This window comes from Stegodyphus dumicola, chromosome 7 (assembly GCF_044657685.1).
Source record: "Stegodyphus dumicola isolate Sdum_Otavi_A_Nest chromosome 7, ASM4465768v1".
Lineage (NCBI taxonomy): Eukaryota > Metazoa > Arthropoda > Arachnida > Araneae > Eresidae > Stegodyphus > Stegodyphus dumicola.
This window is the reverse complement of record NC_140774.1, coordinates 92,583,298-92,719,450: the sequence shown is the minus strand read 5'-3', so window position 1 is coordinate 92,719,450 and position 136,153 is coordinate 92,583,298. Positions and strand designations below refer to the sequence as shown.

General features: G+C 33.4%; 1 protein-coding gene across 3 annotated transcripts; it reads right to left on the bottom strand.

Moving 5' to 3' along the window:
* Positions 1 to 53,065: 53,065 nt before the first annotated feature.
* LOC118185790 (uncharacterized) lies at positions 53,066 to 127,421 on the bottom strand. 3 transcript variants are annotated; one of them, XM_035355697.2, is made up of 12 exons: positions 127,309 to 127,418; positions 123,675 to 123,722; positions 115,230 to 115,385; positions 114,567 to 114,750; positions 86,210 to 86,274; positions 85,043 to 85,153; positions 82,234 to 82,507; positions 81,984 to 82,144; positions 76,895 to 77,026; positions 69,040 to 69,066; positions 66,428 to 66,455; positions 53,066 to 57,500 (listed from the first exon to the last, which is right to left on the bottom strand). In XM_035355697.2, the coding sequence occupies exons 2-12, from the start codon at positions 123,714 to 123,716 to the stop codon at positions 57,487 to 57,489; spliced, it is 1,194 nt and encodes a 397-aa protein (XP_035211588.1). In that variant the 5' UTR covers positions 123,717 to 123,722; positions 127,309 to 127,418; the 3' UTR covers positions 53,066 to 57,486. The 3 variants fall into 3 exon arrangements, with proteins under 3 accessions (XP_035211588.1, XP_085676722.1, XP_085676723.1); XM_085820596.1 differs by lacking the exons at positions 66,428 to 66,455; positions 69,040 to 69,066 and having other exon boundaries at positions 127,309 to 127,420; XM_085820597.1 differs by lacking the exons at positions 66,428 to 66,455; positions 69,040 to 69,066; positions 115,230 to 115,385 and having other exon boundaries at positions 127,309 to 127,421.
* Positions 127,422 to 136,153: the final 8,732 nt, after the last annotated feature.

Genomic DNA, 136,153 nt, shown 5'->3' with positions numbered 1-136,153 from the left:
ATTGTTCTTTTAATGTCGTTTTTGTATCATAACTTTTTTTAATAATGTCATATTATAGTTCTTTACATTATGTTGCTTTTGTTATCAGTTATGGTTTGACTTATATAACCAACATAACGTAACACTATGTATTAAATTTCTTGAAAGTACAAGTAAACTGTTAATAGTATTTTTTCTGTTAATCACAATATGGTCCATTCTCTTTCTTGAATTTTTTTCAATTTTCCTGGAATTAACTTTATTTTAATACTTGAGGTTAGCCTTAGACATCTTTTAAGTAATCAGAAAATCTCGGTCTACTGCATTTCTTTAAAACGAAAGTATGTAAAAATAAAATTATAAGAATCCATAAAAAAAATTGAAAGCTTTCAGATTTTATGTTACGCCCAAAGGGCCGCTTTTTTAACATTTTGACTGTTACCTTTATTTATTAAATTTCATGTTCGTCCATAACATTCTTAGCCCATAAAATTAAACTCAACAGCAATATCATTAAATATTTTAAAAAGAGCATATCTTTAGAATTCCCGATACACAGTCTCGCGGCCCATAGATAAAATTGTTTTTTATTTCGAAAAGTGTTGCCATTGCTTGCTTTGAAATCGTTGAATTTCTTAATCGAAAACTCATAAATGCTTTACAAAATATGAAATAGATAGTAAAACAAACTCCAAATTTGGTCTTCCAAATGCCCATATTCGAGTGGAGCCGTACGTTATTCAAAATGAAATGGCTCTAGGTATACCGTTGTTTTATCACAATGCGAGAAACATGCATACATTCATGCAGATTCTTCATTATTTGATTTCTTTAAATATACTACAAGGCGATAATATTTGGTGGCAACAATTTCAAAAGTGATTCACCGTTTAAAGTGAATCGACGCAAAATGCCAAAACGAAATTAATAGCCCTTCTGAACTAACGCTCCTTTGGACTAAAAATTTAAGAGGGAAAAGAATCGAAATGAATCGTGAAACGAAAAGAAATTTTATAAATATATGATTGTTGGAACGCTTAAAATTAAAACAAAGACACGCCAGCTGTTTTACGATAAGGGTGCATGCGTTTCCTTTTAATGACGTTTCTTATGAAATGGCTTCTTTACTTCTAGGAAACATTCTTTAAATTACCATTTCATAGATTTATTTTACTGTAGCCTTCAAATTGCTTATGATTTAGCTATTTACAGAGTTATCCAAATTAGTAACTATTTAAACAAGTTGTATTTCTGGGTATTCGCAAATTATTTTAAATTATGAAAAACTGGTGAAGAAATGATAATAGCATATGCATTTTTATCATTTCCAAGAATAAATAAAGGAGCACTAAAATTAAGATGTAAATAATAAATTGTGTTAAAGAGTTTAACTTCTTACAGCTTTTTTAATCTTAAATAAAGGAATTCTTAAAGCAACTTGCTGTACTGGAAGGTAAACTTTGAAATTTACCAAAAGTATTGAAGGAAATTAATAATGATAAATCTATAGAGACTAATAAGTAAAGAAGTAGTTCTGATTGCTTTATCTATAAACTTTATTTCAATGAAGTTAATAAGAAAAAAATCTGAAAAGTTTCAGATTTTAACGGTCGCCCGAAAGGGTTTTTAAAGTTTTTTACTCTGTTGCTGAGGTCGCAGTCTACCAGTCTGCTGTTACACTCACTCCTACGAAACCCCCTTTTTTTTTTTTTTTTTTTTTTTTTTTTTTTTTTGTCTTGTCTTTTTAAATTTCTGATTAAGCATTTTTTTTTTTTTTTTTCCATTTACGCAATATACAATTCAACAGCAAAATTGCAAAAATTTTAAAAGCGGCATAGCAGTATACTATTAAAATTTCCGATGCACCGTTAAATGTTAGCATACCTTTTTTTCAAGTTCCTCAGTTCATCATATCAATATTCAGGTTTCTTACTAAGGTGGCTTTACAAAACTTCTCATTTGTCTTTTAAAAAATGTATACCAACATTTAACGGTGCATACCTTTTTAAAAGGTATTTACTTATATGTGCATTTATTGATGCTTTGAGTGTTTACTTTATTTATTTATTATCCCGTTCTTGGCGCTTACGCCACAAAACATTCCACTCAACAAGAAAACAATTAGTCTCGCGCGCTGAAAATAAAAATGTTTTATTCCGCACTGTGTTGCTACTGCTCGCTATGAAATCGTTCAGTTTTTTAATCAAAAATTCGTTAAATTTTTAAAAAATATGAAATAGATAAAAAAAAAATTCGAAATTAAAAATTCGGGGTTCCAAGTACCCATGTTCTGGTGGACGACTACGTTATTCAAAATTTGTTGGCTCAAGGTACCGTTATTTTTTCATAATACGAGAAACATACATATATTCATGCAGTTTCTTCTTAATTCCTTTAAATATAATATTCTTATTTAATTTCCTTAAATATAATGGAGCGATAATATTTGATGGCAATAATTTGAAAAGTGATACAACACTTTTAAGTGTTTCGACCAAGGAGGTTAGAATGGACGTAGTAATCCTGACGTCAAGGCTTATCATGGCCGCCATGCAGGTGAGACTACGAAACATGTTGTTAAATAAAATTACACTGAATTTGAAAGCATATATCAACGTCCAAAGTGTCTTTAGGGCTTAATTTGCATAAAATAATATTGAAACTTTCTCTGATCTTCCAGGTTTTTTACCATATACACATTTATATTATAGTTACCATTTACACATTTTCATGAACCTAGATTTTATTAAAGTTGAATGAGTTATTTGCAGTCCTTGTGATTTTTTTATATAGTAAGTAGAAAATCTTTTATGTTAAGAATTAAAATTAGAAACGGAGACTTAAAAAAATGTAATGATGAATAGCTAACATGTATACAAGCCGATTAGAATGTATGCAAAACAAACAGAAGTCCGCTTATGGCAGCGGCCATGATGAGTCGTGACGTCATACCGTGACATTTCATGGTTTCATTTTCAATGCAGAGGACATACGCGGGAGGTTTACTCCATTTATTCAAATGTCCTTGGTTTTGATGCAAAAGGCCGTTTCAAGACTAACATCCCATTCAGGACTAACGTCCCTTTTGGACTACTAAAACTCTTGAAATGCGAATCGATATCAGTACTAGCGGTATGCACCGAAAAATAAAGTAACATAATTTAAATAATATTTAAGTAAACCGTTGATCATCGATCCGTATTTAATTTTCTACTTTTAATTATTACACAATAAGATATTTTATGCTCTGAAAAAAATGTATTAAGTAAATTATCGAAATAAATAAATAAATAATTTTGTCTAAAGTTTGAACTTGATACACCACCCGGTGTTTTTCCCTCTTTCCAAATTACTATTCCATTTGATGGGTGAATTAAGGCGTTATGCGATAACTCAGTTCTTTCTTATCTTTCGCAAAATTAAAAGTTTAGACTGCATGATACTATTAGAACGTTGTATTCCATAAGTTATTTCAAATAAAAAAAAATATAAAAAAAGGGGGGGAAGGTAGCTTCGTTCACTGAACGAAGTTCAATGGCTATAGATTATATGGGTATGATTCTTCATGCACTGGCCGCCATGAATGCTGGTTATTTCCTGCATATTTTCATAATAGTTTACGGCTTTACGGCTCGTTATTATTAATCAATAACATGTTTTTAAGACATGTTACATAATATTTTTCAGCAGTCTATAAAAATACTTTTCTCGTGGTACCACTTTTATCAGGTTTTCCTTCATAGATAAAATGGAATACGAAATTTACTACAGAATAATATAGTGTAATTGCCAAAATTAAAATGAGCAATTTTTAATTGAAATTAAATTTCATAAATGGAACTTTTGTCGCAGAAATATTATTTTTTTTGTATATCAAATAAAAAAAGGGGTAACTCTTATGGATTTATTCTAATGCCATTTTAAAATGAATAAAATCATAAAATATTCATAAACAATTTTTTCAGAAGTAATAAATTACGGAATAGATAAAGAATTCTAAATTAATTTCACGTTAGATTATTTTAATTGAAAATATTTATGAATCGATGAGGATTTACGTGTTACTACACAAAACGGAAAACTTAAATTCCGTGAATATTATATAACATTTGGTGCATACGAAAAAATGCAGCGACATTTACAAAAATGCATACACTCACAAGAGAGATAGAGATTATTAGTGTTCACCTTCTGGTAAGTAAAGTTTCTTTCTGTTATGTAAAAACCAAAATTACTCGATATGCGGTCATTAATAAAGAAGTATTTTACACCTGGTAAAAAGAGAGTTTTTCATGTCCCACTTACTTAGTAACACGTTTAAGATATAATTTTAACAAAACTTTTTCAGTTTTCCAGCAAATTAATAAATAAATGTAGATCTGGCGGAAGGATTTTACACAAAAAATATAAATAAATACCAGATCACAGTTTATCCGAATTATAATCGTACTCTGATTTTTATACCATTGTTCCGTAACTCCATTGCAACATCACAATAATGTTGTTTTTGTGACTTATATGACTTGTCTGACTTAATCAAAACAAACCGATAAATTTTATCGTAGCAAAGAGCGCATGATTGCCTTTGTCTTTGGCATGGGTCTTGAGCAACGTATAGATGACTGTACTATAGCTCCGTTCCGATTTCGATGGAAGGGTGCGAGTGCCTCTTATTCCTCTTCCCCTGTCATCAAACCACATGAGAGGTTTTTTGAAACGGCGTAAATTTTGAGTGCCCCCATGCGCCCAAACACTATACACTTAAAATATCAATGCTTTCTCCAATTTGAGCCGAATCCAGCGAACGATATAATAACCAAGACCGCAAACCACTATTCCGGACACTACGACAATACATTACGTAGGGTACCGTAAAGAATGCATCATATGGGACAGCATAACGTAATGTAAAAACTATATTTCTGTACAATATTATGATAATAAACAATCTAATATAAGCATCAGCCTTGCGAAAATATGATAATTCTTAACATTTTAATACACACATATAAAGCAAATGTGTTTGTTCTAAGCCAAGATTGCTTTGTAAGCTAGGTTTTAAAATTCAATGAAGCACTCTGTTCAGCAGATCTTAAAGACTAAATAATCTTCAGAATGTATTGTACAGTTTAATACACAAAGTGTTTTTAATACATATACAGGTATAAATGGACAGAGCACCAGAACTTCACCATTAATCGTACAGCTACTGTGTCACCACACAAACTGAGCAGCTCTACCAGAATTTTGATGGGAAGCATCCCGGGGAATGGCACGGGAGTCTATTACCCTCTTCCCCTACCTCTAATCCATGGGGATAAGAATAAAAGGAGAAGCCCTCCCCGCACTACGCCTGATGGAGTGCTGCCGAGCTTTGGTAGCCAAAAAGATGTGTGTTTTGCTTACATACAGAGCATGTTACCTTGACAGCAGATGACAGCTGACGGAGTTCTGCCGAGCTGACAACTGATGGAGTGTTGTCTTGACAGCTGACGGAGTGCTGCCCAGGTGACAGCTGACGGAGTGCTGCCGAACTGACAGCTGATGGAGTGTTGCCTTGACAGCTGATGGAGTGCTGCCGAGCTTTGGTAGCCAAAAAGGTGTGTGTTTTGTTTACATCCAGAACATGTTACCTTGACAGCAGTTTGGTAATACTTCCACACACGACAGTTCCACATAAATCGAAAAGTGTGGACACTTCCGGATAAAAGAAACATTCATTATTGGATAGGTAGTAGCAATTTGTATAGTTTAGTGGCATTTAAGCAAAATTCACAGCGATTTTGATTATGAATTTGTTTTCTAAAAGTGTCAATACATTTGCAAAAATTATTGTAAATAATTCATGACCTAGGCGTCAATTGCAAACAAATCTTATTTCATAGTCAGTGATTAACAGAGTTGTAAGGAAAAAGTATCAAAATAAAGTTCTCTCTCTCTCTTTTTAAAAATTTTATTTAGCAACATGTTTAATTGAAAATGAAATGTAATATGAAATTATGAATGAAAAATCTTTCTTTTTCAATATATATAATATTGAATGAAACTTAACCAATTTTTATTCCTTAATCTAATCCCTAATAAAAGCAGAAGAGACTGAGGAGTGATCTGCTACTTTTAAAACAGTTTTAAGACATATGAAAAGATTCATCATCAATGTTATTAATCGTTATATCAATACATTTTGCATATTGTATACCTTTTGAATTACGTTACAAAATTTAAATTTCAGGTATTGTGCTGTTTCAATCAATGAAGCAATATTGGTATGCAGAATAAGGCAATCAAGATTGCGATCTGATGAAAATGAGGTTAATCCTTAAATGCGAAATGGATAGTTGTTATTTATTATATTATCACAGCACTATTAAACTGGGTAAAGTTGCTAAGAGAGGTATTTAATGCTGTGCCAAAATATATTTATCAGGAAATCTGAATTTGATAATGAATGCATCCAATGTTTTAAAACAAAAGTTTCAAACTTGATGGCTAAATGTAAATATAAAATCTTGCATGTTAAAATAATATTTTAATTATGCACATAGGTCAGGTTAAGTTTCTTAAATAGGTAAGTATGCAAAAAGTATGTAAGGGCTATATGCCTAAGGAGAGAGATGCCTTCATAAAGGAATTTCGAAGGAAAATTGACTTTGAGTGTGTATTAAAAATAATGCATATACATATTTATTAAGTAAAACTTTTTGATATATGCTAAATTATTGTAAATTACTTTCCTCGAAAAAGATAGTGAATGCCCATTAATTAATGATTTGCACAGGCCGAAAACAAAAAAATATTAAATATATATGAGTATTTATGCGTATCCTTGTAAAAAGAATGCATTTGCCTTTAATGAAATACGTAATATTTATTAAATTATGTATAAATGTAGGATTTATTCATTCATACGCTGCTGTGAATGTTACGATGAAGAAATCTAGTTATTAAATATATCTAAATTTATAATGCTTACAAATATTACCTAAATGTATAATGACCTTAACATTTAATTTTAAACCTAAATTGAAATACTTTGACAAATATATTTTTGAACTATTTAGGCAAGACTGTTCATACTAGAAAACAATGCATATTAAAAGATGTAAAGATGTTTTATAGCAAAGCATATGTGATGCGTACTTAAAGCACGTAAAGTACGTAAGTACTTACATATGCTTTTACTATAAAACCTCATTGTCATCAGATTGTCCTTAAAGAAGCAGTACAGACGAATTTTTAGAATTTTCTTTTAATCCAACTTGTCTGTTCAGAATTGGCCACTCCTAAGGCCATTTTATTGTGCAGGCAATCTAACAGGCGGCCACCATTGCCTCTAGTGAACAGATGGACAGTTACAACCATGCCTTCTCCGGGAATCGAACCCGTACCTTTCGGTACCACAGTTAACTACCCTAACCACTATACCATCTGGCTGTAAATTTCTAGAATGTGTATTGTTGAAATCAAAGGTAAAAAATAGTTTTATAAGTATTATATTAAAAGAATTATTTCCTTACATTGTATAATAATTCAGTTACAAGTTTTAAATAATATTAAGGGCCCCCTTTTTTTAATAAATATAGAAATACTCATAGAACTTCAAGTACATTGAAATCAGAAATCAGCAGCAATATTTAACGTATTTTACCACTAAAATAAAAGATGCTGTAATTTGAAATGAACCGAACAGAGCATTAATTATAGAGTGACATTAATTTTTGATTTAAAAGATACCTCAGAAGCCGAAAAATCCTGTCATATTTCAGTAAGTATTTTAGAAAGAAGCTCTGTAAATAAAAAAGAAATAATACGTAATTTTGATAGTAATAGCACAAAACATTGATTTAAATTTTTGTAATCGCTAACCCTAATAAAATCGAATTACCTTAAAACTTTTTCTAATGCAATTAACGAAAACTTGTGAAAATATCTCATTCAAATTAATCTGTTCTGGGAAAAGTATAGAATTTATACCCATTCAGAACGAAATGTTATTTAAAAATGTATTCTTTCACATACTTAGGATTCTGAAATATTGCGGAAAAAGGAAATATATATATTTTATGTAATATATAAATATATTTATACAATTATACTTATACTTTACTATTTAATTACAAAATGTTTACTTCCGATCATGTTACAGAGACATTAGAATTTTTTGGAAGCAGGCAAGGTGAAAAATTAACAAACGCCTTCGCCAGGAATCGAACCACGGAGCTCTGGAATAACGGCTCAGCGTGCAGAACCACTACACCACGAAGGTACGCTAGGAAGGTGGGAGAAATACCTTATAATGTCAAAGCCCATTGATATTAATGGGGAGTCACTGAATGTTTTCGTCATCAAGAGGTGTACGTCACTGCTTGAAGGCAGTGTATGGAAAAACGAGTTCGGGGGCCTCTCTTCTGTTTCCTATTTTCGTGCTCCAAACCATTTGACAGGACTTTCGACTTACCAGTATTTTTGTGCGCTTTCGCACAGACAGTATACACTTACAAACATTCATGTTTTTTCAGAGATTCGAACCCGAGCCTACCAGTGCAATGTGTTTAATATAATATAATTAATTGATTTAATCAGAGAGAACATTTTTAGTAAAATTTTCAGGGATATATGCTTTTTATGATTATGTTAATTTGGCAATTTTAATATATTATGGTAAATTACGTTTATATTGTATACAAAATGACACTTGTACTGAATCTATGTACTTCAAAGCTAAATTCTATTCCGTAAAGCTAGTCAAACGACTTAACGCCTCGTCTTAGTCTTCCTGTGAAAACAACCAAAAACTCAAAATAAAGTTTAAAATAAACCTCTTTATTAGAGCTTAAAAATTTACACGGCTCATGTAATTAGTAGAACATGTCGTCATTTCTCGCGGGATTTAACAGAACATAAAAATTAACTTAAGTAACTAAAGTAAGCGTATAATATATGTGCATTAAGTGTTAAAGTATGCATATACGCATTAGTATAAATTTAGTTAAAAGTAAATACAGTTAAAAGTATGTATGTAGTAAAAGCATGCATTATATTAAAAGTATGCATGTACGCATTAGTAAAAAAGTTAAAAGAGTTAAAAGTATGGCATAGAGTAAAAGCATGAATTATATTAAAATAATGCGTATTAATATATCATGTATTCTTAAGTGCACTTAAGAATACCCGTATGTGTAGAGTATTCTTATATACATTAACTAGTTTGCATCCTGGTGGCAGCCGACAAAAGCAGAAGTACAGTAAATGTAAAAAATAAAATAATGGGCTAATAAACATAAAAAATTACGCAATTTCTAGTACATTTGATCATTCAATAAGTTACTTTATTTCAAAATAAAAGATGTCAAAATGCAACATTATTAGATCATATAAGACTCACTGCATCACTAATGAGAAGAAAAATAGCTTTTATAGATGGAGGTGTACTTATCCTCAACCCTATTAAGATTTATAAAACATGAATTGGAGAGAACAGCGACTTCTGCCTTGAGAAATTTCTGAATATGAGTTACTCGTTTTCCTTATCGAATTAAACTGTATTACAGTTGTATACCATCTTCAAGAGCAATCCAGCTACCTATATTATCAGTCGTAACACTTATGATGTGCATTTTGTTAATCAATCCTTTCGTGTTATTAATGAACCATAACTTATATTTAAGAATATTAGATAGCGTAAGGAACTAAGTGCTAGTAAAAACGTTTTATAAAAGAAGAAAATTTCAGTTTCCTTAACTTGAAAAATATTCGCTAGCGCAGTGATTTTCTGAAAAATTCTATAAAATATTATTCACTTATATTTAGAACATCAGCATATTCATACCGAGTGAAGCGCAGGTCTGCTTTAAATATATTGTCCCCCCAAAAAAAAATGAAAGCGGGCAAAAAAATTAAAATGTAATAGCTTTAATAATGATTTCAAAGTGATGAAAAAAATATTTAGGGGCGCAAATCTGAATTTTTTCTCAGGTGTTAAAATCTTTGAACTTGTCCCTGAATAGCACTGAAAATTCAAAATACTTTAAGGGAAAAAAAAGACTGACTTAAAAATAGTATGCCACCATAAAAACAAAAGAGAGATGTTTTTTCTAAAAAAGGAAGGGTATACAGATGGTACAGAACTTACAATCGAGAACAAAAGAATTGTGATTTGAATAAAAAATGAGATAAAATTGTTAGGAATTACAATGGACAAAATCTACCATACAAAATTATGTTTAACTTTGAAAAAAAGTTGGAAAATCTGTTGAATAACGTGGAGGAACTGAGGTGAACAAAAAGTCGAGAATTAAATAAAAAATTGCAACAACTAAAAACGTTCTGAAACTGACGCTGCAGAAAGGAACTTACAGAGGATTCTATACTGTTATTCACGTTACAGAGGGTGCTTTTACGCACATCATTCAGAAAGAGAATCTTAGCCATACTTCATGGATGTTTATTCAGCTTTTACACGAAAGTTAAAATAATGCAGTTTTTGAAAGCTAAAAGAATTACAGTATTTAAATAATGATGAAAAATTCAACATGAAATATTTAATTAATTAAATGGAAGAGAACTGCTAAAACAAGTCAAGAACAATAATAATTAACATATAAAAAAACCTTCGGTTGATCTTTACATTATGGTAATTTGGCGATTTTTTGGCGAAAATATGGCAACCAACTCTCCTACAGCAACCCTCTATTTTTTTTCCCCGCCGCCATTTTGTCTTCACGAAGTAAAGACATGTTTCTTTTCTTTTTATCTACTGAACACTTCTTTCAACAATCTACTAGCCGAATTACACTTATGATAGAAATTTTATCTAACAAAACTGCTTAATCATGACAAATATTCACTGCAAAATTGGGAAAAAGTGCATTATACCATACTCCTTACGCGTTTTTCAAAATAACACATACACATAAACCATGTACACGCCGACTTATTTTTACTTAAAAAAACATCCCAGAATTGCACAAAAATGGCATTGCGCACACTCTTCACTATATCCATGTACACTACTTTTTTCTCATAAATTAGAAAAATTTCACGAAAATACATGACAATTTTCTCAATCTTTAAACCCGGTAAAAAGAACATATATGAAATTACCTGATCGCGAAAAAGTATTTACCCTTTCCAAATATGAACATTTCCACATATAAAATAAATAAAATGTCCAAAAACTTTTACCTCTAAATCATCTATTACATTATACACGTCACCAACGAATTCACACCGCAAGCATTACAAATACTTAGTATCAAATATTTAAATTATTTCCATGCACGTTTACTTCAACTTAAACGTGTACCAAATTCCTACAAACATAAAATTCACAAAATAACTATCATTTAATTAAAATATCACTAAACCATGTACACGTCGACTTATTTTTACTTAAAAAAACATCCCAGAATTGCACAAAAATGGCATTGCGCATTCTCTTCACTATATCCATGTACACTGCTTTTTTCTCATAAATTAGAAAAATTTCACGAAAATACATGACAATTTTCTCAATCTTTAAACCCGGTAAAAAGAACATATATGAAATTACCTGATCGCGAAAAAGTATTTACCCTTTCCAAATATGAACATTTCCACATATAAAATAAATAAAATATCCAAAAACTTTTACCTCTAAATCATCTATTATATTATAAACGTCACCAACGAATTCATACCGCAACCATAACAAATACTTAGTGTCAGATATTTAAATTATTTCCATGCACGTTTACTTCAACTAAAACGTATACCAAATTCCTACAAACATAAAATTCACAAAATAACTATCATTTCATTAAAATATAATTAAATTCAAAAACACTACTTAAAATATAAATGAGAACATACATTAAATTAATAAAAATTACCTTACAATCCTAATTACTTTAAACTAAATCATTGCTAATAACAATTTTCCCAATAATACCAAATTCCTTTCCACCTTACATTTAGAACAATGCATAAAAATAATATCCTCAAATAATTAAAAATACTAACTTACCTAATCTTCTTCAGAATCTTGATTACGTGGCGGATACACTTTTCTAATTCATTCAATAAAATTATTGAAAGATTTTTTCTGCGAATTTTTCCTCCATACTTCCTCCGCTAAATAAAAAGCAAACTTCTCTTTATCACAATGCCTAAATACCCATTTCGAATTCACTTTAGTTAGGGCCATGGGATCCAAAAATTAACAAACACTGTTTCACACAACACAGAATAAAGCTAAATACAAAATTTCCAGATTTTTTCCCGATTTCCACCCTTTTCCGATTAAAGAACCGTAATTCGTCCATTAATATCACATGACATATCCCATGATCTCTCATTTCCCTCAAGCAAAATAATGCGTAATCGGAACTGAGTACTGCTCACATTATTACCAAAGTCCCAGGTAGTAACCTTTATTGCCTCCAAAATGTCGCCAAACTACCAGTTACCATATTGTAAAGATCAACCAAACCTTCGTATGCTTAATAAAGAAACAAAAAAAAAAAAAAAAAAAAAAAGGCTGAAGAAATTAAAATTGAACATGGAAAAAAATAGAAGAAAACGAAGTAAAAATTTAGCCAATAAAGTAATTATTGCTGCGATTTTCTCACATTTTCCAGTGTTGTCATGTTGGCTGGGATTAATAAAGCTTATTTTTTTATAAAAATTTCTCTTTTGGCTCCTCACAAAACCTCTACATTGGAGACAGACGCTGGACAACGTGCATCCTTCTGAACGCTTCGTGTAATTTGGACTTTACGAAAACGGAACTTTAAGTCATAAACAATGGCTTCAGACTTTTCAAGAGCACTTGAATGCAATTTGTGCAATGCATCAAACACTTTTCAAAGGTTTATCGATGAAGTGAGGGAGAGGTTTAAAAGGTGTATATGCATTTATTGATGACATTCTGATTACCTCCAAGGCCCACCAGCGGCCGAGCGGTAAAGTCGCTGAACACTGGTAGTTCGGTCCGAGGTTCGAATCCCGCAAACGGGCTGGCTGCATGGGCATTTTCGTGGTTTTCCACATGTATAACGTGCATACGAGCCAGTTTCCCTTAGAAAGTCCTCCACGAAGGCGTGCTTTGCCATAACTCAGCACACCACCACCAACCTGATTACCTCCAAAAGCAAGGAAGAACACTTTGAACATCTACCAGCTCTATTTTAAAGATTAGATATTTTGGTTTAGCAATAAAACCCTCAAAGTGTTTGGAATTCCTAACCTTAAATTTCTTAAGATTTAAAGTCTCTTAAGATGGTATTTCTCCAATTCCAGATCGAGTCGATGCAATTTCTAAATTTTTTAGAACAACAAGTTTAACACGACTTCTCAGATTTCTTAGCCTATTCAATTTTTATCGCAGATTTGTACCACATGCGGCACACATTTTGTCCCCTTTAATTAAGTTTCTCAAAGGTCATGCTAACAAAAAAAAAATCATTCCATTGAACTAAAAAGACCTAAAGTACTCTCCAGTGGTCTGAAGAAAAGGCCTTTTTAGCAGCTAGAGAAGCTCTTGCCAAAGCTACGCTCTTAAGACATCCAATTCCTGGTCTCAGCTCAGTATTTGGACTGATGCATCTGACGTTGCTATTGGCAGCTCTCATGCAACTCAATGGTCAATGGGAGCCAAAAGCATTCCTTCCTTTAAAATTACATAAGAGTCAACAGGAACAGTGTACATAGACCGTGAACGTTTGGCAACATGTGAATCTATCAGAAAATTTCCCACATATTAGAAAGTCGCAGTTTTATCATATTTATTTGCGAAAACCCATTAACATTAGCTTTCAGAAGAAAAGCAGAAAAGTGCTCTCCTCGACAACAGAGACACGTAGATTATATCTCTCATTTTCCCACTGATATACAATATGTTAAAGGTAGGAGAAAAATGTTATTGCTGACACACTCTCTCGAAAAGAAGTAGATTCTGTTTCTCGTTCCCCTATCCTGGATTTCAAATAGTTAGCTTCAGCATGAATCAGACAATGAGCTACGGCAATTGCTCAAATTGTGTAATTGCTATCTCAATTAACACGAGGACCATGACCTATGATATATTAACATACACTTTACAGCCACTGAAATTTTCCTTTACTTTCGGGAAAAATACATGAGCGCAATGCACAGTGCAGGTCAAACTGTAACAACACAAAATACAGGAATTAAGCTTGGAGATAATACTTGCACGAAAAGTACCTGATTTTTAACAAAACGGGTACTTAAACATGATTGATCTATGCTATGACCAATTTAGCATAGGTATTCTAAACTTGACATTACTTATTTGTGAACTTATTTGTGAGGTGAAGTCAAATTTTCTGTATTACAACTTCAGAAAGGGAAATGGATTTTGGTAAGGTAATTTGACAGATCCAGCCATTCACATTAAATGTATGTCAAATCATTTTCAGTTAAATTAAGTTTTGGTAAGTACCATTTTCAGTTAAATTTTTAAGTTACATTACGTTATAACAAACTATAAATAAACAAACATTTTAAAATATTAATTTATACTTATTATAACTTTACACATTGAAATTCTGAATAAATAGGTAGAATAAGAGTATTTTTAAATTTCTAACAATGAATTTTAACAGTTGTAGGATATTTATAAATTTGGCCTGTGCAGGATAACCTTTATTAGTCGTTCGGTGTCGATCAATTTAGTTGACCGCTACTGATTTAGTCCATTCTTTTTCAAGAATTTATCGCAGATTTTTTACTTGCATTTTTACTTGATTTTTTACTTGCAGAGAACTTCCATAAATAAAAATTAGACAATTTAATGTTCTTCAGAATAGCCAAACCCATTGAGAGATGATACACATATCTGGATCTTGTGGCGTCAGGCATGCTGCCTGCTGATGTTTCATAAGGTGAGCCCAGCATATGACTAATGTCCCCCTTAATCTACGTCAGACACCCTTACGACGCTTCATCATCAAAAATATGGCCGATAGCTATTTGGATGCAATGTTTTTAGCAAGCCGGGGTTCAAATAAAGGTCGATTTTCATTACTCGTTCATCTAGAGAGGAATCATAAAACTTCATTCTCTCTCCCTCTAACATCAGAATAATGAGTCAGCATGTTTATGGTTTGTAAAGCATTTCGAAAATGAACAGTTAATACTCCAGATTTTCAAAAGCGCCTTTGGAAGTGTACACAGGTAAAAGACTAAATGTTGTTATTACATAATATATATGACTATTTTTAAGACAGTTATTAGAAGTCTTAAAAAACAAAGTTAAATCTCATCGTACTCAGTTAATCAATCCCTTGCACGAAAGCAGATACACTCATGAATGAAATGGTTATCATTTTTACCTGTATTTAATTTTTGGACTTCAGTTTGATAACAATAATGTCACGTAGAACAATTAAAGACTGCGTTCCAGTCTGTCATTGAGGATGACTAAGAGCTACGAAAAGTTATGTTCAAATGCGAATGCTATTTGCGCAAGATGCATTAAATCTCGCAAAATTCATAACCATTAACTATACCAGTAGAAGAGATGCCTCATTCCCTTATTAAAAATACAAAAATACAGCGTGGATCAACACGCTCTCTGTATTCTTTCTGCTTCCAGGTTGTAAACATAATGTAAACTTCCTTTTCCCCATACATAGAAAGTTATAAATCAGTAAAAATTTCTGAATTATGTGATAATATAGTTTTTCTCATATTACTAAATAATTTTTAATATGTTCTCAGTTTGAACACTTTCATAAGTTACTAATATAATGAAAATTTAAGTATGTTACTGTAATGTTTCAAATATTTTTTAAAGCAAATTTAATAATTTAGCTAATTTCCCTACTTTTAGTATCCTTTCCTTCTTAATTTATTTGTCTTTCAAAGGTTCGATTTCTGATATCATTAATATGCCCCAGAAAAAAAAAAACTTGCTTATAATTATTTTTAGCCAATTAAATCACAAACAATGTGTTATATAAAAAGTATTATAAAGACGAATAAAATTGTGTTAATAGGTACTTAATGAAGTATATTTGCTTAAAAAAATCTGATATGTGCATCACATGACTTCCTTGTACGGAATATTAAATTATACACATTTTTTTCTTACATTTCATTTAAACTTATTGGATTGAATTAAATCTACTTCGTCGATAGCGCATAAGGCACAATAGAATAACTGCACTCTTTAAAATTCACTATATTTGTTTACCATAGCGACACTCTGGCCCTAGGTTCACTTAACAGCGTTACATTTCATTCGTTTTTTAACTCACAATGCACAAAATTTATATCATCTTAAGAATTATCTAATCATTGCCACATGTTCTATTCAAATATAATAATAAATCTAAAACGATGTATAAAAGAAATTAAGCAAAGAACAATAACAAAAACAAAACAAAAAACAAAAAAGTAGAAGAAACAGTTTTTCACAGACAATTTAGTGTTTCTCATTCAATTAATTCAGTTCTCACTTCGTGACAAGGCAAAAATACATAAAAACTCATAATATCTATATTACAAATTACGAAGTCACTCTTAAACACTTATTTCATCGAAACGATTCCAGAAATGATTAAGCATGATTTAATTCGCAATAATAAATGAAGGTGTTATTTTTGTTGTTACGAAGCTTACTTTCTCTAAATTGGCAACAAATCTACTATTCTGCTGTGTCAAATGTAAACAAGCAATAGCCGCCATCGAAAAATTTATTGGGCTTAGCGGCACTTAAACAACTTTTAAATTGTTGATAATACTAAACTTATTTCATACAGATTTACTAAAGGCACAAAAACCTTAACCAGAAGACAAGAACAACATATTTCAATCATTTTTAAAACAAAAAATTCACAATTTACAAACATATAAGAATAAAGAAATTGAGATCACTGAGCCGAGTAACAGAGTGGATATATATAATATATATATACATATATTTATATACGTTCGGTGCGGCCGATTGCAACCAAAATACGAGGTGCACATCCACATGTTATAGCAGTCGTACACACAAAATTTCAACATTCGGAGGCTACTCGTTGTTGAGTTATGCGAGATACATACGTACGTACGTACGCACAGACGCCACGAAAAATTCTCTTTAGAATTCATTTTAAATTAGTTTTACAATATTTTTTTGGGGGGAAAGTGTCCTTTATCCTGTCCTTACGTACAGATGTCACGCAAAAACATCGTTAAATTGCATCGGTGAAAATGGATATTTGCGTTGAAATATGATGCTTGAAAATTTTCGCGATTACAATACTTCCTTTTTACTTCGTACAAGGAAGTAAAATTTAGACAAACATCTTCTTTTTACTTCCTTATACGAAGTAAAATGTAAGTATTGTAATCGCCAACAATTTCGGGTATCATATTTCAACGAAAATATCCATTTTCACCGCTATCGAATGCAATTTAACGATGTTTTTGCTTGACATCTGTAGGTATGAACAGAATAAAGGACTCTTCCCCCCAAAAAAATATGAATTCTGAAGAGATTTGTTTCCTGCCGTCTGTGCTTACTTACGTATGTATGTATATATCTCGCATAACTCAAAAACGAGTAACCTCAGATCATTAAAATTTTGTATATATGACTGCTTTAACATGTTCATGTGCACCTCTTATTTTGGTTGCAATCGACCACACCAAAAGTATATAAATATATGTATATATATAGTTTCAAAAGAATAAATTGAATAAATACATTGAATAAATACAAATTTAATTAATTCTTTGCGCCATTGCTGCAAGGAATGAAATTTAATTTTTAACAAACATATGTAAAAAAGCAAATTTAAAGTTAAAATAATGTGCAAACATATTAATTATTTAATTATATATATCCACTCTGTTACTCGGGTCAGTGATCTCAGTTTCTTTAATCTTATATGTTTGGAAATTGCGAATTTTTTACTTTAAAACTGATTGAATTATGTTGTTCTTATCTTCCAGTTAAGGTTTTCATGCCTTTAGTAAATCTGCATGAAATATTTTTAGAATTATAAAAAATTTAAAAGTTGTTTAAGTGCGGGTAAGCCTAATTATATTCACCATAGCAGCCACATTTGTTTACATTTGAAATGGTTAATGGATTTGTTTCCAATCTAGAGAAACTAACTTTTGCAACAACAAAAAACTGTTGCGAATAATAAAAAAATTAAATCATGTCTAATCCATTCTGGAATTTATTCGCGTAAATAAGTGTTTAAGATTTACTTCTTAATTTTTAATAGAGATGTTTTGGAGTTTTGTGTATTTTTGCCTTGTCTCAAAGTGAGAACTAAATTGTTGAATGAGAAATACTGAATCATCTGTGAAAAACTGTTTCTTTGTTTGTTTGTTTATTTATTTATTTATTTATTATTATTATTATTTTTTTTTTTTTTACACATCGTTTTAGATTTATTATAGTATTTGAACAGAACATGTCGCAAAGATTAGATAATTCGTAGTATTCGGTTTCGACGGCCGTAAAAAAATTGCAGCGAAAATGTACGCGCAAAAGCGCCAAATCTAGCAAACGCGCCCATAAGTTTATATAGCTCTATATTTCTTAAGATGCCATTGAAATACTAGTTTAATTTTTAAATCCTTTTTTGATTTTAAATCCTTTTTAATATCCTACCGATTTAACAATTTGGGAATTGCCCATGACGAAAACTCGGCAATAGAATTTTGGGTAAAGTGCTGAATCACCCACTGCTTGATGCGTTTTTAAGAATTGCACATACTCAGTATCCATGTGCACATCGACCTATTTTCACTTTAAAAAAAAAAAAAAATCCTAGAATTGCACAAAAAATGGCACTGCGCACACCCTTGACTTTATCTATGTACACATTGACCTATTTTCACTTAAAAAGTAAAAGAAAATTGACAAAAATGCAATTGTTTTTACCCTTGTAAAAAGCGGCAAACAAATAAGTGAGCGATTCTGCACTTTACCGAGAATATTTTCAAAGAAAAGGCATCATTCATTATAGAAAATTACGTTTGAACAACCAACGAGATGAAATTATGCTTTAGCGATAAGTCGGTAGCGAAATAGCGATGCAGGCATCCATTCAGTTATGTTTAGCAATTTTTATATAAATTATAATAATGATCTGAAATAGTTATTTACTCTTATGCTTCCATTCAGTCATGTTTAGCCTTTTTCATATAAATTATAATAATAAAAAAGTATTATATGAAATTAACCTTTCATCTAAATTAAAACATCAATCTTAAATAGTTATTTACTATTATACTTCCTTTCTTGCCGCAATTATTAGGATTGCCGCAATTATTTTTGCAGCATTGGCATCAACAATAGTTTGGCGACTTTTTACGGCCCTCGAAACCGAATAGTACCGATAATTCTTCACATAATATAAATTTTGTGCATTCTGAGTTATAAAATGAATGAGATATAACGTTGTTAAGTGAACCTAGCGCCAGATTGTCGCTATGTTAAACAAATATAGTGAATTTTAAAGAGTGCATTTATTCTATTTATTCTATTATCGAGGTTGATTTAATTCAATCCAATAAGTTTAAATGAAATGCAAGAAAAAATGCGTATAATTTAATATTACTCTCAAGTCATGTGGTGTACACATCAGATATTTTTTTCAACGTCCATCCAAATAAAATAATCAATGCTTTTCTTTTTGCCCCAGAGTGCGTTATATTTAATAAAACTTGGAAACAGAAATATTAGTAAAGCATAAATACAGCTAAAGAATCTGTGATCATCTGCCATGCGGCAAATTTTCAGGTCTTGCAAAATGTGTCACTCAGTTCATCCAACCAAGAAGTAAAGCAAATAAAATGTACTATAAATTATGTAAAATGAACGGATGTTGGTAATATATATATGCAGGTTTTCAGAAGCCATTGGCAAACTCAATACTACCTTTGAAAGAAAAAATGCAAAAGAGAAACACAAAGCAAAATAAGAATTCAAGGAGAAAAGAAAAGCACAAAATCTTACTCATGACATCGCAGTTATTGGAAACTTATTCATGACATTCGCAATTATTGGAAAGTTATTCATGACATTCGCAATACATATTTATGCAATCACGATCCTTTACAAAATTTAAAAGAATGCAATTTCTACCATTACAGTTTGCTCAAAGAGCTAAAAAAAGTTGCAAAATTTAAAGCAATCCATTCTAAATAAAATAACTTTGCTTGATAATAACTGTATTTAAAAATTAAACACTCATAACATTTAAGTCTGCATGTAGTACATTCAATACAAAATATTTCGAAAATTGTACTTCCTTCTTATAGTATGTATACTTTATGCTAAATATCCATTTAATTTCAATGGTATATTTTAAATATTGTTTTTTGCTATTTATAATTCTGCTAATCCCTGGTTAAATGGATAAGATAGCTGAATATTGGTAGTTCGACCTAGGTTAATGCTCGCCAAATGGACTAGCTGCATGGGTGTGTATGTGTGTATGTGTGTGTACGTGATTATTGCAAAGCCTCGAGGGCTATCTGCCTAAGAGGAGGGATGCCTTCGTGGAGGACGTTTTAAGGGAAACTGGCTCTTATACACGTTACACATGGGGAAAACCACGAAAACGCCCATGCAGCCAGCCCGTTCGCGGGATTCGAACCTCGGACCGAACTACCAGTGTTCAGCGACTTTTACCGCTCGGCCGCTGGTGGGCCCTAGCTGCATGGGAATTTTCGGGATTTTGCCTGTGTAACATGAATACAATCCAGTTTTTTTTTTTTTTTTTGTGTGTGTGTGTGTGTGTGTGTGTGTGTGTTTTTCCAATTGTTCATATTCCCATTACGCTTTCATTCAACAGCAAAAAAACTGGAAATGCATAACGGTAATTTTTAATTTGAGTTTTTAAATGGATGTAAAATTATAAAGGGAAATGTTGTATTAACTTAATACGCAACCAAAGCCATTAAAAATGACAAATTTTTCGTAATTGAATCATTTTGTTAATTGATACTAAGTATTATTTGAATTCTACAATTTTTAAATTAAAATTTTAATACTTTTTGCTTTCAGTTTTTAATATGCGACACATATAAATTTAATTGCAGAGTGTTACTGGCATCATCAATAGCTTATTAAATAAAATGGCAATAAAAATCGATTCTGAACAGTTAAATAATAATTATTATTAAATTAATAACAGTTAGATATCAATTACGCAATATAATTTTCAAAACCCATTCAAATGTTTATTGTCGATGATCTGATATTAGTAATTCCTCAGAGATATTGGGGAAGATACATTTCATTGCTCTTGATCAGGAAATCCCCGCTTTAAATTGTGTTAAAGAACTAATATCATTTTGAATGACAAACATATTTGAGAGGTGAACCTCTCATGCTATGAAGCGAATGCTGGCTTACTGTGTACAATTCCTATTAGAGGAAGAAAATCGAATTTCATTATACAGACAAAATGACTGTTTAAAGCGATGATTCAGCTTATCATATCCCATTTGTGATGTTCCTTATGAGCAGCAAAACACAAGAAATAACAAATTCTGCTGAAATTATTTCGTATAATCTTAACAATCTATAATTTCTAAGGAAATTAGCAAACGGAAAGAACCTGTACACATTCGTTATAATATCTCCAATTACGTATATAAAATTTTCAAATAGTAAAACTGCTATTAAAAAATTCATATTTTGATGTGGCCGTGAATTCAGTCGCTGCCGTTCCAATTTTCACAAAGAAAAAGGGTAGTATTAACCAACGCTCTTAGCAACGCATTTTGAGCTTCATTTTCTTGAGGATTTCGTTATTTTAATCGAATCTCTTATTACGTTAATTAATTTCGTTGAATTGCTATTCGTTAATTGCAGAGTGTTACTGGCATCATCAATAGGTAACATAAATTCAAAGATTAACGCCAAGTCGTAGGCATAAAAATGAGCTGATTACGAAATCTTAATTGTGAGTGCTCAGTGTATTTGAGAACTATTTCATAAAGCTAGAGATGAATTATTTATAGTGGTATTTTTAAGCTTTTTCTCATGCGGAATTTAAGTATTTTTACTTCCTTGCACGAAGTAAAAAGGAAGTATTGTAATCTCGAAAAATTTCAAGCACCATATTTCAACGCAAATATTCATTTTTAACGCTATCGAATGCAAATTAACGATGTTTTTGAGTGACATCTGTACGTAAGAACAGAATAAAGGACTTTCCCCCCCCCAAAAAAAATATAAAACTAATTTAAAATGAAATTTGAAGAGAATTTTTCGCGGCGTCTGTGCGTACGTTCGTACGTCCGTATCTCTCATTACTCAAAAACGAGTAGCCTCAGAACATTGAACTATTGGATTGCTATAACATGTAGATGTGCACCTCCTATTTTAATTGCAATCGGCCGCACCCAAATTATATAAATATATGCATATATATATATATATCCACTTTGTTACACAGCTGTGATCTCAGTTTCTTTATTCGGCTAATAGTCCATAAGCGGGGGAAGTTGACACCAAACTATTTTGACGAATTTTTTTTTTTTTTTTTTTTTTTTTTTTTTTTTTTTTTTTTTGGTGGCAATGAAAGCACTAAGATGTGATTTTTAAACGTAAGCGGAATAGTAACTTTTAAGTTTTGCAGTAGTGAAACGTCGTTATTTTATGTAAACAGAGATGATAAAATACTAGATGAGTAAAACAAATTCCACAGCTTTACAAGTAAAAACATCTATGTAATTCATCATAAAATAGTACAATGAACAATTCTTGTAAATAATTACCAAGTAAATATATACACTTATAAGATCAGAGCACTGCGAAGTGTTTAAACGTAAACAGAATAGCAAATTTTTGTTTACAGTGGTGAATAGCGTTATTATGTGCAAACAGAATAGTAAATGAAATTGATTAAATTATAAAACACGTCGTGGAATTCAAAACACTAAACAACTTTCGTTCAAAACTTTAAATATTCCACATCTTTCGATTGCCACACGCAAGAAACGAAACTAAAAAAGTAATAAACTAAATAAAATTAAAAATGAAAACATTCATATAACTTCACGTCATCTGAAATCCAACATTCTCCCACCAACAACAGCTTAAACTTCTGAAAATATTTATATAAATAATACTATCAAACACACACACACACACACACATATATATATATATATATATATATTATATTAAACAGTAAAACTTTTAAAAAAAACACAGTATTTTAAAATTAAATTTAAAAAAAAAAAAAAAAACTTCTGGCTACTCTAAATTCGCATTCTTAAAATTACCAAATTAAAGCTCTAGGTTTGCCACAAGAAAATATTCAGCCGGAAACCACAACCAAATCAAAGTCGCGCCAAATAAAAAACTCTCGCCAAGTTTGGCGCTCACCCCGATTATGAAGTATTAAACCTGTATTCTTATATGTTTGTAAATTGTACATTTTTTGCTTTAAAAATGATTGAATTGTGTTGTTCTTATCTTCCAGTTAAGGTTTTTATGACTTTAATAAATCTGAATGCAATATTTGTAGAATTATCAACAATTTAAAAGTTGTTTAAGTGTGGCTAAGCCTAATTACTTTTGCCATATAGACCAAGGAGGTTAGAATAGAAGGAGGGAGGGTACGCAGTTTCCTCCACTATCGGGGAATGAAACTCCCCCGAATAAGCGGCGTCCATGTTTGTAACTTCAAAACATTGCATTACGGCAGTGAAACGTACGTGTTTTTAAGCTGTTCCGTGCATGTATTTTCCACTAAAAATTTGTTAAATTTATAATGAAATACTTCGCTATTGTTAGTTTTTTATTTTAAAGTTATAAGGATGATATCCGTAATTTACTACGTACAGAAAATCATTAAGAAATAGTTCGAAATCTAAATGCATGTGCATAACATTAAAGCCTTTAAAAATAATGTTTCTGCATATTTCAAGAATTTGTTAATGAAATACTTCGCTATTGTTAGTTTTTTGTTTTAAAGTTATAAGGATGATATCCGTAATTTACTACGTACAGAAAATCATTAAGAAATAGTTCGAAATCTAAATGCATGTGCATAACATTAAAGCCTTTAAAAATAATGTTTCTGCATATTTCAAGAATTTGTTTAGGATTTATTAGCAACCTGTTGGGTGTACTTTCCAGTTTTTCCTTTAAGAAGTGATATTTCTGATTTATTCACAATATTATAATTTATTAAAGAATCGTTTAAAATATATTTAACCTGAAATTATTAGCAGATAATTATCTAAAAAAATAGTCACAGGTTGCATTTTTTTAAATGAAAGTTTTAAATAGATTCTTTTCACAACCAACAACCTTATAACAACAAGATTATAAATATTAATAAAATAAAACAGATTTATGTGAATTCAGTGATTTCAGTTTATGTGCGTTTCATATTTATGAATCTCAAAGAAATTGCCTTGAATTAAGCTGAATTACAGAAATATACCTATACCTATATTTTTGGACACATCTTTCTGCATGTTCATTTGTGTAAATATTTTACTTACTTTTATCGCTATACTGCCCACAAATTTGTAAATTTATTCAAAAAAATTTGACAACAGAAAAGTTAGTTTATCTTGATCAAATGCACAAATTATATTCTTAACAGTTCAAAAAACTTAAAAATGAATAATAATTAATACATAAAGAACAGCATTACTTTATTGAACACCTTTACAATTCATAAAAATAGTAACAATTGGTGTCTTACGTTTCATGAAAATTATCAAACGAATTACCTAAAACGTTCAAATTATATAGTTTAAATGCTAGCATACATCATTGTATGTTAAGGAACAAAGATGCCAGCTATAAACAGAAACATTAAAATGTGTTTAACATATTTTGATTATTACTAAGTCCTTTCTTTTTTCACATCTGGAAAGAAAACAACATGACATTGAGATATTTTTTACCATAGTTATCAAATTATGTATAAAAAAAAAGAAAATCAATACTTACGCGTGAGGAATCTTCTTCGAAATCTGTTTGTGCATCCATATACAACACAAGCTGACATGCTTCAAAAAGGAAAGGAAAAAAATATTGCAATTACAGACTTCCTTGCACAAGTCACAGCGATAACAGAAACATGGCCGCCAAGCTTCACCGTTTGAGGTAAACCTTCCCTCCTTCTATTCTAACCTCCTTGATGGCGACCCTGTTTGTTTACATTCGAGACTTGGCAGAATACTAATTTGTTGCCAATCTAGAGAAACTCTTCGCAACAACAAAGTAATGTCTTTTTTTATTATTGCAAATTAAATCTTGCTTAATCCATTCAGGAACTTATTCGAGGAAATAAGTGTTTAGATTTACTTTGTAATTTTAATATAGATATTTGTAGTTTTAGCCTCTTCGAGAAGAGAGGACTGAATTAATTGAATGAAAAATACTGAATCGTCTGTTAAAAACTGTTTCTTTTTTTGTAGGGGAGATGTTTAATTTCTTTTATGCATCGTTTTGGATTTATTATAATATTTCAATAGAACATGTGGCAACGATTAGATAATTCTTCAGATGATATAAATTTTATGCATTCTGAGTGATAAAATGAATGAAATATAACGCTGTTAAGGAACTTAGCGTAGCGCCAGAGTGTCACTCTAGTAACAAATATAGTGAATTTTAAAACGTGCATTTATTCTATTATGGTTTATGCGCTATCAACGAAGTAGATTTAATTCAATCCAATAAGTTTAAATGAAATGCAAGAAAAATGCGTATAATTTAATATTCCGTACAAGGAAGTCATGTGGTGTACACATCAGATTTTTTCAATAATAGCAACGAAATCTATATATATATAAAGAAGAAAGTATGTTTGTTTGTTCTCTAATAACCCAGTCACTACTATAGCTACCGTCACCAAACTTTCTACAATTCTTTTCTGGGTCCTGTGGAAAAGGTCGACGTTGACGTTTTTCCAAAAAAAAGGAGCTAAAATCATAGATATTAATTAAAAACTCGGGAAAACGATAATTTTCGCCCTCATTTTTCCGAGAGACGACAATCTCGCAAGCTGGAGATGAAAATTTATTTTGAAAGTTGTTGTCACTGCTCGCTTTTAAATCTTAGTGTATGCTAATGAAATATTTTAAGATTAACGATGAAATAATGATAGCATTGCCAAACATTAAATACATTACTCCCGATTCCAAAAATTCGCAGGAAGCCATTTCGACTATTCCCATCTTCGTACCACTTTTACGAGCTGCGATATTATTTAAAAAATCTGAAAACACTAAATTTCGCACTCATTTTTCCGAGTGGCAACAGTCTCGGGCGTTGGAGATAAAAATGCTTTATTTCGAAAAGTATTGCTGTTGCTCGCTTTCAAATCGTAGAGTTTGCTAATCAAAAATTTATAAGTTTTTACAAAATCTATAAAAAAGAATGCCTGTTTGTGTGTTTGTTTGTTCGCGTTATTGATTTCTGATCAATTATGATTAATTTTTGCCGCATTGAATCGACCAAAATTGGGTACTTTTCCGTTTTGCCGGCGCAAGCGATAAAGTCGCCAATAATGGTACAACCGATGCCAAACGGAATATTCTCGCTGGTAACCTTTTACGCCTCATTCAGATAGTTCAGTTTTATGTCTAAGGCCATTTTCGGCAATTAAATCAATTAGGATGCAATCACAGCGCTTACCCGAAGCCGAAAATATAGAAAAGGTAAAGTCAAGGGTTAAATTCATCAATTCTAATGAGAATGCATTAGCGAAGTAAAGCACTGCAGTTTTACATAATTTCTGAGTAAGCTATTCGTACGAATTGAAGTATTTCTTGCATTTAAACTTGTGTTCCAAATTAAGATTTAACTTGAAATTAATGTAGATAATTACTGAGAGCATTATATTTTTGTAGAGTAGTATACGTGAGATGAGATCGCTTGGGGTCACGTGATATGAACCGGCGAAACAGGATGTTGAACTATGAAAGCATAGTAAATTCTTAAATTAATGTCTTTTTATAAATTTATTGTCTTTATTTATTGGCTTTTTATAAAATTTTAAGCGATATTAAAATGTTTATGCCTTCAAAAAAAGAATTCTTAGGACTAACATTTTTTTAATATTTTTTGTGTGTATAATGTATGTTGTCGCCAATAAAGTCTGCTTGGCGAGATTTGCGCCGGCGAAACGGAAAAGTACCCAAAATTGAATATAGCTGAAATATTGGATGGAACTTGAGTTTTTACGACTAGTATGTGATTAGAAAAACGAAAATCATTAAAAACTGCGTGCCATTGCTGCTGATATAACGAAAATAAAATGAGTTTATTTTTCTATCGAAATTTTGTATCCGGGTTCCATATCGCATCAGACTGAAAACTTTATGACTAATGAATCGAATTTTTTGCATCATTATTAGAGAAGGATTACAGCGGTATCCTTCTCTCTGTTGTTAAATGCACTACTCTCAATCTAACTTAACTGGCATCGAGCACTTTCGCTAGTAAATAAATAAAAATAAAGAGAAAGAGGAACTTTTCATTTTCGAAAGATTACTGTAATATCTTTAGTAATATTTGAGTTATCTCACTGTGCATCATTTCCAATGGGCCGTGTATCCCTACAATATAGTAATCGGAAAATCGACGTTATTATGTTATTAGAATCATTCATTCAAAGTTTTTACCAAGTACTGAAAGAAAAAAAATAGTAGTTTAAAGTATAATAGTATACGAACATATTGTATTACTCTTAACTGTCAAAAAATAGTTTAAAGGAAGCTTGAAAATTCGCTCAAAAAAAATCAATATTAATTTATTTCATGAGTTGGCGACAACTACTCATAGAGTATACAAAAGAGGAATAATGTAATAGAATAATTTATTACAAAAATTTAAATCTGGCATAAAGGACAAAAATAATAAAAAAATAGTTTTCAAAACCTAAAAAATAATCACGAAATCGGAATCTCTAATGAAATCAACGCACAAGTGTAAGCCAAACTTACAGACTAACACACGAGTGAAACACATTAACGTTCTCATGAAATAATCATTAACGAATAATCGTTATAAATTCATTCAACTGACAAGGAAAATCTGAAACTCTGAGCTCTCAGTTTTCCTTAATAAGATATTTATGACTATGCTAATTTGAAAATAAAGAAATTTAGAGGCTAAAATTCCCTAAGTATTTAATAAAAAATTATAACAAGAAATGAGATCTGAAGATGATTATTTATTTGGAGACTTAAAATTTTCAAACTGTAGTTTTATGAAACCTCGTCTGATTGATTCATGCAATGTAAATCTATAAAATAATAAATGAATAGATAAAAACAAAAAATACACATTCTGTCCGTCAATACACGTACTCAATATGAAAGATTAAATTTAAGTGGCAGAGATTTAATTTCAAAAAACAACGTCAGAACCGCAAGAATTTTTGAAAATTATCTTACTTGAGAAAGATACCTCATAGTGCAGACATATCCTGGTAATATAAATAATGCACGCTTCATGTGCTAATAAATACGCTGACTACGGATTAAACTCGCCGTACAGATGAGATGAAGTCAAAAAATAATTAAAGCATTAATCTATTTTACACCACGTGTATTTAGCAAACCGTTGGATCGAAGTACAAATTTCACAACTGTAAGTAGTTGTTTTACGAAACTCAAATTCATCAGTGTTTTCGAATAGATATGAGTGCATTTTTGTATAAGAACACGCGTACCAGGGATATTTCCACATGTTTATATAGCGATGCGATTAATTGCGTAAAAATACTTCTAAAGATATTTTTCGGTAGAAATGAATCACATGAAAATTTCTCTATTACAATATCTGAAAAGTTTCAAACAAAATGTTTCCAAATTTGAAATCCTTGTTTGTGAAGAGGGCATTAAGAAAGCCTTTTTTTGAGAAATGTGATACTTTCAATCGAATCTTGATTTTTAAAACATAAACCAGGCACTTGTAAGTAGTAAAAAAGCAATAGATTTGCAATATTTTTAGACACACGGCTAACACCAAGGTTTTTCTATTCTTGTCTGCGTATTTCTTCGAATTTAGAAGCAATGATATAACTAGTGAAAGTAATTATTCAGAAAAATAAAGGGTGATTCAAAAATGCCAGCAAGACTCTAAGAGCAGGTAGAAGGGGACCAAAATAAGCAGAATTTTTAATGGGATATTGTGAGCCTCAATGACATATTCAAGTGGCAATTGAGCAGTAGTTAAGAACATTCTGCTGGCGTATATCATTGCTCTCCGTGGGTACTGCAAGCACTAGGGCATACCTGTACAAAAGCGTACAGGGGCGGAGCTCGAAGATGTGCATTTTATATATCGGACTGAGGCTAAATTTGAGCAGATACTCAAAGAAAGTAGAGAGAACAATTCCCGAGCACCTACTTTGAGCAACTGCTCCATTTTCATCTTTTTATAGGAGCCATTAAGGATACGGAAATTTTAATTCTGCTACAGAATAACAACAAAAATGAAAAGTTATCATGAAATGACCATCAGTCACCGAATATAATTGACTTGTAATTCGACATAGATTCAAATTCCGGTGAAGAGCTGCCTGCATTCATGATTCCGTTGTTTTCTCCATATGTAACGTGAATGTGAACCACTTTTCTGAAGGATTTTTAATCTTTCACAAAGGCATCCATTTCCTTAGGTCCCGTGTTCTTTTCTGTAAGAGATTAAAATAATTTTTGTGAAACTGGAAAGATTTTTTGCTAAGAAAGACATTTCATTCCGATAATCCTTCTGCTATACATATGTTGATGACCAAAGCCATCTTACTAGGAAGCGATGTAAAATAGTACATATGAAGTAGCTTTCTTTCATTTGAACGTTTCCTTCATTTTAACTTCATTTGAACGTAGCTTCATTTGAGCTTAGGTATTTGGAAAGCCAGTGAGAATTTGAATCGGAAATCTTTTTGAGAATGAGTCATTTAAGTCACAATAGGATTCAACTGATGATATCATGCGTTATTGCTCACAGAAAGATATTTGTCAGTACGCTATAAGATTGCTACTAAGGTGTTGGTTGGTGTTGTTTTGGTGTGTGTTTTTGCGTGTGCGTATTCTTTCATTTTTGAACAACTAAAAACGTAATAAAATTAAAGAATGGCGCAAAGAGTTTACTAGCCACATAGAAAGCGATGTAAAATAGTACTATATATTAACAAGACTAAAAACTGTGAAGAACTTAAAAGAAAAATTGGTAGAAACATAACCAAAGATGACATTTCTAGACTTTTTAAGAAGTATAAAAAGGATCAGTAAGAAAACAGACAAAACCAGGTTAGTAAAGATAGGAAAGGTGCACAACACTAAAAGGCGATAGCAGAATGAAGAGATTGGGCTTAGGTGATAGAAGAAAATCGTGTAGGTATAGAATGTTACCGGCAAAGTTTGAAATCCGGCATTCTATAGAATGCTTAAAACTAACCGGCAGTGTATGAAATGTTTCATACTTCACACATTTCCTAGGCATTCTATAGAATGCCAGACGACAAACCAGCAAAGTATGCAATATATTGCCAATTCGTTTGAAAGAACCAAAAGTACTTACCAGAATTTAGTAAATTATGCAAAAAGGCCAAAATGATATTAAGAAGGAACCACAGAACTACTGGCTGCTGATTTGTTAGGATGTGATGTTTACGGAAAACAGTACATTCATTTATACTGCTAAAGAAAGCATCACAACTATACAGTGTTATTTCCCGTATTTTATGAAAATTCATTTGAGTACTGCACACGGGCGACTTGTCAGAATATTGAAAAGAATTTTTAACCAAATAACAAAAACGTTATACTCGATTATATTGAACTGTACAACCACCTTTGTAAGCCCTGCCAAGAAAAAAGGAAAAGATATTAAAAAGGGCATTGCTTTGTGAAACTTATGATTGTTTCTGAGTTTAGTTTCCTTTGTCAGGTAGATCTTAATTGATTCCCAGTCTGAGCCAGATAGAAAAAAGAAATTTATTATGTTGCATCAAGATCATCTCACAATTTCTTTTACGTATTTCGAAAAAAATTTCTTAATGGCACTCTTTCAATAATTTTTCAAAATAGCATTTGTATGTTTGAGGAAAGAACGTCTTTTAAATAATAGCTTTATCATAACCAATTTTTCATATTTTGCTTAAAGAGCATTTGTTATTCCATAGAATGTCTACGTATTATATACAATGCCTAAGAATAGGATGTATTAATTCTTATATATCGTACTTTGCCTAACGTCCGGCATTCTATACAATGCCTAGGCATTCTATAGAATGCCGATGGTTCAGACTTTGCCGGTAATATATACAAGAAGAAATGGCACAATCCAATGCGAAGTTTATAGAGTTTCTCTTAGTTTGCATAACAAATTAGTTTAAATTTGATATCTTTTCTGAACTTCTCTTTTTCTCCTCGCCAGGATGCAAATTTAAAGTGTCACGTGAAGACAGTATAAAAACACACGAAACTAGAAATTTTTTCAAAGCGTAATTTCGCTAACCAGCGGAACGCTACTATTTTGTCCTTGCTGATGTTTCGCTGAGTTGATACGCCTCTTGGCCATTTAAATAAGTCTATCGCCGGGTAGGTTGTTGAGTCAGCCTAGTTAGCATGAAAATCAATTGTTAGTCTATCACTACTACTTATCTTTGAATTTACTGTTAAGTTATTCTGATGTTCTACCTCAAGTTATCGGTGTTGTTGTGAGCACGAAGTACTTGCATTTGTGTTAAGAATTTGTCGAATAATAAAGGCTTTATTTTACTTTTCTGCTGTGCTGGTACTATGACGTCTGTGCGAGAAGTCACCAAGTTTCCTTGTAAGGTCACATTGTATGGTAAGAAAGATCAGATCTTACAATTGAGTGCAAAATCTGTTATACGCAGACTGCAAGAATTTGATCTAAATGCTAGAATTATACTATAGAAAACAGCTGTTTTTACCTCTTAAACAAAGGATGAAACTATCAAACTGGGCTAAAATTTCGCGTTAACTGTACAACAGAACTATGGGAAAGCATTATTTGCAGTGACGAGCCCAAAATCTCGGTGCTTGGTAGTAATAGTATAAACATACAGAATGTAAAGAGAACGAAGAACGAAGAAGAAAGAAGGGATTTGCTTCAAGATTCTTTTATACATACCGTGAAACACACAACTATTATCGATGATCTGGAGCTGTAAACATCAAACAATAAAGCCAAGATTTCAGTGATTAGTGGGAGTATAAATGCCCAAAAATGCATAAATGAAATAGCTGAGCCCAAATTGGAGCATTTACTACGTTATCGTTTCCAAGTTAATGAAGCATTTGTATTTTAGTACAGTTCAGATCCGTGTTAGGCTGCTTCTGTACTCAAAAATCGTGTCAAAATAATCCATATTCCAATGCTAAAGAATATGATATGGATTGATCTGGGAATAGCCTAGATCTTATTCCCTTGAAAATCTAGGGAACTGACTTGAGAAACACGTTAGATAGAAAAGAGCAATAAAATCAATAAAATAAAATCTGATGTGTACTTCCTTGTACGGAATATTAAATTATATGCAATTTTCCTGCATTTCATTTAAACATATTGAATTAACAGTTAACGAATTTTAAACCTACTTTTTCAATAGCGCATAAAACACAACAAAATAAATGCACACTATAAAATTCACTATATTTATTGACTACAGCGACACTGCGGCGCTAGGTTCACTTAACAGCGTTACATCTCATCCATTTTATAACTCAGAGTGCACAATTATATCATCTGAAGAATTACCACAAGTTCTCCTCAAATACTATAATAAATCTAAAACGATGTATAAAAGAAATTAACCAAATTATAAGGTATTTCTCCCGCTTTCCTATCGTGCCTTCATGGTGTGGTAGTCAGCACACTGAGCCGGTATTCAGAGGTCCGTGGTTCGATTCCCGGCGAAGGCGGTTGCTAATTTTTCATCTTTCTTGCTTCTAAATTACCTAATGACTCTACAAGTGGCGCCCGAACTAAAAGGGTGTTGAATGAGGATTCTCCACACCCAAGATTTGGCGACTGGGTACCCTAAAAACCTCAGTCCCCCTTGAAAAAGGGAAGTATACAAGAAATTTCTATCGCTTTCCTAGCGTGACTTCGTGGAGTAGTGGTCAACACACTGAGCCGGTATTTCAGAGGTCCGTGGTTCGATTAATGGAGAGGGCGGTTGCTAATTTCTAATCTTTCTGGTTTTTCCAATTAACCTAATGTCTCTACAAAATAAAAAAAAAAAATAAAAAAAAAAATAATAATAATAATAAAAAAACAGTTTTTCACAGACGACTCAGCGTCGCTTACCTAATCCCCGTGCGCTAATAATTAATTCAGTTCTCACTTCGTGGCAAAAATACATAAAAATTCAAAATATTTTCATTAAAAATTCAAAGATATAGAAAGACATAAGACACCAAGTACAGTTAAAACAATTAAAAAAGCAATTTTTACAATTAAAATTACAGTTTCTACGGAAAACAAGCTAATAACTTAAATGATAATTCCAGAATGAATTAACCATATTTTAATTCGCAATAATAAAAAAAGACATTACTTTGTTGTTGCGTAGCTTAGTTTCTCTAGATTGGCAACAAATCCACTATTCTGCTAAGTTTCAACGTAAACAAATATGGCTGCCATGCTAAACAAAAATTAAGCTTAGAGCCGCACTTAAAAAAACTTTTAAATTGATGATAAATCTACAATTATTGCATGCAGGTTCAGTAAAGGCATAAAAAGCTTAATCGAAGCTAAAATTCAATCATTTTTAAAGCAAAAAAATACACAAGCTATAAACCTATAAAAATAAAGAAACTGAGTCACTGAACCGAGTAATAGAGTGGATATATATATATATATATATGTATATCCTTATATTTATATACTTTTGGTTCGGCCGATTGCAACCAAAATACCAGGTGCACATCTACATGTTATAGCAGTCTTATACACAAAATTTCAACATTCTGAGGTAACTCGTTTTTGAATTATGCGAGATAGATACGTACGTTCGTGCGTATAGACACCAGGAAAAAAATTTCTTCAGAATTCATTTAAAATCAGTTTTATAACGTTTTTTGGGGAAAGGAGTCTTTTATTCTGTTCTTACGTACTAATGTCAAGCAAAAACAATGTAAAATTGCATCCGATAGTGGTCAAAATGAATATTTTCGTTGAAATATGATACCCCAAAATTTTCGCGATTACAATACTTCCTTTTTACTTCGAACAAGGAAGTAAAAAATCAGATGTGTACACTCCATGACGTTCTTGTACGGAATATCAAATTATACGCATTTTTTCTTGCATTTCATTAAAATTTGTTGGATTGAAGAATTAAATCTCTTTCGTCGGTAGCGCATAAACCACAATAGAATTAAAGCACTCTTTAAAATTCACTATATTTGTTTACCATACGACATTCTGGCGCTAGGTTCACTCATTTCATTCATTTTATAATTCAGAATGCACAAAATTTATATCATCTGAAGAATTATCTAATCATTGCCACATGTTCTATTCAAATACTATAATAAATCTTAAAAGATGTACAAAAGAAACTGAACAAACTAACAAAAAAAAAAAAAAAAGAAAGAAAGAAAGAAAGAAACAGTTTTTCACAGACGATTAAATATTTCTCACTCAATTAATTCAGTTCTCATTTCGCGACAAGAAAAAAATGCATAAAAACTCAAAATATATGTATTAAAAATTACAAAGTAAATCTTTAACACTTATTTCCTAGAACCAATTCCAGAATGGATTAAGCATGATTTAATGCGCAATAATAAATGAAGGCATATCTTTGTTGTTGCGAAGCTTAGTTTCTGTAGATTGGCAAAAAATCCACTACTCTGCTAATTTTCAAATGTAAATAAACTTGGCCGCCATGGTAATCATAAATTAAGCTTAGCCACACTTAAACAACTTTTGCATTGTTCATAATTCCAAAATTATTGCATGCAGGTTAACTAAAGGCATAAAAATCTTAACAAGAACAATATAATTCAATCATTAAAAAAAAATGCACAATTTACAAACATATAAGAATCAAGAAACTGAGCCGTGAGGCCACTCGTTTTGAGTTATGCGGAATACGTACGTACGCACAGACAGCACGAAAAATTCTCTTCAGAATTCATTTTAAATCAGTTTTAGAATTTTTTTTTTTTGGGGGGGGAAGAGTCTTTTATTTTGTCCTTACGTGCATATGTCACGCAAAAGCATCGTTAAATTGCATTCGATAGCCGTAAAAATGTATATTTTCGTTGAAATATGATACCCGAAATTTTTCGCGATTACAGTACTTCCTTTTTACTTCGTACAAGGAAGAAAAAACTATAACAAAAACAAAACTGTCTTTCTTTTGTATTATAATAATAGCTGCAGAGTTAAAACTCTTTGCTCGCTTCAGGGGAAAGTGTTCTAAGGCCGAAGATTAGCCAACTGAGCATTAACTAACAATGAGAACTTTTGTTTTCTCGTTTTCTTTTGTGTTTCTGTTTTTGTCACTATAACTTCTGTTCTTCTATTCTTTCTCCGCTTTAAATCCTTCATGAATGTTTACTTGATTAAATTAATTTTCCATTAATATACATTTTTACATTGCTCTTAAAAAAAGTGTTGTTATGAGCCATCAAACTTAAATACACTTCTTCCAAAATATGTCCACTATTTCGGTCCCTAGTGTACATACAGAAAGGCTTAGATGGTTCAAAGCCTTTTACAGTGTGTTAAATATTTACTACGGGATGAACAGATAAGCATTAAAAATAGTTTTGCGATTGTATAATGTTACTGTTCAGCGCAACCATCAGCAGATAAACTTGGTAACGTTTCCCTACATCTCAAAATTTTGATTATAGTAACACTGCCGTTTAGAAATGCCATAATTCTACACAGTCCAGTCACATTAATGTACTACTGACTACATTCGGCGTCATCCTAAATTATCCAACCACAGGAGGCAGTTAGCAAGCTTTGGAGGGCATATGAAAGGTGTTGTAGGGAAGCTAAGAATATTGCAGTCGTTAGGGTAATATAGTAACGGAGCAATTTAGACAACGTCCAAAACGGCATGATCATTGGCTTCCGGACCGAGGGTGGAAGCATTTCCGAAACGACTAATTTTGTAAACTGCTCGCGTACCACTGTGGTATAAGTATACTGTACATGGGAAAAAGGCATTATACAAATTCAGCTACGTGGCAAATGTGATGCACCACGACGGATGTGAACGACGCCTGTGGAGATGCGTTCGGGCGAATAAACGTGCAACCATTGAGGAACCCGCCTAGATGAACCGAGGACCTACCAGAAGTATGCCCTCAACAACACTTTAGTGAACATTGTTGCGTATGAGCCTTTGCAGCAGATGCCTAATTAATCTACTTATGTGATTGCTATTCATCGGCGATGTAGGCTGGAATTTGCATGCCAGTACCGCAGCTAAACGTCCACTGAGTGACGACAGGTGACTTTTTCCAAAAAATCACATTTTATCTCCATCAGACAAACAGGTATGGAATTCCCTGGGTCCATTCATCATTATGAAAGACAGGATGGAGCAACAGAAGTGCGCATCTGTCCTTAGGGACCATGTCTACCCCTACATGAAGACTGCTTTTCCTCCGCCTGATAGCATCTATCAAGAAGAAAATGCGACATTGTCATAAAGCTCGCAATAAACATGCATGGTTAGAAGAGCACCAGCATGAGCCTACCGTACTCCATTGACTTAAATCCCATTGAGAATCTGTCAGACCACCTCGATCGGCTAGTTCATGTCAATCGTGCAACCTAGCGCAGCTGGCCACGACACTGGAATTGGCATGCCTACACAACCATTTGGGCTACACAGCCATTCAGAACGTCCCTGACTCTCTTCCTACAGATCTCGCAGCGTTCCGCGCTGTTAAAGGTGTTATTCTGGCTTTTGACATATTAATGTGACTGGACTGTGTAAGAGAATCATTCAACGTTTACTTATAACTATAATAAGGAAAACTCAAAATAAATTTTTCAATGGTTTTAAAATCAATTCCCATGAATTTATGAGGAAAATTAGTACAGTTGCTCCCATTCCAAAATTTTTTTAATTCTTTCTTTATTCAAATTGATATTTTATAGTAAACTTCTAATAGTATTATGGATATTTTACAAAAAAATATTATATTTTTAATTACAAAAAAATATTATATTACAAAAAAATATTATATTTTTTAATTTAAGTAAATAATATGTCAATGAACTGCAAGTTTCAGTTTAAGAATAGAGGAAGAGGGTATCGCCACATCAAATGATACTGAGAGTAATCAGAAGCTTTTTTAATTAAGCTTATGGATTTTATTTATCCATATGGAAAAAATTTTCTTGCAAAACTGCATGAAATAAAACAAGCAAAAATTTATAAATAATAAATAAAATTTAATTAGTAATAATAATTTATAATTCAAATTATAAAAAATTAAAGTACTTTGATATTTTAAATATCATTAACACAGAATCGCGCAGTTAGAAGCATTAAGCTAAACCTTTAAAAAATGCTGACTCTAAAAACAGGCATTTATTTTCAAACATTTAAAAGACAACTATTTAAAGTATAACAGTTTTAAGATTTTTCTTAATGTTCTGACTGGACAACTTTGTGCAATGCTGAGAGCTCTTTCCTAAGAAGCCTGTCTGATTGTGCTTGGATTACATCACCATCGTCGAGAAAACATTTCAAGAGCATTTAGAAAACACTAGGAAGGTGCTTAAGAAATTGAATAAAATTAGTCTAAAATTACGTTCTGCCAAATGTAAATTGTGTTATGTATTAAATGTTATTATTTTCAAGCTTTAAGTTATTTGCTTACTTAATTCAGTTTTGATCAGTAATTGAAGTTATTAATTTTTGCTTTAGTTGTTTAAAGTTGGTTGTAAGTTTAAACTGTAACTTTTTGTTAAACTTTAAATTTAGGTTTGGTTGCTTTAAAAGTTTTCTTACGTTGAAGTCGTTTAATTTTAATTTGAGTTTAGGGACTTAAAGTTTACTTGGTTTTTGTACTTTTTGTTTTTAAGGTTGTTTAACTTTTAACTTTAATTATTTTGTTTAAGCCTTGTTGCTGCACTTTTGGTGTGTAATTTTTTTTTTTTTTTTTTTTTTTTTTTTTTTGCGGTAACTTAATTTTTACCTCTGTTAAGTTTACGATTATGTATCCTTAGATTGCCAATAGATGGCGGTAGTGTTTGTAAAAAAGAAACTGTGATATCATAATTATGTATATGTATCAGTTCGTCTTTGGTGTTCGTCAATAAACGCTGTGTGGAATAACGCTTCTCTGTTTATTACTTTACATTTGATCCATTCTGATTTATTAGAGTCTTACATATATTTTGTTTAACACCTCTTTCTATTAAAGTTTATCGAATTCATATTTTCTGACTGGTGGTAAGGTAAATCAATTGTAATTGAAACTCAATCTGGATAATTTCTTCTGAAGAAACAGTTTATATTGTGTTGATATTTTTATGAATTTAATTGTTAAGTAATAGTTTAATTTTTAATGTACTAAAATTTTTATGGTGTTGAAAATTATTCACTGGGGCTGAATTTTTTTTTCCTTCCAGAACTGTCGGTTTGGAGTTCATTCTCAGAATCCCTTATCTGGGGATTTCTGCACCCCGAAATTCTTTCGCCAAGCGTTTTAACACATGTTCTGATGATTGCACCATCTGGAGTCTACTTAAACGGGACCCTGTTTGCTGTGACATCTATAGCAGGGAAATGTTCTATGAGGAGACTGTTTATGGGAGTGAAAAGTCGTCGGATAGGATGCTCGGAATGTTGGAGTTGCACCCCGAGGCGAGGCTAGTGCTTTTCCCCCTTTCCATCAGCGGAGAGGAGGTTGACCTAGCACAATAGCCTTGAAGGCCGCATTGTTGAACCGCGATGGTTGGCGTCTTCTGGTAGTCGGGAACCCCTTTCCGTGAAGATTTCTCAGTTTGGGTTGCTGTGCTTGGCGTTCTTCCGATCATCATACTTCGCCAAATTTTTCAAGATCTCGCCAGGTACTAAAGTGGATGCGTAGTTGAGACGAGAGAGACGGAGAAAAGAAATTCATATAAACCTTCAAAGAAAAACAATAAAACAAAATAAATAAAACAAATAAATAAAACAAAACAAACAAACAAATAAATAAGACAAAAAGCGTGCAGAAGCAGCACGGAGACGATACGGCCAGCAGTTTCGAAGACGAGGATATGACGAACGTTTAAACAACCTGCACCGAAGAAAGGCGTACTGAATCTATAATTCTTGCTCATTTCCTGACTTAAGAATGGCCTGTGGTTTTGGGAAGACCGGTGTCCTGCCGGCAGAGTCCTAGCTAGGGCTTTCAGCGCCCAGGGACAACTGAAGATCTCGCGCCCCCTACTGCTTGCCAAGGATGGAAAACATTTAATTCTAAAATGTCGTAACATCAGTTTGGCGCCTCTTGGATTCTGCGCCCGGGAACAGATGCCCCCCTCTAGTTACGCCCCTGCCTGCCGGTTGGAAGCGGCAGAAGGGAGGGAAGCCTGGCCTCCAAAGCAGTCGCTTTCTACTAATTTTTTTTAACACTTGCTTTCTTTTCTTCTTACAGATGATTTTTCCGACGTATAGTAATTATTCCCAGCAAAGAGATTGTTCTCCTGTCACTGTTTTCACCTGTATCAAATAATCCAAAATTTGTATGATGGGGCCCATCCGTGAACTGTGAAATTTTATTATATGTTAAAGGAGGTTGCTTCTTCAGATATCTAGATGACTAGTCACCACCAATTTAACATGTAACTTGTATTCTTAAACGTGTCACTTTCAAGAAACGTTAGTTTGATTTTACTTACTTTAGTATTGTAATTTATTTTATTTAAATTTCTACACTGGACGAATATACTATTATACTGGGTTTAATTTGTATTCACAACGCACAACTTGTTACTTGATTACACAAATTGTTATTTAATGTGATTGACACTCTATTGTTGGGAAATGTTACTGATGTGAAGCATTTTACACATTTTCCAAGTACATTATTGACATGAATTTCAATTACACAGTGTTGATATTTAGTAGTACCTATTGTAAATATCTTATGTTATAGTATTCTATACTTAATATACAACAATTGTTCAGACAGGAAGTGACTTACCTCGGACATGTCATCTCTGCCGGTTGTACATAAAGGAACCAGAAAAAGTGTCAGCAGTTGAAGATTCAAGACGCCCTGAAAATGTTCGTCAGCTGAAAATATTCCAGGGGCTTTGTACCTACTACAGGAGATTTGTGAAGGACGTTGCTTCAGAAACTGACAGACAGCAAGCAAAACTTCTTGTGGACAAAATAATATGATGATGCATTTAACAAACTGAAGGAAGTTTTAACATCTGCGACAATACCGGAATATCATCAGTTCAACAAACCGTTTAATCTTAACACGGAAGCGAGCAAATAAAAGTATTGGTGCTGTCCAAAGAAAAACAACGTTCAAGAACGTGCCGGAGCATACTGGAGCAAGTATCAATCTAAATCAGAGAGAAATTACTCGTTCACCAGAAAATGGTTGTTATATTTAAAACTGCAGAGCATTCTACGTTTACTCTACGTTAGAAAATTCCTGCTCCACACAGATCATGCATCGTTAACCTAACCATTAAATTTCAAGAATCCCCCAAGGCCGAATAGTCAAATGGATACTGACACTCCAGGATTATAACATAACTATCCGTCATCGGAAGGACCATCAAATCGGAACGCCGATGCCTTGTCTAGAAGACCATCTCAGAAAGCTGCCGATATTATTCTATAGTCGAAACAAAATACGAACTGCTTAATACGGTCATACGTCAAGTTGCGAATTCAGCATCATCTGACCACACCCATGCAGCGGCAAAGAAGTCAGGGAAGACCAGTTGGAAGACGGTGACATTAAACCCATAACTCGTTTGATGGAATATTCAAATAGGAAACCTACCTGGCAGAATATTTCGATCTATTAGCCTAAGATAAAACAATGTTGGGCTGTCTGGGACTTACTCCATATTCGAAATGGCGTCTTATACGAAAAATTCGAATCGGAAGATGGAAAGGCGTTCCGATATCAGCTGTAATCCCAAGATCACGGATGTCCTTATAGCAGCCCAACAAGGGGCCACTTCGGAATAATGAAGACTTTGGATACAGTTTGAGAGCGCTCCTACTGGAGGCTGACGTGCGAAAGTAGAGCCAATCATGCAATGGTGGTTGTGCGGATCAGAAAGGACCAATGAAACGCAGCCGAGGGAAGTTTCATTGTTATAATGTACGAGCGCCTTTTTAATGCATCGACTTTATTTCCTCGGGCCTCTGCCAGGAATTGCTGATGGCAACAAATACATCCTCGTTGTTACCGATTACTTTTCACAAAATGGCCTGAAGCGTATTCTGTTCCTGATGAAAAGGTTGTCACGGTAGCAGAAGAAATGATCTAACATTGGAATGCCAAGTTTGGATTGCTTCTTCAGTTATATTCTTCGATCGTCAAATTCGTCTGCCTTATGATATCTTTTTTGCTTGCCCTCTGGATGCGCCTTCATCGCCTGAGGAGTACATTTAAAATCTCCAGCAACAGCTTGAAGTGATGCACAGTTTTGCACAACAGCAAGTCAGTTTGGCGATGGAGAAGATAAAGACCTTATAGACACTAGAGCTATAGGACTTCTATTCAACGAAGGAGAAAAGTTATGGTTAATTTGACGGAAAGGTTTCTCTCCTAAATTACAGTCACCCTCGGATGGTCCTTAAACAGCCCTAAACAGGCTAGATGATGTCGTAGTTCGAATCCGTAAGTCGCCCGTTACGACAAGTTAACCCCTTACTATGGCTATAGTACGTAGCCCCTATAATATAAATATGTATAGTATACAAATACCATGTTTCTATGTGTATATATTTCCACAGTGTATATATGCTTATATACACAATATAATTTATATGTTTCCGTAGTGTATATAGCATACAAAGACCATGTTTCTATTTGTATACAAATCTGTAAATTCATGCATTTCTTTATTGATTTAGTGTTTGATTTGTTGTATGTTATTAATTAGGATTATTACTTCATTGATTTTTCCTTAGTTTCAAGTATGGTTATTGTACAGAGATTGTACTGCCCGGGACGCGCAGGCTTTGGGAAGGGTGCAATGTTACGAATTTCGTATATATATATATGTGTGTGTGTGTAAGATAAAAAATATGTAAATCAAAATTATACTTTAAACTAACGATAAAATTTTGATTTTCCTTCTCTGTTCTAAAAATCGTAGTAACTTCTCTGGATTGCGTCATAGATCATTCGATTTTGCATTGCCTGCGCCGCACTTGATGACGTAATAATTGATAACTGAAACTTTTTAACTCAAACCAAAACTTTTCTCTTCCTGTGCTTCCATATTTCATTACTACGCACTTCAGCTTCACTCTCTACCCTGCTAGGATGTAGTTTCGCTAACCTGCTTCCTATCGTTATAATATTAAAAATGTAAATGTTCCTGAATAGGCAGGACTAGAGTTACAAGCGAACTGTGGCCACATAATACCAACTCGAAATAAAAATGGAATTTAAACTGCCTCGACTGCCAAGTTTCTTAGATATTACGAACTCAACATACTAGCATACTATGCAATCAGAATACTTTCTCTTCAATATGGGTCTGGGGTTCTATCCTATCTGGGTATTATGCACCAACACTGCTCTGTCTTTTTCTTGTGTTCATTTCATACATACATATAAGTTTAGTTACTTTTTATAATGTAACGTGAAATGCTTTGCCGGAATAATAAGAATACTGGGGCAAGTCTCTTCAACATTGAGATAAATGGTTAAGTTAAATTGTTAGATGGTGAGATAATGTTGTCAGATTTAACTTCTCAGAGTGAACTACAATTCACGTTCCAGAACTAAATTTTACTGGAATTATACCGGAATTTTGATCGCATAGAATGCCGTTAAATAAATGAATGAACAACTCTAAAATGAAAATTATGCATTTATCTTATTGATGGAAACTAAAAAGTTTGATACTTGATAAGTAGTACTTACAGCTTAAACAGTAAACAGAAGAGGAAATGTGTTGATGACTGAATTTTTCGAAACAAATCTTTAAATATATGACCATTACTTGATATAACTGTGAAAACGAATATACGCATAGACAAAGTTTTAGGTAGGAAAAATTTCGTTTTAATTTTAAAACGAAATTTCTATGTTTCCCACTATTACTATTTTTCATAAATTATTTGAGAAATCACTGCAGCCATTAATTAATGAAAAAACAGACTTTACACTCTTTGCTAATTAATGTATCAGAAAAACTTTTATTCTTTTATTTTTCATGGAAGCCTTCTTAACAACAATTACACTGCTGGCCATCGTAACTGCAACACCCTGAAGGAAGCATGCAAATAACATGAAATTTACAACATGCATTAGCGGAGGTGAGATATGCAAATGATTAGAATTTCAGCGCAGACGCACGTCAGCGCGCGCCTGTGGCGCCACTTCAAAGCGCTATTTAAGGCTTGGAGTTTTCGACGATTTCAAGTTCGGCAATTGTGTTTTTCTTGAGGTTTTTTCAAAAAAAAAAAAATCAATTATGCCTCGTAATAAACAGCGATCATCGTTTGATCAAGTATCCGAATTCGACAGAGGAAGGATAGTGGCCTACCGAGAGTGTGGATTATCTTTCAGGCAAATCGGTAATCATGTTGGAGGAAACCAAACAACTGTAATGCGGATATGTGGCCGTTGGATGCAGGAGGGTACGACGGGCCGACGTGTTCGATCGCCTCCACCTCAGTGCACCAGTTCACGTGATGACAGGAACATTGTGCGCACAGCAGTTGATAAAAATCGAGATTAGTCGTGGGTTAAAGAAATGACATAGTCCAGGTCGAACAAATAAAAATATATTGGGAATACCAGGTTACATGGGAACAAGCAACCACAGCTACGCACACCAGACAGGGACAGAATGACAACAAAACTGTTGTTGCCAATTCTCATAAAGTAAATATTGGGACTGGCACATTTACATATATTTTTAACACGCCCCCTTACCAGTCACACTATTTGCAAGATACTTACATACTTCCACAAAAATTTATCACGCTGTGGTTGTACACATTTACAGAAAAACAATGTAGCTGCTATTGCACGCTTAAACACTATTGACTTCTACTTATGAATTACATCATTAAATGAACATATATTAAGTTATACTAGGAAACACAATGTTTACATAAAAGCAATTAAGAAAATTTGTATCCAGGCTTCTTTCTGAAATTTTAAGTCAAGTCTCTACACAGACACTATCAGTCGTAAACTTCAAAGGAGATCATTTTTACGTACAAGTCCCGGCATAGTTCATGTCACGTAAAAGTTTTTTTTGAGGTCTGCTTAGTTAGGAGATCAGCGAGATTGTCGCTGAATCGCACATGATCAAATATAATCACATTTTCCTTCACTAGGTCTCTCAGAAAATGAAATTTAATATCAATGTGCTTACTTCTTTCAGAAGTAACATGGTTCTTTGCTAAGAAGATTGCTCCCTGGTTGTCGACTAGCACTTTTTGAGGTGAAGCAGCTAATTCACTACAGATTTCCTTGATCAAATTTTTAATCCATAGGATTTCCTTGGCAGTGTGACACATTGCCACATACTCTGCTTCTGTCGTCGATAAAGCTGTTGTGGATTGCTTCTTGCTCGACCATGAGATAGGAGCACCTGCGAGTAGCATTATATAACCACTATAAGATTTACGGTCAGTTCTGTCACCTCCCCCGTCAGCGTCTGAGTAGACTTGAAGTGGCTCACCTGTCTTCTGGAATCTCAACTTTCTGTGTCGTGTTCCCTTTAGGTATCTTAGAATGTGCTTCACACCTCTCCAATGTTCTTCCGTGTGTTTCTCATTGAACTGGCTCATATAAGTGGAAGAATAAGCCATGTCTGGGCGGGTACCACAAGTCAAATATAGAAGACTTCCTATAGCTTGTCTATAAGGGATTCCCTTGCTGTTTTCTTTGATTTCTTCCCACTACTGTTCATCTACATTTTTATATTTTATGCTGGGGTCCAGTGGTGTGGATGCACATTTTGCTTCAGTCATTTTAAATGTTTCTAAGATTTCTGATGCATAAACGATTTGATCTAGTGTGTATGACCCATTATCTTCTTTGCATATTCGCATGGATAAGATCTGGCTTGCAGGACCTAGGTCCTTGACACTGAACCTTTCCTTAATGCCTTCCTTGAATTCATATATCTCTGGCATGTTTCCAACTATCAGGAGGTCATCAACATAAACTCCAATCATGATGTTCTTCTCATGACAAAAGTAAATACAAGGTTCTGCATTTGATCTTTTCAATCCATACTGGATCAGGAAGTCATTCAAGCAAGTATTCCATGCACGTCCTGATTGTCGAAGACCATAGATGCTTTTCTTCAGGTGGCAGACAAGGTGTTCTTTCCCTTTCTCAATGCAACCTTCTGGCTGTGCCATATATATGTCCTCTTCTAGGATTCCATTAAGGTATGCAGCTGTTACATCCATTTGGTGAACTTCTAGGTTTTTCTCTGCAGCTACGGCAAGCAATAATCTTACAGATTTGAGTTTGATGACTGGTGAAAAGGTGTCTTGAAAGTCCACTCCAGGCATTTGCAGATAGCCTTTTGCTACCAATCTGGCTTTGAACTTTGCTCGGTTCCCAATCTCGTCTTTTTTCTTACGAAACAACCATCTGGATGGTATTACCTTAGCTCCTGGTGGTTTTGTAGTTAGTTCCCAGGTTTGAGCTTGAGTGAGGTTCTGAATTTCTTCCTCCATGGCTTTTAACCACATGTTAGCTTCGGGTGATTTCAGGACATCTTTTAGGGTTACTGGGTCCTTTTCTTCAGATTGTTGTACCTCTTGGGCATCGTACAGATAGAAGTCTTCGAAACGTTTAGGAATTTTGGTTTTTCTTTTTTCACCTCTCTCACTTCCACGGGTAGGGTTTCTGGCTGCTACTTCGATTTCAGGGTCTAGGTTGTTAGCAACGTCTTGTATTTGAGCAACTGATTGGCCTTCATCTTTGTAATCTGGAGTATTTTCAAGCTGTATGTCTGGACATCTTTCGGAATTTCGGTAAATTGGATCTGTATTGGGACATTCGGTTTCATCCAAGTTATTTACATCAGGAGTTATATAATCTAGAGATGAGTCACGGGCTTCTGTTTCAGGTAGGTCCAAAGGATATTCTGATTCAAAGTCTTGAATTTTAAGGGTAGCTTCTTCTGCAGGATTGTCACACTTGCTCAGTTTTAAAGGGAAAACATTTTCTTCAAAAATGACATCTCTGCTGACGAAAAAATGTTTCTTCTTCAGATCATACAATTTGTAGCCTTTAACTCCTTTAGGATATCCCACGAAAACACATTCTGTAGCTTTAGGATCAAGCTTGCTTCCTCTTGAGTGTGAGCGAACATGGCTCCAGGCTCTGCATCCAAAAACTCTGAGGTGGTCTGTTTTGCTTCCATACCCTGACCATCGTTCCTCCGGAATATCGCCATCAATTGCCATAGATGGCCGCTTGTTGTGGAGATAGGCCGCAGTGGCCATTGCTTCAGCCCAAAACCTGTGATCTGCTCCGGACTCAATAAGCAAGCATCTCGTTGTGTTTATCAATGTTTGGTTCAGTCTTTCAGCCAGACCATTTTGTTGAGGCGTGTCAGGTACAGTTAGTTGTCTTTGGATCCCATGCGCAGCAAGGTACTTGTCAAACTTTCCATTTATATATTCCCCACCATTGTCACTTCTCAAGAATTTGATTTTTCTGTTTTGGAGATTTTCTACCATGCAACGGTACTCCTCAAATTTTTCTAGTACGTCACTTTTGGCTTTCATAGGGAATGCCGTGGTATAGTGAGAAAATTCATCCGTGAAAGTCACGAAGTAATTTGAGCCTCCAAAGGAAGGGGGAGAAATTTTGCCAACAACATCTGAATGTATAACTTCTAGGATGTGTTTAGCTTTTGTACTAGCGGCTTTTGGAAATTTCTTCCTTTTCATTTTCCCTTGAATACAAACCTGGCAAGGTTCATTTGCTAATACTGTTGATTTCAGGTTTCTGTCGATGGGGACAATATTGTTTGTTGTACAAGAATGTGGATGACCAAGTCTACGATGCAGCAAGTCGGCACTTTCAGTTTTCGTAGCGTAGGCAGTTGCCATCTTTTCTTCGATTATGTATAGTCTTCCTTTTTTTTCACCAGATAAAAGAGTATCTCCATTCTTATCAATCACTTTGGCTTTTCCTTCAGCAAATTCTACTTTTAAGCCTCTTTCTTCAATTCTACCAATGGATAATAGATTTCCTCCTAGTTCTGGAACATATAGGACATTTTCAATAGTGATGTTTTTTTCTCCGTCTTCTTCTCCAACAGAAAATGAAATATTTCCAATTCCAGTGACCTTTATTCTTTCTGAATTAGCAACTTCAACTTCAGATGTGTACTTCTTAAGGACTGAGAATTTTCTTTTATCAGAGGTCATGTGTTCTGTAGCTCCGCTGTCTAAAATCCACAGATTACATTTTCTTGATTTTTCTTTTTGCCAGAAGTGCAATGTTTGTCTTGAGGTCAACTGCAGTTTTGGCGCTGTTTTGTTTCTGATATTTGGCCTCTTCACAATTTTTAGATATGTGCCCCCACTGGCCACAGCTGAAGCATTTAGTATTTCTTCCTCTGTTAGTTTCTTCTTCATTTGGCCTTTTAGCTGCATACTTCTTCATGGGTTTTCCAAATGCAGGCTTCTTCTGGTTAGTGGCAAAACTTTTAGTGTGAAGAGCTTGTTCTTCATGATACACTTTGGCTGAACTCTCATTTCTGACTATACGTTTCTCTTCTACGAGTAGCCTTGGTTTCACAATTGTAGTTGTCAGATTTGCTTCATCTTTTTCCAAACTTAGGATAAGCGATTCATAACTTCTAGGCAGTCCCAACAGCATCACTAGGGCCACTTCTCTATCTGTGAATGCATATCCACCATTAGCTAATTTTCTATGTAAGTCCATTAATCTTGCTAGATAGGATTGGACAGACTCATTTGGCTTCATATTTATGTTAAAAAATTCTCTCATAAGCTGCAGTACGTGAAGCAAACCGAATTTTGTATGCATTTCTTTTAAACAGTTCCAGGCGTCTCTCGCTCTAATACAATCTCCGATATCATCTAGAAATGTATCTTCAACTATGAGGAATAATAGGGTAAGAGCTTCGTCATTCTTTTTCCTCTCCGCTTCATTCATTTCAATTCCATATCCGGGTTCCACTGCTTCCCAACATCTCTTCTGCACCAGCACGGCACGCGAACGTATACACTATGTGTGATAATTATCGCCGTTTAGTTTCGGCATTTTATAATCTTCAGATGTCATTTTTTAAGTAAATATATCGAGCTAAATTAACCAAAACAATTTTTATTTACTTCGTTAAAGGATGGTTATCCAGCTCACTTCAGATTCACAACGTGGTTAGGCTTCGGCGATCGGCGCGGTTAGGCTTCGGTGCGATCTTCAATCCTGGATCATAATGGCATTTCCTTTTGAGCTTTTCGTGCTGATAACGTGATAAAAATCGAGATTAGTCGTGGGTTAAAGAAATGACATAGTCCAGGTCGAACAAATAAAAATATATTGGGAATATCAGGTTACATGGGAACAAGCAACCACAGCTACGCACACCAGACAGGGATAGAATGACAACAAAACTGTTGTTGCCAATTCTCATAAAGTAAATATTGGGACTGGCACATTTACATATATTTTTAACAGCAGTGACGGATCGCTGTCACATCACGAACCATAGCACAGCACATTCAGTCTGTAACGCATCATCCAGTGTCTGCGCGTACAATTCGACGCCGTTTACAGCATAGTGGTCTGTTCACAAGATATCCATTGCTTCGTCTACCCTTGACGCATAACCACAGACGTCTCCGCCGCCAATGGTGCGATGAAAGGAGGATGTGGACGGCAGAATGCAATGAAATTGTCTTTACTGACGAGTCACGCTTCTGTCTGCAACACCACGACGGTCGGATTCGAATCTGGAGACACCGTAGAGAGAGGATGCTGAACAGCTGCGTTATGCAGCGCCACACTGGTCCCGCACTGGGTATCACTCTCGCACTCCTCTAGTACGCATTGCCGGTACTAAACAGCCAACTCTACATCTCCGAGGTGTTGGAGCTAGTTGTCCTTCCTTACCTTCAGGGCTTGCCCAAAGCCATATTTCAACAAGATAATGCGCGACCACATGTGGCACGAATTGTTCAAGGGTTCTTCGTCAATCGCTAGATTGAATTGCTTTCCTGGTCGGTTCGCTCTCCAGATCTTTCGCCGATAGAAAACATGTGGCCCATGGTTGCTGAACGACTGACCCAGATTACATCCCAAGCTGCCACACCAGATCAACTTTGGCAACGTGTGGAATCTTCTGTACCCCAAGAACACATCCAAAGTCTCTTTGAATCAATGCCGAGGAGTGTGGCAGCGAAGATCTCCAACAATGGCGGCTACTCTGGCTACTGATTATGAAAGGAACCACACTTCACAGAATTCTATAAATTTAATCATTTGATACTTGGTCAACATGTTATCTACTAAATAGATTTTGTTGTAATATCTCTTGTCTTTTTTGGTGTTGCAATTTGGGTGGCCAGCAGTCTATAACAACGGTGAACCCAATCTATCAATAATTCTCTTGGGATTTTTTTGCGATTAGAGTATTATAACAGAATTAAACTATATCTTTAACACTGATTATACATTAAAATTGGAGACTTCGAATCTTAATTGTGCAAAAAACTAATTTGTGAAGCTATATTTGTTTACAGTTCTAATTTTAATTACTGAAATTGAATTCGGAGATTCTTTAAAAAATGCTGTTAACTTGTTGGGCAGTTTTTGTTACATTATCCTTCCAACTGAGGTTTTCAGATGCTTTTTGTATGGTTTGTCTTGATTATCTTCTTTTCCTCGTATGGAAGAAAAAATTCAGAACTATTTTAACCAGCATAAACGCAACTTTGATACTGGTAATAAATTAAATTATATCGATTCATATTCTGATATAAATGGATTTGATGTTATTTCGATTGATTTGCATATTGAGAATTATACAGATCTTATCAAATTTTTTGCCAAAATCAAAATGATAATAATTTCACTGCTCTCCATAATTGTCTCAATGGAATCTTCAAATAGGAAACCTACTTGGCAGTATATTTTGATTTTAAGTTCTAAAACAAACAAACAAACAAACAAAAAAACTCTCTGCGACTCGCTCCATATTCGAAACGGCGTCTTAATACATTCCGATAGAAGCTGATACTTCCAAGCCCGACGGGAGGCCATTTCGGAATAATGAAGACTTGAATAGAGTTCGAGAGCGCTTGTACTTAGACTAATGAAAGGTCTGACGTGCAAAAGTCGTACCAATCATACGATGCTTGTCCAAGTCGGAAAGGACAGCAGAAATGCAGCCGAGGGAATCTGCAACGTTGAAATATAGCAGCGGCTTTTGAACGTCTCGCCTTTGACTTCCTCTAACCTCTGCCATGAACTGCTGATAGCAACAAATACATCCTCCTTATCATTGATTACTTTACGAAGTATCCTGAAGCTCATCCCAACCCTGATCAAGACGTTGCCAGGGTAGCAGAGGCAGTGATACAGACACTAGATTTCCAGGTTTGGAGTGCCTCTTCAGTTACATTCCTATCAAGGAAATAGTTTCACCTCGATTGTAATTAGAGAATTCTGCAAGCTACTCGACACCTACATGCATACTACCACCAGATGACAACTCGTATGACGGCCGCTTTCAGATGAGTTTTCGCCGATTTCTCAGCTTGTATTTTACTGATGCTCTCCTGCACCGGGATTCATCTCATGCCTCTTCACCATCAAGCCCTTCGGGGATTTAGCTTAGGTTACTGGAAAGTACCACTTAAATGCAGTAGAACACCAGTATAATCACAGTACTTTCACAATCAGATGGCATGGTAAAGAGGTTTAATCGAACCTTCCCTAATTAAAAACTCTGGAAACGCTAATTTGAATGCGACTCAATAGCGACATTAAGGATTTTTTTCTTGAGTCTTCCCGTGTGGGTCCAATAAATTGGTGATTATACGTAATATTAACAGTAAAAATTAAAGCAATCTACGAGTGAACATCCGTAAGCAGCTGCGCGTACAAATATAAACAAACGTCAAATGATGATTTAAATGCCCGATCTGACAATATTTACCTCAGATTCGTTTCTTTATTTCATAATTTTTAAAGTTCTAATTTGATTATCGTAACGCAGTTTGTTTTAACAGACTTAAAAATGTTAACAGTTCCTAAAAATGGAAAAAAAAAAAATCGATTTTTTTGAATGTGTAAAGATGATGACTCCCCTTAATAATCTCTCGCTGATGGTTTCAAGAAACCAACAGGAGTGAGATCAAAAGTTACCCTTTTCTTTCCGGCTATTCCCATCCCAGATGCTCTTCGGTCGTGACCTTTGTCTGCTTGTGTTACTATGTCCATAGTGTATATATTAAATAGTATGCGATAAACGGGGCACTGTTATGTATACCAAATCTGCGAATCCATACATTTATTGATTTATACATAATTTGATTTAGTTGTTTACAATAAATACAATCAATAAATCCATACATTTATTGTTTGATCTGTTGTATACTATTTATCGAAATTATTACTTTATATTTTTTTCCTTGTTGTAAGTATGGCTTCTTGTTCAGGGATTGTACTGGCCAGTGCGTGCAGTCCTTGAGAAGAGAGCAATGTTACGAATTTTGCACACAAGTAATTATACATTTTTTATTAATGAGCATAAAATACTTGAAAGAGGCGAAGGTCTGCCGGAAAAAATTAGAATACAGGGCCAATCTATTTGACATTGTTTTGGTTTGGTTTATGTGATTACGGCAAAGCATCGAGGGCTATCTGCGAAATGGGAGGGATGCTTGCGTGGAGAACTTTCTAAGGAAAACTGGCTCGTACACACGTTACACATGGGAAAAACCTCGAAAACGCCCGTGCAGCCAGCTCATTCGCGGAATTTGAACCTCGAACCGAACTACCAGTGTTCAACGACTTTACCGCTCGTGGGCCTTCTTTGACAATGAGTCAAACAGATTTAAACTATCTCACGGAATTGACGAGATATCGCCAACTTTCCTTTTGTATTCTAAAAATAGCAATTACTTATAAACCTCTCTAAATAATGTAATTTTCAAATTAATCCATGTCACAGAATTTTTACATAATGCTCGGAGAAAATAACTTATAGTCTTCAGCCAATAACTTTAAAGAGTTACTTATTAGCCAATCAAAATGATATGAAAATCAAAATCAATTCTTTCCAAATTAAGATTTTGTTCTGAACACACACACTTCCTTCTAGCTTCTCTTGCCAATAAGATGCTGTCACACTACTCTCTTCTTACTGCATCAATATTAAATACATTATGCTTTGGAACAAGCATATAATTACTGTGTCAAGTTACCTGGGGGCTTAAAATGTAAATTAAAATAAAAGAAAATGGGATCTACCATGACTGCTTCTTATTGAATCTACATGATTTCCAAGTATTTCCATAGTATGTTTCAACACCTGCAGCATCAATGATGACATTTTTGAATTTATTATATATTTATAATCTAAAAAATGTGCAACTTCACAAAATGTCAACTGAAATTTTAGCTTACGTATACGATATTAGGATTTATTTGGCTGTATGAAACAAAATGCTTTGATACTATAATTCTGAAAGCTCATCACTTATTTGGTTATGTAATTATGCCAGAAGGTAAGATTTTAGCATAAACTCATATTTCTCTGAACATCCACAAGTTCAAGATGCCTTTGCTAAAGAAATTACAGTCAACCAGTTTAATAAAATGTTAGTATATACATGCACGAATAGTTAAAGAAGCTTTTCAGACCAGTATTAATTTGATGCAATGTAAAAAATATACAGCCTTCTAAGTCCAAGATATTTATTGAACAGAAAAATTTACAGAAGATCGAAACAGTGAGGCAAAATATGAAAACATGAATCAGTTACATTTAACTGATACTTTAGCAAAATATATTAAAAATTCAAATATAACAATATTTTTTTAAAAATAGTTAGTAATGATATTATAAAAGATATGAATATTAGTGGGAAAAATAGTATTAAACTTGAAATTGATTTCACAGCCACCTATGAGTTTAGAGCATGCATTTAATTGACCCCATAAGTGCCAGAAGATTGTTATGAAGCAAGAGATGACTTTTTATCTTTGACGTTTTATCTAGCATCATAAATATTAATAAAAATTGCATCCATATTACACACAGAAAAAAATAAATATAAGAAAATATTATAGATTAAGAAAACACATACTCATTCATTCCAGAGGATTATAAACTTCAGGTTATCACTACACAAATATACACAACTCACATTCAAGTAAGATCGAAAATTTCTCAAAATACCATTTGTATAACATTAAGGTCCAATCAAGACCCAATAATGCCCGCAAGCAGGTAAGTGGTAAAGTGGATGAACACTGGTAGTTTGTGCTGGGTTTGAATACTCGTTAAGAGGTCAGCTGCATGGGAGGTTTTGTAATTTTCCCCACGAGTAACATGAATACGAGCCATGTAGCACTTTGTTTTCTCCCATTAAGCAGTTAGAGTCCTCCACAAAGACATCTTTTCCCTTAATACCCTTTGTGTGCATTGCATTAACAAAAAAAAAAAAAAAAAAAAAAAAAAAAAAAGGCGGGAAACAGCCCAAATAAGATGATCAAGGGACTTAAGGCACCCTGTTCTTTGAAAGGATTATAATATGTCCTTTGACTTTATATTCCTTTTCCTACCCCTAATATTCAATTTCCTTTTTTTTCCCCCTTTCTATGAAAGAAAAAAAGTTATGATGGTTTACAGAACAATTTGGGGCTCCCTGAGAGCTGGAGCCTTTTGGTAGGGCTTCCTTTTCATAAAATTTTCCTTTATAACATTCATATAAATTTTCTTTCAAACATTCCTTTCAAGAATTTTCATTAGAAAATCTTTTCCCAGTTAAACTATACATCCTAGAGCTTTGAACTGTCACTGTATTTCTTAGTGTAGATATTTTAGCTTATACAGGTCTCCAAAAGTAGGATTATGATTTCGTAGAAACCTACGTCTAGCAGCATTAACCTGTTTTCTCATGCATTCAATTTCAATAGTTCGTCAAAGTGCCTTGTGAACTCTTAACTTTTTGACAGGTATGGAAACCTTGATGCATTATAGATTTCTAGGATACTGTCTAAGACATGCTTATCTTTACAGCAATCAATAAACTCTGAGAGCTTATTAAAAGATTGCTTACATGAATAATAAAAAACATCCCAGTTAGCTTTCTGTATGTTGAAGACTATCTTGCTGTTCTCTCTGTCATAGAGTAATTAGAAACTGTGAGTGGATAAAACTCAATCATAGTGTGATCAGAGAGGGATTCATAATCTGGCTACTGACACCTAGACAAAATATCTCCAAGAAGGTCAGCTCCCACACAGTAATATCAATATTCCTTGAACCTTGCATATGACAAAAAAGTACAACCACAGTCTTTAATGATAATAAAAAAATTATTCATACTTAAAAATTCACAAAGCTTAACACCTCAGAAATCCGGAATTGGACTATGCAAAGTTTTAGATTTACTATTGGCATCCATAGCCCAAATCAATCTACTACTGTTTTTAATGTAAATGCTCCATTAATTTTATGCAAATCTAAATCAGTATTTCTGTCAAGTTCAAAATAATATGAGAAAAAAATAAAATTGCAAGTATGGAGAGTAACATGAAGAAAAAAACAGATTATAATCACGATTATAAATGTCAAGTAGAGTAGAGAACTTGTGATTCTATTCGATAGCAGCAGCTTCAATGATATCACGATTAGCATCGAAATATACCGTATACGAGGCAGACAAGTTGGGAAGAGAGTGTTTATGTGAGTAAGGCTCCTGAATAAAGCGATATCAATGTCAGAATTTAAGCTGAATAATTTTACAAACAGAAAATGAGGAATTAGTCATAATTAATTTGAAAAATAATTCTATTCTTCATTAAATTCTCAGAACGACAATTTTCTGAAAAAGGCTTATGCCTGGCATCAACCTTCTGGGTAGCATTCCTGATTTTGCTATTAAAATAGATGCAGTTAATACAAGCTTTCCTGATTTTAGAAGTGCTCATTTTTATGTTCTTTGGCACACCTGAAGTAAGCAATTGCAGTAAGTAAGCAATTACTTCATTGCAACTACAGAAGAGTTTTCACAGGAAACTCCTCTGTAGTTGCAACGAAGGCATTTAAATGATCTGTTTATTATAATAAAATCCCCTACAAGCCAGCCATTCAAAATGCAAATATCCAAAGACAGACATTTGCAGTACAGCTTGGATTTCATTTCGACAACAACATGTTCCAAGGTCTGGAATTTTTTAAGAGCAAAACATAATTTTATGTCGTTAATACCTTCAGTATCACCAAACACATCAGGATTTTGATCACACAGAACAGTTAACACAGATCTATCATAAATTTAATTTGACATATTTTTAATAAGAGCAGAAGTTTTCTGCCCTTAATGAAACAGAAGAAATTAGCTAAGGTTTCTTTTTGACTTCATGCTTTTGCTTACCACAATTAAGTACAGGAATAACACTGTATAAAAATTCTAATTATTAGAAATCCCCTTATATTTTTAATAGCCAATTTCTTTTCCGCAGGATTAATATTTTCATTCAAGATTTTTTTAAATCAAGAGATGAAATATTTTCCAATTCAGCAGCTGCTGAAAGAAAAAAATTACAATCATTTGAAAGTTTATATTTTCTTCCCTAGATGGCAATACCATATCAGCTTAAAAAGGTTTCATATCTGAGGCTTTCAAACTGGGCATGCAAAGCTTCACTATGATCAGTTGATTGTAATCTTTCAAAATTCTTAATTACAACAGATTTTACTCGCTCAAAGTAGTCCTAGCATGTTCTCTCAGGTCACTATTCATATTACATTTAGACAAAAGTACTGTGTTGATAATAGCATAATGTTTTTCCCAGAAAGGTAAAATGTGTCAAGCTCTTCATCTGACATTTTGATGTCTCAAACAGGTTTGTAATGAAAACTTTTATGATGAATTTTTTACCTTAAATCATATAGGTTCTCTAACATTTCTATTTTATTAAAAGGTATCTCTGACATGATTGCAACTTTTAAACTTACAATGAAAAGCTTTTGAAAGTAGGCCTACAAATGGTCAAATCAAAACTTACTTCAACACAAGTTTCCTTGATTTATTTTAATTTTCCACATATAAAATATAAAAACGTATGAGACATTTAAATTTTTTCAATTTAAGTATTTTACATAATGAAAGTCTTTTTTTTTTTAAATTACTAACAAAACATTATTTACTCCTAAGCACTCTTGACTTATCTGTCCAAAAACTATCTCTCGCATAAGATAAAAGGGCTGATATTTACCTTGCAGTTGACCACAAAAACATTCATGAAACCAGCTTATCCTGCAGTTCTCAACTGCAAATGGAACAAATTACCAGTGCTCAATAGTTTTAGTCACTAACAGGCTTTAATTTTAGCAAACTAAAAACTACAGACCTTAACAAATATTATTAAAATGCACATTCCTCTCAAACAAGTCACCTTAAACACAGGAAATAAAATTTGTATTTCAGAATGAAAAAATTAATAAATATACAAATATTTAATTAAATAAAGATTTAAGGTTACTTAGTAAAAATCCACAACCTTCACACAAGTAACATCCTAAACTAGAATTAGCATGCTACAGATGACGTTATATTTCAAGTACATCAGGAGCTTAATCGATATTTTAAATAACATGAAAATAACATAAATGGTTGATTATATAAAATTAATGAATAGCAAACATAACCAAGAATGAGGTGCCATTCTAAGAATAATCATTACTCACATATGTATGTATACCTTCTACACGAAGAAAATTTTTAAAATATTTTTTTTGTTCTGTTTTCAATAAAAACCAAATTATAGAGCTTTCAAATGAATGGTTCAGTTAATTATCAGCAATATGGAAAAGTTGTTTACCACTAACAATTAACGAGACATGAAACAGAGCACATTAAAATTTTTAATGAACTTAATAAGCAATATTTAAAAAATCTCTACATAAAATCTTTAGGTATCAACAATACATTTCTACCATACCTCTATAAATCTATATAAAATAATCTTATAATCTTATCTATGTATTTCTAAAATTATAACTTTAAAAAAAAATCACTAAAACTGAAAAGTAAAAATTTCCACTGCTTTCCAGTACTACCACTTAAAACATTTCTTGAGACAGTATTTTCACATAAAAGGTTCTGAAAAAGAAAGTTAAACAAGTATTAATTAACCTATAAATAAATTTTTAAAATATTAAAATTTATATTACTATTACAAAAGAAAATCAGCTATGCAATCAGGCAACTTTGAAAATGACATATTCCAGTAATATGCCTCATCGTTTGATCAAGTATCTGAATTCGACAGAGGAAGGATAGTGGCCTACCGAGAGTGTAGATTATCTTTCAGGCAAATTGGTAGTCGTGTTGGAGGAAACCAAACAACTGTAATGCGGATATGTGATTGTTAGATGCAGGAAGGTACGACGGACCGACGTAATTGATCGCCTCCATCTCAGTACACCACTTCACGTGATGACAGGAGAACATTGTGCGCATAGCAGTGACGGATCGTTCAGTCACATCACGAACCATAGCACAGCACATTCAGTCAGTAACACATCATCCAGTGTCTGTGTGTACCATTCAATACCGTTTACAGCATAGTGGTCTGTTCGCAAGACGTCCATTGCTTCATCTACCCTTGACGCAGAACCACAGACGTCTCCGCCACCAATGGTTCTCCACCTTTTGACTAATGCGTACCATCTAAACAAAAATTGAAAACCTGTAGTGCCACCACTACAAAGTACTACTACCACCACCACTCTTGAACAAAGCTCAAATTGCATAAATTTACGATTTTTAGAGAAAAAAACTCAAACAGAATGTTAGGGTTTTAATTTAATAGTTAAAAATACTTTGCTTCTTTGCGTACCACCATTTTTTCTCTTGTGTACCACCGGTTGAAAACCCAACATATGGTAAAAACAGATATTCAAAAGAAGATGCGTACCGTATTTGACGGCATATAAGATGCACACTTATTTAGACGGCCACACACGAGGAAAAAAAGTTTCAATAGTCTGCGCGACAGCGCGGTACCACAAAAATTTTAAATGTGGTTTATTTTAGTTCTCATGTTTCGTAAAAGCCAAATAAACAATTTCTGAATGCAATTACAAAACATATTTTTATTAAAGAAAATTAACAAACGGCAAGCTATTTTTTTTCGGTAGCTGGTGGACCGAAATCCCTTGCTGCTGCTCTGTTTCAATGCACTTTGGCGTAGTTTAACACTCCTAGTTTATACTGAATTGTATAGCTTAATCTTTTGTTTCCTGTAGTTATATTTTCCAGGGTATTTTTTAAAACAAACAGTTTTAACCACCGATACTGACACATTTATACAGAGTAGCACATATACCGACACGTGTGTCGGCTGAGTCAAAGAAAGTCTATGTAAAGAAGGAAAGGCTCCATAGACGTAATGTGACCATTGAACCTGTTCGAACTTCGACATCAGCTTCGAGCTTTGGCACTTTTTGGCGACACATATTTTACGCATGCATAAAATAATTATGGCAGATGTACAAAAAGTTATGTGTGTCTAGACCTTTATCCAGGCTAAAAATAGCATTCAGTATTTAAAGTTAACCAGTGTCCTTCACGTATAAGACGCAGGTAACTTTTTTGAGACCAAATTTAGGAAAAAAAGTGCGTCTTATATGCTGTCAAATACAGTATTTAGCATTTTAGAGTTGTCAGCAAGTTACTGACTGAGATATAGTATTTCACAAAAATTCAGACTTAAGTAATGTGCACTTAATGTTGTAAACATATTTCATTTTTGTTATGAGACTGTGCATGGCTTTAACCACTAATTTATGATCTCCTCACATAAATAAATTGCTAGCCACCGTAAATGCAACACCCTGAAGGAAGCATACAAATAACATGAAATTTACAACATGCATTAGTGAAGGTGAGATATGCAAATGATTAGAATTTCAGCGCAGACGAATGTCAGTGCGCGCCTGTGGCGCCACTTCAAAGCGCCATTTAAGGCTTGGAGTTTTCGACGATTTCAAGTTCGGCAATTTGGGTTTTTCTTGAGGTTTTTCAAAAAAACGATCAATTATGCCTCGTAATAAACAGCGATCATCGTTTGATCAAGTATCCGAATTTGACAGAGGAAGGATAGTGGCCTACCGAGAGTGTAGATTATCTTTCAGGCAAATTGGTAGTCGTGTTGGAGGAAACCAAATAACTGTAATGCGGATATGTGATTGTTAGATGCAGGAAGGTACAACGGAGCGACGTGTTTGATCGCCTCCATCTCGGTACACCACTTCACGTGATGACAGGAGAACATTGTGCGCATAGCAGTGACAGATCGCTCAGTCACATCACGAACCATAGCACAGCACATTCAGTCAGTAACACATCATCCAGTGTCTGTGCGTACCATTCGATACCGTTTACAGCATAGTGGTCTGTTCGCAAGACGTCCATTGCTTCATCTACCCTTGACGCAGAACCACAGACGTCTCCGCCGCCGATGGTGTGATGAAAGAAGGATGTGGGCAGCAGAATGGAACGAAATTGTCTTTATTGAAGAGTCACGCTTCTGTCTGCAACACCACGATGGTCAGATTCGAATCTGGAGACACAGTGGAGAGAGGATGCTGAAGAGCTGTATTATGCACCACTACACCAGTTCTGCACCGGGTATTATGGTATGGAGCAGTATTGGATATCACTCTCACTTTCCTCTAGTACGCATTGCCGGTACTTTAAACAGCCAGCTCTACATCTCCCGAGGTGTTGGAGCCAGTTGTCCTTCCTTACCTTCAGGGCTTGCCCACAGCTATATTTTAAAAGGATAATGCGTGACCACATGTATCACACATTGTCCAAGGGTTCTTTGTCAATCACTTGATTGAATTGCTTTCCTGGCCGGCTCGCTCTCCAGATCTTTCGCAGATAGAAAACATGTGGCCCATGGTTGCTGAATGATTTACCCAGATTACATCCCAAGCTGCCACACCAGATCAACTTTGGCAACATGTGGAAGTTGCTTGGTCTGCTGTACCCCAAGAACACATCCAAAGTCTCTTTGAATCAATGGTGAGGCATGTGGCAGCGGTGATCTCCAACAATGGCAGCTACTCTGGCTACTGATTCTGGAAGGAGCCACACTTCACAGAAGTCTATAAATTTAATCATTTGATACTTGGTCAACATGCTATCTACTAAATAAATTTTGTTGTGATATCTCTTGTCTTTCTTGGTGTTGCAATTTGGGTGGCCAGCAGTGTAAATTAACACTAAAATTTGTGTAGACAAAAGACAACCTTCAAAGTTACCTGATTAAAATACAATAATTTTTAGATAATTATTCCTACATTTAACTCTCTGATTTTAAACTTCAGAAATTATTTATGCAAGACATTCCATGAGATAACAATGGAATGGTAAATACATGAAATCTCCATATTAAACATTATGATAATTTACAACATTCTACATTTATGAATAGGTTTTTCTAATATTTCCCAATTAAAAATTAAATTAATAAATCCAGAACTACTGTCTTCATTGTTTGTAAATAAACTTGAATGGTTTAAATGGTTTTTTTAATGATTATCTTTATACAAGCAAACCACTAATGTCAATTATGTAGTCAGTCTATCTCAATTTTTCTACTCAATTTTGTGAATCCACATACCATACATCCAAAGTAAATCAAAGCCTGATCATCGGGACTTCTGCAAATCTGAATTATGGGTTTTTCCGGATTATAGATAATCAATTTAAATCTGGTAAGATGGCATGCAGAAATTATAAAATTAAAAATATGAAACCGTAATTTATGAAATAAAGAGCAATTATGATCCAAAGGGTATCAAAATTTACAACAAAAAAAAAAAAAAAAAAAAAAAAAAAAAAAAAGCTTTACATTTATTTGTTTACTTTATTAACCATTTCTTTCATTGTAAGTTGATTAAGTTGCTTCGTCAGGTGGTGTCCACATCAGATTTTTAAGACTATACATGATCCAATCAATTATTAATACTATATACATGTTCTTCATTAGTATTCTAGACCAGCTACAAATATGACATTCTCAAAACATATTTTGTAATCCGAGACAATAGCATGTACTTTTACACTATTACTCCTACTGCCCCAATTTACTGAAATCACAACAATACAGCACCAAGCAAATAGTGTTTTAGCAACTAAGCTAGAGATATTTTAAGGTTTTGTTTAAGATGCAGGGTTGATAAGTTTTCCACCAAAAAGGTTAAAACTGATTAAAACTAGCATGGCAGAAACTAACTTCTGCTATAAAAATGACAATAAATGGCTGATACACTAATGCAGTGTAATAAGCCGTAGAAGGAGATTGCACTTGCACTAAAAAGACGTGCAACGCACGTCGAGATGCTTTCGTCTCAAACTGCGAGCGACATGAACACCACGTCGATAGGCATTTATCGCAAAAATGAAAATAACGTGGTGCACACGTCGCCTAACAACGAGATTGTTTATTTCTCGAGTTACAGCTATAGATTGCACTCGCAGACGCGGAGCGGCGTAAATGAGATACTTTACCGCTTGTTATGTTGTAGCGCACGGCACCGCAACCATGAAGTTTAGTCGTAGCGCAAATGGTTAAATAAATACAGCAACAATAGAAAAGCAACACAGCATCAGACTCTTCATTTAAGTTGCACCTGAGTTTTTCTTTTTGTAGTTTATAGCGAAAGACAATTGAATAGTTTAAAAAATTTGGAAAATTTAGTAATTTATTAAGAAAAATTGGAGAACTTTTTTTAACAGTAATTGCAGGCAATGCTTTATGCAAATGACAGTCATGAAATCTTAATTTTAAAATCGATCTGGACCATTATGCAGAAGCTGAAAGAATTTTAGTAATCACCTAATTTACTGGGAAAATAAATACAAATGGAAAAAAAAAAAGAATTGATTTGTCTTGAGGAAACTACAATGTCTATTCCAGCATTTTCTTCCCATTCATTTGACAGTTTAGATCCCATACACTTAAGGAGAAATGTATAACATAATATACAATGCAAAGTTACAGCCTATTTTGAAGTTACCTTTTAACCTGTTTCTTGTAAGTACAGAAAGGAATAAAGTGTCAAATTATAAAAAATAGATAATGGTTGCTGATAAAATAAATGCCTTTATTCGAAGTAATTTGTTTAAGTTCTTTATTCTTCAACAATTGCAGCTTGTTTTAGCCTTTATCTGATCAGATTTCAAGGTCATACAATTACTAGGTGCTTGTGGACAATTTAAATAATTTATGAAATTTTAATATAAAATGAAATTTGAAATTTAAAAACGGCAATAAATGAATATATAAATGGCTGATACACTAATGCAGTGTAATAAGCAGTAGAAGGAGATTGCACTTGCACTAAAAAGGCTTTACAATTTAAAAAAATTAACATTGCTTATTTATTTAACTATAATTCGAAAGCATATGCAAATATATCCCGTCTACAGACATAAAACATAGCAAATGCTAGATTGCATGGGTCAAAGAAAGCTGCATATCTCAGATCTATACAAAACTGTCTCATTGCTCCAGTAAGAATGCATATATGTGCACAGTTGCATGGTAAGACTACTATAAAATATAAATTCAAAAGATATGGAATAATGCCACAAATGCTGCAAGTTTTATTAGATAAAAAAATTCACAGTAGCTGTGCGTGTGAGATTTCAGTGCAAATGGAGTGTAGAACAAACATTTTGCAGATCAAGTTCGATCATACATATCAGTAATTATAAAAATATGACGAAATTATCAAAATGACAGAATCGCAAGTTCAAATCTGTGCATAGCACAAAATTGTTCACTGTAATGGCTCATGATGTCATCCACAACAATCTAGCTTATCATAAAAGTTTCTTAATGCTGCATCTCACTAGTAATTCATGTCCAACCATTTCTCAATAAAAATAAACTGAAGTTACACAACATGACACTTATTGAAGACAACAGAATTCTCTGCAAGTTCATTATGAGCAATGAAAGCTGTAATCACCATTGCATCATTAATCAAAACATCTAACCTGCCCAGTGTATAAAAGATCCAAAGTAAATTGTTAGGAATGTTACAGCACTTTTTTTTTAATATAAAAGATGTTTTATTTTGTGCACATAGGCAGTGGTTCCTAAAATTTTCTGAGTCGAGGCTCGTTTTTTCAATTAAAACTTTTCCATGGTGCCTTAACTTAAGTAATGAATAATCGTAAGTAAGAGATAAAAATAAACAAAGCTACTCTATCTTCATTATTTATCTTTTTATTTTATTAACATTAAATTAATAATTAATGTGAGTACAATAGAAATTTGAATAATGAAGACAGAGAAGCTTTGTTTGATTTGAAAAAATGTATAGTGATTTGCATGTGCCAGCAAATCACTCTACATTTTTTCAAATCGTGGAATTAAAGTGGATACTGCCACCCTCATTTTCTTTTCCACATTGGTTTTTACTCTATAATTGCTTTTCATTACAGTGGCCGCTGAAAACCCAGCTTCATCCAAACATGACATAAAACTGGAATTAAAAGCAGTTAAGCCTTACCACTTTGAAAGGGATTATTTATCTTTTGTTGAAATCCAAAATTCTGTCTATTCCATGCTACCAAATTTTGCTTTCAAAATTTTATTGCAAGCTAACTCAATAAGAGATCGATGTTTACTTTTTTCCCCCACTAGTAAGTCCAGTAAGTTCAGATAGAGCATTAGTGTTATATGGATCTTGAATCCATGCAAACGTACTGAAATTTTCATTTTGAAAGTATTTTTCAAACTAGGTAATTGGATTAAACCAGACTCATCTAGCTGCAATCCAAATTCCACTCCTTTAAAATCTTCTATTAATTAATTATTGATATTCTCCACCATACGTTGTATTCTCCAACTAATTGTGTTATTGGACAAAGGCACTTCTACAAGCAGTTTCCCAGCAGATTCAACAACCATGTTCACTGTATCTACAGCAGACGATAGAATAAGTTCTGGGATGGTATGAGGCTTCTTACATTTCATGATTTTGTAAGCAACTTGTAAAATGTTAGCAAAGAGTTGTTTGATATTGATGCAGTCCTGAGAGGTGTATTTTGTTGTTTCTGTGCTTTTAACTTCTTGGCAAAAAAATTAAAAGGTTTGCCAACCATGCTCGGTTATTAGTTTCTAAATCAAGCTTCCAGTTTACTCGGAAGCATACGCTTCCAGTTTACTTGGAAGCATATGCTCTGCTAAGAAAATTTTAATACACAGTTCCCACTGGAGTCCCTCTTCACCATTCATTTCTGATGATGTAAAACTACACTCTAAATAAACAACTTCATATTTAGGATATTTTTGTTTCATCACAGTTGTGCCACTGGTTGAAAACATGCTTTCTTTATCTGCGCTATTAATTTTATTACTGTTCGAAACTGGGCCATGATAAAAGAAGGGAGCAAAAAAATGACAAAAGTATTCAGCAAAGACAATAGACAAGAAATAATATAACTTTACTACATGAACTATGTTACATATATCACTGTTTATTTATGTGAAGCACTGAGATTAATTTCATTATAATTAGATTAAAATCTCACAAAGTGAATTGAACTGGCGATGCTTGCTCATACGCGTTCCGCAAGATCTTCTAGAACAGTCCAAATCTGTCATGAAGGGTCTACACACACATCGACATGTCTAAGGGTCAACTTAAGTTGAGAGCACTTGAGGTAGTAGAAAGTGCACGAGTCTGCCACAGAATATAGTTCTACTATTTCGAGATGTCTATTGCAAAAAACTACGCTACAAAATCTAAATGTTTTAAGCAAAGAAAAAGGAATAAAAAAAATGTGTGAAATGATAGATTATGTTGCATAAAGCTTTTTATTTAAAAATTTGCAAATATCACATCAATCCTTCAATGATCAAAATGAAAACATCCCCTTTTCTTCGCATCAATTGGCAAAATGCCAATTCCTGTATCCCAACCTTATCCCACTCTTGATGAGAAAAACAAATCATTTATTCATTCACTGATGGGGATGAAAAGAAAGCAATTGTTATGGCATCTGCTTCATCTCTGATACATTTTCTAATTTTAAAACTTCACAATGCTGGAAAAATACTACGCAGTTTAAGTAAGATTATCATTATGAATGTTTTTGTTAAATTGCAGAAGCATTTTCCTAATAAATCCAGTAACGAAATTATAATTTTGCTGCTGATTTGATTGGCATTTCTGTGTGAAGTAAAAATTGCATGAAATTTGACTCCAAACAAAATGATGGATTTTCAACTACGGGGGAAAAGACAACCTCTGAAAGCCAGTGAATGCAAACGTGAATCAAATAACATGATGAGCTAACTTTAGCAACAATATGAAGAAAAGTTCACAGAATGAGCCATGAGAAACTGTGAAAGTTGTTTTAGCCTTGTACATGTTCTCAGGTTAGATTTTCATCATGTATAGCATGATCAATAAGGTGCAGCATTGCTGGCTTGTACTCAAAAATATTCTGTGCTGGTGATTTTACTTTTGTACAGGATCAAGTAGAAACAAACCATACATGAAAAATCTAGATATTTTTAGCTTCTCACTTTGTCTTTTGTTTAGTTAGACCAAATATCTTGATTAATTTATTATGGAGTTTTTCAACATTTCACGACATCCTGTGTAGCACACAGTTTGGGAATTACTGCACATAAGAGAATACCACTGTTACTGAATCTTGAACAGAAATTTCTTTATCAAGAAGTGCTCTGGATTCATATTTCTAACTTTTTGATAGTACACATTTCATTCTATATATCTGAAACATGCTAATATTCAAAATTACACTAAGAATACATTGCTTATCCTCCCAGGTTTGACCTCTAGCAACTTCCATACGAAGATAAATAATAGACTTATGTAATGTGATATTTACATTCATATTTAGCAATGAATTTGAGACAATCAAAATAATCTATCCTAATTATTCACAAATTTTATAACAAATATTTCAGTTTAATGTACTCCTTAATGTTCTGTAATCAAATAACTTGATATAAAGTTTCTAATGCTTACTGTCCTCCAGTGACCAAGTAAAATCCACCTGAAATATAAAATGAGATAATTTTAAATGGAAGTCTAATACAATTAGTAATGCAATTTTTTTTTTATGTTTTATACTCTTGTAAACCACAGCTTTATTAAAATCAAAAAGTCTTTTCTTGTCAAACCAGCCAAACAACAACACAGTCATAAATAAAATTTTAAAAAGTTGAGTTTTAAGCAAACATAATAGCCATTACCATTTTTAATAGATTCCAGAATTTATTTTTTATTTCTGTTTAACATTTAAAAAAGAGGGTAATAGCCATTACCATTTTTAATAGATTCCAGAATTTATTTTTTATTTCTGTTTAACATTTAAAAAAGAGGGTAAAAACATATAAAAGTTTCCATAACTTGATGTGTACCACTACACAATAATCATGAAATGCTTTTGTAAGGACAAGATGAAAGGAATTTAAATATTTAGCAATCAGGTCATATGTCCTACTTTCATTACTAATGATTAAATTATATTAAAAAAAAAATCTTGTACACAAACTTTTCAAGATTTCTTTGCTAGTTCTGGAACTTTTTTTTTTTTTTTTTTTCTTCCCCCTTCACAATTAAAGGAAATTTTTTATCCTGGAATTTATGAAGCAGTGAGTTTGTTCTTTGTAATAAATTTAACAAATTATTAATTTTAATTTATAATGATTTTAAAGTATATATATGGAATTAAAACTACAACCGATACAGTAAAAATTTGTATACAAGTTTCTTTTTTCGTATTTAGCATCTAATGATTTATTACTCTGCACATACTGAAGCATTATATTTAACTCATAGAGATTCTTTGCACATTCATCTGGACTTACAGCACAAAAGAAAAAAAATCAAGAAACAATTCGTAATTATATTTTTAGCTTTATAGTTTTTCTGCAATACAAAGTTTTATTCTGATTTGGAGAAAGTTATAATTTTTTTTCTAAAGCTTATCTCTGTTTCCATTTCTTTTTTTAGGGGGGGAGAGAGAAATACTGTTTTGACACAAATTTATGACTTACTACTTTTTACTGAAAATGTTTTAACTTCTGTATTAAATGTTTGCTATCCTTGTCAAAAGAAGTGCAACAGGTGAAAAAGGAAAGCTTTGAGTAGTTCATTTTGACAGAGTTTTGTTCTGACAGCAAATGCGTTATTTCCATTCCTAAGTTAATCACATGAAGTCACTGGTTTATAATTTTGGAAAGCTTACACAATATATACAATTATCAAGTGCAAGGTACTATTGTTTTGCTTGAGTCTGTTTTATAACCCTATATAACATAAAAATAGATTTCATTTCATTTGTATTTCTTCTCATACACACATGCTCAACTGTCTGAACAATTTACTTTTTGGATCTTTTATGAAAAACGCACTTAAAAACATTCATTATCTAAATTTATATAATTAATTATTTTACTCTGTTTTTATAAAGTTTTAGTAAGATAACAGATCATTAATGCACATAAGAAATCAAAATAGTTTTAAAAATAAGGTAATATATATCAAATGATAAAAAAAATCTCATGACCGCACAAAGCAGTGATGCTTTTATGGTATTAAGACTGCTATTTTGTATTTATAAAGCAAAAAAAAAAAAGCAATCAAACCTTCACTAGTTTTTCACTTTCCCAGATATAGTATTTGGGAATTAATAATCTAATGTAAATTAGCCTACTTAATCTACATTATTAATGACTTAGCTAAACCAGCACAATTCAGAAGATGTTTAAAATCTTACTATCTCCTCATATGTGTAAACAAATTCAAGACAAGCAAAAACATCTAGAACTAGTACAGGGCAAAATGTCTCACTTAGGTACAGAAAAAATTAACCTGACTTCCAACATTAGGAGATAGCACAAGATAACAAGACATATCACCTTCTAACAAAATAGTGTAGGAATTTCTATAGTCAAAGCAAAACATTAAGACTAGCAATTTAGACACCTAGAAACACACATGTGTATTAGAAACACCATACATGGTATTGCAATAAAAAATTCATCAGTTTCCATTTGACTGGTAAACAATGAAGAATTCTCTCATGCTACTAATAGTTTTACAAAAAGTAAAATAATGCATTGTTTCTGTATCTAAACTGTACTCGTAATCACAAAAAACAAAACTTATGTAACACATATTTAAAAACTAAACTCAGCAGCACAAACAGCCCTTAGAGAGCCATGCCTGGCAGTGCCCTGATATCTGCTTTCTAAACCATGTGTTCTGGGGTACTTATCTCAGCCTGACAAGTGGTCAGCTTGTTGCAAGCCCCACCCCCCAATGTTTAGTCCCCAAGCAAACTTGGTACTTCTTTTTATCGAACCACTCCAGGGATAAAAGGCTAAGATATCCTTGCCCAGGCCCTGGACCTGTGGTGCTGCTGTGTGACACGCTAGCCACTGCCCCACTGGACCACTGGGCCTCTGTAACACACATTAAGGATCTTATAAATTAAAAATAAATGTATTTACTTTAAGAACTGGAAATATTCATAAACACACAAAAAGCCTAACATTTAGAGAATGAGGAACACCACCAAAAATCTGAACTATATAAAAATTAAACACGTCCAAACATTGGAATAAACTTACCTCTGAAGCAGACAGGATGCTATCAGACTGAAAATAAAAAGAAAGTCAATTTTCAAGTTTTAATGAAGAGTTCTACAAAAGTTAAACTTCACATAATGAAAGAACTAAGTCCCTACTCTAATATATTAATTTTTTGACTTTGAGAAATACTGCTCACATGGCATGCACATTATCTAAATCTATTTAAAATATCTTTGGAACGTAGGGAAAAAAAATTACAAACATTAAGAATCACAACAGTTGTTATCAGGCAGATATGAATATCCAAATGATAACTGAAGAAAGTAAAAGATTTATAATAACAAGGTAGTGCAGATTAACAACTCGTATCATTAGAGTTGTATCTGTTCAGGCAGATATTTCTTGGAAGTGTTATGGAATTTTTTATAGACAACAATTTTTAAATGGCATCAAGTACATGAAATATTAATTTAGCATAATGATGCTCTCCCATATTTTACCACAGTAGTAACATTAGCTAACGTAGATTAGGTTAAATTATTAGATTACAGCTAAGAACACTCTCTTAGCTCACATTAGCTCTACACTCATATAAGCCTGCCTAAGAAATGCCTTTATGGAGGACATTCTAAGAGAAACTGAATTGTATTCATGTTACACATTAGGAAAACTAGGAAAACCAATCATTCAGCCAGCCTATTTACTTGGAATCAAACCATCAGTATTCACTGGTCTTAGCAACCCAGCCACTGGTGAGGTCATTAGCAGACTATATGTGAGGGAAAAAAATCTAAGATTCAACTTTAAGAACTTTCAGAAAAACAAATGCTTGAAATGACTTTTTACACAATGTAACTCACGGAGTGAACATCATTTTTTTAAAATTCAGCTTCTCATAAAATCACTGTTTTTTTCACTTGTAGCAAATACAGTACAAAGTCCAAAATCCGGACATAAAATATCCAAAATAATCTAAAATCCTGACTTCAAAACCACCAAAATTGTTTTTCTTGTAGGCTTTACGCATGCGCATTTGATTCCTCACCCTGCACACATAATAAAACTTTTGGAGAGTCCCGATTCTAAATTTCACTTCCACACCAAATAAAATATCTTGCCAATCATTTCAGCATAAATTTGTATGATCAGTGATTTGCCTCCATTGCTGCATATCTGCTTGGCACACATCTCAAACCGAAACATTCCACATAGATACATTGTTGATCTGACGCACACCTGGCGAATCATTATTTATTATACTTTCCTTTCATCACCGCATGTTTATCAAAACATGACAACTTGATTAATAACTCGTATAGCGATGACTAAACAATTTTTTAATGTTAGTAATTGAATAATAAAGGAGTATGGTAACCTTTTATGTTGACATTAAGCTTGGCGATGATTACAGATTTAAGTTAAAAGCGATAAAAAATGCTGATAAAGAAAAACTTACCAAACATTTCTTGTCATATGCTAAAAATAGATTTTGTTGATGATACTCATAGACCTAAAGATTACATTTAGGGCTATTTGAATTAAGAATAACTGATTTGTTATTCACACAATCCCAGAATTATCGCCAGGGCTCGTTTGGCCGCATCGAGTCGCAAAATTTAGAACCCACAGAGACTGCAACAGGCGGTAAGATATCTAGTGCCGGCCCTCAATAAGGCTTAAGTATATGTGGGAATTTATTTACTCAGAACTCTCATAAGCCTTAAGCATGTGCAAGAAATGGACTTAAATATAATAAATAACTAATATAATTCAGGCTTAATTGTCTCAGTGTGCGATAGAAGCAAGATAAAATTTAACAGAACAACTTGTTATTCGCCAAGTTCATGATGCATAGCCAAATATGTATAGTGAAGGATAGCTAATTTTGATGATGATAGCCGCTAATTTTAAAGGTTTCGGGTATCACAAAACACAGGTGAAATTTTCTAATTAACAGATTTTGTAAAGAAATGTGGAGAAGTGGTAATAAATGAAGATCATATAAAAGAAGTTTTTCATTGTGATGACAATGATTTTCAATCATTAATCAATTAATGAATAGCAAAATCTGTAGTATGGTTCTAGATGCAGAAAATACTGCTCCCGATAGTGAAGAAAGTGAGCTCCCTATAGTGAGAAAAGTGACAGAGTGGTTACTGAGAATGAAAAAATTTCAATTGGCAAGTTAGTCGGAATTCTTAACACAGCAACTACAGGACTTGAAAAGTGGAACTTTGTAAGTGAACAAGAAATTATGTTAGAATTGAAGAGAAAGTATGAGCACAAAAAGTAAATCAACCTAAACAATTTACATTCAAAGAAACGTTTAACGAAGCAAACAAATATTAAGCTTTTTTTTTTTTTTTTTTTTCCCTGGGTAAATTTTGATACCCTTAAAATCATAAATGCTTAATTTTTTCATAAATCAGGATTTCATATTTTTAATTTTACAATTTCTGCATGCTATCTTACTAGATTTAAACTGATGATCTAATGAAAAATCCCAAATCCAGAATCACCGAAGTTCCGATGAGTCCGGATTTCGGACTTTGTACTATATTAAGCAATATTATAAGCAAGATAAATTTTTTAATTTTAGTTTTTAAATAACTTTTTTAAAGATATTTTTAAGAAAATGGATACCAAATTTCTATTAATAAGAATGAATGTAATTTTTATTGATACTTTGCAAAAATAATGAATATTTTTAGGACTAATTTAATGCCAAAAATAAAGTATACCCAAACCAATTTACTTAAAAATTAAAGCCCCAATTTGCATGCCAAAACATCGATTTTAGATTTGTACAGATTTTGAAAAAAACTATTATTTTCAAGATCAAATAAATAAGGTCCTTTTTTAAGAGCCAAAAAAAATAAATAAATAAATAAATAAATTTGCAAAGCCAGGAGGAGTAACAACCATATTTATAATGAAATCAAATGGAGCAAAGTGATGATGAAAGTAATATCATTCTGTTCAGGAAAACAGTAATAAAACATGAAAAAGCCAAGATGTTATAATTTTGAAAGCATTGAGAAGAACTAAATTAGTGTTGGTTTGGTTTATTTAATTACAGGAAAGCATGTGAGGGCTATCTGCCTAAGGGAACGGATACATTAATGGAATACATTTAAAGAGAAACTGAATCATATTCATGCCACACATGGGAGAAACCATGAAAACCTCATGCAGCCAGCCCATTTGGCTGGAAGTGAACTCAGCACAAATGGTTGCCAATGAACTAGATTAAAATTTAATTCATTAACTAAAACTGGTAAATATTTTTTCTCCCACCAAAATTCTATTTCTATTAAAATGTTAACCAGATTATAAATTACACATCGACATTATTCTCTTCCAGTTATAGTAATTTAATATTTAAAATATTATATATTTATTAGGAAATTTTTTGTTTTATTATAAACTATTCTCGAAATGGTAATATTTTAAAAAAGCTCATTGTTTTTCATAATAATTTCAAAGTTTTATTCACATAATTCACCTTCAGAACTGTCAGCTATGAGAGCACAGGTTTTACGGGCTCTGTGAGTTAGTACAAAGGAAAAATTTGAGAATGCCCCAAACGATCGTATGAGAAAACTGGCTAGAGGGAGAAAGTTCAGACTCTAGGGTGGTCAAGTATGTTTTGGACTTAGTAAATAGATTTAAAAAAAGTATTAGGAACTGGTTGCAGAGAGAATGAAAGAGTGTTAGAGTAAAATGAAACTGGTATGATCACAAGACTGTTACAAAAAGGTTAAGGTAGGGGGTCTTGTACTTGTTTTAGCCACATCTAATCCTCAATGGTGGTAAATTGGATAGGGCCAGGGAGAGTAACTAGGGTGATTTCTGAAACCAACTATATCGTAGAGATTCCCACTAACCGTAACAGTGATATCATTTTTAATGTCAATTTGATGAAACTCTATCATCAGCACTCCCAGTTTGTGAATCTGATGATGGACAAGGCCGTAGAAGATATTGAGGGAAAAGCTGATATTCTTTCACGTTTGGCTGATCCAACGCTGACAGATTTAAGGGAAATGATAATTGTTGTAAATAATTTTTATTGCGTTCAGGTTTACGTTTTCTTAAATTTAAAATTGTTGGCATCATTTTTTTAAGAGAATCAAATGTTCTTATCCAAATTTATTTGCATTTCATAAAATTTGGGAAAGGCTTAGTTTTGAAGAGGGAATTAGGAATTCTTAGTCTCAAAAACTGCATAATGTACTTTGTATCAGGTAGAAAACAGCAGTAGTTTAAATCTTTTTTGATGCATTTTTGCTTTTATGTTATCTGTTTGAAGAGGAGTATAATCTAGGAATAAGTGGAAATAAAGTAACTGACTTTATCCACTGTCATGAAGACTGCCGAGTATACTGTATCTCCATGCCTTATCATATGCCTTTTCTATATGAGAACAAAGATATGGTTTCAATTTTACAAAGGCTTTATAAGTGCATGTTCCCAAAAGCGTTCACAATTTCTTCTGTACCACTAGACACTTGGCCATTTTTTCCAGAAAGGAAAACAAGTGGTCTTTATATAGTCTGCATGCCTCTTTAACTTTTACCACACTCTTACTTGGCATACAGAATGATATTGATGACACATATGAGATCCACAAGTCCTTCTGGCTCTAACATTTTACATTTCTTGTTTCTTTTAAATTTTTTACATTTCTTGCCTTTTTTTTTTTTTTTTTTTTTTTTTTTTTTTTTTAAGGCTATAAGATTTGACACAGTAGGATACCTAAGAAAAATTCTCCAGGCTTTTCTCTGATGTCTTGGCGTCTCTTGACATTCATAATTCCATCATGGTTTTGAATACATTGAGAGCTTCGTTGAAGTGCACGCAAAGATAGTGCAGCCGCCTGAATGATAATATACATAACAGCTTTAACTGCATATCAACAGGCACTTTTATCATCTCTTAGGTGAGCTCTGTAAGTGATGAGAAGACTTCAATCTGCCCTATCAAGTATAAAACAAGAGGGCCTCAACATGGATTTGCTCTTTCTTATGCAATAATACAAAAATGGGAAAATGATCACTATTATAAGCACCATTTCCAACATACTAAATGTGCAAAATGGAAAAAAAAAATTGTGAATTTATCAAGAGTGTGAAATGTCCTAACAGGCTCATGAAAGTAGGCATCTAGTGCATTACTGAAGAGATAGAAGCAGTGATCCTCAATCATTTGCTCAATTTGTCTACCTCAAGTTTTGTAGCCTTACTTTCCCAGAATGGATTATGGCTATTGAAAGTCCACTTTTATGATACATGATTCAGGCAGCTGCTCTATTAGGTCGTCTGAATCTCATTAGTAAATGTGCTTGCTGGCTTGGAGGCAAGTAAATGGTACAAATTGAAATTGATGTTTGCTCTTTCAGTGCTTTTTTTTATTATTATTAGTTTCGTGGAAGTAAGATGTTTTAGGATATCCGGCCCATCTTCCATCTCCATCTCAGCTCATGCTCTCATACTTAATACAGTCAAAAGTCATTAATTCGGACACCCATAATTCGGAATGATCTATAATCCGGACCTCAAAACTAAAAACTTTCTGCGCATGCGCCGCGTTGACACATGCGCATAGACGTTTACGCGTGTGCGTAAGACCTTTTACGACTGCGCATATGAGTGTGCGCAAGTGCAGAATACGTTTTCGCGTGCGCGTTTTATGTATAATGGACGTATAAGCTAAAATTATCTAATTATCTATTTCAGTTAATGTTGATGATTGCGTTGTTCCTTAATTTTCGAATTGGATCCGGCTTATTATTTTTTTCAGACTGTAAGAGCAATTTTATAAAAGTAAGCTTAAACTTTCGATTATATCAAATAGAATTTCCGATATATATTTGTTAACATGTAAAGGATCTAAAGCAAAAGTATGTGGGGGGGGAACGCTGCGCGGCGGGCGCGTAATGAATTGGAAGTTATCTGTCAGCACTATCCTTATCTTCAGGGCAGATGTTTTTATTTTATTTGGCTTATAATTGAAGATCAGATGTTTTTATTTTATTTGGCTTATAATTCCTTACCAAATGTAGTATTTCATCTCGATATGCTCCGTCTTTGATATGATTTAAAACAAGTTCCTCGTCATTATAATTCGCTTCCGATAGCGAAGAAAAGTAACAGAGGTTATTGAAAACGAAAAAATTTCGATTGACAAATTAGTCGGTGTTCTTGACACAGCAATTATAGGACTTGAACAGCGGAACTTTGTAACTGAACAAGAAATTATGTCTGTTTAATAGAATTAAAGAGAAAGTATTATCACATGAAACGAAGCAAAACTTAAACAACTTACATTGAAAGAAATGTTTATTTAAGTAAACAAATAAATATTAAGCTTTTTCTTTTTGCAAATTTTGATACCCTTTAGATCATAATTGTTCTTTATTTCATAAATTACGGTTTCATATTTTTAATTTTATAATTTCTGCATGCCATCTTACGAGATTTAAACTGATGATCTATAATCCGGAAAAATCGATAATCCGGAATCGCCGAAGTCCCAACGAGTCCGGATTAACGACTTTTCACTGTATTTCTAACAGGCTTTAAATCTTTCCTTTCTCTATGTCTACTACTGTTTGCATGCATGTTAATTTTAAAGATTTTAATGCACTGGCATAAGACTTTTTTTTTTTTTTTTTGGTAGCTGCGTATCTGTTACCAATTTGCTTGCTTTCATATATGGTATATTTTTTTAGTTACATTTATCAACTGATCCTCTTTACGCATCCTGATCTGCCTAGAAGCAAAGACATTTTGGTCAGACATTTCACAGACAATTTCTTCTTCCAATATAAACAGGACGTCAATCTCTGAGAGTATACCTTGGCAATAATTTAGTGTTTTATGTGCTGACACACTTATGTCAACTTCTCCAAACTTTTTTAATCCCAGGAGGGTAACAGATTGAGTTAGAGAAGTAGTTTCAATGAGGTCCCCGGATTACAGCTGTCCGATATCTTTTTCGTTCCCCAAATGAGGACTAGAAATGTTTTTGTATTAGGAAAAAAGAATGTTTGGTACTTACGTATTAATGCCACCGCAGTAGAAGTTGCACTGATGCGCCAATAAAAAGCAATCCTGTTGTTCGCATGCAGTTATCTTTTGGACTCCTTTTTGCCTTGCTGTTTGCTGATTTTTGGCGCCATTTTTAGTGCTATGAAAATGGGTCTTTGGAATTTGCCAAACACAGAAGAAGATGCAATTTTATTTTTTCAGGAGCGAAATATTTTACCAAAAAAAACGAAAATGTACCAATTTGAATGATATGAAACTTTATTTTTGTATATGTACGTTTTGTAAATGTAATTTAAGACAGTGTGATCAGCAAGTATTTCTGTTTCAGATGAAAAAAACCAAAAATTTTACAATGTATCCTACCCCTTTTCTTAAGCTACTGCAGTTAATTTAATCAATCATTAACAGATGATGAGAATCTAATATCAAAGAATTAATTTTATAATTAAATCATACTGAATTGAGGAATTTCCATTTTGGTTTTAAAAACAATTTATAATACTCTATGAATAAGCTCTTTTAATGAATTTAAAATTTATTTCTTCCCTACGTCTGCACAATCATTTTCCAAATATTACGCACATCTTACTTTTAAGTAATATTACAATATTTCATAAGATTCAAAATAAATATATATATATATCTTACTTTTAAGTAATATTTCTAACAATATATACAAACAAACTGATTATAGAAAATAAATGCTTTATTATGAATATTTAATTTATTATTCTTTATTTATAATTATAAAGAATGTTTTCAAATTTAAGTTACATTCACATTACAAAATTTTCCTCTGAAAAGCCAGACAAAAGAACTAAAAAAAAACGATTGACACTCACTATATTATCCTCCCATGCACTTGAAATGAAAGGATCATTTTGTTTCATATCATCAGTTTCACCTTCCTTCTCTATCTCTAGATCTTCATCAGTTTCTTCTTTCTTTGGAGTACTTAAAAAGGATCCTATATTCTAAGTGGAAGGAAGAAACATCAAAATATTTAAAAAATTTCTAAAATAAATGTACTAAAAATGCAATACATTTTTATTACAGGTATTTCAAGGTAAACATAAAAACGTTCAACATGAAACTTAAAAGGACATATAATTTTTTCACATAATTATATTTTAAAATGTCGAGAAATCAAATATAATAGATAACAACAACCTAATGTTCTTTCTTTGGAAGATATTTTATATTTCAGTTCAGATTCCTTTTTATATTTATCACCAATGTCACAATATAGAAAGTTCTAAATATCAACTCCTGTAACTGGAATATGTATAACACTTTCTAGAACAAATAATATTTTACAATTGATCTCAAATAAAAAGAAAATATACCATTATCCCACATTTTCATACATACAGATTCTAAAGTAAAGACATACCTTAACATTTCTCAAACTTTTTGATAATTTGATTAAAAATGTAAAATTAGCTTGAGTGTAAAAAATTCCTCGTGCACATAATTTAATAAATTTTAAAATATTTAACACATTTTAAGAAATATTTAAAGTATTGCTTTTTATTTTGCAAAAGTGGACTTCTGTACATAGGTCAGTACACAAAATATGCAAATTAGGTCAACATGCTTTTCAGTAAATGTGTACTGAAACTCAGGCGTGTAATGCTCTTTAAATGTAATTTTTGGGAGTGATCTGTATTCACTATTTGTGACTAAAAAGCATCATTTAAGAAAAGAGCCAAAGTTATGATGAACTTGTAAACTGAAATTAGAACAGGAGAGCAAAAACAAATGGAGGTAGTATAAGATCTGAATCTCTCTAAAAGTGTCACATTAAGAACCTAAAATCCCTTTTTAAGCAGTGAATCAGTTTGTACATATTCTGGCAAAGGGCAATGAAGAGCAATAACTCCATTCCATGGCTGTTTTTTTATCACTATCAGCTAACAGAAGCTATGAAACCACTGCAAGAAATTTGTTTTAGATCTTCAAGCTGTCCGTAACAATTTGAATCAGCCACAGGAAACTTATGAGGTTGGACTTCATGGAAAAGCATTAATGGTTTATCTCCCACTCACTTCATCTTCCAAGTAAACCAGTTTCAATTCATGTTGCTGTCATGTTTAATGGAACCAAGAGAAACTGTACATTCTCTTGGCTCAATTAAACATGACAGCAACATACTGACACGTCTAGACATAACATGAGTTGTGATTCTAGATGTGTTTTGATCTTGATGGAGCTAGGAATGTGAAACTTGCCTTTCCTTAATCATATAGAAGCTTTTTCATGATTTGGGAAGCAGTCATCAAAAACGAGCTACATTGAGCTGTGATGTTTTTTGATGGAGTGACTATCACGGAACTGTGACTTTGGTGTCTGATAGAGGTCTGTGACCAGATACAAATATGCAGGTAATGTCTTAAAACTCCATACATGGCTATTTAGGGGTGCTAGTAACCTGGAGTTTTGGATTTATGTATGATAATGCCTGTAGACATTTAACATTTCTGGTGTCAGAACACTTCGTAACAGAAAATATCACTTCAATGTTTTGGATTGATTGGTTTGTGGATTTTCTAGTGCAAAACTTGAAAGGTTATCATGCACCAAACATATTTATATCACCTATTTTAAAACTGAATAAAATTCTGAATATTAATTAAAATACACAGATGAAAATCAATTACTACGATGATACTAATGAACCAGAACAAAGTTACAAATCCAACTAAGAAAATAAACTAATGAAGTCTGATGACGTGATGAAGAGATGCATGAAATTTACAAGATGAATTCAAATATAAAACTAAGCAAAATCTCACTGCATAAAAATTTTTAAATAAATTAAGCTACTTTAAAACAACTTCAAGGCGAACAATAAAACTGTTTCCTTTAAATAATGAAAATTATTAAGATCAAGATCTTGATTGATTAAATAATGAACTATTAAAATATTTCCTGAGAGCTATTAAAATATTTTATATAAAATCTATGAAAAACAGGGTGTCATAATGACAGTTCAGCTTTCAACTTCCTTGGCAACAGCTGCAAAAACCCTGTCACCAATTTGCTGTTGAATAGCAGAAACTCTTTCTTTGATTTGTTGTTCCCAAGTAGAAACTCTTTCTTGAATTTCTCCAAGTCTTCAACCCTGTCCATTCTGCTTTCCATAGCCTCGGATTTAGCCATTACAGAGAACCGAGTCTTGTACACTTGTCTGGAGCTCTTTCCCACATATGTGAATAGCTTTAGAGAGGATCAGGACAGTATATGTAAGAATTAAAAAGTGTCAGCTATCATTATGGATATCTTCATGCTGTCTTGAAAACAGCAGCAGAAACTCTGTCATTGATTTGTTGTTTGACAGCTGAAATTGTTCTTCGATCAATTGTTTGACAGCAGAAAATCTTTCTTCAATTTCTGAAACTTTATTTTCAACCATTTCTATTCTGCCTTTCATAGTATCGGTTGTTTTCTATTTATGGCGGTAATTTCCATCTTTATTTCCACTTGAGCTGCTTCAATCTTTTCTTAAACTGCATTGATGGTCCCTTCTATCTTTTCACAACTTGCTTTTGTCTCCTCTTGGTCTGTTTTCACCTCTTCTTTAATGGATTCTGTGTCCACCTCATCTTTACCTGAATAGCTTCCATGTCTTCTTTAATAGGTTCTTGGACCACATTCATCCCTTCTTTGAATGCAGCAAAGGCTGCCACCAGCTGTCTTAACTGCTCCATCGCTCCTGTCACTGGCATTCGCTTCCACTTCTGACACCAAAAATTGTTGCATGCATATCGGTTCATACTAGACTGAATGCACACAGGTCCAATGATAGGTTGATAAAATTTATTTTATCAAAGGAAACATTTCACTCTGGAACTTTCCATAAAAATAATCGTACAACTTTTCACAGTATCACAGAGTACAATAAGTAGTTACACTTCAAATTACTAACAACGTTAAACGCAATGGAAAATGCATCTAAAGAGTGAAGATAACCCAGAAACATTTCAATACTCTGAACTCACACTAAATTAACAACTGTAACAATTCAGAAACTGATGCTCTCTCCGGTCTTATATAGGTTTTACCTGGCCATTGAGATATTTCTAATACTTTATGCTTCTCGAAATATATATTTTACTGTGTGTAATTATTTTTTATAATAAATTCTTAAAATCTTCCTGTTTATCTAGCATGATTATTTAAAGCTATAACTATGGACTTGTAGTTCGCAACAATATTTTCTTACTTTTTAATTTTTTTTAATATTTTAAAAAATGTAGAAATCTACCGCATAGATAATTTAATATTGTAACAAATTAACAATGAATTTAAGCATCTAATTGTGCTTCTTTTTTATCTGATTTCACTGAAAAGCATACAAGGGCCAAATATGCTTACTATGACGCACAGCATCAATTACAGTATTGATTAAAGTTATACAGGGACAAGGCCCAATGTCGCCAAATGGTCACCAGATTTAGCGACTTTTGGACATATCTCGCAAAAATTAGTCGGCAGTACCGTTGGCAGCTTGGGAATATCTCACCAAATAAGAGAGATTGCCATTTACTCATTGTTACACAGACTTGACCCTGCATTCTTATTGTACCTGCAGAGCATCAGCTCTTAATATTTTCATGTTACATTATACAGGAAAAAATACAACAATTTCACTAAAATTATCTATGTACAAAATTTGTAACAATATACAGCCATTCTTCTGTTTTAAGATAGATTCAGGTGCCCGTGCCAGAAATTACGAATTTTCTAGTGCAAGGCTCACTCATCTATTTTGCACTGCAAGGACTCCCAAAAAAATATTTACATGAATATATGAGGCAACAGCAGTTGCTAGTCCATTTATTGTCAGTAAAAGAGTAAATTTTGGTTCATTTAGTCTTCACTTGCATTTTAATGAATGAAAGCTAATACACTTCACCTCTCCATTCCACTATTATTTCAAGATTTTACCTTCCACTATACTGGCATATGCATTTTACTCATTATACGTTCTGTACAATTTTGGAGCAATGGCGACAGCATTCTCCAATGTTAAATGCCTAGCAATCCATAGCCTGTTCAAGAAGGCAATTATAGAAAAAAAAAAAGGTCTTCAAAAGCAGCTGTTTTTCTACTTTAAATCTTCATCCTGGTTTCCTAACAACAGATAGTGTTCTTAAATTGCTTCCAGAAAGCAGAGATGGTTCGGTTTGAAACATTCAGCCATCTTACCAATTCCAGAACTGCATGTCTTAATTCTTAAAAGGAAAACAAAAAAACAAAACAAAACAAAAAAAAAAAGGCTGACAACAGCCCAGCTCCCAAGATTCAACCAAATGATAATTTGGAACTAAAGATTTATAACTTGATAGATAATAATTTCAAACTCTGCAAAAACATCAAGGAGGAGGATTATAATTCCATGCCCTTTGGATAATGTCAAGTAATTATCATATTACTGCATTGCAAGTATAGACAGATCAAAGTGAAGTGAGTAACAATCGTGCAGTTTGTTTTTGCCCTTTCCATCAATATATATATATAATATAACACATCTAATTCTAATATTTAATTACACATTTAATATACCAACTGATCAGTTATTTTATGAACCAGCATTATTTGAATGCATATAAAGATACTTTTGGACACAGGTGCATATTAAAACTATTAATTTATGTTCGCATTACACAATGGATTACATAGGCTATATGAAGGCTATCTGCCTATGAACGGATGTCTTCATAGATTTTTTAGGGTAAATTTGTTCATATTCATTCATATTAAAAATGTAAAAACCCATGAAAACTCCTAGACATGCAGCCAGTTCACCAGAATTTGCACCTCGATTGAACTACCGGTGTTCAGTGATCTTATTACTTGACTGCAGGGGGGGGCTGTTAGCACATCAAAGGAAATGAAAAATTTAAAGTATAAATTGTATGAACTTACACTTAAATCATAACTCTCTTCCGAGTCTGTAAGGCAACCCATCCATACAGAATGCTCACTGTATTTTGGTAATTTCAATCCTACTTGATAATATAAAGAATCAGGTACTGCTGTTTGATCCCTTGATATATTATTACCTAGCGTAGAACCCATTTTTTCATCTAAAAGAGAAATTTTCATTTTTCTGAATTGCATTCCAAAAATTCTGCTTGACTGCCTGAATTGCATTTAAAAATTTTGGCTTGATTACCTGAAGTGCATTCCAAAAATCCTGTTTCACAGTCTGATATATGTCGCAAACTGTTTGCTTCATCAACTGAAACAGGTTCCAAAAATTCATGTCGACCATTTGAAGTACAGTCCATAAATTCTGCTTGATCACCTGAAGAAGATTCCAAAACTTTTACTTGATCATTTGCTACACTGCATAAGATATTCACAAGCAACATCCTTAATACTTCTACAGGAATGGTCACAGGTATTAAATTTTGATCTGATGTCGCCACCTCAAGTTGCAATGACAACTGTTGGGATAAAAACCAAAAATTATTTGCTACAGAATGAACAATCTCAGAGTAAAGCAAATTTCTGAAGTTTTACTTTCAAGACATACATCAATTTTTAATATGTTAAATTGTATCACTAAACATATATATATGCAGTTGAATACTAATACATGAAACCCTTGCCGAATGCCGGTGTCACATCATTAATACATTGCTCGTATTTCAAAATAACGTTCCGCAAAGTTAACTTCCTATGTAAAAATATGTTACATATAAAGTATGTATGTATAGTTTAAACAAATAAAAATACTGTTGCAATTAAAAGAAAAATTGAAACAAATGTTTGTAGAGAGGATTTTTCTTACTGCTTAATAAGTGTGTTATACAATTAATTTCTAAAACGCTGGCAATTTTGCTTGGAACAATGACTGATGGGACTTTAAGTTGAATAAAACAGCATATAGATAGTGTTTCATATCACTCAAAGTTGTAACAGCTTTAAATAATATTAAAATTTTGTAGTTTAAAAAATTTAAATAGATGAACATTAAGGTATTTGTGTATGGCAATATTTGAAACCAGACTCGAGTGCCACGTGCGACTCTCGCACGAAGAATGTAATTTATTTTTAAATGTTAGAATATGTTTTCTCTTCTTGTTTGTATGTTGCCATTTTTTTGAGTGCAAAATAAAAGTTATTGCTGTGTTCCATCATTGGAGTTTACTTCCAATTGCTAAAGAAGTATCACAGTTATAATTATTTTTGGAGGCACCGGCGAGATCGAATAATCGTGCGTATTTTTATTTTATTAGTTCATCACTGAACTAGTGATACCAGATTATTACTTCCTGTTAATATTGAATTGCTTTATTTTAGTAGTTCATCACTGAACGTAATATTAGTGATACCAGATTATTACTTCCTGTTTATATTAAATTGCCTTATTTTATTAGTTCATCACTGAACGTAACTTCCTGTTGATATTGAATTGTCTTATTTTATTAGTTCATCACTGAACATAATATTAGTGATACCAGGTTATTACTTTCTGTTAATATTGAATTGCCTTATTTTATTAGTTCATCACTGAACGTAATATTAGTGATATCAGGTTATTACTTCCTGTTAACACTGAACTGTCTTATTTTATTAGTTTATCACTTGAACGTAAACTTAGTGATACCATTTTAATGCCGTCTCTAGTAGTAGAGCTCAAAGGAAAAGAAAATTAGCTGAAGAGAAGATCTTGGAACTGATGAAGGAAGAAAATAAAGCATCCAAAGATATCTTTGAAGAAGAAGTTAAATCACCGGAATTAAACGTGGAAGATTTTCACGAAAATTTGAAAATCGATAAAGAAATTAATATTGAGAATCATTTTGCAATGCAACATTATCATCATCTTTCGGCTTTCGATTTAATATCAAAGCCGTTTCCAATATACGAAGAAAACAATTGTCGAAAACAAAAGAAAATTGATTATTATCCGAAAGGCACAAATGAACTGAGGAAAGGCTTTGTTGTGAATTATAGCCGAGGAACTGATCCAACATGCACCGCCTGCGATCTAGGCTCCGCAAAAAAAAAAGGGGGGGGGAGACTAATTTGAACATTGTCCATTTTCTTCCTATTTAAATGTGGTGTAAAATTATTTGTTTAAACTGAAAAATTTTGGCCTGAAGTTTGGAAACTTATCAGAGAAGTTACCTTTCCTCTTTAAGCAAATGAGCAAGCCGAGCTTATTAAATTGTCGAATTTTACAGAACTTTTCCCTTCGGAAAAAGTCTCTCCGTTGGGGGAGAGGTTGTAACAGCTTTAAATAATATAAAAATTTTGTAGTTTAAACAATTTAAATAGATGAACATTAAGGTATTTGTGTATGGCAATATTTGAAACCAGACTCGAGTGCCACGTGCGACTCTCGCACGAAGAATGTAATTTATTTTTAAATGTTAGAATATGTTTTCTCTTCTTGTTTGTATGTCACCATTTTTTTGAGTGCAAAATAAAAGTTATTGCTGTGTTCCATCATTGGAGTTTACTTCCAATTGCTAAAGAAGTATCACAAAGTGTTCTCTTCTTTCTGCTTTTGGATTACCTCATTTTAAAATTAAGACAGTTTCGTGCTATTTTTTAACATTTCACTTAACGTCTTGCAAGTTAAAGGTGCTTTATCTTCATTATCACTACTTTCACACTATTGGCCAGTGTTATAAGATCATCCAATTCTTCATTTATCATTTCATTATTAATTCTTTGGCATCTCCTTCTTCCACTCTTGCAATTTGTATGGTTTCTTTGAGCTTTCTTTATAGTCAATAAAAATACTTTAAAATTATTGATAACTTTTTGCAGAGTTAATGCCAGCAATCATTCAAAGTTGATGAATGAACTTTGAACCACATATGAATGAAATTCTAGTGCTGGACAAATTAAATGAAACCAAGATAAAAGTGCACATGCAAAATCACACTTGACAAATATTCCAATAAAGATACACATTTCTTTAAAAAATTCATTATCCTTTAGGAGTGGGAATGAATGTTACGTACTGCATTTGGAGCAAGAGGCATTAATGAATTTGTTGAACTGGTCACTGATGTTAAAGTTTGATTTGATGTAATCACTTGAGGCAAGAGTTGCACTTTAGAGTCTTCTGACAGCTGTTTGAAAAAAAACAAAGAATATTTATCAAGAAATCATTGTTCCGAGTTAAATAATACATACTTAAATGAGGCAGATCATTTTAGATTCATTTTCTAAACACAGGTCAAATTCTAAAAATTATGTAAAAATTTCATTATTGTCATTTTATTGTAAAACATTACATAGCAGACATTGCTTTTTTCAAATAAAACCTAAACATTTTCAAAGTTGAAATATTCTTCACGTGTGAAAATGAAAAATGTTGATGAATGAATATAAAATTCAGAAATATAAAATTCAACAAGAAATATGACATACTAACCACTTGTGAACAAGATAAAATACAAAAAATAATAAAGAAATATTAACAGCTTTCCCGCCAAACAGAAAGAAAACAGCATGGAACTAATATATAACAAAGAAAAAAGAAAATTCTGTAAGTGAAGCAATATAACTTTTCATTTTCATTTTCAAAACAAAGCATAAGATATAAATGGGTACAAAACATTATGAACTCATAAAGATTTAAAGAAACATGTCAAGTGAAAAGCAAAATTTTTATTTTTATTATAGCTTCAAGAAATATCATTTTTAAGAAATAAAAAAAAATTTTAAAAGCTCAAAAAGGAACAAGAGATACTAAGCAGTTAAAAATCTACAAGTTCAAAGCTGTAAACAAGTTAAAAGAACAACAGATTCATTAACAAACAAGTTAAGAGAACAACAGAAAAGGTTAAAAATTATGGAGTTCTTACTCTCAACAATCAGCATAAATATTTAAATACAAACTTTAGAGAGACACATGTAATAATTTGAAAGAGAAGTGGGCTAAATTTAACAAATTTGCTGATGGTAAATTCTATTAACTACCGAAGGTCGTATTGGATATTCTCTTACTATCCAAAGATGACGTAAATATTTACAGTAAGAGAAAAATTATATTTATAATCATTCAGTTTGCAAAATAAATAGTTTTCTCAATAAAGCTCCCACACAAATACTTATTACATAGTTTAAATACATGTCTGAAATTTTTATAATCTATACATCTCTTTCAGTATGATAGTACATACCAAAAAGTCTTCATCATTACTGGAACCAAGCAGTCTTGGCTCTCCAAATTTACATGCAGTACCACCTACAATATAAATTATCCAAAAATGTTTTAAGTGATCACATCAAATAATTAAAAATAAATGGACAGAGCAGAAACACAATATTATATATTACATCACAATAACATAAGAACTATATAATATTAGCACAAAATAGAAATTATGCATCATATATGACAGCACTTTTCAAAAAGCAGTAGTAAAAGCTGAAACTTCCAATAAGATAAAAAATCTTTGATATGAGACAAAAATTAATACTGGAAAAAAAATAGTACCTAAGCACTAATGCAAATCCAAAGGAAATAAATGTTACATCATAATGTAATCTGTGCAAAAACTCACAAAATGAAGTTGCGTTTTAGAAATGACATTTGATGGCAGTGTAAAGCTTCTATCGGTATTGAATGTTTTAAATATTGCCGAGATTCAATTTAAGTGACATTGGTAATTCCAATCTCCCAAATAAAGTTAATTTTTCTTTTCTGCAAATGTACAGAGGGGGCTTACATATTTTCATAACGATTTTGATTTTCTCCATGAATTTAAATATTAATTTAAAAATACAAACATGACTCACATCAAATTGTAATAAGGTTTAATTATTGTCAGCAGCATTATTATTTTTTTAATGCCGCTGAAAAATAAAGAATGGATCAAAGGCTATATTTTTGCACTATCCAAAAAGAAAAGTGCTCTTATTCAGTTATTTAAAAAAAAGATGTGGAAAGCATGGTTGTAATATTTCTACACGTAAAATAAGTGGCATAATTAACATGAAAGGAAAGAAACGTCAGAGTTTACATCTGACTGAGGAAAGGGCAAAAAATGCACAGCAAACAAAGGTATATACAGCTCTCGTTAAATCTAAAGTCGCATCTCATGTTTTAAAAGAAAATCCAGCCACACAAAGATCTACTGCAAAATCTTTAAATATCTCTTTAGGAAATGTGAACAAAATTATAAAATCTGATTTAAGGCTAATCACAACAAAGAAACATGATGTTCATCGCCTAATAACGAAACAAGTTTCTCAGCATAAGACTATGTGCAGACTGCTGTATGAAAATTATTTGGCAGAAGAAAAATTTAAATATATAGTTACAGTTGATCAGGCTTAAATATACTTATCTGATTATAATAGAAAAAACAATTTATTACCGAAAAAGACTTAATATGTTGGTTCAGAGGAAAGTTTATCTAAATGGATTCTCTTATAACGGGAAACTTAAAACAAGGACAGTAGAAAAAAAATGTCAAAATTAATTCAGATTACTACCAGAAATATTTTTTATCATCTACTTTTAAAGAAGAAATTTCATCTCTTTATCCAAACAATCTTCACCATGTTAAATTTCATCAGGCTATGGCTCCAAACCATTTTTCTAAATCTACTGCTCTATTTTTGAAAAAATGAGAAATAAAACAAAATTGAAGCTATTCCTTTTAAATGTATCCCATCCAAGCCCCCTGATGTCTCTCCTATGGATTTGTACATTTGGACTTTTAAAACAAGCTCTTTTTAAGCGGCATCCCAAAACATTGAATGAACTCTGGAAGATTATGAAGGAGGAGTGAAATAAAATCAACCTTGATGTTTGAAGAAAAGGACTTTTACCTTGGAAATCAAGATGTGATAGGATAGTTCAAAAAAGGGCTCAAGGGATCAAAAAAGGGATGTGATAGGATAGTTCAAAAAAGAATCAGATTGAAAATGTTCAGAGTGAACATTTTCAATCTGATTCTACTCTGAAAATCTATGGTTTGTTCATATATATATATTTCCCAAATCATTACAAAAATGTGTGAACAACATCCTCTGTATATTATACAAATGCTGCTTTCTTGTTTAAATTAAATTTTTCAATTTATGGTATTATTTCTTATTCAACACTTTTCTCTTGTGCACCTGATATACATTTTGGCAGGTTAAAAAATTTATAGTTATAAAAATACTCTAAAGATGGGTGATAGGGTAAAGATAGGTGTAACAGATGATGAACAAATAGATCACCACCTGCCATATGGCAAATAGCCTGGCAGGTGCATAACTGGAAAGTAACCGTTTTTCAAATGTGTCAGTACATTTTCTGCTAATGTCAGCATTTTTCAGTTCTTTAAACAGAGAATGATGTGGCCTTGTCACCAAAACAAAAACAACAAAACTGCTGATGGAGACATCAGTGCCAAACTAAGGGAAAGATAGATTCATTTTTACACTAACTTCCAAAAGGAAGAAAGGGAGAGGATACCGAGAGGAAAATGCTAATAAGTCAATCAGAATTGAAGAGAATGCAATTCGCTGCAAAGGTAGAGGGAAGTATGCAAATATGTTAGGTAACAGCCAATCCTGCTTTCATGTCAAGAAATATGCAAAAAAGGCAGTCTTATAAGATGCCAGCTTTATGAAGGGTTACAGAAGTTGATTGTAAGTGCTGATAGAAGGTGTTTAAAACTTTCATACAATTTGCTTTCAAGACATACATGTTTCTATGACTTCCAGAAGACGAATGGAAGATTCTGAGCGCTGGCGTGCTGTGGGCCGCATTGAAGCAGGACAATCGATCACAGATGTTGCTCTTTCTTCAGCGTTCATCATTCTGTAATTTCACGTTTATGGAAACATTTCCAACAATTCCAAACCACACAGACAGTTGTCTGAAGGACTGTGGCTGGTCGCCCGATTGTTACAACCCACGCGGAAGATCAATATATTGCTATTGTAGCAAAGTGGAATCGCAGAGTGACCTCCATACGTGACATCTATGGTTACAACGTCCATTGGTAAGGCGATATCTGCAGCTATTGTACTCTGAAGATTACATAGCAGTGGACTGTACGCCCGGGTACCTCGAGTTTGTGTTCCTCTATATGTCCAATCAAGAGGGACACAATTACAGTGGTACCGAAAACATGTCATTGGAATGCGTCTGACTGGGGCAATGTCAGGTTTACTGATGAGTCAAGATTTGCTCTATAGTACTGTCTATATATATGACAAGTGTACTGTCTATATATGGCATAAACAACGAACACGCAATCAGTCCCAAAACATCAGCCAACATCACTCATTCTGAGGCAGAAGCATTATGGTGTGGGCAGGGGTTTCATTAGGATACTGCACCAACTTGCGCATCTTTAAACAAAGTTCTTTAACGGCTGTCCGGTATCGAGATGAAGTCCTAGAACCCATTGTCAGATTGTATGCTGTAGCAGTTGGCCTTACTTTTGTTTTAATGGACGATAACACACGTCCCCATAGAGTTGACATCGTCGATGACTACCTGGAGAGTGAAGGGATTGTGCGTATGGCACGGCCAGCATATTTGCCCGACCTTAATCCCATTGAAAATCTTTGGGATGCTTTCAGCCGTGCTGTATCTTCACGTTTCCCACCTCCAGCCACTCTTATTGAGCTGGAAACTGCTCTACAAGAAGAATGGCAATTGCTTAATTCTGCGGTGGTTGACCACCTAATTGAAAGCATGGTCACAAGGTGTCTGTGTATACAGATGAGGAGGGGATCACATACTCTATTAATGTCCTTTGTTTTCATTTTATGCTGTTTATTTTCAGTTTATACATAATTCTGTTTAAGTCTCCAGTATGTCATTATCTGATAACTTACAAGAATTTAATATTGTTTTCATTTCTGTATATAATTATTGATTGCTTTACACATAAATATATATGCTACTTTACTGCCGAATTTTGTGTCAATCAAAGCAGTATTTGTTGATTTTTTTGCATTTTACATCTTCGTGCTTAACTTTTGGAAGTGAGTGTACTTTCATGAGTACTTCTTGCATGCAATGTGGCGACCGCAGTGCCATGGTGATTTATAGCTCACAGTTGTGCAATGCTTTTAGTGCTCTAAGGATGGCTTCCTCGTGGTGACATCGACGGATCGAATCCAAAGTGTTGGGACAGAATTTCAGGCTGTGACATAGGAGTGAAATTCTCTACCACTACAGCAGAAGAGCTCTTGTGACCAAATTCAAGACTTCTGATTTCTTCAAACATGATACCATTTAATGGCTCCTTGGATGTCATACACCCTCTCCTCAGCATCTGTATGCTAATGGAAGGCACGACTTGTTGCCATGTTTTGATATGGTTGATCGTCGTTCAGCTTCCATTTGTTGGATGTGGCTAGTTGCACCCACTGTACACTTATCAAGCGAGCTGCCACAGGTGGTATGAGTGACGTAGTTTGTCAGTTTTATCTCAAGTGAGTGTTCTTGATATGATGATATCACATGAGGAGCTGTAATTTCTTGTCACATACAAAAGAGCATCGCTGTGACAGCCGAGAGCCTTAGTTATTTATTGCTTTTTGGCATTCTATCCTTTCAGTATTTTAGTGCCAAATTGCTCATAACACCTATGGGTCAAATCAGAAGCGTGAAGAACCAAGAAGTCACTTGGTTTCCGAAATTTCGTTTCATGCGAGAGAATTCTCTACCATTATGGTATAAGGTATTTCTTCCACCTTCTTAACGAGCTTTCGTGGTGTAGTGATCTGCACACTCAGCACGTAACTGAGAGGTCTGCATTTCAATTCTCGGCAAAGTCATTGTATATTTTCATCTTACCTGCTTACCTAATGTCTCTACAGTGGCGCTCAAATTAAAAGGATGTTGGACGATGATTCTCCTCACCCAGGGATTGGCGATTACATCCCCTAAAAAACCCCACTTACCCTTTAAAAAGGGGAGTATATAAGGTGTTTCTCCCACCTTCTTAACAAGCCGTTGTGGTGTAGTGGTGAACACACTCAACGCATAATTGACAGGTCTGCGGTTTGATTCCCGGCATATTTTTCACCTTACTACTTCCAAACAATACCTATATTGTAGTAACAACTCAACTTTGTATCAGACAAGCGACAACTCAACTTTAATGTTTATACAAGTATCATCAACTGTAGAATGCAATAATAAACAGTTACATTGCTTGCTCTTAATATGCATCTTATTTATACTTAATTAATTGCTTTTTTGTTTTACCTCATAGAGAGTATTTATCGATAACCTCAATGGGCTAAGGGCTTAGCGTGTTTTAAATCTGCGTGAATTTAATATCTGCTAAAATTTTTTAAAAGCAAAGTGAACTGCGTGCTAGGCCTAACAGCGAGATGCTGTGGATTTGAAAGTACAAATTGATAAACTAGAAGGTGCAGAAAATTGGAGCAAGTGGAAGTGGCAAATGAAAATGCACTTTGAACAATATGATCTCACGTCAATTATTGATGGAACTAAAATTTGTCCGGTCGCTGTAAACGGTGATTTTAGTGCAGATGAGCATGTGACGAAAGTGGTTGAATGGCGGCATGATAATGCTAAGGCAGTTGTGCTTATTGCAAATATGTTTGGCGCTTCTGTAGCCGATTTAGTGATGACGTACTCGAATGCAAAGGACATTTGGGACAAATTAATTAGTGTTTTTAAGCAAAGCAGTATTCAGACTTAATTTATTGAGGAAACAATTTTTTCAAGTCGGTAGAGATCCTAATGACAATATTGCTACACATGCAGCTAAAGTTGAAGGAAGGAAATGCAAAGGACATTTGGTACAAATTAATTAGAGTTTTTGAGCAAAGCAGTATTCAGAGACTTAATTTATTGAGGACACAATTTTTTCAATAAGAGACACAATTTTTTCAATAAGGTAGAGATCCTTATCACAATGTTGTTACACATGCAGCTAAAGTTGAAAGAATCTACACGGATATGGTGTTGGTGTATTTAATTATGGCAAAGCACACGAGGGCTATCTGCCTAAGGGGAGGAATGCCTTTCGTGGAGGACTTTCTAAGGGAAACTGGCTCGTATACACATTACACATGGGGAAAACCACGAAAACGCCCATGCAGCCAGCCCGTTCGCGGGATTCGAACCTCGGACCGAACTACCACTACACGGATATGAACAATGAATTAAATCGTATTGGATCAAGTATTATTCCAGAAGAATTATTGCATGGCAAAATATTGCTTACTGAGGGTACAGAATTCCAAGAATTCAGTAACGTTTGGGAGTCTCTAGACTCTGATAAACGAACAACCAAGAATCTTGTTGAAAAATTGTGTACAACTGAACGTGTTATATCTAATGCTGCTGTGGATTATGGTGCATTTGCAGCTCATGTGCCTGGCTTTAAGCAAAAAACTGTGAAAAATGGGGAAAGACTTCCTGAAAGTACTCCTGTAGGTAATAAATCTAGTAATTTCAAGCAAAAGAACTGTTTTAAGTGTGGTTTGAACACACATCTTTGTAAGGACTGCACTAAGAGAAAGTCAAATGTCTCAAAGCATAATAAAGGTGTATTTGCCGATGGCGCAAAAAGTACACATCCTGATGTTTCGGTCTGTGATTCTGGTGCTTCACATCACATGACTGCTAACAAACAATAATTTACTTTGTACAAACATTTTCCTGTGCCCACTGAGTTATCACTTGCTGATAATAACAATATCTATACATATGGATCTGGCAGAATAAACACTGAAATTTGTACTCAAGGTAAATGGTATAATGCTCACATGGAAAATGTCTGGTAGGTCCCTGATGTGAAACAGCATCTCTTCTCAGTACAACAGGCTACCAAGTACAGAGTTGAAGAAAAATGACTGAAAGTTATGCTGAATTATTTCATAATGAAGAACTTGTTGCAGTTGGACCCTGGAGAGATGGCACATACATTATGTCTATGAGAGTTGTTATCCCAGCAAGTCCAGCTGAGATAAGTATTGCTACAGAGACTGAATCTTTGCAACTATGGCATGAGCGCCTTGGTCACCAAAATAAGCGGCACGTTCGAAAACTTCTGATATGGGCATATCTGTAAAGCATATGCAGTGACAAATGAATTTTGTGATGGATGCGCTCTTGGAAAAGCTCATCGAAAACCCTTCAAGTCACGCCCTATAGAGTGATGTCAACTGGTGAAATCATTAATGTTGATGTTAATGGCCCTATGTCTGTGGGCTCCTTTAGTGGTGCAAGATACTATGTTTGTTTTAAAGATGACTACCGCAAATATCGTAAAATCTTCTTTTTGAAAAAGAAAAGTGATGTTAGTTGTTGCCTACATACATTTCTCAATGAAGCCACTAATCTTGGCCATGTTGTGAAAAGTTTCTGTTGTGATGGAGGAGGAGAATTTGACTGTGGTGAAGTTCAAAAGATGCTTGCTGAAAAAGGTATAGCACTAACTCTCAGTATACCATACTCACCAGAGCAAAATGGTGCAGCAGAGAGGAAAAACCGAACAATTGTTGAAATGGTTTGTTCTATGCTTGCCACAAGTGCATTACCTCGGTCACTTTGGCCCAACGCATGTGAAACCACAGTGTATCTGCTAAATCACACTGGTTTTTCTCCAGATGAAAGCAAAAGTCCTCATGAGCTTTGGACTGGGAAGCCAAAAATTAAACTTGACCACCTGAAAGTATTTGGAACCGAATGCTATGTATGCTATGTACATATACCAAAGATCTTCAGACGTAAGTTTGAAGACAAAAGTGTCTGTGAGCATTTTGTGGGGTATGTAAACAAGAAAGATGGTTATAAGATCTATCTTCCCTATTAGAAAGAAATCATAAAATCTTCAGATGTTGACTTCAAACCAGAATGTTTGTGCACCACTCTTGTGACAGTGGAGGTGGAGGAAGACTTAAATGAAAGGTATGAAGATATACTCGGAGTGAAGAACGTAATCTATCCAAAGAACAAGAGCCTGTTAGAAAATCTGGAAGAAACTGAAACTGTCCTGCATGGATGAAATCCGGAGAATATCTAGACGGCAAACATAGCTGCAGTAGAAGAATTTGAAAACAGTGGAAATCCATCCACATATTCTGAAGCTGTTTCATCAAGTGAAAGTAACCTGTGGCTAGAAGCCATAAAAGAAAAAATAAAAGCCCTTCATGAAAATGAAACATGGGAACTTGTTGAGAGACCCAAAGGTTCCAAAGTTATCAACTGTCATTGGGTGCTGAGGAAGAAATTTAATCCAGATGGTAGTTTGGAACGACACAAAGCTCGTCTTGTAGACAAGGGTTATGCCCAAAATGCAGGCTTTGATTACGACGAGACATTCAGCACTGTTGCAAGATATGACACTGTGAGAGCTGTTCTTGCTGTGGCGGCAAAAGAAAATTTGTACTTGCAGCAGTTTGATGTAAAGACTGCATTCTAGTATGGAGCCCTTAAGGAGGAAGTGTTCAGTGATAATAGTGGGAGAGTCTGTAAATTGCATAAAAGTTTATATGTACTCAAACAAGCACCCCATTGCTGCAATCAGTGTTTTGTGAATTTATTGAAAGACCAGGAACTGAAAGTTAGTACAGCTGATCCCTGCTTGTTTATCAGACACAGAACTGACAAGAAACTTCTTGTTTTTATCTATGTAGATGATGGCCTTGCTGCTAGGACAGACAAAGTTGAAGTGGAGGAGTTTATGAGTGAACTTGGTCATTCTTTTCAGATCACAAGGGATTCATTGAACCAGTTTCTAGGTATGAACATAACAATATTGAATGATGGTTCAATTTTTGTGAATCAGTGTGCCTATTTGAAAAACGTTCTCTCAAAATTTCGTATGGACTCCGCGAATCCAGTGTCAACTCCAAGTGACAAAAGTTTTGTTTTTGATGACACAGTAAACAAACTTATAGGGAAAGAAGTCCCTTATCGCCAGGCAGGTGGCAGTGTGATGTACCTTGCAACTGCAGCAAGACCTGACTTAGCTTATGCTATAAGCATTGTTTCTGAAAATCTTGAAAATCCAAGTACCTCGGATTGGTGTGCTGTAAAGCGAATATCTAAGAGGAACTGTATATTTTGGCCTGTTATATCAAGCAAAGTGTCATCCCAATGAGCTTGAAGTGTACAGTGATGCCGATTATGCAGGTGATTTAAAAGCAAGACGCTTAAGAACTGGAATGGTCACTAAATTTTCATGTAGAGCCCTCTCGCGGATAAGGCAAAAGCAGAAGAGTGTGGTGTTATCTACTACAGAGGCCGAATATGTTGCTGCGAGTGAGAGTGCTAAAGAACTAATTTGGCTGAAATGTCTGCTCAGTGACATAACAAATATCAACACTCCCTCTCTTATGGTAGATATTGCTAGTGCTTTGAAACTCGCCAAGAATCCTGAATACCATAAACGGTCCAAGCACATAGATATCCGTTATCACTTTGTGCAACAAAAATTCATTGATGGAGAATTGTTCATCAAGCATGTTCCTGGTAAAATGCAATTAGAAAACATCATGACTAAACCATTGCCTAGTGTTAGGTTCAAAGCACTGTGTACCTTGTTAGGACTGTTTTCATTTAATAATCTTGTTAATGAATGTTAATTTAATCTTAAATAAGTAGTGGCTTGTGGAGGAAGTATTGCAGTAACAACTCAACTTTTTATCAGATAAGCGACAACTCAACTCTTATGTTTGCTCAAGCATCTCCGACTGTAGCATGCAGTAATAAACGGTTACGTTGCTTGCTCTTAATATGGATCTTAGTTATTTATTTGTACTTAATTAATTTTGTTTTAGCTCATAGAGAGTATTTATCTATAACCTCAACAACCTAATGTCTCTACAATGGCAAAACAGCTCATGCGCACTAAATTCAAGAATTCCAGCATTTCAAATTTGCAGCACTGAGTGGCTCTATAGATGATACACACAGTCCCAATTAGCCATGCCTAATGAACGGTGCTAAACAGCCTACAAATGCAACAATCAACCACATCAAATTCAAGACTCAAAACATGGCAATAAGTCACCCCTCCTCATTTGAATACAGATGCTGGGTAAGGGTGTATGGCATCAGCAGAGCCATTCACCGCTTGCAAAATTTGAAAGAGGCAAAATTCTTGAATCTAGTGCACAAAAGCTCTTTTATTCCGAGCAGTAGAGAATTCCCGCTGCCATATCATGGTCTCAGGTTTTGTCCCCAAAACCTATGCAGCCTCTCATATTGAATTTGATTTGACCTGCAGATGTCGCCATGAGCAAATCATCACTAAAACACAGAAAAAATCATCACACAACTGCAAGCTATAAATCAACTTGCAGTCGCCACACATATATTTATACAATCTTAAGGATACAATATCAATTGATGGAAAAAAACACCAAATTATGTTAAAATTAGTTCTCGTTAGCTGACTAATCAATTTGCTTTATGAAAGCAAAATAAAAACTAATTGATTCTGTAATATCTATCAAGTAAAAAAATCTCTATAGAGCTTATTGATTCTGTAATATCTATCAAGGTAAAAGAGTCTCTATGGAGAGCATTTTTTAAAATTTATTTAAACCTGGCTTTTTATGTTTAATTATGGGAAAAGTCATGAAAATCTCATATAGCTAATGTATGTAGCTCCACTGCCACTACAATAATGAAAATTAAAATAATAATGTTTTATGAGACATTCTGTAAAAATCTCAAAAAAAAATCTGACATATGTTGAGGTTATCAATACATCAATATAAGCTAAAACAAAAAGCAATTAATAAAGCACAAATAAATAACTAAAATGCATATTAAGAGCAAGCAACGTAACGTTACCGTTTATTACTGCATGCTACAGTCAGGATACTTGAGTAAACTAAGAGCTGAGTTGTCGCTTATCTGATACAAAGTTGAGTTGTTACTACAATACTTCATCCACAAGCCACAACTTATTTAAGATTAAATTAACATTCATTAACAAGACTATTAAATGAAAACAGTCCTAACAAGGTACACAGTGCTTTGAACCTAACACTAGGCAATGGTTTAGTCATGATGTCTGCTAGTTGCATTTTACCAGGAACATGCTTGATGAACAGTTCACCATCAATGAATTTTTGTCGCACAAAGTGATAACGGACATCTACGTGCTTGGACCGTTTATGGTATTCAGAATTCTTGGCAAGTTTCACAGCACCAGCATTATCTACCAGAAAAGAGGAAGTTTCAAGATGTGTTGTCACTGAGCAGATGTTTCAGCCAAATTAGTTCTTTAGCACTCTCACTCGCAGCAACATATTCGACCTCTGTAGTAGATAACACCACACTCTTCTACTTTTGGCTCATCCACTAGAGAGCTCCAATGTTAGTTTGGTACATTTATCTTTACCATGTTGGAAACACCAAGTTTCTCCTCTGCGTGCGAGCTATAGATGATGTTGTAATATTGTGCATGTGTGGTGTCCACTGATAACATCGCGGAGAAAACAACGCAAGGCGAAAACATCGTGCTACAAAACATCGTGGGAGAAAACATCGCAGTTCTAAAACATCGTCGTCGAAAATAAAGCGGTTCAAAAACTTCGCAGTTTAAAAACATCGTCATCGAAAATATCGTGGTAAAAAATAAAGTATCTACAAATCATCGCATGACAATAACTTCACAGACATGCTTTTTTCAGGTTTTAATTATTGTAAATGGATATTCCCATAATGATTTGTGAGTGCAGTATGTAAAGAAGGATAATTTTTATTTTCACATATTTTATTAACTAATAAATGTTTGCTGAAAAATTAAGAAGGAAACTTAAGCATAAAAAATTAAATGCAAATTATAGATTATACTTTTCATGAAAAATTACCAGTAAAAACTTTATAAACATGATTTATTAATGGCCTTTGTTAGTTAACTATGTCGGTTTAAAATTCTATTAAGTGCTATAAGTTGCATTAATTTTTTATGCTTAAGTTTCATTCTTATTTTCTCAGCAAAAATTTATTAGTTAATAAAAAGTATGAAAGTAAAAATTATCCTTCTTTCCATCTTGCGATCACAAATCAATATGGAATATCCATTTACAGTTATTAAAACCTGAAAGAAGCATGTCTGCGATGTTATCGTCATGCGATGATTTGTAGATACTTTATTTTTTACCACGATATTTTTAAACTGCGAAGTTTTTGAACCGCTTTATTTTCGACGACGATGTTTTGTACCACGATGTTTTGTAGCACGACGTTTTTGCCTTGCGTTGTTTTCTCCGCGACGTTTTTGCCGCAATGTTTTCGGCTGTAACCGCATGTGTTGTTAAGTTCCAATAAAAAATGTGAAAGGATAAGTTTCTTATTTTTCGACTTGCTTCTTGATATGATATTAGTTTATTTAACATGGTAGCAGTTCTCGTGGTTTGTGAATATGAATGAAGATTTTAGTAGTTATAATTTGTTTTAAAAGTTACCGGTACTAGCGTAAAAATGGCATGTTCAAGAAACAGTGATATCGACACACCACTATTTCATGGGACTATTTTAATTGGAAAGTGCGTATGATGAAATTTCTTCAATTTAAAATGTGGAAAGATGTGGTTCAGCAAAAACTCAGTGAAAATGATGATGTGGAAAAATGGCAAAAAAAGCATATCCAAGCTACAAATTACATTTACGGTGCCATAACAAACAAGCAATTGGAATATATTCACGAGTGTGAGACTGCATTTGATATAATTATGAAATTTGATGCAATGTATTTTAAAACTTCAACATCTCTATAAATTGTTTGTTGAAATAACTTAGAATGTGTGAAATTGAAAAATTATCCTGATGTAAATATATTTTTTGATGATTTTGAGTATGTGAACGAGCTGAAACATGCCGGCACCACCGTGACGGAACAAGAAAAATTTAACTATATGCTAAGAGCATTTACCTTTAAATTACAGTCACATTGGTGACTTAATAGATGTATTACCAGAGAAGGGCAGAACAGTCGATTACCTGAAGAGCAAAATCAAATCAAAATTACTTGAAGAGAAAAATGATTATGAAGATTGTGCACCAGCAGAAAAATCAAATGCGTTCAAAATTGAAACAAGAAAATCGGGTCCAAAAGGGAATGTCTGCTGTAATTGTGGAAAACCTGGTCACATTAAAAAGAACTGTTGGCATGTCCATGAAAGGAACTATCGTGGTATTGGCTCCACTATTTATCATGGTCGAAGTTCTTCAAACAATCGAGGACGTAGTCATACTTTTAGTGGACATCGTGAAAGTAGAGCATATAATAGTTTCTTTTTCTGTATATAACTCTGAATCTATCGTAACATTGAAGAATGTATTTTATGTAAAAGAAATAAAAGCAAATTTATGAAGTTATTCGAAGATTACTGATAATCATAAAATAGTTTCAAAAGAAAAGCTCTCTAAAATATATCATGTCAATGGTTCATTAGTAGTAATAGCAAAGAATGAAGAAAGATTATATATATAAAGTAAAGAGTTATGTTAAAAATAGTAAAATATTTGCAAATTTGACCAAGAGTAAATTAATGTTAAAAGAAAAATTGCACCGTTCATTTGGACATGTAAATTTTAAATATCTGGATATGTGCAAAGATCAGCTATTAGAAGGAATCTCTAAAGAAATATTGTAGAAACTGAATACAATCAAAAGTCGTTAATTCGGACACCCATAATCTGGAATGATCTATAATCCGGTCCTCAAAGCTACAAACTTTCCGCGCATGCATCGTTTTGACGCATGCGCGTAAGACCTTTACGGCTTTGAATATACGTGTGCGCACGCGCATAATACGTTTATGCATGCGTGTTTAATGTATAACGGACGGTAAAAGCTAAGCTAAAATTATCTAATTCAGTTAATGTTGCAGATTGCGTTGTTCCTTAATCTTCGAATTGGATCTGGCTTATTATTTTTTGCAGACTGTTAGAGCACTTTTATAAAAGTAAGCTTGAACTTTCGATTATGTCAAATAGAATTTCCGATATATATTTACTAATATGTAAAGGATCTACAAAGCGAAAGTATGTTTCGAAGTCCATTAAACAAAAAGTGGAATTGCTGCAAAAAATGGATAAAGGCATATCCTTCATTTCTCTAACCATTCAGAAATCTGTTTATCAATTTCACGCTGCTCTGCGGCGAGGAGCGGGGGGGGGGGGGGGCGCCGCGGCGCGCAGTGACTTGGAAGTTGATCTGTCAGCACTATCCTTATCTTCAGGGCAGATGTTTTTATTTTATTTGGCTTATAATTCCTTACTAAATGTAGTATTTCATCTCGATGTACTCCGTCTTTGATATGATTTTAATCAAATTACTCGTCATTATAATACGCTTCCGATAGTGTAGAAAGCGATACAGAGGTTATTGAAAACGAAAAAATTTTGATTGACAGATTAGTCGGTATTCTTGAAACAGCAATTATAGGACTTGAACAGCAGAACTTTGTAACTGAACAAGTAATTATGTCTGTTTATAGCATTAAAGAGAAAGTATTATCGCATAAAACGAAGCAACTTAAACAACTTACATTGAAAGAAATGTTTAATAAAGTAAACAAATAAATATTAAGCTTTTTTTTTTTTTGTAAATTTTGATACCCTTTAAGATCATAACTGTTCTTTATTTCATAAATTACAGTTTCATATTTATAATTTATAATTTCTGCATGCCATCTTACCAGATTTAAACTGATGATCTATAATCCGGAAAAATCGATAATTCGGAATCGAACTTTAACAGCTTTTGACTGTATATGAAGTGTGCCATATGTATTGAAAATAAAATGCACAATTTACCATTCAAGAATAATAGAAGAAAAGCAGAAGCTATTCTGGAGAATATACATACAGATGTAAATGGACCTCACAGATGGATGTAATGGTGAGAACTGCTTTGCGAGTTTTATTGATGATTGTAGCAAGTTGGCAAAAATTTATTGTATCAAATCTAAGGATCAAGTCTCTGATTGCTTAATTGAATACGTAAATGAAATTCAAAATTTAACAGGGAAGACTATCAAAGAACTAAGATGTGATAATGGTAGTGAATATAAGAATAGCAAGATATACAAATTTGCAAGAGAAAAAGGTTTCAAGATAAAGTCATGCCCACCATATGTACATGAATTAACTGGTACTGCTGAGCATTACAACAGAACTATAATGGATATGGCAAGATGTCTTTTAGCCGAAACAAAAGTTGACAGACGTTACTGGCCTGAAGTAATTAAAGCTGCTGCTTATTTGAAAAACAGGACATTAACAAATACTGTTGTAAAGACACCATATGAAATATTTTTCAATAGGAAACCATCTGCTAATGAACTGAAATTATACGGAAGTACAGTGTATGTAAGAATACTAGAAGAAAAGAGAAAGTCTAAGTGGGATAAAATGGCTGAATTTGGAATTTTACTTGGATATACAGAATTTGGATATAGAGTTTTGATGAATAACAGAATAATAGTTGCCAACCATTATTGAAGAAGACATAATGTGTGTAGGCTGTGATGATGAAGATAAGAATGATGATACAAATAAGAAGAATGAACCTTAAGAAGTGTCGTGTGAATCGAGTAATGATAACTCCAAGGACAGTGTGATAAATGAAGATGAAACAAAAAGTGGAATGAGACCAAGAAGGCAAATCAAACCACCAGTTCGATTTCATGAAGAATTTGGGTACTACTGTGTTAGTGCAAATTTTTGTGATGCTACAGTTCCAGGTAACTTTGAGGAGGCGACAACATGCAGTGAGGCTGGACACTGGAAAGAGGCAATGGACAGTGAAATGAACAGTCTTGTTAAAAATAACACTTGGACACTAGTGACTAAACCAGAGGATAAAGCAATTCTAGATGTGAAGTGGGTATTCAAAAAAAAACCAGGTACTGTTTTTAAAGCTAGATTAGTGGTTCGAGGTTTCCAGGAAAAAGACAGTATTGAGGATACTTACTCTCCTGTCATTAAGATGCAAACCTTAAAATTGTTACTTTCATATTCTTGTCAGTATAATTTAAATATTCATCAAATGGATGTTGAGACTGCCTTTTTAAATGGTTATGTTGTGTCTGAGATTTATGTTAAACAACCACAAGGCTATAATGATAATTCGAATAGAGTGTATAAATAAAAGAAAGCACTATATGGGTTGAAAGAAAGCCCTCGTGCTTGATATGAGTGTTTTAACGAGTATATTGAAAGTCTAGGATTTCGTAGAAGTAAATATGATTATTGTCTTTATGTAAAATCTGAAAAGTATGTATTTGTATATTTTCTTTCATTTGTTGATGATTTGTTGATATGTTGCAAAGATACTCAGGTAATTAATGATATTAAGGAACAAATACATAATACATTTAAAATGAAGGATTTAAATAAAGTAAAAAGCTACATTGGAATTGATATTGAATATGATAATGAGAAAAGTAATATCTTAACACTGAGTCAGGAAAATAATATTGAATCTTTAGCTAAACTGTATGGTATTGAAAATTCAAAGCTTTATGATACACCAATGGAGATTAATCTTAAACTAAGCCAATCTAATTTAAATCAAAATGTCAAATATAGAAATCTAATAGGAGCACTCTTGTATATTAGTCATGGTACTAGACCAGACATACCTTTCAGCGTAAATTATTCAAGTAGATTTCAAAATTGTTATGATGAGACACATTTCAAATATGCTTTGAGAGTTTTAAAGTATTTGTACTTAACAAAACATCTAAAATTAACCTATAGTAAAAATCTTAAAAATGATATTATGAATTGTTATGTTGATGCTGATTGGGCAGGTGATATTGTTGACAGAAAGTCAAATACTAGGTTTGTTATTGAATTATCTGGTAATCCAATTTACTGGAAATCTAAAAAGCAAAACTGTGTGACAAAATCTTCCACTTTTGCCGAATATATTGCTCTATCTGAGGCTGTGACAGAAATTAATTTCTTAAAAAATGTTGTGAATGATGTTTTGGTTGATATAACTCACCCCATTAAAATTTATGAAGATAATTCAGGAGCTTTGGTAATTGTTAATTATGGGAACTTCACTAAAAATTCAAAACACATAGAAGTTCAATATCATTATGTTCACGAAAATGTTCAAAATGGAGTAATTGAAATTGTAAAGATTGATTCAGAATCAAATATTGCAGATATCTTTACTAAGTCTTTAGGAAAGATTAAATTTATGAAATTCAGAGAAGGTTTGAAATTGAAATAAATTTTGTATACTGTGTATTTAAGTGATGTTTATTTAAATATTTTTGCTTGAAATGAAATAGATTTTGGTAATGTCCTTATGTAAACTAAATTGTGTTTAACTTTTATTTTAACATTTAAGTTAATGAAAGAAACCTTTCTTAAAATAATTAAGTGTTGAATGTTATTGTTTATATCTATATTTAATTGTAAATGGTGAAGATGAAAAGGTTGCTTATATCTATGTTTATTCGTAATTAGTAAATATAAATGTAAGGAGGCATGTTAGTTTGGTACATTTATCTTTACCATGTTGGCAACACCAAGTTTCTCATCTGCGTGCGAGCTATGGATGCCATTGTAACGTTGTGCACGTGTTATTAACTTTCAATAAAAAATGTGAAAAAATACGTTCGAAGATTTTTCGACTTGCTTTTTGATATGATATCGGTTTATTCAACATCCACATGAAAATTTACAGACCATTCCAGTTCTTGAGAGTCTTGTTTTTAGTATTGGATTGGATTATTGTAATTTGGCACAAAACCTGTCGAGGTTATCTGTGCCAGACAAATGGTAACAATGCAATTAGTCATTTGTAAAAACTTCTAGCTTAGGTGAAAAGAGACAGATTACAGTCTATGATAAAAGCTGATATCTTTTAAAAAACGGGTTAAAGTCTATTATAAAAGCCACTATATTTTAAAAACAGAAACAAATTACGATGGTGTGTTTTTCCAATTAAATTTCCTAAGGCCAGTTCTGAACAATTAAAATGTTTTTGGCGAAAATAATTAAACCTCTGGCATTCCACCAAGATGTGATGGACTGTCAGGTCTGCATTGCAGTTTGGGCAGCTGGGATTCTCTTCTCCCTTCAGAAGATACTCATGGGTCAGGCGACAGTGGCCAATTCTCAGTCGAGTCAAGAAGACATCCTCCCTTCTATTAGCCATACATGGCCAGTATCCAATGGTGGGTTTTACATTTCTTAGCTTGTTATATACTTTGTCATCCCATTGCTTCTGCCATTTGCTGAGAATTTTGCTTTTGACAAACCCTTTGATGTCTGCTAGTGGAATCTGAAGATTGTACATTGTGGTTGCAGTTTTAGCTGCAATATCCGCCAATTCATTCCCCTTATTGGCAACGTGTCCAAGGATCCACAAATAAAGAATCTGGTATCCCCAAATTTTTAAAGAATGATTCAACTTCAGGATTCTGGTTGCAACTGGATGAGTACATTGAGCATAATTTTCCAATGACATTAAGGCACTCATGGAATCTGTGTAAACAATAAACTTTATGTACTTTTGTTTTGAAAGGTAAGTCAAAGCCAGATGGATTGCAGTAAGCTCAGAAGTAAACACAGAGCAAACTGTATGTAATCGAACCCCCACTATTGTTTTCTCTGTGACGAAAGCGGCACCAACATGATCCTGGGATTTTGATTCGTCTGTATATAGAGGGATATATTTCCTATATTTGTTTCTATATTAAAAAAAAAATCTGCTTGTAGATGATTTCGTTAGTTTGCAATTTACTCCAGTGTCGAAAAGTATCCAGAGAATGGATTCTCCACTCCTTCCAGGGAGGAATTCCAAAAAAATCCTCCACCTGTATATCTATATTGGACAAATTATACTCCTCCACCAAAGCACTCATCCGCAAGTCGAAAGATGGGACACATGATGGTCGTGCCTGATATAAACGGGAGTATTGGTCATTAAGCAATTTAGACCACGTAGAATTTTTGGTTTGTGATAAGACTTTGAAATAATGCTTAAAACAAAGATTTTCACGTCTTAACCGCAGGGAGGTCTCGTTACTTTCCACATATAAGCTTTCCTCTGGAGAAGTTCTAAAGGCACCAGTGTATATCCGAAGTGCTTGGTGATGTATTGGATCAAGTTTGGCTAATACTGAAGGCCTTGCCGATCCATAAATGATTGATCCATAATCTAGTTTCGAACGAATGAGAGCTCTATATATAAGAAGCATTGAGCCTCGATTAGCACCCCAAGAAGTATTTGACAGTACTTTCAGAATATTCATAGTTTTTAAACATTTCTTTTTTAGCTAGGTAATATGGGGAAGGAATGTAAGCTTATGGTCAAATATCATTCCTAGGAATTTTATTTCCTTTTCTACAGGAATCAGCACATCTTGCAGATAAAGTTTGAGGTCAGGGTGAGGAATTTTCTTTCGACAGAAATGTACACACAGTCTTTTGAGTAGAGAATCTAAAACCATTTTCCTGCGACCATTTAACAATTCTATTGAGAGATGTCTGCAGTTTACACTCAATGTCTTTCAGGTCTTCTTCCTGGCAACTGACTTGCAGGTCATCGACTGGGCTGCTGGAGGCAGTTGTTTTAAAATAGAGTTAATTTTTATACTAAATAATGTAGCACTTAATACACTTCCTTGCGGAACACCCTCTTCTTGATGGAACATGTCAGAAAGTGTATCGTCTATCTTCACATGAAACCTCCGATCCTGTAGGAAATTTTTGATGAATATCGGTACATTTCCTCGTAAACCATTGCTATATAGGTCACGAAGGATACCATATCTCCAGGTGGTATCATAGGCTTTCTCTAGATCAAAGAAAATGGAAACAATGATTTCTTCTAACGAACGCTCTATGGATACCTGTTTCTAAGAGTTAGATATCATCGACAGTTGCTCTTCCTTTTCTAAAACCGTTCTGATAAGGGGAGATACAATTATTTGTCTCTAAATAATAGACCAGACGAGTGTTGACCATCTTTTCAAAGAGTTTGCAGAGGCAGCTAGTTAGAGCCGATGGGGCGGTAACTTGACGGATTAGTAGGGTCTTTTCCTGGTTTAACAATGGGGATTACAAAAGCTGTTTTCCAGGCATTTGGAAAGACTTGTTCCTTCCATACTCTATTAAAGAGAAAGAGGATGGCTGCCAATGACTTGGAAGGGAGATGTTTCAGCATAGGATAGGCAATATTCTCTGGACCAGGACATGAATTTTTTGTCTGCAACAGAGCTCTTTTCAGTTCAAGCATAGTAAAATCCTGATTATATGGTTCAATATTGGGAGATTTAAAATTAATTAGTTGTTTTTCAATGAATTTTTTTGCGGAAAGAAATTCAAGAGGGTAGTTACTACTGTGTGAGACGGCTGAGAAACTCTGTCCAATAGCGTTGGCAATTCCTTCCCTACTAGTAACTGTTTCACCACTTGTCTTTAAAATGGAAAGTGTGTGCTCTTTGTAGATACCGGACGCTTTCTGGACTCTCTCCCAGACCTTCCTACTCGAAGTTGAAGAGTTAATCGAAGATACATATGAGATCCAAGAATTCTTCTGACTTTTCCTTCGCACCTGCCGAGCTTTTGCTTTAGCCCTTTTGAATATTACGAGATTTGATTCTGAAGGATACCGCCGAAAAATGCTCCAAGCTTTCCTTTGTTTTCTGATGGCATCCTGGCGTTCAGGATTCCACCAGGGCTTTGGGTATTTTGGCTGTTTTACCGACGTTTTTGGTATACATATATCGGCTGCTTGAATAATTTTATCTGTAATGATCTTCACAGCCTGATCAATGTGCACATTCTTTACTATTTCTTCAGTGAAAAGAGCATAATGTATGAAAGAGTCCCAGTCGGCTTTCTAAAACCACTTTGAGGTAATGTACAATGCCAAAAACCAGTTACCTTCTATTAGGCAACGGAGGTTTTTCGATATTTGTACCTAGCACCCCCCCAACCATCAGCAAGTAATCATGCTGATCTGTTGGCAAGGACATGCCATAGTTTTAAAGTCAAAGTGTTCATTTTCTAGTGTATAATTGTATTATTTATATTGAATTGTTTTTTGAATTAGTATAATATTTTGTATTGAAGTGTAAAACATGTCAATCTTTACGATGAGAGGAAAAAATGCATCATATTTGTGAACTATCAACATGCATCATATTTGTGTACTATCTGGCATTTAGAGATTTTACCAGATATTTTCATTCTATTCGAACTCTTTTTATGAAAAGGACTTTCAAAACAAAAACACAAAATGGACATTTTTAACAAAATTGAGGACTTTTGTAATTATAACTTATTTATTTATCAGTATTCCATATTTATTATGTTATAGTCTTAAAATTAGTCATATACTATATATTTATTTATAACTCATTGTTTTAATGTTCAAAATTTCATATGCTATAAAGTCAAAACTTTATATGAGAAAGTCATGAACTATGATAGGCCATAGTTAAAGCTTGTACGCTATGTTCTGGATGTTTTCATGTCTTATCTCATACTTTTGCTTCACTCCTGTACTAATGCTTTTCTCACCCCGGCCTCTCGTTTTGACGGGGGGAAGATGTAAAATATAAAAAAAATACAATGGCTTTGCTCTTTGCGAACCAGCAACCTTTAATTACTTTTCTGCAATTCAGGATCGTCCCCTAACCCAGTACCTGCTAGAACATTCACGCCTATTACATAACCTCCTCATATAAATGCTGCGTCATAAGTTTTCTACATTTTTCTAGAAGCTACTCTGTTACATAACCTTTCATATAAATGCTGCGTCATAAGTTCTCCTAGACAGATGCCTTCTCGCCTTCGTCCTGCTAACGCTTTCGCTATGCTCCTCTTTATTTGTTAGAACGTTATGATGTATTAAAGTTTAAAGTCAGTCGTATCTAATAGTTCAATTACTGAATAAGTTATTTGATTAACTTCATCTGGAAAAAGTCATCTGCTATAAATTAAAATAAAGATATGCTTGCTGTTAAAAGTGAAAAGTCCTGAGTCGTTATTTTTCTCCGTGTTTCAATCACCCCAGCTTCGTTAACCATCTGCCAGAACGTGTAATGGAAAAGCCTCACCATTCGCCCACGATGTGTTGGAATAACTGAAAACATTACATACATATATCGGCTGCTTGAATAATTTTATCTGTAATGATCTTCACAGCCTGATCAATGTGCACATTCTTTACTATTTCTTCAGTGAAAAGAGCATAATGTATGAAAGAGTCCCAGTCGGCTTTGTCCAACAAAAAGCGTGGTGTTCTAGGTATAAAAACACTCCTATTTCCTGTAATGCTTATGATAATAGGAAAATGATCGCTATTACATAGAAAATTCTCGACATTAAAGAAACAAAATGGCAAAAGCTGTGGAGAAACAATAGCAAGGTCAATGGAATGGAAAGTCCTTGTTGGCTGATGAAAATAAGTGCTTTCTGCGTTGTTGAGGATACAGAGACAGTGGACGTGGAGTAGCTGTTCAATTTGCTTCCCTCGTAGGTTTGTGTCTTTACTACCCCACAAGGGATTGTGTCCATTGAAATCACCGACTAGAATAAACGGAGCTGGTAGTTGCGCAATTAGATCCTCTAAATCTCTTAAATTAATGTTCTCATTAGGCGGGATGTAAATACTGCAAACAGTAGTCAGTGTTCGAATGCTCAACTATACTGCAACTGCTTGGAGAGGAGTATCCAAAGGGACAGCACTCGAAGGGCAATTAATTGAGGTAAGTAGACAGACACCACCACTTGTGTGTTCACTGAAAGTTTTATCCTTTCTTATCGAGTATCTACGTAGCTTTGCAAAATTACCAGGTTTGAGGAAGGTCTCTTGTATCGCTATACCAATAGGTCGATATTTATTAATAAGTTGCTTAATGCCATCAATACCCTGATAGAAGCCCCGGCAGTTCCACGAAATGAGAGTAGCCATTAGGAATGTTTATTGCTTCGATGCTGTTTCTTTGTTTTGTGAGGTAGAACATTTTTCGAGAGACCTCTGCCTCCATCTGTTTCCATCTCAGATTCGATAAAGTCTGAAAAGATCCCTTCAATAGAGCTTCGGCTTGAGCTTCTCTTTTATGAGCTTTCGATTTTCTTTTTTGAACTCTCTGTTTCTTGTGTTTTTATTTCTCGACTTTCTATTGTCTGTTTGGGAGGAGGTAGAGGAAATTTTTATCTTTGTCATTTGTTTTTGGTTCAGGTGTCTTCTTCTGTGTGCTATGCGATGTTTGTGTACTTATTGACCGATATGATTTAGTAGCTTGAGCATAGGAGACATCTGCTTTTGACTGACCCGTGCTAAAAAGTTTCTTAGCTTCAGGATAGGAGATTTTTCTTGTAGTCTTAATATGCTGTATTTCTTTCTCTTCTTTCCACTTAGGGCAGTTTCGTGAGTATGCTGGACGATCGGCATGACAGTTTACACATTTTGGATCAGCTACACATTCCTGACTTTCGTGACCACCTGCAGAACAGCGAGCACATGCCAGGTTTCCCCGGCATGCAGCCTTCGCATGGCCAAACTGTTGACACTTGAAGCAGCGTAGTCGGTTTGGCACGTAAGGTCTGATGGGGCAATTCAGGTAACCTGCCTTAATGGCTTTCAGTAGCTCTGGACATGAAAAAGTCAGAATAAGATGTTTTGTGTTGACGAGTTGCCCATCTCTATGGACTTTTATTCGGCGAACCCCACACACATTTTGCTCGGCGAGTTCTTTTGAAAGTTTATCCCCAGAGACTGATATCAAATCTATTTCCGAAATGACACCTCTTGACATGTTCAAAGACTTATGTGGGGATACAGTAATAGAATGTTCCCCCATTTTGGTCATTTTTAGGAGAGAGGAAGATTGTGCATCAGATGTAGTCTCGATGAGCAGAGATCCTGAACGGAGCTTTTTTATGTGTTTTGGCTCGCCTGCTGAGGCCACAATATGCTTATGGATGAAGAATGGTGATAAATTTTCTAGCTGACCAGTAATAACTAAGAACTTTGGACATTTGCTTGTGCTAACTAAGGTCGAAGTCCAAATTCTTTTAGCAGCTCCAGAATTTTTCGTATCTATATGGTTAGGAGAAGAAGTTAAAGTTTTCATATTGAAAAGAGAGAAAGTTTCGAGCCCGACCGCCCCACCCACCATGGAGCCCAACAAGGGAACACAGATCCCTGTGTTAGGGCTAGCCGGGCCTATACGCAAACTGAAGCCCCACAGTTGGCTTTCCCGAAAGCGGAGACTAGGTCACTAGTGACCAGCCGATTGACACTAGCGGGGACGGCTAAGTGCTTCCCGTTTTAAATAGAAGCAGAGGCCAAAGCAGTGTGTTGGGGACAGTACCTCGCCCCTCAACTGCCAGGATCCTCCTTTCCTACCCTACGGGTCACCATGCACAGCAAACACATAGGCGGTATTCTCACCATGGTGAAACAGAAACCAGAGTAGTAGCTACATCTCACAGTGAGCCCCAAACTCCAGTAGAGGAAACCACAAGGAAGAGAAATAGGAGAGAGAGCTAGACAAGAGGAGAGGAAAGAAAGAGGAGGAAAGGTCACTGTGACCCTGGGAGTGTGACACCCGATCACCAAGACAGCAATCCCCTGAGGGTTCTTCACCTGCTATGCTTTAGATGGGCATAGTCTTGTTTTTAAATCACCTGCATAATCTGCATCACTGTACACTTCAAGGTTATTGGGATGACACTTTGCTTCATATAACAAGCCAAAATCTACAGTTCCTCTTAGATATTTAAAGATTCGCTTTACAGCACACCAATCCGAGGTACTGGGATTTTCAAGATTTTCAGAAACAATGCTTATAGCATAAGCTAAATCAGGTCTTGCTGCAGTTGCAAGGTACATCACACTGCCACCTGCCTGGCGATAAGGGACTTCTTTCCCTATCAGTTTGTTTACCGAGTCATCAAAAACAAAACTTTTGTCACTTGGAGTTGACACTGGATTCGCGGAGTCCATACGAAATTTTGAGAGAACGTTTTTCAAATAGGCACACTGATTCACAAAAATTGAACCATCATTCAATATTGTTATGTTCATACCTAGAAACTGGTTCAATGAACCCCTTGTGATCTGAAAAGAATGACCAAGTTCACTCATAAACTCCTCCACTTCAACTTTGTCTGTCCCAGCAGCAACGCCATCATCTACATAGATAAAAACAAGAAGTTTCTTGTCAGTTCTGTGTCTGATAAACAAGCAGGGATCAGCTGTACTAACTTTCAGTTCCTGGTCTTTCATAAAATTCACAAAACACTGATTGCAGCAACGGGGTGCTTGTTTGAGTCCATATAAACTTTTATGCAATTTACAGACTCTCCCACTATTATCACTGAACACTTCCTCCTTAAGGGCTCCATACTAGAATGCAGTCTTTACATCAAACTGCTGCAAGTACAAATTTTCTTTTGCCGCCACAGCAAGAACAGCTCTCACAGTGTCATATCTTCCAACAGGGCTGGATGTCTCGTCGTAATCAAAGCCTGCATTTTGAGCATAACCCTTGTCTACAAGACGAGCTTTGTGTCGTTTCAAAGTACCATCTGGATTAAATTTCTTCCTCAGCACCCAATGACAGTTGATAACTTTGGAATCTTTGGGTCTCTCAACAAGTTCCCATGTTTCATTTTCATGAAGGACTTTTATTTTTTTCTTTTATAGCTTCTAGCCACAGGTTACTTTCACTTGATGAAACAGCTTCAGAATATGTGGATGGATTTTCACTATTTTCAAATTCTTCTACTGCAGCTATGTTTGCCGTCTAGATATTCTCTGGATTTCATCCATGCAGGACAGTTTCAGTTTCTTCCAGATTTTCTAACAGGCTCTTGTTCTTTGGATAGATTACGTTCTTCACTCTGAGTATCTTCATACTTTTCATTTAAGTCTTCCTCCACCTCCACTGTCACAAGAGTGGTGCACAAACATTCTGGTTTGAAGTCAACATCTGAAGATTTTATGATTTCCTTCTACTAGGGCAGATAGATCTCATAACCATCTGTCTTGTTTACATACCCCACAAAATGCTCACAGACACTTTTGTCTTCAAACTTACGTCTGAAGATCTTTGGTATATGTACATAGCATACATAGCATTCGGTTCCAAATACTTTCAGGTGGTCAAGTTTAATTTTTGCCTCCCCAGTCCAAAGCTCATGAGGACTTTTGCTTTCATCTGGAGGTAAACCAGTGTGATTTAGCAGATACACTGTGGTTTCACATGCGTTGGCCCGAAGTGACCAAGGCAATGCACTTGTTGCAAGCATAGAATGAGCCAGTTCAACAATTATTCGGTTTTCCCTCTCTGCTGTGCCATTTTGTTCTGGTAAGTATGGTACATTGAGTGTTAGTACTATACCTTTTTCAGCAAGTATCTTTTGAACTTCACCACAGTCAAATTCTGCTCCTCCCTCACAACGAAAACTTTTCACAACAAATGTACACAATTTTTCAACAAGATTCTTGGTTGTTTGTTTATCAGAGTCTAGAGACTCCCAAACGTTGCTTAATTCTTGGAATTCTGTACCCTCTGTACGCAATATTTTGCCAAGCAATAATTCTTCTGGAATATTACTTGATCCAATACGATTTAATTCACCGTTCATATCCGTGTAGATTCTTTCAACTTTAGCTGCATGTGTAGCAATATTGTCATTAGGATCTCTACCGACTTGAAAAAATTGTTTCCTCAATAAATTAAGTCTGAATACTGCTTTGCTTAAAAACACTAATTAATTTGTCCTAAATGTCCTTTGCATTCGAGTACGTCATCACTAAATCGGCTACAGAAGCGCCCAACGTACTAGCAATAAGCTTGGCTGTCTTAGCATTATCATGCCGCCATTCAACCACTTTCGTCACATGCTCATCTGCACTAAAATCACCGTTTACAGCGACTGGACAAATTTTAGTTCCATCAATAATTGACGTGAGATCATATTGTTCAAAGTGCATTTTTATTTGCCACTTCCATTTGCTCCAATTTTCCGCAACTTCTAGTTTGTCAATTTGTACTTTCAAATCCATAGCATCTTGCTGTTAGGCCTAGCACACGGTTCACTTCGCTTTTCAAAAATTTTAGCAGATATTATATTCATGCAGATTTAAAACACGCTGAGCCCATAACCTGTTGAGGTTATCGATAAATCGATACGAGCTAAAACAAAAATAAATTAATAAAGTACAAATAAATAACTAAAATGCATATTAAGAGCAAGCAACGTAACCATTTATTACTGCATGCTACATTCGAGATACTTGAGTAAACATAAGAGTTGAGTTGTCATCTGTCTGATACAAAGTTGAGTTGTTACTACAATAACATAAAATTAGTAACAAGACTTTTAAATTTCAACTTTTACATACAGTTTTGCTTTGTTTCGCGAAATGTTGCCAAACATACTACTCCTTCATTATTAGAAAGTGCTCCAAATAAAAAATCAATATACTTTTACTGATGCCCCTGACCTGATAAAGTCAGTAATCTCTACTACTAGTATATCTCTACTAAAGGAAACCTATAATAGATAGCGAATACCTCAATGGCTGTGTACATATAGGTTCACCCCACATTAATTTTCTTCTCAGTCTTACCCAACTCATAGTCAGCTTATGTAACAAGTAGCACAAATTCCTTAAATAACTATTAACAACAATGTTAACAAAGAAATATGCATAGTTGTGTTTCTAAATGAAATTATTAGTATCGAAGCTAAATATTTAAATTCCCAGCACTTAAAAATTTAACTTCGTAAACTTCTTAAAATTACACTTGGTAGGTACAGTCAAAAGTCTTTAATCTGAACTCGTTGGGACTTCGGCGATTCCTGATTATCGATTTTTCCTGATTATAGATCATCAGTTTAAATCTGGTAAGATGGCATGCAGAAATTATAAAATTAAAAATATGAAACCGTAATAAAGAACAATTATGATCTAAAGGGTATCAAAATTTACAAAAAAAAAAATGCTTAATATATGTTTACTTTATTAAACATTTCTTTCAATGCAAGTTGTTTAAGTTGCTTTGTTTTATGTGATAATACTTTCTCTTTAATTCTGTAAACAGACATAATTTCTTGTTCAGTTACAAAGTTCTGCTGTTCAAGTCCTATAATTGCTGTGTTGAGAATACTGACTAATTTGTCCATCGAAAGTTTTTCGTTTTCAATAACCTCTGTGTCACTTTCTTCACTATCAGAAGCGAATTATAATGATGAGGAATTTGATTTAAATCATATCAAAGACAGAGTACATAGAGATGAAATACTACATTTAGTAAGGAATTATAAGCCAAATAAAATAAAAACATCTGCCCTGAAGATAAGGATAGTGCTGACAGATCAATATTACAGGTAGTTGAAATTTATAGTAATTAGGTTGTTGGGGTAGGGAAAAAAAAAAAAATTTAAAGAAATGACTCAAGCACTAATATTTAAATTCTGACATGAAATGTACTTTAAAAAATTTTACTCTTATTTTAGCTCTATCTTATTGAAATAAATTAAATACAGAAACAAATATTATTAAAAAATACACTTACTGGGATACTTTTTAAATCTGTATTTCTTCTTTGTAACAGATTTAAGTGACTTATCTTCACCAAGATACTCTAACCAATTACGTTCGCAACATTTTTGCATATTTGATTTAAAACGCACTTTGCATTCTTTATCATAACTAGGAGTATTTGTTGGATATTTTTCACCAAATAATCGATCCATGTCCTACAATATATAAAAAAAAAAATAAAATAAAATAAAATAATTCTAAAAATGACAGAGGGAAAAACATAAAAATCATTAATAACAGTTTTTAAAATTAAGTATCTGATATAATGTTTAAATAGAACTGAGAAAGCACGATTTTTAATGCTTATTCTCCTGCATAATAGTTATTGAGAAGTATATTTTTACTATCATTACGATTTCTGTAAGAGGAAAAAAGGAAGGTAAGCAGATAAAAAATATGAAATAATGAAAGTAAATTCACACAGCAGAAAAAAACAATAATTCCAAACACTTCAATAATTTCTCGTTTAAAATATTTTATCAGTGTTATTATTATGTTTTTGCCCTATTACATGCATTAAGTTTTTGCTTTTGTGTGTTGCAATTTAAACCATCACTTACAGAAACCAGTGGTACATTTTTCAATTGACAGTTCATTATAGTTATTTGCATAAAAAAAATGGCTAGAATCTTACCTTAAAAAGATCCAAGACTTTACGCTCAAAGAAGTTACTTTTCATGTGAACGTATCTAATTTCACATACATCTGTTTCAATCCAATATGCTGTGTGCTTGAAATTTTCACAATTTAAATGATTCACAAAGCGTTTTAGAAACTTTGAGTTACATATCTAAAAAGAAATATTTCCTGAAAGTTAAAACAATAGCACATTTCTCAAATTAATAAAATATTTCCTAAAAAAAGCCTGCGACTCTTTTCGCTATGATCCACTTATAATATCCCACAGAATGTTTCAGTGGTCTTAAGCTACAAAACCTCTGTGGCAATACTAAAGGAACTTGTTTTTGTCACTCGGCAACAGTGCGCCCAAATCTCTAGCTGTAACTATAACTGAGATTTTCAAGACGCGCTAAAATCACTTCACTCTCTATCGGATTTATCCTCCGATGCAAATATTTTCAGTGTTAATTTATTGAGCAGGATTTTGTTGCAAATATATGTTTGTTATTTAAAATCAACCATCTCTATATGTGTGGTCTACCACACAGAAAAACCTAACCAAGTCTCTAGAGATATTAATTGTCACATGCAGCACATCTCAAGAATGGCGACTTGTGAACGAGCTTTTTTCAATGGGAATAAATATGAGCAATTTCAAGCAAAGGAGAAAATTTCCTCTATTGCAGTATTTAGTAATAATGCATAAAATGCATTTCAGTGAATATTTTTGTGTTATTGTGCATAATGAATTACTTCAATGTATTCATTGATGATCAGGTTTCAGCAACGTCCGACTGGATAATTTTTGTGCATCAAAGGTATTTTGTGATATTTTGTACCAATTATTTTCGCAAAATGAATAGTATGTGTGTTCATCAAGTGGGTGTGAACCCAGATCCTAACATTAATTATTTAGTGCTTCTTATATGTATTTAGTGCTTCACGTGCACTGTGACTGCATAACTGCAACCTTTTTTTTTTCATCTGTGTTTATTTATATGTATTACTGAAATGGCTACTAGCAATCCCCCAACAGCTGATAGCAAGAAAATGGCTCGTGTTGCAGTAAAACACACCCCAATTTGCCGTAATGATTTCAATCTTTTTTTTTTTTTTTTTTCAATTAGATGCCCAATTCAAGCTTGGAGGTATAACACATGATGACACGAAATTTTATACCACAATTTCTGCCTTTGACACCGAAATTCTAGAGTCAGTCTGTAAGGTTCTGAAACCACCTTCGGATAACAAATATGAGGAATTGGAAAATAAACTTACTTCAGTGTATGAGGCGTCTGAAAATACCTAACTAAAATAGCTGCTGCAGGAGAAGTCTGAAAATACCTAACTAAAACAGCTGCTGCAGAAGGAGTCTGAAAATACCTTACTGTTATATATGTAACTGAATCTGTTATTATCTTTAATCATAACTGTAATATAGAATAACAGGATGAGCAATGCAGAATAAATGATGTTTGTGTACATCTTGTAATCATCACTGAGGCACTTGAAAAGTTTAATACTTTTAATTTAAGTGAAGAAGATAAGAAGGATGTTGACAAAGTAATTGAAGCTTTCGAAAATTTTTGCATACCAAATGAAAGTGTTTATAGACATATATTTTTCTGTCGAACACAACATGTAGGTGAATCGTTTGATGATTTTTTAACTGATTTAAAGAAATTAAGTAGCAACTGTGGAATTCCAGAATTAAAAGATAGTTTAATAAGAGATAGAATAGTAAGTGGAATTCTAAATAAAAATCTCAAAGATACATTATTAAGGGAAGATCAGTTAACATTGGAGAAATGTATTAAAATGTGTAAAGCTTCTGAATTAGCAGAACTTCAGCTGAAAACTTTAACTGAAGAAAATAAAATACAAGCGATCAAACGTAATAAATTTCCACCTTCAGAGGAAAATGTCAGCCTTGTAAGAAAAACTATCATGTAAAACACAAGCAACAAAGTACTAATTCTTCTTCATACTATCAAGAAAATAAGTTCAAAAATCCAAAACCATGTAGAAAATGTGGAACTTTTCATAAGTTATACAATTGTCCTGCTTATAATAAGATTTGCTTGTACTGTAAAAAGAAAAATCACTTTTCTAAAATGTGCACTTATAAAAATGTTAATGTTGTACAGAATAACTTAGAGCATGAGTTGCATAATAATGGTAATGAATATATTTTAGGGTCAGTAGAAGATACAAATCCATTTTTTAAAAATAGAACAGAATGGTTTGAAAAACTAAAAGTAAACATATCTAAATATTTATTTGTTAAGTTGGATACTGGAGCTCAGTGTAATGTGTTACCATTGTCTAAATTTAAACAATTAAATTTAAGAGATAAATGTTTGACTAAATCAAAATCACTTTAAATAATTGCAATGGTATACAATTGATGTAGTCGGAAAATGTAAATTTCACATATCAAAATCTCAAATAGATTTGTAATATATATCTGCAAATAGATTTGTCGACTACATTTTGATATGTGAAACATATCAAAAGGGAACAAGGATGGAATAGAATTTCAAGTCGTAGCATGCGAATAAAACTGTTCCAGCTATTTTACGTTTACCTACATTGCAAAAATTAAACCTAATACAAAGAATTTGTACAGTAAATCCCGATTCCAATGAAAAGTTAACGGAATCTTTAAAAGGATAACAAGATTTGTTTAAAGGAACTGGGAATTTAACTCATATACATATCATATTAAATTAAAACCAGGAGCTGTTGGTAAAATAGAACCCTGTAGGAAAATTCCACTTGGCTTATTAAATCCATTAAAAAAGGAATTAGCAAGAATGTAAAAAGATGGTATTATAAAGAAAGTTAATCAACCAACAGAATTCGTGAATTCATTAGTGGTAGTAAGGAAAAAGGATGGTAATTTAAGAGTGTTTTAGATCCTCAGCGCCTTAACCAAGATATACTGAGAGAACATTATCACATACCAACCTTTGAAGAAATTTCAGCTCAAATGACAAATGCAAAGGTCTTTAGTATTTTAGATGCAAACAAAGCATTTTGACAAATTAAACTATCAGATTCAAGTTGTGAATTTACTACATTTAACACTCCGTTTGGTAGATACTGTTTTTTGAGGTTGCCATATGGACTGAGTTCATCACCAGAAGTTTCCCACAGTTTTTCTGAAATTTTTAGTGATTTAGAAGGAGTTCAAATATATATATGTAATAATAAAATTCCATAGTCAAGAATACACTTCAAATTCTAATTGTATGTTCTTTTCATTTTTTAATGGCGACGTTCTCTTATTTGAAAGTACGTGGAATTAAATCCACAGCCCCATAGTCAAGTTGTTTTTCCCGCCTTTTCTACACGTACAGTTACAGAATGTTCTGGAAATATTTAAAGCGAACTGGAATGGCTGACGTCATTTCCAGAGGCTATAAAAGGACTCGCAAAGGAATATCGGGGTCTTTTCTTTAATGTAACGATGCAGTAAACTTCATACAAAAAGTTATTAGTAGTTCTTTTTATTTTCTCCGGAGATCTGATTTTATGTAATTGCTATTTCTCCTGAATAATAATAAATGGATCCTGTTTTTCAAATTTATCGTCTGATACTTAGAGCATTCGACTACATCTATGATTCTTCACCAATTTATTTATTCCGGACAAAAGCTGGTATATCAACACAGGAATATGACTTATTAGTTTGGGGTAAAGATAAAAACGAACATGATTTAAGATTAAAGAAATTGTTGAACAGAGCCAGAGAAAAGAATGCTAAATTTAATTTTAATAAATGTAAATTTGGGCTGAATGAAGTGAAATATACAGGACATATATTTTCAAAAGATGGTTTAAAACCAGATGAAGACAAAATTAAGGCTATTCTAGATGTAAAACCACCAAAAAATTTTAAAGAATTAGAAACTTTCCTAGGAATGATTACATATGTTTCTAGATTTATACCTAATGTATCAGAATAGACATCATGTTTAAGAGATTTGTTGAAAAAACAAGTTATCTGGAACTGGAATGCAACACATGAAAAAGCATTTAGAAGACTAAAAGATGTCTTAGTAAATAAACCAGTTTTACAGTATTAAGATATAAAGATGCCAGTAGTTTTATCTGTAGATGCATCTCAAGAAGGATTAGGAGCAGTATTACTGCAGAATAATTTACCAGTAGCATATGCATCTAAGACATTAACAGATACACAGAAGAATTATGCTCAAATTGAAAAGGAAACTTTAGCTATTGTATTTGCGCGTGAGAAATTTCACCAGTATATATTTGGAAAATATATTACTGTGGAAAGTGACCATAAACCACTGGAATCAATTTTCAAAAAGCCATTAAATAAATGCCCTCAAGATTACAAAGAATGCGTATAAGATTACAGCCATATCGGTTTGAGATAAAATACAAACCAGGAAAAGAACTTTTTATAGCGGATGCCTTATCAAGATCATTCACTGATAAAGGATCTGATTTCTTTGAAGGAGACATAGGAGCTCATGTTGGATTAGTTTTAGACTGTATAGCAATGTCTAAAGGTAAAATGGAAGTTTTTCAACTGGAAACAGAAAAAGATGAAGAACTACAAGTTTTAAGAAAATTAATTAAAACTGGTGGCCAGATGAAAAATGCATGGTTCCAGAACTGGCAAAACTATATTTTAACTTCAGAGAAGAACTATCAGAAGCAAATGGATTAATATTTAAAATTCCTGTGTTGTTGTACCAAGAAGTTTACGCAAAGATATGTTAAGCAGAATTCATTATGGTTATTTAGGAGTAGTAAAATGCAAGACCAAAGCAAGAGAAATATTATATTGGCTAGGAATGTCAAAAGAAATTGAAGATTTGGTACTGAATTGTCAAACATGTTTAAGTTTACAAAAAGCTAATACTAAAGAACCAATGATATCTAAACAAATACCTAATGGTTCATGGGAAGTATTGGGAACAGATCTCTTTTACTTTCAAGGAAGGGATTATCTAATAGTTATAGATTATTTTAGCAAAAATGTTGATATTGGACATTTGGAAGATTTGTCAAGGTAGCAGTGATAAAGCAATTGAAATCAATTTTTGCAAGACATGGTATTCCGACAATAGTATATTCAGATAATGGTCCACAATATACGTGCATGAAATTTAAAGACTTTGCAAGAAGACGGAATTTTGAAACCAGAACTTCAAGTCCAAATTACCCAATCTAATGGAATGGTTGAAAGACATATTCAAACTGTCAAGCGAATGTTAGAAAAAGCTGTAATTGACAACAAGGATTCATATTTAGTATTACTGGAATATCGTAACTCTCCTATTTCAGATGAAATTAAGTCCACTTCAAATTTGATGTTTGGAAGAAAAATAAATGAATTGATGCCTATAAAAGAGAATTTCATCCAAGCTAAATGATATGAAGACCATAAACAACATTTACTGGAGAGACAAACCTTACAAAAAAGTTATTATGATAGGAATGCAAGACCGTGAAAACCACTGAAAATAGGAGATCATGTTTACATAAAAGAGAAAGGGAAAAAACTAAATGAAAGGGGAAAATTATAGAAGAAGCAGAAATACCATGTTCATTAGGATTATAAGAACAGATGGAAGAATAATAGAAGGGAGCAACTTGAGAATAGCAGGAGCACTACAAATTTAGATGTGCCTGTAAGTCCTTCAAAACCTAACAGAAGTGTTGTGTCACCAAATAGTGAAAGAGGTATAGTATCATCAAATTTTTCAAATGGACATAACTACGTTACTCGATCTGGTAGGACTGTTATGAAACCTTATTATTTAAAAGAATATGTTTAATTTTACTATTATTATTTTTGATAAAAAAAAGGGAGATGTTATATATGTAACTGTAACTGTCTCTGTTATTATCTTTAATCATAACTGTAATATAGAATACTAGGATGAGCAATGTAGAATAAATGATGTTTGTGTACATCTTGTAATCATCACCGAGCACATACCCAACATATATAAAATACAACACACTAACTAAAACAGCTGCTGCAGGGTTTGCAACTTGGCGATATGCACCCATCCCGGTTATTGTCGAAAATGCAGGAACTTGCAGGTGACAATTTTAAATCGAATATTTTACAATCATTGTGGTTCAACTGTCAAATCCAAGAATTATCAATGCAGGTCACAGCTTTACAGACATGATCTCAGTATCACCCACACAGCAAGTAAAAGTCAAGAAACTGACATAATAGGAACTACCAACACATGCAGTCCAGTGAGCAAAAATAAATTTCTTTCTATCACTTGCGATTTGGTGATAAAGTGCATAAGTGTAAGCCTCCATGCACATTTCAACAAACCTCTTTAAACTAAGTGGGCTCACTCGAAGCCATGAGTGATAGTGGCCAGTGCATTAGTCGAATATTTGTAACTGATAAATTGTCAGACAGGCACTTTCTTGTCGATACAGGTGCGGGCATTTCCGTTGTACCTCTCTCTCGCTGAATCAAAGCATCCACTAGGAAAATTAAACTTATTTGCAGCTAAATGGATCAAAAATTGCAACATTTGGAGAGATATTAACCCCTTAACTGCCACGGAAAACGTACAAGGTTCATTTCCCAGTGCCACAGTTTTTCACACAGTTGTGTGATGTATTAGGGGGAAAATAAGTGCAAGTTTTACTTTCTAAAAACTGTTTACTTTCACAAAATAAAGAATAAAAGAAAAAAATGAATGCAAAAAATTTAATGTTTTCAAAAAAAGTATAATAAAAATATGCAAGTATAAGAAAAATTGTTTTAATAATAAAAAAGATCCCTAAAATGGAGTTTCGATCAATTCATTTTTAGACTAGTAAAGTGTAATACAGTCAAAAGTCGTTAATCCGGACTTGGCCGATTCAGGATCGATTTTTCCGGATTATATATCATCAGTTTAAATCTGGTAAGATGGCATGCAGAAATTATAAAATTAAAAGTATGAAACCGTAATTTATGAAATAAAGAACAATTATGATCTAAAGGGTATCAAAATTTACAAAAAAAAAAAAAAAAAAAAAAAACTTAATATTTATTTATTTACTTTATTAAATATTTCTTTCAATGTAAGTTGTTTAAGTTGCTTCGTTTTATGTGATAATATTTTCTCTTTGATTCTATAAACAGACAATTTCTTGTTCAGTTACAAAGTTCCGCTGTTCAAGTCCTATAATTGCTGTTTTGAGAATACCGACTATTCCGTCAATCGAAATTTTTTCGTATTCAATAACCTCTGTGTCACTTTCTTCACTATCGGAAGCGAATTATGATGACGAGGAATTTGATTTAAAGCATGTCAAAGACAGAGTACATCGAGATGAAATACTACATTTAGTAAGGAATTATAAGCCAAATAAAATAAAAACATCTGCCCTGAAGATATGGATAGCGCTGACAGATCAACTTCCAATTCATTGCGCGCAGCGGCGTGCATTTTACTTTATTCTTATTTTGTAGAATGTTATGTTCATTGTTTTTTTAGTATGATTTTCTGTCGTTATTGTTGTTTTTTTAATTGTTTTAAATTTATTTTAGGTATTTTAGTTTATTTTGTTGATTAGTGCAGTGTCTAGATTGTGCAATTTGTAGATTTTTTTTAAAGTTGTAACAGAACGCTGTGTACATGGTATTCTTTGAAATTTATTGTTGTTGTTATGTTATTTTATTAAAACGAGGTGTGCGTAGATCGTAGATTCGTTCCTTGCCTAAATTGTGCAATTCGTAGATTTTTTTAAGTTTAAACAGTATGCTGTGTACATGGTATTCTTTGAAATTTATTGTTGTTACGTTAATTTATTAAAGAGAGGTGTGCGTAGTTTGTAGATTCATTTGTTGCCTACATTGTGCCATTCGTAGATGCTTTTTTAAGTTAAAACATGCCGCTGTGTACCTGGATTCTTGTCAAATATTTATGTTTAGAAACTTTATGTTTTTGCTATCTAATTTTTTTTTTTTTTTTTTTTTTTTTGTATGTACGAAAACCGCATTTTTTGAGATATTTTAGGCTAAAGTTCGAAATGTAGACAAAAAAATTTAGATAGTAATAGGGCAGCGTGAAGTTTCTCGCCAAAAATATTTCGCGACTTGAGGGCACATATCAGAGTAGTTCCGAAAAGAGCTTATTTTAAGTGCAAACTCACTACGACTGATGGACTCTGGAAAGTAGTGCATGAGGAATAGAAAATCATTATCCCCTGTAATTTTATGAAAAGCCCTTCTATCATGGAAATCATGATTCATACTTATAATCCAAAAATTAGGCTGTCAGAGAGAACACTTAAGAAAAATATTTTTAATGTTTTAAACATTAAGCCCTGAATTTGTTCAAAAAAGTGCATAACACCATCTGTATAAAAAGTAATGTTAAAAAATAAACAAAAACACATTTAGATAACATTTATAATCTCTTGAAATTATACAAAATGTTTTAACTGATACCTTCACATTTTTTCTTTTTTTCTTTTTCTTAATATCATCCATAATTACCTAAAAAATAAATGATGAAAAAATAGTTTTACCACATGTTCTTTTAATCAATTTTTTTATAATCACTGTTAAAGGTTTCATTTTTTCTAGCTATGTTTCGAGATGCTGCAGCCAAATATTTAATGCTAGGAATAATATAAAATGTGTCAAACTGGAAAGAAAACAGTGGGATAGCTGTGAGGAAGCAAGGAGTAATATCTGGTCCTGAGCACATTATCCAGAAGGACTAAACTGATGTCATGAAATTTCACAATGAAAAGGTTTCCACTCTTCGTAAGTAGGAAGAGGCATGAAATCATCAGTTGTCCCCAGCACTGAAAGCCCTATGATGACTCTGGAAGGCAAATCAGACAAAGTAATGGAATTCCCTAAATGTTTTAAATATTTGAATGAAATTAGCTTTATATCAACATCAAAATATACCAGTACTATTAAGATCAGTAAATTCAACTCCAGAAAACAATATTCTGCCATTTTTTCATGAAATCTATTTATTACACCATATTACAAATTTTTCATGAAATTTATCTATTACATAAGTTAATTTACTAAAAATTTCCACAAATTTTATTATTTTTCTAACATTAATCGTTTCATACTTAAATTTTAAAATACATTTAACATAAATGTTTGACACATTTTATGTCACACACAATATATATTTCTTCCAAAGCACTACGCACTGAAATAATCAAAATCTGTTATCAAAGTTCAGGCATAAACACTGTTGGTTTAATCCTAGTATCCGATGCACAAGGGATCTGGCTACTATTGCTGACTTTATGATAAGCAGTAAACAGGACATATACGATGAGTAGGGGTCATTTTGGCGTTGGCGATAATTTTCAAAATCGCGCCAAGGCTGCACCGTATACTAGGATTTTATTAGACTGTTAAACATATCCGGCAAGAAACTGAATAAAATATGAAAACAAATCATGTCCTTAAAATAATTGAAACTGGTAGTATACAATGAGTATGGCAAAGCAGTAAGCTAAGAGTAATAAAATATTTAGTTTCAGAAAAATTTTTTGAAGCAAATGTTTGATTTTCACTCTATCAAACAGTAACCATTTTATTTACACGACTACTTATGCCAGTGCTATATGTATTACACTATTTATATTCAATTTATACTTGTATTATTTTTATAAAGAAAACTGTATAACATTCTGAAATACTTTTAAAATTAAATAACAGATGCAATGAGATTTTGTCTTTAATTGGGATATTTTTTTGGCAGGCATTAATATCCAATTACTATTGCAAGTTCCTGTTTTTTTCCATTCTAATGGGCATACATATTAACCAAAATATTTTGCAGTTCCCATAATTTAATTAAATTTAAAGCTAAGTTTCCTTACTTTTTAAATACTTCTTCTACCAATATTATTTTTAGTTAAGTTCGAAAAATTTCCAAATTTTTTATGTTATAAAATCCAATAGTAAACTTAAAAACAAGTTATGGGTTTTCATCCGCAGAGAACCCCGTTGGCGCCGTTGCATTTTTACTCGCCAAGCTCGCGGTTCATCGACGATGAGCCGAGACGTAAGCGTGATATTTATTATTTTGTATAACGTGAGTTTTAGTGCATGTAAATTCAAGTTAGCAGACAAAACAATATATTAAGCATATGGTAGTAAAAATTCACAGATAATATGCATGTAGATGTAAAACTAACCGGTTAAACGTGATATACGGATATAAATTTGTATTAAATTCAAGTTAGCACAGAAAAGAAGAATATATTAAGCATAAGACAATATATAAGCATTTATAACGGAAATAAAAAATATAAATTAGTATTAATGTACTGAAATTACCCGGTTAAACGTGATAAACGAAAAAAAATTTGTCTTAAATTCCAGTTAACACGGAAAATAATATAATCCTTACATCAGCAGTGGTTTGCTAATTTTGATGACCATGGTGATGCATCAAACTATTCTGTCATCTTAGATAATCAATCATATTTTTTAATTCAATTTAATGATCTATTTATGTCACACCTGCAATCCTCTGAAAGGTTATTGTTAGAAAAGCAATAATTATCTTGTTAAAATTTTACGCCATAAAAATTGATTTATTCTCATAATTTTAGATGAAAATAACCAATAATAAAAATAAAAGCTTTACTTAACATGCACATGCATATTTTTGCGGCCTACGAAAACGAATTATTTTACGGGTTAAAAACCTCATAGTTCTGCATGCTTACACCTGTTAATAATTAAGAACACAACGTCAACAGCCGTGTTACAAATTAGCATTCACCTCTCCCGCCGTATTTTCCTTTCATTCCGAACCGAGAACCGGCATTTATCTACCAAAATATTTCTATTTATTCGTTGTTAAAAAAATTCAGAAAAAATAATAATAAATAAGAGAAGAATAATATAAATCTGCAAATGCGAACAACGACACTGATAATTCAACAAAGTGAACGCAAGACGAATGGTTGCAAACTTCGAACAAGCGAATAGGATAGTGAACGCAAGAGGAATGGTTGCAAACTTCGAACAAGCGAATAGGATAAATCCGCGGGGTTACCAGGTTTGAACTATTATCGCCAAAGTTATGTTATGATGTTTACATTTACCGGGTTCTCTGCGGAAGTGCTTCCCAAGAAATTTTATGATCCAAAAATATATGATTATTTAAACTATCCATTCACAATAAAAAAAAAATGGAGGTTTAATCCTAGTATCCGGTGTACTCGGGATTTGGCTACTTTTGGCGACTTTATGATGAGCAGTAAAAACGGGACATATGCGATGAGTAGTTAACGGGTCATTCAAAGAAAATATACAGTTAAACATAGTGTATACTATGTATATACTATATATACTATGTGTGTATATACATATACTATGTGTGTATAAAATGGATATTCCACAATACCATTAATGGTCACACCACTATTGACAAAGTTTTTCTTCAGTACAAATTCTGGTATATAAAAGGAAATTATTAAAAAAATCACCCAGAAAATTCATAACTCTGATTTCAGTATCTCGGTAAATGAACCATAATATTACATATTTAAACCAAAAAATACCTTGAAGGGATATTCACCTTACTTTGGTAGACGGTTGCACGGATTTTGGCGATTTTTTTTTTTTTTTTTTTTTTTTTTTTTAGCGAGCTATAAGACTTATGATAAACCCATTGCTAGACAAGTTATTTATGGCAACCGATACTTTGTTGTCGTTTTATTTAAAAAACAATGCATTTTATTAAATGTGTTTTAAATATTATTTCTATAATTTCACTGTAATTTTCTTATACTTTACAACATTACATTTAAATTAGACTTGTAAATAACACAGTACTTTATATATATATATATATTTAAATTTACACAATACCACATATGAAGCAAGCAAAATCTACAGCACATTTACGATGCTATTTCTTTGTTGAATAATATAATTCAAACCAAAATAATAAATTGGCATTAAAATAATTCGCACTAAAATTTGAAACACACAATTAAATGCCTTTGTTTAGTTATAATCAAAATAATCCAGAGTATCAGCATTATTTATTGAATAACAATCAAAGGATTAAAAATGAAAAAATTACTTCGAAAAAAATTTGAAGTTCAAAGGACTTCTAGCAGAAGCTCAGTAATACGTCTTCACCGTAGGAGCCGACGACCACTTTTCAGTCAAAATTACCACTCGTGCTCTCCTTCTCTCTGAAACCGTTAACATTACATCATACCTTAAGCACCAATCATAACAAAGCACGTGAAGTTTCAGTTTCGATTTTCACAGTTACAGTCATGATTAAATTTTTGTTTGGCCAAAACAAAGCCCATTATTTATTATTATAACCCATTATTATTTAACACATTTATTAGCCCGAAGAGACGATTTCCTGAGAAGGGCTATTAATTTAGTACTGGCATTTGGCGTTGGTTCACTATAAAATTCTGAATCAAATTGTTGCTACCAAATATTAAAACTCTGCATCACATATAAAGAGGTTAAATAATGAAGAATCGGCAGGAATGTATATTGCGGGAGGGGGAATATGGGGACAATTCTATATCTCCTGTTCTACTGATTCGATTAACGAAATTCAAATTGCGTTCTTCATGTCTCGAAAGTGCGACTTAGGATATATATTAGATTTATGTATATCACTGTTCTAACATAGGTATTTTGACACAAAATCGGACTTTCTCTGAAATAACATACCAATTTTTTTTTTACATATATCGATTCTAAGACTGAAATTATGCCTAAATATTAAATTTTGTAAAATTTGGTGCGAAATTTACGGAGAAATTCAACAATTTATGTGGGCGCTTTTTTTTCAGTTTGCGCCAAAATTAGCTCACTTGGCGAACTTCTTAATATGTGGCAACCTATTTTCATTTCCATTTTAACATCGTGCGTAAGCGGAAAAAAATTCAAAATCATTCCTTCTTTCAAATAATATTCTTTATATTATATTTTTAATTATAATTGTTATTAATTTAAGTAATTTTTTCTTTTTCGAATTTCCTTTTAATTGTTTAAGTTGCATAATTTCTTTTGAATAAGTGTTTAAAAAATTTCTATTTAGTCAGTCGAACTGTGTAGTTTAAATAAAGCTGCATCGTGTATATATATACATATATATAAATATACACGGTGCACCAAGAAAACTATTGTGTTTCATACTTAAATTTAGTAACAATTATTACATAACATACATTTTCTCAAAATATTAAAATATTAATTTAATAAAAAGACAATTGTTTAGAGCGGAGCAAAAAATGGCTCACATAAGTGATGGGACACCATTAGATACTACTACGTACTACAATAAAAATATTTTTTGGGGTTTTTATTTTTACTCAAAAGCAATTGGCAATAATTTATAAAATCGTCTGCAGTATTTCTCTACAGTTTGTATTGGAATTTTTGTGTTTTTCAGCTCTGTGCAGCCATAAATGCTAAACGAAAAGAAACTTTGCCTGAAATTCGAAAATTAGTTATTAATTTGCATATTGAACGTGAAAAATCTATTAGAGAAACTGCTGAAACAGTTAACATGAGTCATTCAACAGTTTTCAATATCATTAAACGATATAAAAAGAATCATATGATTCAGGATAAAAGAAGAACTGGCCGACCATCAAAGCTATCCAATGGAATAAAACGAATTATGGTTCGAAATATTAAAAAAAAATCCAAGAATGAGTGCTCCTAAAGTTGCTGCTGATTTACAAGCATTATATGGAGTAATTGTTAATCCTGAGACTATTAGAAGAGTAATTCGATCTGCTGGATATCACGGTAGAGCAGCCGGGAAAAAATTCTTCGTAAGTGAAAAGAATAGAAAACTCAGACTGGCTTTCGCAAAATCCAACATAAATAAGAATTCTGATTACTGGAATGAAGTTATATTTGCTAATGAGAGTAAATTTAATATATTTGGTTCTGTCGGTAGAATCTTAGTGTGGAGAAAACCCAGGGAAGAATTTCGTAAACAGAACATGGTGGAGGAGGAGTTATGGTATGGGGGTGTATGTCGTCCGCTGGAGTTGGTAATCTTGTTTTTATTGACAGTATAATGGATTGGTACAAGTATATTGACATTTTAAATCAAAATTTGAAATCTTCAGCACGAAAATTGAACCTTCATAACGATTCTACCAGGACAATGACCCCAAGAACATTGCTTAGAACGTTAGACTCTGGCTGCTGTATAACTATCCTGAAATAATAAAAAACTTATTATCCAGACTTAAATCACATAGAGAATATTTGGCAAGAATTAGAATCAAGAATTCGCAAACACACCATTTCTTCAAAACAACAATTAAAATCGGTGCTTCAAGAAGAATGGGGTAAAATCACTCCAGAAATCACAAAAAAATTAGTCGAATCCATTCCAAGAAGATTAAATCATGTTTTAAAAGTAAAAGGAAATCCAACAAAATATTAAAACCTTTTAAAAAGTAAAATTTTTGGATAAATATTTGATGGAAAAGTAAGTGTTCCATCACTTATGTGAGCCAGTTTTTGCTCCGTTCTAAACAATTATATTTTTATTAAATTCATATTTTAATATTTTGAGAAAATGTATGTTATGTAATAATTGTTACTAAATTTAAGTATGAAACACACCCACAAAAAATTTTTACATGTTTTCTTAATTTATTTTACTACAGTTTCTTTTTGTAAAGCACAAGTGTCCCATCACTTTTGTGAGACACTGTATATTTTTTAGTCATAGATATTACTTTTTAGGTAATTTTTAAATTTTTAGACTATTATTTTAATTGTTTGTGTTGCATTGCTTCTTCAGATAATTGTTTTAAAATTTTCTATTTATTCATTCGAACCGAGGCTTTTAAATATATTTATTAAAATAAATTTTCCAGAATTTGATTTTATTTGAATTGCGTTTCTTTCGGAAGAAAACTTTGTGATTCAGACTACGATACATTTGAAAACTGCATATATTAAAGAGAAACTACAGTTAAGCACAGTTAAGACGCCTTTCATTGTTCAGTTCAGAAAATATATATAAATAAGAGAGATGTATAACCGACATTTTAACTTAGGATGACTTGCATACATTGCTTTAAACAGTTTTATCATTGTTCCCATTGCTTTGCACAGTTTTATCATCCTACATTTAGTTTCTTAAAATGTTATTCACATTTTATTCAAATATTTTATTTTTGAAACCGCAAGAATCAAATATCATAAGATTAAAAAATGTTTTAAATTAAAAAAAAATACTAAATTTTATGCCAAAATTTAATTTTTCTTCTTAATGGCTTGCTCTTTTTCTTCAGGCATTCTGCAAGTATATTAAAAAGCATCCAACTTTCTTAAACATCTTGGTATTTCTTACATTCATTTTAAATAAAGTTATCACCTTCCATTTCATAAAGACCCGCAACCGAGCGGTAAGGTCGCTGAACACTGGTAGTTAATTTCGGGTTCAAATCCCGGCAAACGGACTGGTTGTATGTAACGTGTATGCCAGCTGGTTTCCCTTAGAAAGTTCTTCAGGAAGGCATCCTTCCTTTTAGGCAGATAGCCCTACTTTGCCATAATTTAATAATCCAGTTCAATCCATTTTATCAGTATTTGGTCAGAGCCTTTATCAGTCTTTAGTGGCTAAGCATTTTGAAGGCATGAGATGAACGGAAAGACTGGTTTCATCAAGAGGGAAAACGTCTTCAGATGATATCCATATACGTTTTAGAGACATTAGGATTTTTTGGAAGGAGAAGACTTAAAAAATGAGCAATGCCCTCGCAGGGAATCGAACGGCGGACTTCTCGAATACGCGCCGAGTATGCAGAGCACTACACCACGAAGGCATGTTAAGAATGCTGAAGAAATACCTTATATACTCCCCCTTTTAAAGGGCGACTGGGGATTAGAGGACCCAGTAGCCAAATCTTGGTGGTGAAGAATCATCATTCGCCACCTTTTAGTTCGGGCGCCACTGTAGAGACATTAGGTTTTTTTGGAGGGAAGCAGGGGAAATGAAAAATGAACTATGCCCTTGCCGGGTATCGAACCACGGACGTCTCGAATACACACCGAGCGTGCAGACCACTACACAACGAAGACACGCTAAGAAGGCTGGAGTAATACCTTATAACGACAGTGGATAAATTCCTGAATCTTCAAATAATTCGATCGAGAAAAATCGAGATGGGATGCTCCGTTTATGATACGATATGATGTTCTATGACGTAATTTAAGTTTATACGACCATATACTCGAAAGCCAGTCGTCGCTCTTCAAATTAATCTGCCGTGATGTGATTTTTGTCTTTTCTGTTAGTAATAACTCAGTTGCTGCTATTTGCTGGTGTGCGCGTCCAAGTGTTTTCTCTTTGAACATCCAACTTCCTTGAAGTACCGGGTGATCAAAAGGTCAGTATAAATTTGAAAACTTAATAAATCACGGAATAATGTAGATAAAGAGGTAAAAATTGACACACATACTTAGAATGACATGGGGTTTTATTAGAACCAATAAAAAGTTTAAAAAAAGTACTGCTATCGGGCCTTTTTTCTTCGAGGAAATGCATGATTCTGGTTTTGTAACTGCTACCGTGACGGGTGAGAGGTACGCTGATATGTTACAGAATCTCATCGCTTCCAGCCTGGCTGATAAACACCTGCTGGAACGTACAATTTTTATGCAGGATGGCACTCCACCCCATATTGCTAGACGCGTGAAAGATCTCTTGCGCGCGTCGTTTGGTGATGAATGGTGTGCTCAGCCGCCACTTTCCTCATGCTTGGCCTCCCAGGTCCCCAGACCTCAGTCCGTGCGATTATTGGCTTTGGGGTTACCTGAAGTCGCAAGTGTATCGTGATCGACCGACATCTCTAGGGATGCTGAAAGACAACATCCAATGCCAATGCCTCACCATAACTCCGGACATGCTTTACAGTGCTGTTCACAACATTATTCCTCGACTACAGCTATTGTTAAGGAATGATAGTGAACATATTAAGCATTTCGTGTAAAGAACATCATTTTTGCTTTTTCTTAATTTGTTATGCTAATTATTGCTTTTCTGATCAGATTATTGCTTTTCTAATTATTGCTTTTCTAAGTATGTGTGTCAATTTTTACCTCTCTATCTACATTATTCCGTGATTTATTAAGTTTTCAAATTTATACTGACTTTTTGATCACCCGGTAAATTCCTCTTTAAATTTTTGCTTTTCCTCCCCTAATTTCCTTCTTTATTTCTTCATTTGTTTTCAGTGTTGACACAAGAATATTAAGTTTTTTTTATTGTTACATTTCCATGAATTTTGTATTCTTATTAATTTTTTGAAAATATCATTTGCATCAAATACGTTTCAGCTGAAGACAGCTTTTCATTTTCTAGACATTTTAACTATGAATAAAGTTTAAAGCAAAGTCCAAAGGATAAATATTTGAATTAAAGTATTTTTGTTAAATGAGAAAGAAATAAACCACTTCAGCAGCGCTTATCCTGTACCGCCAAGTAGCCTGATTCTTATATCGGATGCAAACAATCTAAATCATATTATTTAGAGTTTTTGAGACTAGTAATTTCTATATTAAAGAACATGATTTCTTATATAATCTACAACACGAGGCAAAATTATTACTTAAAATATTTCTTTCTAAGAGAATTATTTTTTAATGCTGGGACATGACTCAAACTGTCAAAGTCCTGTTTGCTTTAAAACATTGTGAAAATAAACATTGCATCGACTTAATTCAATTCCCGTCGATAGCTATATATCACAAAAAATAACACATACATTACACAGAAATAACACGCTCTAATTTTCAACACATTTATTTTCCATAGCGACAATCTGGAGCTAGCGTAACAAATGAATCGCAACTTCGAATGTACCACAAAAGTCAAGTTTCTCACAGAATATATTTCAGCGCCAATTCTGGTGGCGAATGCGCTATTAGCCAAAATTCTGCTCTGTCGCCAAGCATTTCTCAGCTAATACAAAACACTCCCGGCGTTGAAATTAACAATTTCAAAATTATTATTTCAATAAATGTAAATATAAAAACACTACAATAAATTACTTTGTAGAGTTGAGCGCCTCCAACTTGCACGCAACCAAGAGGTGACTGTTGAAACTGGAAAATAGACAGAGTCTTGCTAAGGGTTTAAGTCCCTTTTTATTCAACTTAAGAAGTTACAATTGCGTGCTCTTGACGCTCACAAACTACGCCGACCCGGCGGTAAAATAAAAATAAGAACCTGAAAAGAAATAATAACAAGACTCTAACTACGAGGCTCTCTAAAAGTAACTAACCTCACCGCGTTTTACAATACCGCTGCTAATTCAGCAAACTTTGAATATCACGTTGAACGATTAACAATTCTCCAAGGCAAGCACACAGGCCGAAACGCGGGGTTCTTCAATTTCTGTCTAACTACCTCCGCGCTCGTGAAGTACGAACAGCACACTTCGAACTCGTTTCCTTTCTATTTAACTCAGAATACTTCCGCTGATAATTTGAATCCTTGCGCGTTCTACTAAAATTTACATACTCTGGCATTGGCAGTTCCAGGGGAAAGTAAGGCTTGACAGGAAAGATAGTTCAAACTTAAAATAAATGTTAGTTAAAATAAATATAAACCCTACATTTGCCGCTGCCAGAATTTGGAAAACTTGGAAGCAGGTCTTACAAACGACCTGTTGTAAGTTTCTATAATTCTGAACTAACTCTCAAGAGCCTCGTTTACACACACAAAAAAAAAAATCTTATGTAACAAATTGTATACTAAATTTCTGTCGATACTTATAAATCTCTCTTCTTACAGCAACTTTTCCTGGACTTCATCAATCAATCTTGTTCTTTTCTTTCCAGCATCTGGAAGGAATAAGTATCAGTATCTTTCTAAATACATTATAATTTACACTTTCTTGACACTGAATAATTTTTTGTTTTTAAACGATTCGTTTTCCTTACTTATTGCTTAATTCACATTCATTCAATTTTTCAAGCATTAATTTAATTTTACCCTGGCTCTCCACCATGTGTGGTGTCAAACGGGAATATTCGTGTTTTAGTCTTACAACACTTCCCCTAACCACCATGATTTGTTAGAATTCAACGACCAAATAGACACACCTTACTCGACATTCTACAACTCGATGAGCTACTTTAACATTCTTAGAAATTCATGTGTAGGTGGAGAACCCTACAAAACACATTCATTCTAACTTCCTCCTCATTCATCTTTAGACATGCAGGCTTTCGCTCTAAAGCATGATTTTATCTACAGTTTAATAATTAAATTTTGAATTCATTGCTTTTCAGCATTTTACTTTTAGCATCTAAAATTTTATGCTTCTAGACTAAATTCTACTTTTACATAACACTCAAGTATTTACGTACATTTAAAAAATTTTAATACATACGATTTTTACAATTTACCATAAAATGAATAAGAGAAAATAAATTTTTACTTTACTCATTCTTCGCTAAGCTGGCGGCACTGAAACTAAAATTCTTATTAATACAAGAATACGAAGTTATTTTTATCTTCAGCCAAATTTTGGCTTTAACATAACAGAATTAGTCTTTCGACCAACAGAAAATGCTTGTTCTTAGCTTTTATACTTAAAGAAAATAATACTTTTGCCTTAGCTAAATGAAGTAAAACACAACTAAGTCTTAACCGAGACATATTGACTTTCGTCAAAACATAGAACTTCGTACTTATGCATAACATTTCGGAACAAAAGAAAAAAAAAATTATAGAAGATTTTAACTTATCTTTGAGTTTTCGATGATTGAAACTCCGTCATTCTTTTCTGGCAAAATTGTTCCCATGTTATAGGTTTCATGGATGTCAATCTTCTCCTTACTGACCTCCGAGTGTCGTCCACATTAGTTTTTCTTTTGCGTCCTCTGCATGCTGGCTTCTTGGCGGAGTAATCGTCGGGTTGTTGTCGTTTTCGTTTTTCCATTGGACGGCTGGTCTTGACATCCTCCGGTCTGGAGTCCTTCTTGAATTTCTTCTGTTGTTCCTGGTATTTTCGTTCCTCCTGCTGTCTTTTCAGTTTCCAGAACGGCGGACTTGCTTGCACCTGACTCTCTGGCCCTGGGAGCGTTCTCCTTGATGTATAATTTCTACTGCCATACGTTGTAGGTGGTGTTTTCCTCTTTACCAAGGTTTCTTTACGCGGTGGATCTGCATTCTTGTTTTTCTTAAATGCTGGAGTTTGAAAGTTTTCATTTTTTCTTTTTGGTACCGTCGTCTGCGTTGTAGAAGGGCTAGGTCTCTCTTCAGTTCTCTGCTTCTTGGGTGGTGGAACAGTTGTTGTTATTTCTGGACCTTCTTCTTCTTTTAGACTTGAGTCCTGCAAGAAACTTTTAAGGATTTCAAAATCATTTGGATTATAGTATTTTTTCACCTGGTGGGGACTTGCTTTACAGATTTCCCCTCTCTCGTTCTTAAGGTACAATACGACTCCTTTGATTTCCTGAATTACATAGGGGCCTTCAAATTTTGGAGCTAGCTTTGCAGTAAAATTGTCTGGGGCACTTGATAAAGAAAATTTCCGCTTCACTACTTTATCCCCAACTTTAAAATCTGCTTCACGGCGTTTTCTATCGTAATACACGTTTTGCTTATTTCTTGCCGTATCCGAGCTTTTAAGCGCCTGATCAATAAGTTTTTGCACATCTTTCTGTTTAAACTCATGCTCTCTTTGTTGCACAAAGAATAATTTATCTAAAGGCGTAATTAACTTTCTGCCTAAAAATAATTCTGCTGGAGTTTTTCCCGTAGTATCGTGATTTGCCGTTCTTAAAGCATAAGCTAATTCATTTATGTAGCCATCCCAGCGCTGGTGATGTGTGCTAACGTAACTGCGAATTATTTTTACTATGTTTTTATTCACTCTTTCTGCTATGTTTGCCTGTGGTCTATACGA

Coding starts and splice junctions, on each gene's coding strand:
- LOC118185790 (XM_085820596.1), bottom strand. CDS start 123,716: ATGGATGATATTAAGAAAAAGAAAAAAAGAAAAAATGTGAAG. Junction 115,386..123,674: donor AAAAAAGAAAAAATGTGAAG/GTATCAGTTAAA, acceptor ATTTCTTTTTAG/ATATGTAACTCAAAGTTTCT. Junction 77,027..81,983: donor AAGAGAGTTATGATTTAAGT/GTAAGTTCATAC, acceptor CCTTCCACTTAG/AATATAGGATCCTTTTTAAG.